Genomic DNA, 103,309 nt, shown 5'->3' with positions numbered 1-103,309 from the left:
TTCATAACATAATGCAATTCATAATTTACTGTCTACTTAAATTAAATGAAACTCAAATTCACTGTAAAACTGAACTAATAAAGACCATACTACAACCATTATAAAATGGCTTCTACAGGGCCTTTCTGTGTGGAGTTTGCATGTTCTCCCCGTCTTCACCTGGGGTATCCTCCATAAAAAACCCCACTAAAAACATGCAAGAAGATCAGATGGTGCCGCTGTTAGCTGGCAGCCCACCGCTCCTGGTCTGCGACGGAGGAAGGACTTTCCAGGATGGGTCAAATGTGGAGAAAAATAATTTCACTGGCGTGTGTGCAGTCTCCCCCCTGTAGCATGTGTGTGCGGATATTAATAAAGTATATCTTCTTCTTCTTCTTCGAATTTCCCCTTGCGGGGCTAATAAAGGAATATTGAATTGAATTTATTATCATTATTATTATTTTAATTTTCTATAACTATATTTATTTATTTTATTTACCTGTTCCTTATTTGTTGTTGGCTTGCGAGGTTTCAGGTGTAAGCTTGTGTTTCCTCCAAAGAGTTTTAAGAATCTAAGTGTGAATTTTATAATATGAACTTGAAACTGTAAACTGAATTGTGAAGCAAAGTTTATAAATAAAAAAAATTAAAAAACCCTTCTACTACAGGTCATGATTTAGCTGACGTGTGAAGTGCCTGCAAATTACACAGTTCGCCGCAAAAGCTCGTATTTATCAATAGTGTCTTTAAATCTCTTTTTCTTTTTTTAAATAAGTCTTTATTTAACCCTGGATTAACAAATGTCAAGTCTTGACTGGAGTCTTGTGGAGCTTGCATGTTCTACCCGTGTTCAAATGGGGTGTCCTTAAAATACCCCCACTAAAAACATGCAAGAAGATCGCCATCTGACCAATGGTGACGAAAAGGAACTGGATCCCCAGGCACCGCTGTCGGCTGGCAGCTGGCAGCTGGCAGCCCACCGCTCCTGGTCTGCTGTGGAGGATCGACAGACTGAGGATGAGTTAAACACAGAGAATTAATTTCACAAAGCATGGCGTGTGCATGTAATGTGTGGTGCATGTATATGTGATGTAGTGATAATAAAAAGTACGTTCTTCTTCTTGACTAATATTGTATAACCAAGGTTATATGAATCTTTGTTAAGAGTTAAAGAGTCAAGATTATCTTGTCAGTGAGGACATGCTTTAGTCAGGGGCTAAAGATCAGGATCAGGTTTGCCCACATGGGAGCCCGACATGGGTGACCAGTTCCAGCCCATGCCCACTTAGCCCATATAAAACTCTTACCAGATCCAGATGTGGCTGACCAGTTCTAACCCATGCCCACTGAGCCCACACATAACCCATACGGCACCCAGATATGGTTGACCAGTTCAAACCCATGCTTCACCCATACATAACCCTAATGGGACCCAACCATGGTTGCCCAGTTCTAACCCATGCCCACTTAGCCCATATGTAACCCATATAGAACCCACCAAATTTGCCTAGTTCTAACCCATGCCCACTTAGCCCATATGGAACCTATATGGAACGCAGAACAATTGCCCACTTCTAGCCCATGCCCACTTGGTACCCAGATAACACACAATGAGCCCATATGGTACCCAGGTGGACATGTTGTCTGGGATAGATAGAGAAAAGAATGTGTGATAGGACACAACCTTGTGGCACCCCTGTGTTTATGGTATAGGCAAACTAGAATAGGTCCAGTTTGTCTGCATCTGAGGAGGTCAGCAGGTCACATACCACTCGTTCCATGCACTTGCACAGAACAGATGTCAAAGCCACTGGTCTATAGTCTTTGGGGGCCATAGCTTTTGTGATCTTGGGAATTGGAATAATGGTGGATTCTTTCCATTGCAGAGAAATGGAACCTGAGTCCAAAAGCAGCTGGAAGAGCTGGGTCATGAGAAGAAGAATCGGAGGGACAATCCCCTTTATTGATCACACAACACATCCAAATGCACACACACACATGCCATGCACTGGTGAAATTTTTCCTCCGCCTTTAACCCATCCTGGGGCCCGTTTCACAAAGGAGGTTCAACAAACTCTGAGTCTAATCCTGAACCTCGAGTTGATCTAGCCTGAGATAGGAAACTCAGAGTTTCCAGTTTCAGAACAGGTGATTTGGGTTAGTTCAATCAACTCAGAGTAAGTTAACTCAGAGTTAAGCGCGTGCACCACGACTATAAAAAGGCAACATCAATGGAGCCCCGATTCGACGAGTCACCATGGCAACGGGGAAGAGGAGGGCTGCGTTTTTTACCGCTCTGGAGCTAGAAATCTTAATGTGCTCATACAGCGAGTTTCAACACGTTTTTAGAAAAAAGTGCAACACCGCTGCAACCGCAAAAGAGAGAGAGACGGCGTGGGAAAACTTTGCTGCTCGGGTCAGTGCCTGAGTTTAAATGCAGTCCTTTGCAATCACACTAATATTACAGGGGAAAACTGCTTGAATGGTAGCTCATTAATTTATTTCATGGAGGTGCAATCCCACAGGGGAGAAGCGCACTTGGCAGCAGCTTAAGATGAAATATAAAAACATTGTTCAAACAGGTAAGACCCCGGCATAATTAAATAGGGGTACCTCATTTTGATCATGTTTTACATTGTAAAGTAAATATTAAGTGGCTGTTGTTTTATCCCCAACATAATGCTGTTTTCACACACATAAATGTCTTCTCATCTATATCATATTCTGTTAAATAATTAAGCCTATTTAAACTAACACAGACTTCTGCTCAGCCAACAGAAAGAAGGCAGATGCCCGCAAAACGGGTGGCGGCCCAGCACCGCCACCTCTAACGGAGGCAGAGGAGCTGGCCCTAAGCCACAATTTAGGAAGGCCAGTGGCTGAGGGAATCCCTGGAGGGAGCTCATCTTCAGAGCTTACCCCCCAAGACACAAGTGCCTTTATAAAATGTAATATGCCTAGGCCTATATATCTCTTTTAAGCCTATTCAGAAAAATATTTATTTCCCCTTTTTTTTTTTTTTTTTTTGTCCCAACAGATTCTGATGGTGCTATCTGCCTGGTGGAGCCATCTAATGCCACAACAGACCTTGTGACTTTAAGTAGGCAATACTCCAAAGATTTTGCCAAGTGGTAGTTTAAGTATACTGAAACATATCACTCATCTAGGATGAAGAGCACGAGGGAACCGTGTCTGCTGCCTTTACAGAGGGGGATCCAGAAAGGCCTATAGAGGTAACATCTTGATATGTTACTGATAGTTCTCTTCCCATTTACATTTCTTAACATTCTGGTGGAATATAGAGTGTGACATTTAGCCTACACTGAAGCATTAACACATTCTCATCCTCTTTAACAGGGCATGGCTGGGCAGCAGCAGGAGAGTCCCTCAACTTCCACTGCACAGATTGACACAGTAAGATGGATGTTCAGTAAACACCAGAGGTTCATTCTGTGGAATTCATGAGCAACTGTATAATTTAATGTCCTCCTTATGTATTCCCAGTTACCAGTAAAAGAGATTTATAAAATTCACCTGCTGAAAAAAATCCAAAAAACCAACAAAGAAATGCAATACTTGGAGCGCCAGATTAGGAAGGCAGATTTAGAAATTGAAATACTGGAATACAAATTAGAGGTGGGTGCATGGTCACAGGTGAATTATGTTAATTATGTTAACTATTGGAACATTAACTAATCTAGCTCTTTTATTTGTAGGAAATAAAGAAGACCAAATGAAGTGTGTATTGTGTCTTTATTTGACTGCTGTGGTGGTGGTGGTGGTGACTCAATCTCTGAAATGACTATGGCATATGGTGTCTCTGACTGCTCTGCCGTCCTGCATAGCTGGCAGGTGGATGGGGTCATCATCAGGGTCTTCAATTTGTAGGACAGGGTGTCGCTCTCCTCTAATAGTGGCAATATTATGAAGAACAACACATGCCACAATGATATCACAGGCCCTCTCAGGGGTCACCCTGAGGTGACGTAGGCACTGGAAACGGGCTTTCAGCAGGCCTATGGTCATCTCCACTCGGGCTCTTGTCCTGCAGTGAGCCCGGTTGAAGTTCTGTTGGGGGCCTGGTTCAGGGTCAGGGTAAGGGGTCAGCAGCCTGGGTTGGCCTGGGTAACCTCTGTCACCCAGCAGAAGGCCATCAAACTCTCCTGTAATGTGTAGGGGACACATCAGAGTATATTAAAGGAGGGAGACAGGTGAATTATATTGTGCAAATCTTTAGGCTGCTTACCATGTTGCAGTCTGTTGCTCAGGTTAGACTCGCGATGAATCCTTGAGTCATGAACAGGCCCAGGCCACTTGGCCTCCACATTGGAAATTAAGTATGCAGCATCACATACGATCTTGACAGTGCAGAGAATGACAGATGTTGAATTATGATGCAGTCTTTAACATTTTGAAACAGTAGTCAATCTACATGTACCTGCACATTTATGCTGTGAATGGACTTCCTATTCACATAATCTGCTTTATTATACGAGGGAGCCGTGATGGGGATGTGTGTGCCATCTATGCAGCCAATCACAGGGAAATCCTAAAAGAAATTAAAATTACTAATCCCAGTCTGAGATTGCAGCACAATGTCATTAATGGAATATAATTTAAAATTCATTTGGATCTCTGCATCATTCACCTGCAATCCTGTGGAACTCCTCCTTGATGACTCTGACAGGTTTATGTGCAGGGAAAACCACAAAGATGGGTAATAGCCGTCTCACGGCGAGGCAAACTTTTCTGACCGCCCTGCATACAGTTGCCTTGCTTAAGTGCGCTGCATCTCCGATGTTATACAAAAAACTCCCATTTGCAAAGAAACGCAGCGCAACACACAATATCTGCTGGGATGTGAGAGCATGACTACGGCTGGTAATGTTGCAGATATAAGGACGGATTAGGTTGTGGATGTAGGTGATGGACTGCGACGTGAAACGGTACCGTTCAAAAAGATAATTGTCTGGAAATGCCAGAACATCTATGCGTGGTCTGATATCTCCCGACGAATATTTAATTCCCTGCGCAGTAATGCTGCACCTTCATCCACGGGATCGTTCTCAAAAGGACATGCCATGGTGGAAAAGTGGACTTCTCATATACGCCGACTGGCTGATTTTTTTTTTTAAATAACAGACGGCAGAACTATGTTATGCCAAAACTCGCCTGCTGACTGAATGAATGAGGAAATCAAAAAACGTGTGGCTGACAGGGGGCGGAGACAGAGAGAAACTCGAGGATCATTGAGAAAAACCTGGTCCCGACCAGGTTAGGTTCATAGAGTCTGTTACCATGGTAACTGACCGAGAGTTTAAGTTACCTCTCTCTGTGAAACAGGCTAGAGTTAACCCTCCTCCTCTGGTTTGAGTTACCTCCCTTTGTGAAACGGAAAACTCCGAGTTTCCTTCATTTCAGGCTTAACAAACTCAGAGTTTTCACTAAACCAGCTTTGTGAAACGGGCCCCTGGTCATCCTTCCTCCACAGCAGACCAGGAGCGGTGGGCTGCCATCTAGCTGTGAGGCGACGGTGTTACCACTTGTTCCACCGTACCACCATGACATTGAGTTGAGTGGCACATTCCTCCAGAATTCAACCATGTAGTTTGTCTGGGCCTGATGATTTCCGTGGGTTCACTCTGGACAGAAAGTGGACCACTTTATTTTTCTTTATTGTGACTGAAGTGTATGAGGGGCTGGGAGTGCTGGGTGTCTTATCTCTCAATGGGTGTTGTGAGTTATCAAACCTGCTGTAGAATGTGTTTAGCTGTTCTGCAAAAGAGGTGGGATCAGGGCATTTGATATGGGCAGGCCTCTGCTCTCTGCCCATCATGGTATTGATCCCTTGCCAGGCTTCCCTGGCAATTCCTGTTGTAAATTTCCTCTCTACTTTGTTTTTATAGTGGATTTTTGCCAGCCTTGATTTCTATCTGAATTCTTTCTCTAATTGATGTACTTTCTGTCTGTCACCACTCAAAAATGCCAGTTTCTTTTTATTTAGGCATGTTTTCACGTCTTTTGTAACCCAGGTTGTTGGGGTACAGTACACATTCTTATCTTGCTCATGACTAGTCAAAAACTTACACAGAACTACATAATGACGAAATTATGAGCGTGCGAGCACACGTGGTGAGTTGCTCAAGCAGTGTAATGCCCCCCCTCTTCCAAATACAACTAGACAATTTCCCCCTGGGAAATTTTGAAAGGGCCACAGGGGCTACCGCCGGACAATGCGAACAGCTGCTTAAGGCTAAGCTAACATTAGCATGTCAAATAACACTTTAAAAACATCCGAACCATCATTGGAATGCCTTTAACAATCGTTTTTACCAAAGTTAGCATGTTAGCATTAGCATGCTAAGCTAACATTAGCATGCCAAATAACACATTAAAAACATCTGAACCACCATTAGAACGCCTTTAACAATCGTTTTAACCAAAGTTAGCATGTTAGCATTAGCATGCTAATATTAGCATGTCGAATAACACATTAAAAACCTCAGAACCACCATTAGAACGCAATGAACATTCATTTTCGCCAAGGTTAGCATGTTAGCATTAGCATGTTAGCATTGTGGCTAATGCTAACAGGGCAACATCATTCATTACCTCGCTAACATTTACAACTCACCAGTAAGAGGCTAGGCTGTGGCACATTGTCAAGCCACTACATAGATGCAGCTGAAGCTACATATGTGTGTGTATGTGTGTGTGGGAGAGGAGTGCTGAGGCTCAGAGGTTGCCATAACAACTTGAGGTGGCCTGATCAATGACGTCACCCACTCAGAAACAGGTGCAGACACACATGCATTTGATTGGAGTCAATTAGGAGCAGAGACAGAAACGTCTGAATTTGGCCTCTGCGCACCCCTCGAACAAACGCTTCTCACGCCAACACCGAAACTCCTATTGCTGAAATTTTTCACCATCAGAGCTACAAGGCTTGGCTGAACACGCTGATCACTTTCTTTTTTCACTGGGGTCAAAAATGGCGATTTTAGAGCGAGTTAAAAAATGGCTTGCTTCTGTCTCTCCTGTTTTTGATTTGTATTGGACCTTGTGGGCGAGGTCAGAGGTACTCTCCTCGCTCAGAGGCTCATAAATCAAAAACCGCAAGTCCTATCGTTTAGCCAGGCACATCGTGAGAATCAGCGCAAGCGGAACTACAACTCTGGAAAGTTTCACACACGTAGAGCGAAATTTGTGGTTTGGAGAAGCGTGGAAAGAAAAAATTGCAGACACTTTTCAGAGCGTCTCTCCACTCTGGCAGTTAATCCCCTCCACTGTAGCACAACATTCCGTGCAATACACACCCATTATAAACTCACGATTTCTCCCAAAACGCTCACGGTCATTTAACTGCGACTGCTCAAAAACTATACGACCTATCAAAACAAGAATTAATCCACCAATACACGAGACTTGTGTCTGCGTTTGAAAGTTCAAATGGCATCTCTAGGTCAACATATGCCAGAGCAGTAGTCCGTTGAAAAAGGGGGAGATTTTTTTCGCATTTTTCGGCTCGTCCCATTCATTTCTTATGGGAAACGCATGAGACGAGCCTGAGAAACGTCTGAATTTGGCCTCTGCGCACCCCTCGAACAAACGCTTCTCACGCCAACACCGAAACCCCTATTGCCGAAATTTTTTCACCGTGAGAGCCACAAGGCTTTGCTCTACAAGCTGATCACTTTCTTTTTCCGCTGGGCTCAAAAATGCGGATTTTACAGCGAGTTAAAAACATGGTTTGTTTCTGTTTCTCCAGTTTTTGATTTGTATTGGACCTTATGGGCGAGGTCAGAGGCGCTCTCCTCACTCAGAGGCTGAGAACTCAAAAACCGTAATTCCTATCGCTTAGCCAGGTACATCGTGAGAATCAGCGCAAGCGGTACTACAACTCTGGAAAGTTTCACACACGTAGAGCGAAATTTGTGGTTTGGAGAAGCGTGGAAAGAAAAAATTGCAGACACTTTTCAGAGCGTCTCTCCACTCTGGCAGTTAATCCCCTCCACTGTAGCACAACATTCCGTGCAATACACACCCATTATAAACTCACAATTTCTCCCAAAACGCTCACGGTCATTTAACTGCGACTGCTCAAAAACTATACGACCTATCAAAACGAGAATTAATACACGAGACTTGTGTCTGCGTTTGAAAGTTCGAATGGCGTCTTTGCCCCCGTGGCCCTAAATACTTACTGAAAACCTGGTGCTTATATACTATGTAGGCTTGATTGCTTGATTGAGTGCAGCTGTGATCAGGAAGAGACGAGGCTGGGCCCAACCTGTCGGCCACACCCTGCAGTGACACGGACTAAGGCTGTGGTTCAATTCAGGGGCTGCATCCTTCGGAGGACCCAGCCTACGCGGCCCACGGAGGCCACAGCCTTGGAGGCTCCTCCGTCGGCCGCATCAACTATCGGTAAATGGGACGGTCTAGCCTTCGGAGCATTCCCTGATTGCGTCACGACGTCATAACTTCTTCCCTCCTAACCCAGGAAAAACACACGTACGGAGACAAAAATTTAACAGACCACACAACAGAAACATAACCGGCAGAAGACGGAAACATAACAGACAGATGATAGACGTCAATGAAGCCAGAGGTTTTGCGACACTGGCAGCTCGTTTATCTCCGGCCACTCACACCAGGCCACTCACAGTTCGGTGGCCTGGTGTTTTGGCTTTAGCCTCAGTCCGAACTGTAAGGAAGGACAGGGGTGCCGCTATTTGCGGTTTAAACCCCTGATATCAGCTGTTCGGCTCAAATAACCGCATCAAAGTTTACAAAAGGAGTTCAAATGACGATGGTGAGTTTCAGGGAGCCTTCAGTGTGCACACGCTGTTAAAATGATGGTCCAGTGGTTTTACACCTCGTGTTTCTCCTGTTTTCTTGGCTGTATGCGGCTTATTTGTGCTCATGTCCTGTGAATCTTTCCACTGCTGAAAATGGCAGTAATTAATAAAATAAAATAAAATAAATCCTTCAGAGGCTTTAAAAAGCTTGCCATAAAACAAAATAAAAGAGAAATTAAAAGTAGGATCAAAAATAAATAAAATCCTGCAGCACCCGGCTCCCAACATAATTCAGAACCACACAGACACCCACGCGCTTTTAGAAAACTGCAGGAATGGTCGCTGGAGGTGCAAAAGAGAACCCTCATCATCGGAGACTCCAACCTCTCCCGGATCCCATCCTTCACAGATCCAGACATACAAATAGACAGTTGTCCCGGAGCCACTTTTCACCACATCACAGAAAAAAACATCCTTAAAAAAACTCACCCCACAACAACAAGCACAACATGTCATCCTCTCAGTCAGCCTCAAAAACTGTCTTTCTGAACACCAGCTGACAACCACCTACAAACTCTTACAACAGTTATGGAAAACTAGCCAGACCACCCTCTCTAATGCCACCATCCACATCCCTGTCATTAACTTCTCTGAGAATCTTGAACCCCGTAAAAAATAATTAATCACTAAACTCAACCACATCTGTAGGAGCAGGGATGTATGTTCTCACCTTGTCACTGTGTGTGGGTGTGTCTATGTGGAGGTGTGGCTGGGTGTGAGTGTCACTGGGGCAAAGTGATTGCTTGATTAATATCACCTGCACCTACCTGGGGATCAGTTTTGTTTGTTACAGAGTGAGGGTGAGGCATGGTGCCTATATTTCTGTTGACCGCAAGGCTATTTTACACCTAGAGTCCAGTAGTGCAATTACATCAGCACACCAGGTAAGGTCGAAAGTGTGATTTCACTGAAAGGGTCAATAAACACCCTGAAACAGCAGCAATGGCTTCATGTTTTTTTGACTCAGTGTGTTGGACAGATCCCTGCCTTCTCCCTCTCAGTGACTAATTTTAAAGTTGATAGTCACAGTACACACATCATTACAGCTAAATACAACTTCCTACCAGAAATCAACCCATTACTGTTTAAGATTGACCCCAAGGACCGCATCCACTGGACCCCCCAGACGGCTGGGATGTTGTTCAGGTACTGGTGCCAACAATTAAACTGTTAACTGGGGAGAAATGTTCATTCACAATTCCCCATTCATCAAATATCACTAATCCCTGTTCTCCTCTCTCCATCACTCTGACACCCGCACAGCTGGAGATAGTGGAAAAAGGACTCACCTTCATTCCCACACCCAACCCACCCACCCGACTGGACCTCAAGAGGGACCTCCACACTTTTCACAGGAGGCTGAAACTGAAAGATCACTTCTGGGGAGGACGGAGACATGAGCCTGTGCCTTTCACTGGACCGTCCCACTGGGAACCACACTTAGATACCATTTCTACAGAAATAATAACATTAATCAACAACAACAACAACAACAACAACAAACACAACAACAACACAGTACTCACTAGATGGCGCCCCCTCCCACATAGACACCCAAACATAACCCACGAACAAAAACAAATAATAACAGCACTAGGTAACAACAAACACATAGTTATCAAACCTGCAGACAAAGGGGGCCAAATTGTACTACAGGATTTAAATAATTATTTTTTGGAAGCAAACAGACAACTCAGTAACACAACATATTACAAAGCACTAACACATTTACTACAGTTGGAAACACAAACACTAATTTGGAATATCACACAAAGCCTCTACAATAACAAATTCATCACTGCAAAACAAAAACAATATTTGGACGGTCCAGGGGGGTATTCAAGAAAGCGGGTTATGTGAAAAGTAAGTGAAAAGTAAGAGTAAGTTAACCCTGAGATGAGGGAAACTCTGAGTTTTCCGTTCCAGAAAGAGAGGTAACTGAAACTCTGAGTCAGTCACCATGGTACAGGCTCTGTGAACATAACCTGCTCGCTGGCAGGTTTACTGTAAGAAACCCTGAGTTTCTACCTGTCTCCTCCCACATGAAGAAAGCTGTTAGACATGGATTGCCTGTTCATTCCCAATCCGATTGATATCGAAGCCCAAATGATTCGAAACGCTTTACATCGTGAGATAATCTTCCGACCCACATTACATGTCCTGTCATTTCCAGAGGAATATCTGTTTGAACGCTGCTGCTTTTCATCAAACGGTATAATTTATCTCAATGACATTCTCCATTCTCTATACATCACCAACCTCACACACCCCGGACGTGCGCTCACATCACAGCAAATTTTACACATAGTGCTACGTTTTTCTTTTTGCAAACGGTAGTTTTTTGTACAATATTGAGGATGCAGAGCACTTCGGAAAGGCAACAGTGTGTAGAGCTGTGAGGAAAGTAACCTCACACTGAAACACCTGTTACCAATGATGGTAGTGACTGATGACTGATGTAGAAATCATATATTCTTTCATTTTAAATTCTGATATACATTCTGCTGCGACCTCAGAGTGGGTTCAGTAGCTTAATTAGCTGTCATTTTGCAGGGCTTCCAAATGTGATAGGGTGCATAGATGAGACACAAATTCCTGTTACTGCGCCTGCAGAAAACGAAGGGGACTATGTGAATAGAAAATCCTTTCAGAGCATCAATGTCCAGGTTTATGACCTACCATCTTAAAAATTATGTACATGAAAATGTATACATTACAATACACAGTAACTCATGTCATTCTCTGCACTGTGAAGATCATATGTGATGCAGCCTACATCATTACAAATGTAGAAGCCAAGTGCCCCGGCTCTGTACATGATTCCTGGATCTACTGGGAGTGTAATCTGAGCAACAAATTTGCACGTGCAAGGAAGCTAAAACTCTGTACAAATGTTCTTTGTCTCCCTTTTTAATACACTCAAATGTGTCCTTTATAATTACAGGAGTGTTTGATGGCTACCTACTGGGGGATCGAGGCTACACATGCCAGCCCACTCTGTTGACCCCTTACCGTGACCTTGAGCTGGGGCCCCAACAACGTTTTAATGTGACGACTGCAGGATTAGAGCCCGGGTTGAGATGGCCATAGGCATACTCAAATCCTGGTTCCAGTGCCTGCGTAAGCTGAGGGTCACCCCAGAGAGGGCATGTGACATCATTGTGGCATGTGTTGTTCTCCATTATGTTGCAACTATTAGAGGAGAGCAACACCCTGCTGTACAAATTAATTACCCTGAGGATGATCATCCCATCCACCCTGCAGACATCCAGGATGGAAGGGCTGTAAGGGACGTAAACAGCAGAAACTACTTTTGATTAAAACAGTCAAATAATGACAAATGTGGTTTGGTCTTCTTTATTCCCTAAAAGTACAAAAGCAGCAGTTAGGATTTGTAATATAGCTCCATCCATTAACATATTTCACCTGTGAAGTGCATCCACCTCAACTGGCGTTCCAGTAATAGAATTTCAAGGTCTGTTTTCCTAATCTAGCGATCCAGACAGACCATTTCTATACTCTTCATGAGGTGGACTCTCTAAAACTCCTTCACTTGGAACTGGGAAACTTATGAACGACATTAAAATCCTACAGTTCTACAAACAGATTTAACATGGTATTGACCGAAAATCTGACTGTCTCAAGCTGCGCTGTGGAAGTTGATGGACCCTCCTCCTGGTGATGCCCAGCCGTTCTGTTAAAGGACAAGAATGTGCTAGTTGTTTGTCCATTATCTATGCTCATCACTTCAGTGTACATGTCCAACTCCAAATTCCACTCCAGAATGTAAAGGAATGTGAATGGGCAGAGCACTGGCAGTAGCTATACATAATATTAAGACACACTTCAGTAGGCCTCTCTGGATCTCTCCCTGTGGCAGCTGACAGTGTTTCATCATCATCATCATCATCATCCTCCTGTGATGAAAAGATACTGTTTCAGAGTACTTTGAACTACCATCTGAGGCAAGATCTGAGTATGGAATACTTACAGCTGCAGGGTGTTCCATTGTTTCAGTAGTTGGAGGCTGAACGAGGCAGATGACACCATCCACAATTGTTGGGGGGTGGAAATTTTATATAGTTTTATATGTAAGAAGTTTTATCTATAATATGTTTTATTTTTTAAAAAGACACAAGTGTATACTTGCATCTGATGTAGGCACTTGTGTCCAAGGGGGTGACAGGCTCAGATGAGCTTCCCCCAGGGATGCCTTCAGCCAGCAGTCATGGTTTGTCAGAGGTGAGCTGGCTGAGCAGGACTCAAATGTTAATCTTTTTTTAGATTAGTATTTTATTGAGTGTTTGTGGACACGTCACATTTTAAATGACTTCAATATGTAAAAAATAAAAATGTGTAAACATTGTATCAAGTGTTAATCTACTAAGTGAGATATTAAGTGAGATGACGCCTTAAAACATGTTGTTAGGGGTATAAATTACTACTTGAAGTAGCCACTGAATTAATATTTAATTTTTTAATAGCCTTAGTAAATTAAAAATTAAAATTAAAATCAAAGTGAGGTACAATCATAGCCTAGCAAAATATGCCTTACCTTTTTGAATAAGTTTTTATATTTCATTTTTAGCTGCTTCTTTCTCCCCTGTTGTATTGCACCTAAATGAAAATCCGATTTTATTCCTACTTATATTCATAACTGTATGCTACGATCTTAAGTACGGTTAAGTGTTAAGTCAATGGAATAGTACATTCAAACTTACGCGTTGACTCGGGTAGCAGTTTTCTCCCATGCCGTGTCTCTCTCCTTCGCTGCTGCAGCGGTGATATATTTATGCTGAAATATGTGCTCATGCTCTGCCTAGGCCTGCAATAAGACCTCCAACTCCATCGAGGTAAAATAACTTGATCTTTTTTTTTTTTTTTTCCAGGTGTCATGGTGACTTGTGGAATCGGGGATCTATTGATGATGGCCTTTTATAGTGGTTGTGCACGTGCGCAACTCAAGGTTAACATACTCAGAGTTGATTGAACTAACTCAGATCAGCTGTTCTGGAAGCGGATACTCAGAGTTTCCCCATCTCAGAGTAAGTCAACTCAGAGTTCAGGGATAAACCCAGAGTTTGTTGAACCTCCTACCTGGAATACCCCCTAGATGAACCCAGGCCTCCCCCCTTCTACCTCCTCCCCAAGATTCACAAGCCTCCTGAGATGTGGACAGTCCCTTCTGTGGTCCCAGTCGGCCGTCCCATTGTCAGTGACTGCGGTTCAGAATCTTATAGGATTACAGAATATATAGATCATTTCATTAACCCACTCACCAAACTCCACCCCAGTTATATCAAAGACACTAATCAATTTGTAGATAAACTCAATTACATGCAGGTACCTGGTCACATCCTCCCCTTCACAATAGACATAGATTCACTATATACTAATATTGAAACTTCACTTGGCCTCACAGCCATAAAGCATATTTTCAATAAACATCCAGACCAGACAGGTAAATTTTGCAGTTGACAGAAATCACACTCACCCGTAATGACTTCCAATTTAATAACCAACATTATCTCCAGCTGTGCAGTTGTGCACTACGACATCTATGGTCTCTGGGGGGCACAGAACAGGATTTTCTTTCCTTTTTGGCCACACTTAATTCACACCACCCCAAAATTAAACTAAAACAAAACCTACAGCCAGACACAGTAGAGTTCTTAGACGCCAGGGTTTTCTTTGGCAGCTCCAGTGACCAGAAAAAAAAATTACTGGCAACATGTTACAAACCCCGGCTCGGAGGGAAGCAACACAATTTGTGGCAGGCCATGAAACCCACAACAAAAATGTGATTTACGCCATTAAATGCAAGGCCTGCCACAAACTGTATGTGGGTGAGACGGGCAACCAATTAATTTTAAGAATCAAGCAACAAATTTTTAAAATGAACAGTGGGAACGGCACTAGCATTCTATACAGCCATTTTAAACTCCACGGCCCCCACAACTCTCAAAGTATAGGTCTGGAGAGCAACCAGCAGTGGTTCATCTATTTATGTTTTCATTTTACGTTTTTTACTTTACATGCTGGATTGATTGAATTTTTAAAGCGCCTTATATTGTGTTTTAAAATTTAAACTAATAGCACTTATTTTATGATTTAAAGCACATTTTATCCTTTCTATTTATTTCTTATATTTACTTTACATTTTAATATTTTTTGTGTCCTTGCATGATCTTAATAACATGTACATCGATATATGTATATGTGTGAGTGTGTGTCTTATTCTTGCGCCTATTCCTTTAATCAATTCAGTATTTTAAGATATTATTTATTTATTTATATTTTCCTATTAAATTATTAAAAAAAATATCTTCCGGACAATAAACAGTCATTTTATCATATTCCTCTGAAAAAATCCTGTGGCTGAAACATCCTTTTAAATTTTATTCTAGAAAGGGTGAGATGGGTTTTAATTAGTGCTGTCAAAAATATCACGTTATTAACGCGTTAACGCAAATCAATTTTAATGGCGTCATTTTTTTTTTATCGCAAGATTAACGCTTTTTGTGACCTAGTGAACTTGTAGTTTTTTATAAGCTGTGGCCACTACTAGTAACGTAAAAAAAAAACCCCAACAGGATCCGGTTGTAAACTGGAAATTAAACTATAGGCACGCCCCACGCACATGTTTGGTTTTGCCTGCTCGCTAGCTTAAGAGTGGCTACCGGTGTGGATGGGCGCGAAACGCCGAAATGGATGCGAACGAGATTCTGAATGGAAAGTTTAGTTTCAAAAAGTTGCCAGATGGGTCGACTGACAAGACCAAAGTTATCTGTGTGTATTAGCGGTGTGAACTGAATTATCAGCGTAGCACATCCAGTCTGAAATACCACTTGATGGCCAAACACACGGCGTATGCGAATTCTCCGCCACCTCCGTGTCAAAACCAGGCGACAACGGACGGCTTTCGGCAGAGGCATATGGATGCTGTTATGTTCAAAGGAAACTTAAGAAAGGAAAGTTTAAGCCATGGTTTAACTGATAAAAAAGTGTGTGTGTGTGTGTGTGTGTGTGTGTGTGTGTGTGTGTGTGTGTACATATTTGTGTGTGCGCGCCTGTTTCTTTAATCAATCCAGTATTTTATGATTAGATTTATAACCTCCTATTAAATTATTTATATTTATATTCCCTTGATAACAAACAGTCATTTTAACATACTCTTTCTGTAACTCCTGGGGATGAAAAGTTTTTCTAAACAAAATGGTTATCCTAGAAGAGAATGGTTTTAATTCAGCCACATTACATTCTTGCTGCCCAACCGCCTTGGAAGGATCTTAAAACTAATACAGCAGTCCTACCCTATTTTATCAGTCTATTTTACTTTATTTTATTCAGCCTATTCTTTTACTGACACAAACACTGCATGAAAAACCACATTTTCGACCCGTAAATCCCCGCGAATTTCGTTGATTTTCGGCGATTTACGGCAAGTTTACGGGGAACTTCGCCGGCTCCGAAAATCGTCGGAAACGAACCATCTGTCGGCGGGGGACGGGGTTAATCGCGCCTTCGCGAAGGTGCCAATAGCTCTAATTAGCACATGAATGCTACCAGCGTTGATCTACTCAGGCTGGCCTGCTGACTTCACAAACAACCATTGGATGATTCCACAGGTATTTTAAAAGGAAACCATCATGTGATTGGATAGCAACTCCAATCACATGAGTGAGTGATCATGTGATTGGATGACAACACTGCTGCTATTGGTCATCTGTATGCCACAAATAATAATAATAATAATAAATACATATTAAATTAAATACTATATAATAAATTAATATATTAAAAATTGTTATTATATTGTTATATATATATATAAAATATAAATGATATATATATTTTATTTGATTGATGATTCATTGATTTATTTGGCGATCCACCTTCTACACTACCACACAGTAGAACACAAAGAACACAGCTGACAGAAACATTTTGAAAAGAAGTCTTTAATGAAATCGTGACAAACACATTAACAAGGATCAACCAAGTAAAATCAATGACTACTGGGGAAAAAAAGCAAGGAAATGTGCAGAGGGGTTCACTGATAAGAGTCTGGGTTGGGCCATGCTGCTGGTCGATGGTGCATGAAAAAGAGTCTAAGGCCTTTGGAAATGCTTCTTTGCTGCCTCTGGGTCATACTGAGTTGGCGCCTGTCGCTTTGAAGGGGACCCGATGCGAAGCCTCTTGTGGTGTGTCGCCACATACTTTGGGTTGCTCTCCAGCCGCTCTTGCAGTGTCTGGCAGAGTTTGGAGAGCTAGGACACTCCTTCTTGCTTCCAGCAGCTATAAATACAGGTATTAATATAATATTAGTATTACTAAGAAACAATAACACATGATAACATATGTGAGCATGTTTGTCAAAAACAATGCAGCTAATAAATAAAATTCAGCCCATTTTTACATTGTTGTGAAAATAAAGCGGCATTCATGGGACTCTTACCCGCTTCCTTCTTTGTCTGCTGTGAGCTGAAATCTTCACAGCTGCTGCCTGAACTGAAAGAGCTGGATGGGCATACCTGAAGCTCCTCCACACCGTCTCATAATATGTCTTACAGGCCGCTGGAAGAATATATATATTGGTTTGAAATAATTAAGGCAGGCTTCAGTAAAAACAACAACAAGAAACAACAGAAAGGGTTTAAAAGACTGCTGTCCACATCATCCATGTCTGGACTCCCAGTTCAAGTCGCCATCAAATATGACGTCACCGTTTCGTTGTGGGGCGAGTTTAGTCTGTAAAACGCAAAAAGTACAAACAGGTCATGCAACGTTTACATTTACTTATATTCTGCAGAATATTTCCTGTGTATTTTATTAACTTACCCCTGCTCAGGTTCATATCGCCTGTCGTGTCCGTCACTATTGTGCAGACGTCGCACCTTTTCCTTTAAAATACAAAATACATTGTAATTTTAAATGTAACGTGAACGATTACCAAACGTTCGGAACGTAGTGCAATAAGAATAATAAAGGTTTGGCGCCCTAAAAACTGCACAATGTGGTACTAAATGCTAACGTTACTTACGTAACTTACGCACCCGTCTCTTCGTCTCCGCAGCTGCAGTTCGGTCGGGGCTGCTCCTCCAGAGCGAGCAGTCTGGCTTTTTTCACGGCCATTCTCCTCGCCAACTGCGCCATCAGCTGCGTTAGCAGCCGAGACAATCCACTGAAGGCGCTGAGCAGTTGTTTGGACTTTCTGGATATGGTCGCTCCGTAGCCAGGCCGTCCACTCGTCGCAGAGGAGTGCCTTCTGGGATGAACTGAAGACGACGTCCGGCCATTGTATGAACAGAGTTAAAGTTTAGCAGGACCCGAAACGTAACTGTTGTAATCCAAGCTCGATTCGCCTTCACAGACGCGCCGAGGTCGTTTTCTGCGGACGTCATTGCGTCAGAGGAGGCGTCCAATCATATGCGAGGTCACGCTCTCGGAATTTCTCGCGAGGCCATTTTTGTTGCGTAGAATGAAAAACATGCTGTGATTTTGTAAGGTACTCTGATTTTCTATTTTTGTACCTGAATATTTTATAAAACATGTAAACTTCTTTAAAGTGACATAATCGAAAATAAAAAAAGAAAAGTTACTTTGGTGTATTCCCTTTTTATTCCTACTTAAAGAATCATCAGTGGACTTACTCTGCTGGAATTTTGCAAGCTAATCACACAAGCATTGTTCATCTGGTATTGTGGTGGCAAAATGCGAAAAATTGTGACCAGTGTCCAAGAACTGTAGATGCTTTAATTTTCACAATTTGATTTAGCAATTTAAGTGGAAAATTAAAGACCTTTGAGAGTCAGGACACTTATCCTGTATGTAACCTATAAAATTATTTAAACACACTTTTAAATCCTCATGAAAAAAAAATCTTTGTATTCTGTAGGCACAGAACACACACATACACACACACACACACACACACACACACACACACACACACACACACACACACACACAAAATCTCAATTTGCATTTGTATAGCTTTGCAGCATTTACATTTGCATTTTAACACCTCATGGTCACAGTGGCTGAGAGAGAACTTCCACGGCAATTTACAGTGACGGAAATTGACGGAAATGTGGCTTTTCATACATTCATTCTCTGGGAGGACACGCTTTCAACCATCCTTGGACTTCACTTTAAATGGCTTTTTAAGAAGAAGCTGTCTTCCCCTTTTCCCCTGAGCCAGTGCCCACCGTAACTTCCAATTGGATGTTACGTTTTTACTTTTACATAACCAACCCCACCAGAAACATCCATCCATCCATCCATCCATCCATCCATCCATCCATCCATCCATCCATCCATCCATCTTTCTCCCGCTTATCCGGGGCCGGGTCGCGGGGGGAGCAGTCTGAGCAGGGACGCCCAGACTTCCCTTTCCCCAGACACTTCCCCCAGCTCTTACGGGGGGATCCCGAGGTGTTCCCAGGCCAGCCGAGTGACATAGTCACCCCAGCGTGTCCTGGGTCTTCCCCGGGGTCTCCTACGGGTGGGACATGCCTGGAACACCTCCCTAGGGAGGCGTCCAGGGGGCATCCGATAAAGATGCCCGAGCCACCTCAGCTGACTCCTCTCGATGTGGAGAAGCAGCGACTCTACTCTGAGCTCCTCCCGGGTGACGGAGCTCCTCACCCTATCTCTAAGGGAGTGCCCCGCCACCCTGCGGAGGAAACTCATTTCAGCCGCTTGTATCCGGGACCTCGTTCTTTCGGTCATGACCCAAAGTTCATGACCATAGGTGAGGGTAGGAACGTAGATTGACCGGTAAATCGAGAGCTTTGCCTTTCGGCTCAGCTCTTTCTTCACCACGACAGACCGGTACAGCGACCGCATTACTGCAGCCGCTGCACCGATCCGCCTGTCAATCTCACGCTCCATCCTTCCCTCACTCGTGAACAGGATCCCAAGATACTTAAACTCCTCCACTTGAGGCAGGAACTCTCCCCCAACCTGAAGGGAGCAAGCCACCTTTTTCCGGTCGAGAACCATGGCCTCGGACTTGGAGGTGCTGACTCTCATCCCAGCTGCTTCACACTCGGCTGCGAACCGCCGCAGTGCATGCTGAAGACAACATCATCTGCAAAAAGCAGGGATGAAATCTGGCGGCTCCCGAACCGAACCCACTCCGGCCCCTGGCTGCGCCTAGAAATTCTGTCCATAAAAATGATGAACAGAACCGGTGACAAAAGGCAGCCCTGCCGGAGTCCAACATGCACCGGGAACAGGTCCGACTTACTGCAGCAATGCGGACCAAGCTCCTGCTCCAGTTGTACAGGGACTGTACAGCCCTCAATAGAGGGCCTCCAACCCCATACTCCCGGAGCACCTCCCACAGAATGACGCAAGGGACACGGTTGAATGCCTTCTCCAAGTCCACAAAACACATGTGGACTGTTTGGGCAAACTCCCATGAACCCTCGAGCACCCTGTGGAGGGTATAGAGCTGGTCCAGTGTTCCACGACCAAAACGAAAACCGCATTGTTCCTCCTGAATCCGAGGTTCGACTATCGGCCGGATTCTCCTCTACAGCGGTTTGGGTCTGCCAAGTCTGTCCCGCTTCCTCCCCTGCCAGCGAATCCAACTCACCACCAGGTGGTGATCAGTTGACAGCTCAGCCCCTCTCTTTACCTGAGTGTCCAAGACATACTGCCGAAGGTCAGATGATACGACTACAAAATCGATCATTGATCTCCGGCCTAGGGTGTCCTGGTGCCGTGTGCACTGATGGACACCCTTATGCTTGAACATGGTGTTCGTTATGGACAAACTGTGACTAGCACAGAAATCCAATAACAGAACACCACTCAGGTTCAGATCAGGGAGGCCGTTCCTCCCAATCACACCCCTCCAGGTATCACTGTCGCTACCCATGTGAGCATTGAAGTCCCCCAGCAGAACAATGGAGTCCCCAGTTGGAGCACTTTCCAATACCCCTCCCAAGAACTCCAAGAGGGCCGGGTACTCTGCACTGCTGTTCGGCCCATAGGCCGAAACAACAGTGAGAGACCTATCCCTGACCCGAAGGCGCAGGGAAGCGACCCTCTCGCTCAGCGGGGAGAACTCCAACACATGGTGGCTGAGCTGGGGGGCTATAAGCAAGCCCACACCAGCTTGCTGCCTCTCACCGCAGGCAACTCCAGAGTAGAAGAGAGTCCAGCCTCTCTCAAGGAGTTGGGTTCCAGAGCCCAGACTGTGCGTGGAGGTGAGCCCGACTATCTCTAGCCGGTACCACTCAACCTCCCGCACTAGCTCAGGCTCTTTCCCCCACAGTGAGGTGACATTCCATGTCCCCATAGCCAGAGTTGTTGTCCAGGGTTTGGGTCGTCGGGGCCCCCGCCCCCGCCCACGACTGCCACCCATATCACATAGCACCGGCCCCTTATGATCCTTCCTGCGGGTGGTGGGCCTACGGGAAGGCGGGCCCACGTCGCTCCTTTGGGCTGTGCCCAGCCAGGTCCCGTGGGCAAAGACCCGGCCACCAGGCGCTCGCCAGCAAGCCCCAACCCCAGGCCTGGCTCCAGGGTGGGGCCCCGGTGACGCCAATCCGGGCGACGTACCAGAAACATTTAAGGGTAAAACGACATTTTACCTATTAATTTGAAAAATAAATGATAATAAATAAACTCTGTAATCAAAAGAATTGACATGACAACAAATGTTATCCAAAAAAATTAACTGGCATATAAGGGGTAAAAATCAAAGTGAAAAGTTAAATTGGGTAGTCTTAACAAACATCAGCTATTAATGGACAACTTTGTCACATGGTGTGAGCAGAACCATCTGAAACTAAATATGGCAAAGACTAAAGAACTGGTAGTAGACCTGAGGAGAACTAAGGCACTGGTGACCCCTGTTTCCATCCAGGGGGTCAGTGTGGACATTGTGGAGCATTACAAGTACCTGGGGGTACATACTGACAATAAACTGGACTGAGCAAAGAACACCGACGCTCTCTACAGGAAGGGCCAGAGTCGTCTCTATTTTCTGAGGCGACTGAGGTCCTTCAACATCTGCTGGATTATGCTCAAGATTTTCCATATGTCTGTGGTGGCTAGTGCTATTCTCTATGCTGTTGTGTGCTGGGGCAGCAGGCTGAGGATGGCGGACACCATCAGACTCAACAAACTTATCTGCAAGGCCAATGACGTTGTGGGGATGGAGTGTGACTCTCTGACAGTGGTGTCAAAGAAGAGGATGCTGATTAAACCACAGACTATATTGGACAACGTCTCACACCCACTTCATGATGTGCTGGTCAGGCACAAGAGTACTTTCAGTGAGAGACATCCCACCAAAATGCAAGACTGAACGACACAGGAAATCATTCCTGCCTGTGGCCATCAAACTGCACAACTCCTCCGTCTGAATGACCCTTCGACTTTTCACTGCCTGTTACATCACACATAGTGCTGTCAGGCGATTAAAAAAATTAATCTAATTAATTACAGCATTTGTAATTAATTAATCTAATTAATCGCATTTTAATCTCATATCTGCTAAAGGTCCCCAAATAAAATAATTTGAATTCTAGGACATTACAATTCACTGACATTCACATTACAGCTGGTGAATTCTTTTCATCACTGTAGTTCTCGACGGTAGCTGGAAATTAGAGTCAGATGACGCTATCTGAAACGCCTCTTTTAGGCCCTCGTCTTCCACGATTGAAATCGGCCTGCAATCAGCAGCAACCCACTTTGCGATTGAGTTTGTCAGTTTTTCTGTCGTGGCTTTGCTCATTCATTTTCCTAACTCAGCAAGTGTGGGTTGGCGGAGTGAGCTCATGGTAGCACTAGCGGCACTAGCAGCAACTACATGTTTAGCGTTTAAATGATAATTCAGGCTGGAGCTGCTACGGTGATAGGAAAATTCTTTTTCTACAAGGTACAAATCACTGCATCCTTGTTAATAGTCCCATTATTGTTCTTTTTATAAATAAACTTGCCGTTCAAAGGTCTAAGTAGGCTTGCCTTGCTCTCCGGTGTTGCATCCATGTCTGTTGTCACCCTGCTTTTGACTAGTGGTGCAGGTAGGATGCGACCTGCCGCTGCAGCCTACGGGTCACTCAAAGGGCCAAATTTAAAATGCTTGCGCATTAACTTGCCACTCATGATTAATTGCGTTAATTTTTATAGCGCGTTAATTTGCAGCGTAATTAATTAATCTAATTAACACGTTAAACTGACAGCCCTAATTTATACTGATATTATACTGATACATAATTGGCCAAATTCAATTTACAAAGTACATCCTTCTGTATATACTGTGTTTATTTTTCATTTTTTCTCAGTATATATATTTTGTTTTATATTTTGTTGTATGTTTTGTTTTCTATATATTCTCAGTATAAATACTTTTTTTTAACTTCTTTTATATATTTTATATATATATATATGTTCCCATAAGGAAGGTGAGTCCCCACAATGTGACTGTTTAAACAGATTTATATCCCCACAACATGAGTAACATATGTCCACACACACACACACACACACACACACACACACACACACACACACACACACACACACACACACACACACACACACACACACTGCATTTTAATGTTAACATTGTTATTTAATTAAAAAAAAAAAAAGGTTTAACTCTCTTTTTTAAGATCTCATTTAGCCAGTGGGACAAAAGTCACAATTTCTTGAGATTTCAATCATTAGATAACCCAATCATCACAAACATATGCACACATTTTCCATAGTTTATTTATTACTGGTTCATACATGGGAACTCTCTATTTAACATATATTTCCTATAGGTAATGTATGATAACAGATGCCAGCCCCTTAACAACAGATAAAAAGGATACATTATTAAAAAATACATAATATGTAGGAAAAACAGATCATTTGTACTATCTTCTTAGAAAGGGCATACATTGCCAGACAACTCCATGAAACTATTATTAGATGACTATAGTGCTAAAAGAATTATACCTTAATCAGTCTAATATTGAGTCCAACATCTTGTCTTAAAAAAAGTGAAAAAATTCAGCCAATGTGTTGTGCTTTTTTGCTGGCAGTTTCCAGCACTGCTTTAAAATAGTTTAAACTTGATTTCGAGAATTAAGTAACTTCCCATCTTGTCATATTTCAAAATAATGACACTTTTAGAAATTTCCTGAAACAAGGGCAGAACAAATGCAACTGTGGCAGCAGTGCTGGACTTTCTATAATCCTTTTGCTGGAGTATAATCCCATTGTGGGATTTCAGATGATTACAAATAAACTTGACTTGACCCTGAATTAGCTCACACCACTGATAAGAGAAAATAATATTTAAGACTGAATATGAAACAACATAACTTATGATATGTTTGCAGTGCATAAGTTATGAAAGAAATTACTAACATACATCTCAACACTATGGGATCTATTTTCGTCCCCGCCACCGTGCAGTGGTATTTTCGTGCAGTGCAGGCAGGCACGCAGCACACTTGGTATTTCGGTAAACTGAGGCACACAGAGGTGCGCCAGGATGGGGGAGGTGTCGGCCTAATCAGCCAGCAGATTTGGATTTTTGGTCCATTTCGGTCCACATCGGCGGTGTGAAAGTGCTCGCCATCCCAGACCTGGTCAACTCTGTGCGCCAGTGGCACACTGCTGGGCAAGTGGATTTTCGTAAACCAGCGGAGTTGTGCGCCCACGTCACCAATACCTCACAGGCAGGTTTCCGCAGTGTCTGGCATTTCACTGCGATCAATAATTAGCAACAGCCACGATTCATTGCAACTATCTGAGTCAGCACATACAGCCAGGCCTAAATTTATATATTTTGATCGGTATCTCATCTGAGCACATCGCAAGCATGTTCGGCACGAGCAATGGTCACTCAACCTGACCGAATGTACACAGGTGAAACAGGCACATCTGGTGATCTGTGACTCAAATTGCCTGGTGACAAACGTGTATGCCACTTTCCCCGGGTTGGCACCTGGTGAACCTTATCCTGGCGAATTCTAGCATCCCTACAGTCTTTCAGGGGGACACCCCTCTGGATGGGTGGCTGCTAGGTGATAACGGCTATCCACTGAAAACGTGGTTGATGACGCCATATATCACACCTTCAGCAGGGTGGTTTTAATGGTGTTTTCAGCAGTGCTCGGTCAGTCATCGAACGCACATTTGGGGTTCTCACAATGCGTTTTAGATGTCTGGATCGGACAGGTGGTTCATTAACATTCGCGCTGCCACGCCCCATTGGCGAAGCGGACCTGACTTTGTGCCACGCCTCTGCCACGCTGGTAGCGGAACCGAAAATAGAGCCCTATATCTCATTACTCACCCATTGCTACAAATCTACATACATTCATCATATTATGACCATTTAGTAAATTAGTATCATATGAAACACTGAATTACAACTATATTTGCTGTTGATCTTTGGCACTATCAACATTCAAAACGTGTTCCACAATTAAGATGTGGAAACTGAGACTGAGTGAGGAAGTCTTTGCACTCTATGTGGAATGTGATGAACTTTAATCGCTTTAAGTGTCCAGAGAATTGATTGGAATCTGGCTCAGAAGTCTAACTTCCATAAGGAGAGAAAATATACAATAACATAGCCAGATGTTTTTAAAAGGAGTACAAAGGTTTATCTTTATTTCATGTCCCCATGACTCTTACTTTTTGATTTCTGATGAAAGCGGGTATTGTTCACTATAATAAAAGAGATGCTCTTGAAGTGAGAACAACTAAAAATTCTTTCAATAATGTGAGATTTGGTGAAACTAAAGAGAAAATACATTTGACCACAGATTGTGTGCCACTTTTTCCCCATATAATAAATGATAAATGATGCACTGTTGCTTTGTTCAGCTGGATAGAGATATGGAGGTGTCGAGGAAGGCAGTTGATGGTGGGTCCCTGTCATTGTCTGGTCACTAAGCAGATACTGTGTTGACAGTACACTGCCTCTTATGATGGTTTCCATGTTTCCTCTTCCTGCAGTAGACATATAGAGCTGTGAGGGGAATGCAGCTGACTGACGACACCAACAGCAGCCCGATGAAGAGTTGACCAGAGACAGGATAATCCATCACAACTGACTTACCCTAAGGAAACAATAGTTACAGTTAACCCCTGTCTTAACACATTGTCAATTTCTCAGACAATTTGGCAGAATATCAAACAATCATTTGTATAGTTGTTACAGTTGGCTTTGTCTAGTGATATTATATGTTTTTATTCTGTACTTTCCTACTGCACTTGTGTAACCTAATGTATGTCCTTCAGAACTGTGAGATAGCATGACTAGTGAAAGCCAGTTTGGATAACAAGATGCTGATGATGCTTCTTTTTTCTGTCAGTAAGGTCTGTTGTATTAGATACATGCCCAAACAGCACTCACACACAGGTTGCTTATCACATTCAAGGACAAGATGTGGACAATGGTTGGGTCTTGGTAACTGGCCAATTACATTCGGTCTCTTAAGTCAAACTTCTGTACGGGTCTGGCTCAGCCCAAGAGGATAAATGTGAATTTTTATGAGATCTGTGCTCATCCTGACGGAGTTCCTTCGAGAGCTCAGTCATTCCAAGCACAGCACTGCTATGCTTTACCTGTGACCTCAATAAATACTTCGGCTGTGATGTGAAGATTTCTCCTGACTGTTCTTGGACTTCCAACAAAAAAATCTGGGCTAATAAATATGGTGACATGACCCGAATTGCCTGACTCTGAGACTGTGTCTGATTGATGACCGCTGGAGTCGATCGGAGGAGAACTTTTTTCAGACAATTCCAGGCGCCTAAATCAAAGGTATGCATAAACCTCTTTTCTATCAGAAACTTTTGCACATTGAACTCACTAAATTAAAATTGTGTGTTTAATGCCATCCTCTGATCGCTAAAATCTTAGTAGTTTGATATTAAAAAGTAAGCTGATTATTAAACTGAATGGTCACATGTAAAGTATAAACACATAGTGTCCTCAAGTGATCCTAGTTAGAATTAAATAATCTCTGGTTGAGCGGTTGAGAGTAAAAAATAAAAAATAAACCTCCGGTTGAGCCGTTGAGAAGAAAAAAAAAAAAATCTCCGGCTAAGCTGTTGAGAGTAGAAATAATCAAAATAAACCAGCTGTTTGCTGAAAAAAAAAAATCTTCGGTTTGTTATTTTTCATGCAAATGTGGCGTGGTTTCCTACTTGATTGATATTTTACTGTGTTAGTGAAAGTGTATCGAACAGTAAAGACTGATCGAGAATTCCTGCACTGACACAGATCTCAAGTAGTTCTGTAAAAGGGGGCATTGGAATAGTTGAAAGGGGATTTGCAGTTAGGGTGTTACGGAGGTTGGTGAATTAAAATGAGTGAACAGACTGGGAGAACCCCCAGCAATCAATCACACAGAGTACTAGGCTCCGTGTAGAAGCTTCTTGATTGGGGCCTCACTCGGGCACTGTGCCATTCACCCTCTCTGAATAACACGTGTAAAAATATGTTTAATATTTAATATAGTGGCTAGATGGCAGAAGAAAGTTCCGAAAGAAGGAGAGGAGAAAGGAATGGATAGATTCGTAGATTGGACAAGGGAAATGCAAATGAGAATGAGAGAATGAGAATGTTTGAAGGATGTGAAAGCGCTCCACCAAAACCAAGCTATTTCAGTATGTTTTTGAAGCAAGCAACAGGAAGTAGGGACAAGGTGAAAGCAAAGCTATAGGAGGCAGGAAGGCTGCAGAGAGGCAAGGCAGAAAAAGTAGTAAAAAGGGCAGAATCATTTCTTGACAAATTGTCAGTGTTTTGTGGGAGAAGTTAAATTCTCCATTCAGACTCTGTCCTCTGCACAACCAAAACATCAAATGCCAGTTAAGACCTTGACTCCTCCAGAGACACAATGTACTAAGCAAAAAGATAACACACCCTTGCCAAAATATCAAATGACAAAGATTTTGTTGATATTAAAAATGCTCTGCTCACAGCCTGCTTCCCCCATGCCCCAAAGTACTCAGAGCTCTTTTCATTTGGATGTTGATGAAAAGAACTGTTTTGTGAATTCCATTCTTTTTCAAAAGGGACAGAGTAGGAGTACAACAGACAGGAGCATGTTGATGTACTATAGCTCTAAGTTACATAATGTGGAAATAGGACACCCTTTATGTATCAGATATGTAGCAGCTATAGGGAAAGCAGTGCAAAAAACATCTCACATCACCATGGGTAACCTGACTATTGTGCACACTGAACATGGAGTGAAAGCATTTCTTGACTCCAATTCATTCACACTATCAGCATGTAGAATCCAAGGCCTACAACAGCTATTTAACAACCTCATATTCATTTCACTAGTGCAGGGGCTAATATGGCCCTACAGATCTGATCTCCCTCTCTGAGCCCGGAGAGGAAGAGACTGAAGCGTAACCCGAAGCAGAAGACAAAGAAGACTGATGTTTGTATTCCTGAGCCCCTGTATACACATACTACCTGCTAATGTTTAGCACATTTCTACATCTAGTTTTTGCATACATGTAGGGGTGTGATACTTATAGTTTTTCTGTTTTTTGTACTCATTGCAGTTGTCATCAGTCAAGTGATGAAATTGAACTCTCCCAGGAAAAAGGTTCTTTTCCCAGTATCATGTTAATAGTCTTGATATAGAAGTAATGCATTAAATGTGCAATGAAGAATGCTTTGCACCAATTGGGGGAAGAACCTAAGCCAGTTCATTCATTTCTGACCTGCTTTCATGGATCAGACCTGGCACTTACTGCAACTGGGCCTTTTAAGAGCCAACATTCAATTCAATTCAATTTTATTTGTATAGCGCCAAATCACAACAGAAGTTGTCTCAGGACACTTTCCATATAGAGCTGGTCCAGACCAAGCTCTTTTATCTACAGAGAACCAACAATTCCCCCATGAGCAAGCACTTGGCAACAGTGGCGAGGAAAAACTTCCTTTTAACAGGCAGAAACCTCGGGCAGAACCAGGCTCTGGGTGGGTGGCCATCTGCCTCGACCGGTTGGGTGAGAGAGGGAGAGCAAGAGAGGGCGAGTGAGACAGACACAGACAGGCAGACAGAGAGAGACAGACAGACAGAAATGCAGTCAGAGAGAGAGAGTGAGAGAGACAGAGACAGAGACAGATAGACAGACATGCAGTCACAGTAACAGTGACAGTGGATGTAATAACAGTAGTAGCAGTTGCAGTGGATGTCAGGCAGGGCCAAGGCAGGAGACGCAGCTGAAATCCACAATCCAGATTCAGCCACTGTGGAACCTGCAAGACGACCAAGCACAGAGACTCCGGGGAAGGAGCTAGGTTAGTAACACGCCGTGGTAGGACATGAAAGCGTGCAGATGGATGCCCTAACTATAAGCTTTATCAAAAAGGAAAGTTTTAAGCCTACTCTTAAATGTAGAGACAGTGTCTGCCTCCTGGACAAAGACTGGAAGATGGTTCCACAGGAGAGGAGCTTGATAGCTAAATGCTCTGACTCTTGTTCTGCTTTTGGAGACTTTAGGAACCATAAGTAGACCTGCATTCTGGGAATGCAGTGTTCGAGTGGGGCAATAAGGTACTATGAGCTCTTTAAGATAAGAAGGTGCCTGGCCATTTATGGCTTTGTAAGTAAGGAGGAGAATTTTAAATTCTATTCTATTTATTCTATTCACCAAGTGCAAAGTGGCTAGTATTGGAGAAATATGATCTCTCTTCCTGGTTTTTGTCAGAACACGTGCTGCAGCGTACTGGAGCAACTGGAGAATATTCAGCAACGAATTTGGGAAGCCTGATAGTAAGGAATTGCAATAATCCAGTCTTGAAGTTATGAATGCATGGACTAGTTTTTCTGCATCATTTTGAGACAAAATGTGCCTGATTTTTTGCAATATTACGTAGGTGAAAAAAGGCAGTCCTTGAAAATTGTTTTACATGGGAGTGAAAGGACATGTCTTGTTCAAAGATGACTCCCAGATTCTTTACAGTGGTGATGGAGGCCAGCACAATGCCATCCATAACTGCTATGTCATCAGAAAGTGACTTTCTAAGATGTTTAGGGCCTACTACTATAACTTCAGTTTTGTCTGAGTTTAGCATCAGAAAATTGCAGATCATCCAGGTCTTTATGTCCTGAAGACATGCTTGTAGTCTAGTTAACTGACTGGTTTCTTCTGGTTTCATTGATAAATATAGCTGGGTATCATCTGCATAGCAATGAAAATTTATTGAGTGCTTCCTGATAATCTTACCTAAAGGAAGCATATATAAGGTGAATAGAATTGGTCCAAGCACAGAACCCTGCGGAACTCCATAGCTGACTTTAGTGAGCACAGACGAGTCATCATTAACGCATACAAACTGAAAGCGATCTGACAATTAGGATTTAAACCAGCTTAGCGCAGTTCCCTTAATGCCAATGAAGTGTTCCAGTGTCTGCAATAGGATGCCATGGTCAATGGTGTCAAATGCAGCACTAAGATCCAATAAGACTAGTACAGAGACAACTTTAACCAGTGCTGTCTCTGCTATGATGCACTCTAAATCCTGACTGGAAATCCTCAAATAAACTATTATTGTTTAGAAAGTCGCACAGCTGATTGGCAACTGCTTTCTCAAGAGTTTTTGAGAGAAAGGGAAGGTTAGATATCGGTCTATAGTTGGCTAAAACCCCTGGATCAAGAGTAGGCTTTTTAAGTAGCGGTTTTATCACAGCTACTTTAAAGGACTGTGGTACGTAGCCTGTTGATAAAGACAGATTGATCATGTCTAATACCGAAGTCAATACTGAGTCAATTAGAGGTAATACTTCTTTAAACAGCTTAGTCGGAATAGGATCTAAAATACAGGTTGATGATTTTGATGATGAAATTATTGAAATTAGTTGGTGAAGGTCGACAGGAGTAAAACAGTCTAAAACTGCAACAGACTGAGTAACAGTTTCTACGGTTTCTGTGTTTGAAGACAAAACAGTACCTGTTGACGGCAGGAGCTGATGAATTCTGTCTCTAATAGTTAGAATTTTCTCATTAAAGAAGCTCATGAATTCATTACTGTTCAGAGCTAAAGGAATACATGGTTCAACAGACTTATGGCCCTCTGTCAGCCTGGCTACAGTGCTGAAGAGAAACCTGGGATTGTTTTTATTTTCCTCTATTAGTGCAGAGTAATAGGCTGCCCTGGCACTGCGGAGGGCTTTCCTGTATATTTCAAGACTGTCTAGCCAGGTGAACCGAAATTTGTAGGACGCCATTTCCTTTATATTTTCCGTGAAGTTTGCTTTAATTTGTGGGTTTGAGGAGTATACCATGGAGCTAACCTCCTCTGTTTAATTTTCTTCTTTTTTATGGGAGCAACAGAGTCAAGTGTCATACGCAATACACCTGTAGAGCACGATCAACCAGGTAGTCAATCTGGGAGGGACTAACGTTAGCATAGGAATCCTCTGTTGTATTGAGACATAGCATTAAATTAAATACTGATGGGATCATATCCTTAAATTTAGCTACAGCACTATCAGACAGGAGTCTGGTATAAGAATTTTTGCCTACTGGCTGGTAGTCTGGTAATATGAATTCAAAAGTTATTAAATGATGGTCCGATAAAAGAGGATTCTGTGAGGAAACTATTAAGTCTTCGATTTCAATGCCATATGTCAGAACAAGGTCGAGGGTGTGGTTAAAACAGTGAGTCGGTTCATGTACATTCTGATGGAAGCCAACTGAGTCTAATACTGAGATAAACGCAGTGCTAAGGCTGTCATTATCAACGTCGACATGTACATTAAAGTCACCTACAATAATTACTTTATCTGCTTTAAAGACTAAACCTGATAGAAACTCCGAGAACTCAGCTATAAATTAGGAGTAAGGACCAGGAGAGCGGTATACTATAACAAATAAAACTGGCTGCACTGTTTTCCATTTTTCATGAGAAAGAGTGAGAACAAGGCTTTCAAATAAGTTATAGTCGAGTTTAGGTTTAGGGTTGATCAAAAGGCTTGAGTCAAAAATGGCTGCAACTCCACCTCCTCTGCCGCTGCCTCGAGGAATGTGAGTATTAATATGGCTCGGAGGAGTAGCTTCATTTAGGCTCACATACTCTTCAGGACACAGCCAGGACACATTCCATTATCTGGATTTCATCCAGGACTGACACAGGGGAGAAAGGACAAAGAAACTGAAAATAGGAGGACTTACGAGTTGCATCAGGCATATTGATGGTATGTACTTTAATTTATGGGTAAATGGTTAAAGTTATTTGCGACTTCAATGTTCACGGAGAAAAAGAAGAACCAGATGTACAAAGGGTAGCAAGAGGAAGAGGAGGAGACAAAGGACAAATACACAAGGGCGCATTAGCAGAACTGCCCAGACCATAATTATTCTAAACTTCTTAAATTAAAAATATCTTTCAAATCATGTGTCTCGAATCCACAGAGAACAATGCCTAAGTAGGCATTAGCATGTTTATTCTGCATCAGAATGGCAGTTACCAAATTTGTAAAGGCACCTTTCAAACAAGTATCAAAAATTCTGTTTTTGAGATACAATTCTGAAATTTACCACACTGCATCTACTAAAAGATTTTGTTATGATCCTACACACCTGTCTATTCCTAGTGTGTCCTTTTTTCATTTTCCCCAGTGTAGCGGGAAGGAGATCGCGTGAAGGCTCATGATGATCTCTCCTGACGCCGTTCCCTCAGGTGGTTGTTGATTTGGACCGCCAAATCGATGAAGGCATTCAGGTCTCGTCCTTTGTAGCAGTCTCATCCTGTGAGAGCTCAGTGAGACCGTGCAAAAACACTCTCTGCAGTGCGGTATCATTCCAGCCGGCATCGGCTGATATGGTAAGAAAGTTCACATGTAATCCGCTGGTTTACACGGTTTGATTACCCGATTTGGTTGCCCTGCATAAGCTGGAGCAGATGGCTCGAAACATTCCTGGTGTGGTTCGGCTGCCGAGAGCGCAGTCTCTCCCCTGGACCCACAGGATCTCTCCTCCGTTCTGCCTGTTTACCACTACTTAAGGGAGGTTTTAAGCAAGGAGTGTGCGCTGTCCCTTCCTCCGCACTGGCTCTATGACTGCTCCATCAACCTCCTTCCAGGCACATCTCTCCTCACTAGCCAGCTTTACAGTATGTCCCGCCCGCAGCAGGAGGTGATGGAGCAATACATTAAGGACTCCCTAGCGGCAGGTATCATTTGACTCTCATCCTCTCCCTTACGTGCTGGGTTTTTCTTCATTTCAAAGAAGGATAAGACTCTCAGGCCTTGTATTGACTTCAGAAATAACCGTCAAATATAAGGACCCTCTGCAACTCATTAATTCTGCCTTCAATTCCCTACAGGAAGCGACCATATTCTCCAAGCTAGACCTGCGCAATGCTTACCATCTATTCCACATCAGAGAGGGGGGCAAGTGAAAAACTGCTTTCAACACTCCACTTGGTCAGTTTGAGTATCTGGTCATGCCCTTCGGTCTCACTAACGCTCCCGCTGTTTTATTAATGATGTCCTGCGAAACTTCCTGAATAGGTTTGCCTTCGTCTACTTGGATTACATCCTCATTTTCTCCCATTCCCTAGAGGAACACCAAGCTCACATCCAACAGCTGCTCTCCCACCTGTTAGAGAATTGTCTCTTTGTGAAAGCTGAGAAATGTGAGTTTCACTGTGTCATTTCAGGGATTTGTCATCTAGGAGGGCAGCGTGAAGGCCAAATCCTGAAAAGATCAGGGCAGTGGAGGAGTGGTCTGTCCCAGAGACCCTTAAGGAGCTACAGCGATTTCTGGGGTTCACTAACTTCTATCATAGGTTTGTCTGGGACGACAGTAAAATAGCTGTTCCATTGACTAAGCTAACTTTGTCCAAGGTGAAGTTTAGCTGGTCAGCAGAGGCTGACAATGCTTTCCAGAGACTCAAGACGCTCCGCACCTATTCTGGTGAAACCTGACCCCGCTAAGCCAAGCCTGCTTAGGTGCACACCTGACACACATGTTACTAATTAGGCATAGAATAAAAGGGGAAAGCTCTCTCCTACCTGTTGCCAGATTGTCCTGAATCCCTGTTTTTGTGTTATTCACATGCCAAAAGTGTTCTGCCAGGAAGTTTTGGTCACCACTGTAGCCAAGTGCTTGCTCATGAGGGAACTGTTGGGTCTCTGTAAATAATGAGTATGGTTTGTATTGGCTCTATATGGAAAGTGTCCCGAGACAACTTTTTGTTGGGGGGACAGAGTTCAACAGGGTAACAGCTCTGGGGAAGAAGCTGTTCCTGTGCCTGCTCATGTGGGAACGGAGGCTCCTGAACCTCCTACCAGATGGTAGGGGGGCAAACTATCCATGGTTGCAGTGGGAGCTGTCTCTGCTGATGCTGCGTGCCCTTCTTACACACCGCTTGCGCTGGAGTTCCTTGATGGCAGTTAGCTGGGCACTGGTGATGTACTGGGCAGTTCTCATCACCTGTTGCAGGGCCATACCATACTCTCATACATTCTCATACATGACTCATACATGTTAGCGAGGGTCACATTCAGTGATCGAGGGGGTGACTCTGGCAGAGCAGCCAGAGGGCTGAAAAAGTTAGACCGCTTTATCTCTGTGGTATCATCCTGGCAATTGAAGAGGAGAAGGGACCGACCTCTATTACCCCTCACCACCGAAGCGGAAGTGGAACAATTGGGAGATGGGTCCTCTTCATCTTGGATCACATTCCTCTGTGGTTGGTGGGCTCTGGAGGCTCCAGCAGAACTACCCGAGAGTTGAGGTCAGTCTGTCACTCCTAGAGAGTTGCGATGAGTTGCTCAATAGAAGTTAGTTCACCTTTGATCTCAGATAAAGTCAGGGAGCTGACCATGTTGAAGGCGAGTTTCACCAGGAACAGCCTTTAGGATATGTCGGGTAGCCTAGGCCACGGGGGACAGGTTCAGGCCCATCTGGCTGTCAGCTGGCAGGAGTTTTCCCACGCTGTCAGAGACAGTCAGGTAGTGTCGGGTTCATAAAAAACCTCAGCGCTCACACATCCAGTGATTAAAAGACAGAATCCGGTCGGTGCCGATAAGTAAAAACAAGCAGATAGTTGAAAGTCACGTAAAACGTATAAAAGATCGGTTTAAAATCACGGTTCCGGTCAAGCGCAGGCGAGTAGATGCAGATGCCGACGCATGCGTCCCAAGTTGTGCACCTCAATCCCTGTTATGGGAGAGAGGTCTGGAGTGGAATGAGGACCATCACTAGCTTCAGAATGACCAACAACAGAGGAGGACTACACCCCTTCCCAAAGTGTTGCCTCCACAGTGTGCTTCACTGCTGATCAGGTAAGAAGACAGCTGATGAGATTCCACTCAAACAAGGCCCCAGGCCCTGATGGTGTCAGCCCCAGGGTGCTCAAAGTCTGTGCCCCCCAGCTGCGTGGAGTTCTTCACCATGTGTTCGACATGAGCCTAAGCCTTGAATGTATCAGTAAGGGTGATGAGGATGAGTACAGGGCTGCTGTGGACAACTTTGTCACATGGTGTGAGCAGAACCATCTGAAACTAAACGTGGCAAAGACTAAGGAACTGGTAGTGGACCTGAGAAAAACCAAGGCACCGGTGACCCCTGTTTCCATCCAGGAGGTCAGTGTGGACATTGTGGAGGATTACAAGTACCTGGGGGTACATATTGACAATAAACTGGACTGGGCAAAGAACACTGGCGCTCTCTACAGGAAGGGCCAGAGTCGTCTCTATTTTCTGAGGCAACTGAGGTCCCTCAACATCTGCCGGACTATGCTCAGGATTTTCTATGAGTCTGTGGTGGCTAGTGCTATTCTCTATGCTGTTGTGTGCTGGGGCAGCAGGCTGAGGATGGCGGACACCATCAGACTCAACAAACTGATCCGCAAGGCCAATGATGTTGTGGGGATGGAGTGTGACTCTCTGACAGTGGTGTCAGAGAGGAGGATGCTGACTAAGCTACGGACTATCTTGGACAACGTCTCACACTCACTTCATGATGTGCTGGTCAGACACAGAGTACTTTCAGTGAGAGACTCATCCCACCAAAATGCACGACTGACATTATATATACAGTTGTGGTCAAAAGTTTACATACACTTGTAAAGAACAGAATGTCATGGCTCTCTTGAGTTTCCAGTTATTTCTACAACTCTGATTTTTTGATTGAGTGATTGGAACAGATACTTCTTTGTCACAAAAAACATTCATGAAGTTTGGTTCTTTTATGACTTTATTATGGGTTAACAGAAAAAGTGACCAAATCTGCTGGGTCAAAAATATACATACAGCAATGCTAATATTTGGTTACATGTCCCTTGGCCATTTTCACTTCAATTAGGCGCTTTTGTAGCCATCCACAAGCTTCTGGCAAGCTTCTGGTTGAATCTTTGACCACTCCTCTTGACAGAAATGGTGCAGTTCAGTTAAATTTGTTGGCTTTCTGACATGGACTTGTTTCTTCAGCATTGTCCACATGTTGTCAATGGGGTTTAAGTCAGGACTTTGGGAAGGCCATTCTAAAACCTAAATTCTAGCCTGATTTAGCCATTCCATTACCACTTTTGATGTGTGTTTGGGGTCATTGTCCTGTTGGAACACCCAACTGCACCCAAGACCCCTGATGATTTTAGGTTATCTTGAAGAATTTGAAGGTAATCCTCCTTCTTCATTATCCCATTTACTCTCTGTAAAGCACCAGTTCCATTGGCAGCAAAACAGCCCCACAGCATAATACTACCACCACCGTGCTTGACGGTAGGCATGGTGTTCTTGGGGTTAAAGGCCTCACCTTTTCTCCTCCAAACATATTGCTGGGCACTGTGGCCAAACAGCTCGATTTTTGTTTCGTCTGACCACAGAACTTTCCTCCAGAAGGTCTTGCCTTTGTCCATGTGATTAGCAGCAAACTTCAGTCGAGCCTTAAGGTGCCGCTTTTGGAGCAAGGGCTTCCTTCTTGCACGGCAGCCTCTCAGTCCATGGCGATGCAAAACACGCTTGACTGTGGACACTGCCACCTGTGTTCCAGCAGCTTCTAATTCTTGGCAGATCTGCATTTTGGTGGTTCTTGGTTGACTCTTCACCCTCCTGACCAATTTTCTCTCAGCAGCAGGTGATAGCTTGCATTTTCTTCCTGATCGTGGCAGTGACAAAACAGTGCCATGCACTTTATACTTACAAACAACTGTTTGCACTGTTACTCTTGGGACCTGCAGCTGCTTTGACATGGCTCCAAGTGACTTTCCTGACTTGTTCAAGTCAATGATTCGCTTTTTCAGATCCATGCTGAGCTCCTTTGACTTTCCCATTGTAGCGTTTGTGGGCGTTTGTATCCAATGAGCCCTATTTAAATGGCCTCAAAGAAGTCACCAGCTGTAGTCACTCATAATTACTCACAAGAAGTTAAGAGGCCATGCTATGAAGCTCATTTCATTGACACAACTTTCTAAGTCACCAAAATTGCTAATTCATGTTGCTGTATGTATATTTTTGACCCAGCAGATTTGGTCACTTTTTCTGTTAACCCATAAAGTCATAAAAGAACCAAACTTCATGAATGTTTTTGTGACAAAGAAGTATCTATCCAATCACCCTATCAGAGAAAAATCAGAGTTGCAGAAATAACTGGAAACTCAAGAGAGCCATGACATTATGTTCTTTACAAGTGTATGTAAACTTTTGACCACAACTGTATAATGTCAGTCACCAAAGTCAGTCACCAAAATGCACGACTGACATTATATATATAATGCACGACTGACATTATATATATAAAGTCAGACGTGCATTTTGGTGGGATGAGTCTCTCACTGAAAGTACTCTGTGTCTGACCAGCACATCATGAAGTGGGTGTGAGACGTTGTCCAAGATAGTCCGTAGCTTAGTCAGCATCCTCCTCTCTGACACCACTGTCAGAGAGTCACACTCCATCCCCACAACATCATTGGCCTTGCGGATCAGGGCCAATAGATATATATATTATTTATTCTTGTAAGGAGCACCTGCCTGTAATGAAAAGTATTTCTGATTCTGATTCTGTAAAGGAGAAGGAAAAAGCCACAGCTCACCAGCTCTTTGTCCCATGCTTGATAGGTGGGTGTCCCTCCCTGAATGTATTTGACGATGTAGAATATGAAGAGGATGATAAGGAGAAGGGGACTAGTTCCTGCCCACATGATTTTCCAGTACCAGTTGGGACGATGACCGAGCATGTCTTCTATGTCTTTTTCAAACCTAAAATGAGTAGATAACATTAAAATCCCAAGTTATTTGATAGAGTTTGCCAGAGCATTGCTGGTTAATTTATACTCCATGCATGTGGCTCAAACAAAAGCAGAACTGGTTGCATATACACTTCCACACACAAATACACAAACCTTTTAATTCCATAGATGTAACTGACACTCAAGACTTCAATGAGGACAATGAACAGTAGGGAGAATGTTGCTCCATATTCGTTGAACATTGTAAACCAGTAATTCCCTGATGTAGTGGTGAAGCCAAGGCCAAGCAGCAGACAAAACAAACACACTAAACCTGCATGCAAAACAAACACAACAACAACAAAGCATTTGTTTGCTGATATCTATTACTTTACAATCAGTAAGTCTTTACATTCACAACATATCAACACATACTGTACTACATTGCAGGAGACAATATACAGTGTTGTAACAGGACTTTTTTTTATGTGAGAACAAGGACATAATTTCCACTGGAGATGGAGGGGACATCTCCCCCCTTCTATTTTATTTTTTAGCTTCACTTATTTTCACATCTTCCAAGTGTTTTTGAACACTGTCCTCCACCATAGTCATATTTAGCCACTCAAAGCAATGAACTTAAGAAGAGCCAGTGGAGCCCGGAGCGCTTCGTGAACTTTCTTTGCTCTAGGTTATGGAGGCATGAACTCTGTGGAAACAACTTTCCTCTTTAAGAACAACAAAGTCCATCTCATCCCTGCTCAGCTCTTCTCTGAGCGATGTTCCAAAGGAATCATCCTTCCATTAAACATTAGTAAAACTCATCAGTGAACGCAATTTAGTATCTGGTTACTATTGTTCAATTAGTAGCCTAATAATTATAAATCATTAAGTAATTATAAATTATAATTACCGGTTTCTTGTTTTGTTCACGCTCACTCACTTAAACAAAATCAAACATGTTCCTCTAAGGCAGAGTTTCCCAACCTTTTTAAGCCATGGCACATATTTTACATTAGAAAAATCACAAGGCAAACCACCAAACAAAAATGTCACAAAAAGTATATTTATTGAAATATAATAAAAATCTTGTCTCAATTTACTCAATTTACATACTCAGTGTGAAACCTGGGCCTGTTTAGTTGAACACAAAGCTGATATTCTTGCAGGAAATGAAGACAGACACACGGGAAGATTTCACCTGCTCTAAGCCTTAGAGCACCAATCAGGTAAAATTGGATAATCTTCCACGGCACACTTAAGTGCCACGGCACAGTGGTTGGGAAACACACTCGGTGCACTACCACGCACTACTACTAGCACAGAGAAAAACTAGTATTATGAAACTGGTGCTAATGCAGGGCTTAACAGAAAACTAACTTCAAATATTCCCTCATTGAAGAGGGATACATTTGAAGCTACTCTTTAATAAATGTGTGTAGACAGGATACCTGTCTGATTTTACTTAAAACCAGTATGAATAGCACCAATATGGTACAATATAATAGTTTACTGGGACTATAACCACCAGCACAGGCTGATGGCCACAAGGGTGATAGTGGCAACATTTTCCATCAATATCACAATATCTGAATCTTACCATTTAACAACTCGTTGCTCATGTTGGACACAACTTTGAAGTCTTTGAGTGGGGTGATGATGGCCGTGACATTGCCAAGCATGCTGCCCATTCCCAACAGCAAGAGCATGGCAAAGTACAGCACTGACCAAAGCTGGGACAATGGCATATTCTTAATGGCCTCACTGTACACTATGAAGGCCAGACCTGTCCCCTCTACTGCCTGAAACAGATGAGAGAGAGAGACTGAAATGGAAACTTAATTAGCCATTGACCCATTTTGACTTGGTCTCTTAAAAAAAATGAATGAATGAAGTTGATAGTAGCCGAAGTGATTAGGTGAGGGAAAGATTTGCCACTCATCACTTGAAACACATTAAAGTATTACATTTTGTCCAGTGGTACTGCTGTCAGTGAACAAATCAGTCTGTCTGATTCTGTCTGCTTTCCATGGTTTTATCTTGATCAAAATCTGTATTAATACAGATTTTGAAAGTACTGGTAAGGATTAAGGTAAGCCTTCCCCTTTTCCATCGTGTTATCTGGTTGTCTGTCTGTTCCCCTGTCTGTCTAAGCTGGGTGTTTCCCTACACCCAGTGGGCATCGCCTTGTCAGCAGCACACCTGGTGCGCATTCACCTGATTAGAGCACAGGATAAAAGGGAGGCTACCTGTTGTCAGATTGTCCTGATCTCTCTGGCATACTTCCATGTGTTCCCCGGTGTGAGTAACCCTTCATGATTGTGTTTATGATTAATGTTGTGCCACTATAATGTGTGCTTCTTTGTTTCAGTGTTCTTTGTTTCAGTGCTATTGTTGCCTGCCCTTTCCTCTGTGCCCTTTTTGTTTGTTCCACTCCTTTTGAGTACGCCTTTGGTTTGTGTCTGTCTGCTCTTTAAGAGTGTGTTTTTGCTTTTTCATTTCCTCCTCCTGAGTGCGCCTTTTGTTTCTCATGTTTGTAAAATGAATTATTGTTATTAATTTATCCATGTCTCTGGTCTGCATATTTGAGTCCTAAAAACTTACCACGCACAAAGCGGAACATTAGTATGATTTCATTTATTCACTAATAATTACACATCCTTGGTGATCGTCATATCTGCTGAGCTGCCATCCAGCGGATATGATGATTGCGAGATGAAACTTTAAACAGAACCAGCAGAAGCAGGACATAACACAAACATTAAAGATATCTAACAATTCTTGCTTTGTCTTTGTGCAGCTGAGGTACTATTCATATAGAATACAAGTTCTTTACAGAGGAATCCTTGACCTCAAGATTCTACCAGGCATGTCTCCATGACGTTGAATATGCAACGCGCTTGTGTTCTGTCCTCCTTGGGCAACAAACCCCACAAAGAAGGAGAAGCATTTTCCCTTATTCTATTAACTTGCTCAGATTTTGCTGATTTGGTAATTTTTTCCTGATATTCGTGCTTCTGCCATGAGTCGGTATGCTGTATTTATTGTATTGATCGGGAGTCTCCACTTGACTGCAATTGACCAGATTCACTACACCATTTGTGTGTCTGACTTCCAGTCTTCTCAGCTTCCCAGCCAGATCTCTCAGGAGCTTGTACAGAAAACAGCACAGAGCTAAAAGAGAGTGAATATTGGACTTACATTCATCAGGCAGAAAGATAATTCAAAATGAAGGCCAATGTTACTCCATAATTACTGGATGTGACACAGTAAGCAACTGTTTACTTACAGGTTTGCCATATCAATTTAAAAGGTGGTGAGGATATGCCAATATGTTCAAATCAGTTATTGCAGGGTTACCACCAATGCCTTGGTCTTTTGTGCACGCTGAAGCCAGTTATGTAGTTCTGCAGAGTTCTGTGCTTGGACCAATTCTATTCACCCTATATATACTTCCTTTAGGGAACATTATCAGGAAACAACATAAATTCTCATTGCTATGCAGATGATACCCAGCTATATTTATCAATGAAGCCATAAGAAACCAGTTAACTAGACTACAAGCATGTCTTCAGGACATAAAGACCTGGATGACCTGCATTTTTTGCTGCTAAACTCTTTCAGCTGAAGTTATAGTAATAGGTCCTGAACATCTTAGAAACTCACTTTCTGATGATAGTTATGGATGGAACTGGGCTGGCCTCCAGCACCACTGTAAAGAATCTGGGAGGTAAGGATAAGTCCAAAGATTTATTTCAAGGACTGCCTTTTTTCAACTACATAACCTTGCAAAAATCAGACACATCCTATCTTAAAATGATGCAGTAAAACTAGTCTATGCATTCATAACTTCCAGGTTAAATTATTGCAATTCCTTACTATCAGGCTGCCCAAATTCATGGCAAAATATTTTCCAGTGTTCTGAGAAAAATGAGGAAGAGAGATCATATTTCTCAGATATTAGCCACTCTGCACTGTCTCCCTGTAATATTTTGAATAGAATTTAAAATCCAGCTCCTTCCAGACACCATCTTGTCTTAAAGAGCTCATAGTACCTTACAGTATTACTCCGCTAGAACACTGCACTCCCAGAATGCAGGCTTACTTAAGGTTCTGAAAGTTTTCAAAAACAGAATGAGACGCAGCCTTTAGCTATCAAGCTCCTCTCCTGTGGAACCATCTTCCAGTCTTTGTCCGGGAGGCAACCACTGTCTCTACATTAAAGATAGGCTTAAAACATTCCTTTTTTATAAAACTTATAGTTATAATATGTACTATACATATATATATATTTAGTTATACTTAATTATATTTTTGTTTTTAACTAGTGCTGTCAATCGATTAAAATATTTAATCGCATAAATGTCATAGCTAACTCGCGATTAATTGCAAATTAATCGCACATTTTTATCTATTCTAAATGTCCCATTAATTATCATTTTAATACTGTAATCAACATGGAAAAGTGGATAGGCTTGCTTTGTGCAAATGTTTTTTATTGAAAACAATGTGTAGTGTTATATTTCACACTAACATTCTCACTTTGAGCAGTCATTCACATTTGAATGAATCAAATCTCACACAATGTAACACTGTCAATAAACAGATGACAAAAAAAAAAAAAACTTGGTTACAAAAAAGTCCCTTCAACAACCCTTTCTAAGGGATCAAAACAGGGTGATCCAAAATGAAGTCACAAAGTGCGCATCATTGTAAACTAGGATTCCGCCTATAGTGCAGTTAAACCATGGCTTAAACTTTCCTTTCTTAAGTTTCCTCTGAACATACAAGCAGTCAGAGTATGATGCTATTCTGTTTATTCACCTGAGGCTTATCAATGCAGCCTCTTATTTCTCTCCAGAAAGAATGAACATTACTTGGCTATGGCTGCAGTAAGCTTGTTTTTAGTTGCGGTATCCATATGCCTCTGTCCAAACTTTGGTCTTGTCAGTCGACCCATCTGGCAACTTTTTGAAACTAAACTTTCTATTCAGAATCTTGTTCACATCCATTTCAGTGTATCGCGCTTGACATCCGCCTACACTTTCACAGCTAGTGAGCAGGCGAGACCAAAACATGCGTGGGGCATGCCTATTGTTTTGTGTCCGGTTTACAATCGGATCCTGTAGTTTTTGTAATGTTACTAGCAGTGGCCACAGCTTATAAAAACTACAAGTTCACTAGGTCACAAAGAATGTTAATTGCGCAATAAAAAAAAATGACGCAGTTAAAATTGATTTGCGTTAACGCCTTAATAACGCGATATTTTTGACAGCACTATTTTTAACAAACAGTTATTCCTATTTATATTTTTGTTACTTTTTTTGTTACTTTTTTAAACAATTGTTGTATACACTCTGTGTTTGTCTGTATGTTTAATTGCTACTGCAACAAAATAATTTCCCAAATTGGGATAAATAAAGAGTCTAAAGTCTAAAGGATAGTGGCTGAAAATGGATTGTGGATTTAGCTCATCTCCTACAATGGCCCTGTCTGACATCCACTGCAAATGCTACTGCTATTAGTCATACTCTCATTATTATTACATCCACAGTGCTGTATTACATACACACACTATCTGTTCCCAATACTTGCATGTATCACATACATCAATATATCATTTTTATATATACTATGCTATACTGTACTACATATAGTTAAGAGTTGAGGTTGGGGAGAGGATGACAGCCAAGCTGTCCTCCATCCTCAATGACTCCCACCCCCTCCAAAACACACTCACTGCACTGAGGAGCTCCATCAGTGACAGAATGCTACATCCAAAGTGTGTGAAGGAGCAGTATCGCAGGTCATTCCTTCCTGCAGCTGTCCTACAACAACCTGTGCAATACAATCTGTTACTGTATATAACATTCTGTAAATAGTATTTACATTTTTTTAGGACGACGTTTCTTCTCATCTCACTCTTCTGTATATAATTTTTTAATAATAATTTTTAATTTGCACGCGCTTGTTTGACTATTCTATCTGCTCTATTGATGCTACTTTAAATTGGAATTTCCCCTTGCGGAACTAATAAAGGGCTATTGAATTGAATTGAGTCTATTATTAGAACTATCACTGTTACTATGATTGCATTTCTGTCTGTCTCTGTCTGTCGCTCTCTCTCTCTCTGTCTTTCTCTCTCTCTCTCTGTCCCAACCAATCAAGGCAGATGGGAACCCACCCAGAGCCTGGTTCTGCCTGAGGTTTCTGCCTGTTTCTGCCACTGTCACCAAGTGCTTGAAGGAATTGTTGGGTCACTGTAGACAACAAGTATGCCCTGTTTGGAGAGTGTCCTGAGACAACTTCTGTTGTGATTTGGTGCTATATAAATAAAATTTAACTGATTGAATTGGATTTTTGATTCTGTTACGGGAAAGATTGCGGTCATAGGCAAAGGAGTCAGGATGCAATCTGCAATGACCAGTATCAAAGAAGGAAACTGCAATCAGACATAGTGTGCTTTATCAGATTGATCTTGTGTGAAGACACTTCTTTATCAGAGACAATATGTTTTTAACTTAATCACAACTGATTCACTGCTAGTACTGGATTTTCTCCAATGATTAGGTGTCTTTTAAATTGTTTATTGCACTGCCCACATTTGTTTTATAAAATTCTTTCTCTCTCCCACAATTTTTGTGTGAAGCAAATGTATTTTCATTAATGTTAATAATTGAAAATATAAGTGCGTAAGTGTGTACCACTGTAAAATGAGTGTAACGATGCAGAACATACAGTGTCTAGTTCACTCTCCAGGTCACAGTTCTTCAGTTTGTTGGCGATTTCAGCAAACTGCTGGGGGAATGTTGTGTTCAGTTTCTCAGTCCACTCGAAGACATTGTCCATAGTGATAGTGTCTTCTGCTAGATTAAAGGCATTCAACAGCAGTAAGCGTGTCCTGGAAGATGAAAAAAAAAAAAAACAACTGTTACATGAAGAGCACACTACCACTGAACCATGTAGCCCACCAGCTGTTCGTACTGCATTATGCTGTTAACACAAACCTAACAATTCCTGTATCTGTTTCAAGTGAAAAACCTTTAGTGTTTTCAGTGGACAGAAGTCCTTCATTTAACAAGACTTTTACTGTGACATATGTGCAGGATCATGTTGAAACTTTCAAATGAAGCTACTGCCATCTTGTGGCACTTGGACATTACTACAAAATATAATTTGGGTGAGACACTTACACCTGCAGTGACTAGAATAGGACAATGCTCCGTTGGATGGGTATACCAGGGCAACAAAGTGTTGAAAATAACATGATCACGTTGTTGAATTTTTTTTAAATAAAGCAATGAAATGTACAGTCTTCTTAGTTTATATAACAGGCACAGGAGCCTGTCCACCCATTTTTTCTCCTGGCCAGTGCTGGGGCTGGCCTTTGCTTGTTTGTGTTGACAACACCTTGGCCATTATTTGAAACTTGACTTTTATTTGTCTAATGGCTTTTACGGTGGCTAGAGCTTCACTTTCCCTTTTCCCTAAATTCGCTCGGGGGCACATCCGTGGTTCCGGGGTGGTTGCCAGTTTATCTGGTCACTTCTCTCGGGCCAGCGGACTATAGCGCGTAAGTACCCGCTGCTACGCCTCATGAAGACTAGGGGGGGAGTTATGTAGGTAGATTCCTGGTTAGGCAGTCAGATAGCGGGGGACTTGCTTCGGCTGGAGGCCACGTTTGCCTGTGGTTCACACTGGTGAGTCTAACACAGCATTCTCATTGTCCTGTGCGGTTGTATTTGTAGATTACGGAGGACGTAGTAGAAGCATTTATTGAGGCTCCGTCTGAAGAGTTTCTGGAAGGGTGTACAGTTACTCAGCTGGTAAAAATTGCTGGGCATTATGATGTTGATGTTGGCGATAAAAGAGCCAAGGAGACTGTAAAAGCGAATTTAAAAGTTTGGTTGTTTAAAATGGGGGTGTTGGGCACCGCGGAGGCTGTGTCAGTGTCCGCGCGCACCAGGGGCTCGGCTCCGCCGTCAGGAGCGGGTCCTGGTTTGTCCTTCGAGCAGCAGAAGGAGTTGCTTTTGTTGCGGATGAAGTTAGAGACTGAGAGGGATGTTGCGGTAGAGAAAGTGAGGCAGGAGACAGAGCAGGCAAAGCTGGAGCTGCAGAGGCAGAAGTTATTGCTGGTAAGTGAAGGGAAAATTTCTGCAGATGTCCTAAATGATGTTCCGGCTGTTCCGGGCGTCGTCTCAGGTAAAGCAGATAATTTGAGTGATTTGAGGCTTGTTCCCAGATTTAATGAGCAGGATCCTGAAGTTTTTTTCTCCATGTTTGAACGTTTGGCTGAAGCGCGGGGGTGGCCTGATTCCACCCGCACATTACTGTTGCAGTGCGTTTTGATGGGCAGGGCTCAGGAGGCTTTTTCCGCTTTGAGTGACGGTGATAGCTTAAATTATGCTGTGGTAAAATCTGCTGTTCTCAAGGCGTATGAGCTGGTGCCTGAAGCGTATCGCCAGCGGTTTAGGAGTTGGAAAAGAGGCGACAAGTCGCATTTGGAGTTTGCACGTGATTTGTCCATTCAATTTGATCGCTGGTGTACTGCTGCGTAGGTTGAGTCGTATGATGCTCTGCGTGATTTGATGATTCTTGAGCAGTTTAAAAATTCTGTTCCAGAGCGTATTGCGACGTATATTAGTGAGCAAAAGGTTAAAACCGCAGCTGAAGCCGCAGCGTTGGTCGATGATTATGTGCTGACACATGGTGGGGATGGTGGTAATCCTGTTGCGCGAGGTGGCAGCGGTCGCTGGGAAAATCCTCCTCCTGTCGGTGCATGGTCTGGTCGTCCTATAAAGCATGAGCGCAGTGCGCGTGAGTCCGACAAGTTTTGTAATTATCATAAACGTGGGCACTGGAGGAGAGACTGTTATGTCAAGGAAGTTCAATAAACATCAGTTGAACTACTCAGTTATTGAGAAGGAGACTCTGGCGTTGGTTCTTGCTTTGCAGCATTTCAGTGTGTATGTTAGCTCTGTGCCTGTGGTGGTATTTACAGATCATAATCCTTTAACTTTCCTCAGTTCTTTGCAGAGTCAAAGGCTCGTCCGTTGGGCTCTGTTCCTCCAGTCATACAGCCTGGACATTCAAGGGACGGGACAATGTGGTGGCGGACGCCTTGTCCCAGGCTCCTTTTTAGTCGTGTTTTGTATTTTTGTTTATGTGCTCTCTGCTGTGTTCCATCCTCCTAGGTTTCCTTCCTTCTCCTTAAAAGCTTCACGGATCCAGTTGCAGGGGATGGAGTGGAAGCTGGGGGGGTTGTGGGGAACATAAGCGGTGAGGTGTTTTGATTGCTTTTGCATTATATTATGTTAAGAGTTTGGATTCTGTTATTTTGTTTATATTCAGGGTTTATTTAAAAGGCAGTTATGGTTATGGTTGTAATTATGAAGTATAGCAGTAATGATAGTAGTGGACAGGTCTGTGCCAGGGTTCCCTTTGGGACCCTGACTTTATGGGGGGGGGTTTGGGGGTGGGGGTGTGTGTGACAGCCCCAGGGCCTTAGTCCTTTGAGGATACTGTGTGTGCTCTGTCTTGCAGGTACTCATCTGGGTGGAGCTAGGAAGACATCAAGTAACTGGGAACACCTGGCCAGTGTTCCCAGGGTACTTAAGTCCGCCTGCCCAGTCCGCGGGGGGGGGGGGGGGGGTTCGTGCTCGTCAACCACAGCAGCAGCAGCGGGCTGCTGCCACGCTCTTGTTGGTCTTCACCACGCCAGGCTGCCTTCTGCGTTTTGAGTAATTGTCTTTTGGTTTCGCACTGACAACATGCACCACATACCATACAACACATCTATGCACCCTCACACACCACTGATACTGATTTCCACACCCCATCGTATTATTTATTGTTTGCAGTATTCAATAAACTTTTGTTAATTTTTGGAGCCGCCCGTCTGCATCTCCCTTATTTGTTGCGGCCTACGAACCCGCCGTAACACACTGTTCTGTCTCTGTGTCTTTTGGTCTTATGTCACTTTTTAATTTCAAAAATAAAAAAACCCCCAACAAAACAGAATTAAAGTTCTTGTAGCTCTAATGTACACATATACACACCATCTGTACACTATGTAAAGGCACAACCATAGAGATTCACAGACATACACACAGGTGAATGGGTGTGCTCACATACAAGGAAAATACACACACCTTTCCAGACAGTTCTCATAGTTGACGGTGGCCTTGAACCCATAGATTGCAAAGGTGACAATGCTGGCAAAGATAGAGGTTCCACTGTTGATCAGGGAAACAATGATGGCCTGGAGCTCAAAGTTGTTGTTGTACTGGTTGTAGCTGGCAAAAGCGATGAGTGACCCAAAACCCAAACCCAGAGAGAAAAATATCTGAGTGGCCGCATTGATCCATGTATCAGGGTTGGCAAGCTGTCCCATCTAAAATGCACATGTTGGTGCGGGTGCAGAAACACACACACACACACACACACACACACACACACACACACACACACACACACACACACACACACACACACACACACACAGTACATATAAGCACAAACACTGCATGTTAAGAAAACGTGATACATTTTTTTAATTATTATCTTGGCACAATATACTCTTTGAATAGAAACTCTGTATTGGTAAATGCCAACACACTCTCCCCCATGTGGTCACTCCAAGCAGCTTAAAAATAGTGTATGGTCAGAATTGAGTATTGTCCTTGGCACACATACAGTGCCTTCAAAAGTATTCACCCGCTTGGCATTTTACCTCTTTTGTTATATTACAAACTGTAAATTAAATGTTTTTTAATCTGAATTTTAAGTCATGGATCTGCACAAAATGGTCTATGTTGGTGAACGTCAGTGAACATCAGCTCCCTCATCAAGGAAGCACAGCAGAGGATGTAGTTCCTATGGCAGCTGAAGAAATTCAATATGCCAAAGACAATGATGGTGCACTTCTACACAGCCACCATTGAGTCCATCCTCACCTCCTCCATCACCATCTGGTACACTGCTGCCACCACCAAGGACAAAGGCAGACTGCAACGTGTCATTAGGTCTGCAGAGAAGGTGATCGACTGCATCTCCCATCTCTTCAGGACCTGTACACTTCCAGGGCGTGCAGGAAAGATTGTGGCTGATCCCTCTCACCCCGGACACAAACTCTTTGAGACACTCCCTTCTGGCAGGAGGCTGCGGTCCATCAGGACCAAAACCTCACTCCAAAAGAACAGTTTTTTTTCTGTCTGCTGTCAGCCTTATCAACAAGGCCTGGAACTCCTCCTGACACTCATCACAATTCACCTCTGCCTCATCTTGTCACATTGATATTGGCATAACTCTATGTGTTACATTAACGGTCAGCTTGGACTTCTTTCTAAAAAAACAGACTGTTTCTGGAAAAAAAACAAAAAACAAACAAACAAAAAAAACAGACTTGTGTATATATACAGTAAAAAAAGTTTTCGGACACCCCATGCATTTGTGAAATATTGCATTAAGAATCACTATTAGGTCTTCAAGTGCAATTTCTTTTAGTATAGTCACAGCCAAAATACTAAACAAATCCTAAAAAAGCAATTAAAAACTAAAAATTGATTGGTTCCATAAAAATACAAAGACATTTTGAGTATTGGGTCATTTTGGTGCCAGTGATCCACTAATGAAGGTCATGCTTTTTATTAAAAGACACATTTTTTGTTGCCATGCTTCATGTCTATATAAAGGCAGCACATTTGAAAGTTCTTCAGAGACAAAAATGGCTAAACCAAGGAACCTAACACAGGAAACACGCCTGAAGATACAGATTCTCAGCCAGGAAGGGTACAGCTGCTGCCAGATAGCCAGGAAGTGCAGATGCAGTCCTTCAGTAGTTGGATACACTCTGCAGAAATACAGACAAACCAACAGCTTTGAAGAAAAACCAAGATCTGGGTGTCCAAGGGTTGTTTCAGCAAGAAATGACCACATCCTGATCTGCATGTGCAGGGAAAACCATCGAATGACATCACAGGAGCTTCAGCAGCAGTGGTCAAACCAAACTGGTGTCCAGTGTTCCACCCGCACTGTACGTGGCCAACTTTTTAATCATGGCTTAAGGTCCTACAAGGCTGTCAAGACGCCCCTGATCAATGAGAGACAGAGGTTAGCCTGGCGTCGTTGGGCCCAAGCACACAAGAAGTGAACAGCCAGGAACTGGAAGAAGATTCTGTGGTCAGATGAGTCCAGTTTCAAGCTTTATCTTTCTCCTGCTAATGTGAGGATACGCAGAAGGCCAGGCAAAGCATTATCTCCAGCATGTACAGTACCTACTGTCAAGCATGGTGGAGGCAGTATCATGGTTTGGGGATGCATGAGTGCTGCTGGTGTTGGTCATCTCACTGTCTGTGATGGCACATTGAACTCTGCCAAGTATTGTGCCATTCTCAAAACCCACATACTCCCTTCTGCACGTGCACTGTTCCGTCAAGGTCAAAACTGAATGTTTCAACAAGATAATGCCCCTTGCCACACATCCAGGGCCAGCAGAACTTGGCTGCAGGTGTAACGGGCTAATGGAGGACCCAATTGCAGTGCCGGCCGATTTACTGGCAATACGGGACAACGGACAACCGGAGCAACACTGTGCTGTACTGAGCAGAGAGCCGGCTCAGAAGGAGTTAGTGTGAGGAGAGCGGCTCGAACGTGGAAATCACTGACAGATTTTGGCGAGGTCAAAATCACTCTCGGAGGAGGAATGTGCTCTTTGTAACCACCGAGTCGGTAAGATCTGCACACCCACAGACACAGGGCTAGGACGGAAGGAGTAGTCAGGAACAGGCGAGGTTGGATACCAGAGATCAATCTGGAGAAAATGGTGGAGAGTCTGGCATGGTGCAAAGACAATCTGGCAACTGGGAAGAATGACAGTGTGGCTTAAATACCCTCCAGATGAACCTAATAGGCTAGGTGTGCAGATGGGCAGGTATGGGGTGTGGCTGAAGAGCCGCAGGACAGTTAAGTGCTATGCAGGACTGTGACAGCAGGAACACAGTATCCAGGTCTTAGAGTGGCCAGCTCAATCCCCGGACATGAGCCCCATTGAAAATCTGTGGTGGATTATCAAAAGGTCTGTTTCAAAGTGTAAAGGCTCGTGGGGAACATGCCAGGGGCTGGAGCCTATCCCAGCTGTCAACGGGCGAGAGGTGGGTTACACCCTGGACTGGTCGCCAGTCGATCGCAGGGCAACACACAAGACAAACAACCATTCACACTCACACTCACACCTAGGGGCAATTTTTAGAGTCACCAATTAACCTGATGAGCATGTTTTTTGTCTGTGGGAGGAAGCCGGAGTACCCGGAGAGAACCCACGCATGCACGGGAAGAACATGCAAACTTTGTAGAGGGCCCCGCCCGGGGATCGAACTGGCAACCTTCTTGCTGTGAGGCACACGCACTACCTGCTGCGACACTGTGCTGGACCCACTGTATTTATATTGTTATATTTTTTACTTCTTTAATAGCTATTTTTTAGTAGATGTGTCATTCACCAACTTCACCGAAACAAATTCCTTGTATGTGTAAAATCTAGTGTTACTGTACTGTCTATCATGTTTGTTTGTTTGTATGTTACAGATGTCAAGTCTACCTCAGTTTCTGCTATGTTTACAAAACACTACACATATCTGAAAACATTTTATTCACCAGAGGGTGAATCAGCTTGTGAACTTTCTGCACCAAACCTGCAGAAAAAAAGTTCTCAGGTTTCTTTCTGTACTGATTTTAGGGGGGTAAATAGTTAGGCACGCTGAAGTTTTCTGTTATTTTGTCCTGTTATTTGCTTTACAATAAAAAAATCACATCTTTAAAGTTGCAGGTATGGTCTGCAAATTAAATGATGCAAACCCTAAAAATATCCATTTTAATTCCAGGTTGTGAGGCAACAAAACATGAAAAATGCCAAAAGGGGTGAAAACTTTTGCAAGCCACTGTATCTTGTACTTTTACTATTGCTAGACAGTACAGTGTGCCAGCAGCTTGTTAGGTGACCTCTAGGTTGTTATGCTAAGCACCCATATAAGTCTATATACCTATTACCAAATCTCCAACACAAACTTACCTTGGGTGTGAACATGTATGTGACACCATTCATCGCACCATGAAGAGTGATGCCCCGGATAAAGTAAATAAAGAGTACCACATATGGAAATGTGGCTGTGAAGTACACCACCTACAGAGGGAGCCAAACAGTAAGTTAGGGTCAACTTGGGTTAAGTGTTTCAACCAACTGGTCAAGGCAGATGGACCCCACCCAGAGCCTGGTTCTACCTGAGGTTTCTGCCTGTTAAAAGGAAGTTTTTCCTTGCCACTGTCGCCAATTGCTTGCTCATGAGGTAAATGTTGTCTCTCTGAATATGATCTGTACTAGCTATATATGGAAAGTGTCCTTAGACAACTTCAGTTGTGATTTGGCACTATATAAATGAAACTGAAATAAATTTAATTGATAGTATACGTGGTGAACAGGTGACACATGGGACAACTTCATCAGCTCTCTGGTCATTTGGTTTGCATACTGCACATTTTTCTGAATAAGCATTTTCAGTTAGCTGGTTGGGTTTAGAGGTCTACAAAATTTGTAATTTGTTAATAAATTGTTAATTCTTGTTCTTCCATATAGCTAAAAAATATTTAGAAATATGCATATGATCATATTTGAATTTTAGTATGAATTCTCATCTCCCACTTCCAAGTTACACGTATGCTGTTGCTGTTGTTACTGCAGTAAATGTATTAATTTTGAGAAATCTGACATTTCATCATTTTGCCTTTTATATCTGTTGATTATGGTTAGCTAAGGTTAATGTACAGTATTTTTTAGAAATTGTACCATGATGATACTGGTAACATGAACATGCCTTATCTTTCATTCTCGAAATTAAAAAGATCAATGTCAAGTAACCAATATCTGCAGTTTGAAGGATTTGGAGTTTTCTCACCTTTCCAGTTGACTTTACTCCTCGGACAATGAACAGGTAAGTAATCACCCAGGCAAGAAGGAGGCACAATGCCTGACCTCTATGAATGCCTCCATTCTCTTCAATAGAAGAAGAGATGTTGAGTGTTTCCCTGTAGAAGAAGTACTGGGTGGGTGTAGCTCTCTCACACTCTTCTATAGGTCCTGTCCAGTTGGAATTGATAGGGCAATCTGCCCAGGGCAGTACTGACTGGAATGCGAGTAAATACAGAAATGTAAGAGTGTATTACCTTACTGTCCAAATGAGATCCAACATTTTGTATATACAGTGCTGTGCAAAAATTTTAGGCAGGTGTGAAAAGACTGCTGTAAACTAAGAATGTTTTCAAAAAAATAAATAATTTTTATTTTGTATCAATTAACAAAATGCAAAGTGAGCAAACAAAAGAAAAGTCTAAATAAAATAAATATTTGGTGTTACTACCCTTTGCCTTCAAACCAGCATTAATTTTTATAGGTACACTTGCCCAAAGTCAGGGATTTAAAAGGATTATAGTCAGGTGTATGATCAACCAATTATACCAAACAGATGCTAATGATCATCAATTGCACATGTAGGTTGAAACATTAACAGCTGTGTGGGAGGCTTAAAACTGGGTGAGGAACAGCCAAACTCTGCTACTAAGGTGAGGTTGTGGAAGAAAAACATATCAACGTAATTTCCCTTCGTAACTGGAAAATGTCCAGCAGTGCCATCAGCTCAGAACTGGCAGAAACCAGTGAGACCCAGGTACACCAATCTACGGTCTGGAGAAGTCTGGCCAGAAGTGGTCTTCATTGAAGAGTTGCAGCCAAAAAGCCATACCTCCGACATAGAAACAAGGCCGAGGCTCAACTATGCACGAAAACATATGAACTGGGGTGCAGAAAAATGGCAGCAGGTGCTATGGAATGATGAATCAAAATTTAAAATATTTCACTGTAGCAGTAGGCAGTTTGTTCACTGAAGAGCTGGAGAGCGGTACAATAATGGATGTTTGCAGGCAACAGTGAAGCATGGTGGATGTTCCTTGCAAGTTTGGGGCTGCATTTCTGCAAATGGAGTTGGACATTTGGTCAGGATTAATGGTGTCCTCAATTCTGAGAAATAAAGGCATATCCATCGTGCAATACCATCAGGGTATGGTTGGCCGCAAATTTATTCTGCAGCAGGACAATGACCCCAAACATACAGCCAATGCCATTAAGAAGTATCTTCAGCGTAAAGAAGAACAAGAAGTCCTGGAAGTGATGGTATGGCCCCCACAGAGCCCTGATCTCAACATCATTGAGTCTGTCTAGGATTACATGAAGAGACAGAAGGATTTGAGGAAGCCTACATCCTAAGAAGATCTGTGGTTAATTCTCCAAGATGTTTGGAACAACCTACCAGTGAGTTCCTTCACAAACTGTGTGCAAGTGTACCTAGAAGAACTGATGCTGTTTTGAAGGTAAAGGGTAGTCACAGCAAATATTGATTTGATTTAGACTTCTCTTCTGTTCATTCACTGCATTTTGTTAATTGATGAAAATAAACTATTTTTAATAGTTTATTTAGCTTAGGTGTTAAAAAATGCTAAGTTTTTAACACCTAAGCTAAATAAACTATTAAAAATGCCTAAAACTTTTGCACACTACTATATACATATACACACACACACACACACACACACACACACACACACACACACACACATACATACATACATACATACATACATACACACACACACACACACACACATATATATGCTATTAAAAAAAAATAGTAGTTTGTTAATCAGCAGCTTACTTGAAATGAATGAAAGAGGTACCAGAAACTCCATGCATTGATGATGTTGTAATACAGACACAGATAGAGGGATGTCACAACACTAGCAAGACCTAAAACAAGAGAAATGAAAAATGAAAAATCACTACGAAGGAAAATTTGTTTCCTATTTCACATATTATACATCCACCAATACTCCCACAATTTTTCTGAGTCAGTTTATCCATGTGATTCAAAGCTCTGTGACGTAGAAACCAAATCCCACATTTTTGAGCTAGGCCCAAAACAATCAAGAATTGCGAATTTTGCTTTGTCCAACAGCACTGACAAGTAATTGTTCACAAACTGTAACAAATTACTCAGTAACTAGCTACAATACTTAAAATAAAATCAAACTAACTTAGTTATCTACTGAGACAAATATGCAGTCAAGGCAAGAAATGCAACCAGATAAAAAGTATTAGAAGCACAACATTTCACTTACAGTACAGTGTAAAGTGGTAGCCCGTGAAAGTGTCAAACTTTTTGACCATGTGTTGGCTCCAGTCCCATCGCAAGCACACATATTGCAAAATAAAAAAGTTCAACATTCTGTCTTCTTTTGTGGGGGCTTGTCCAGGGTTCAATGTCCATGATGTGAGGTTGACGTGTGTACATTTTTGTGTGTATCTAGTGGCCTTTGTTTGAATGTAGTGGTCATCTATTTTGTTAGATAATTTGTGGTTGCTGCTGCTGCTTGTTTATTTGTACATGTGCTTTTGACTTGGTATGTGCTTCAGTAGGCTGGAATTTTGGTTCTGAGCACCCTGTCCTATGCAGACACCACTGTTTTGCCTTTCTTATTTTTGGTGGTAATCCTTAGTGAGGGCACACATCAGTATATTGCAGTTGACCACATTTCTGGTCTTAGGTGATGCACTATGTTCACTATTTAATGTGGCTTAGAGTTTGGCAAACCACTGTAGACCAGCTAGTTAGCCTACCATCTCAGTAGGCAAGTAGGGATTTAGGTGCCTCTCAACAAAGTAACTTGGTAGTGATCTTTTTGTGTGAGATGACTTTGTTTGATCACTGTCTTGTGTAATTGGGGTAGTTGCTTGTGTGCAGTGACATATGGACCTCTCTCTCTGCTGTGGTGCCTGTTGTGTGTGATGGGCTGTAGGTGAACTTGGCTGACTAAGTGAATGAAAGTGGGAGTATGAAGGTGGTTCAAAGAAGCTTCTTGGGAGTTGGGGAGAGGGGAATCTCATTTTTCATGTTGCACCAGGGTTTCCCCTAAGCCAAGTCATACCATTAAAATGAAAGGCAGAAACCCAAAGATACATCAATGTCCAGTGTATACAGTCAGCACTTACCCACTCCTCCCAAATAAGGGCTGATGGCAGTCCATGCCCCAATGCTACCTAGACTCATCTTCTGACCAATGGCAAGCTCCAGGTAAAATAAGGGAACACCCTCCAGAAGCAGCATGACGAGGTAGGGAATCAGGAACCCGCCTAAAGGTGAGGATATAGTTATACTTAGACAACACAGAAAGGCATTCGGCATAGGAGCTAGGCTGCAAAGAATGTGCCCTGCAGGTTCTCTCAAGTGGTAAGCCTATATCCCTGCAATAAACCTTTATGATGTTTATCTTCACAAAAAAAATGTTACATCCAATTTTAATTGTCTAATATTATGCCCACACCCATTTATCAATGTGGGAGACAATCAAAAACACCTCTTAATATAAGGCAGTCAGTTCAACACCACTTACAAACTATCACCTAAGAAATGACCGTGAGCGCAGAGCTATTGCACTGGATTAAATTAAATTATATGCAGGTGCACCTAATCAGTTGATAACTTAACTTATGAAACATAATACAAATTGCATTTGGAGGTGTGTTTCTGCTGATCAGACAGCATAGTTGGTAAATGGGTTGACAAGTGTTATGACTGGCACTTGTAGCACCTTATATTAGTAGGGCTGGCTATTGTTTGAATTGTTTCCATACTACTGCCGATATTATTCCTGGGTATCAGTACCAACATCAAAATCATACGTAGCTACTGTGCTGGGCTGGGCATTTTGAAGAGGAAGAGGAAGGGAGAGGATGAGGAGGAAGATGAAAAAATGAAAAGAAATGTCTATTAGTGTAAGTAAAAAGCCCATGTGATTAGATTTTTGTTGGCAAAAATACACCCACTCTGAAACAAAGGATAAGAGAACATAAGAGTGGCAATAGACATAATGATGGTCTGCATACAGCAGGAACAGGAGGAGAGAAATTACATATACATGAGGGTATGTCAGCAGAACAGCCTGGACCCTAACTATTTAAACTTCTTAAATATCTTTGAAATCATGTGTCTCTAATCTACACCGCACAATGCCTGATCAGTCATTAAGGTATCCATTATGCATCACCCACTAGTCAAACTCACAACCCTAAATGTTTTTATGTGAAGCAAATGTCAAGTATCATGTCAAATGTGTGATGTTGTTTCTTTTTATGTCAAGCAACTGTGCCCAAGAAAAATTCCCCCTCAGAGACAATACAGTTTACTCTACTGTCGCTACTCAAATGTCCCCACTGATTTCCAGTTTTGCAGTTACACGTCCAGGACAGTTATTACAGTAGATGTGTGGTCATTGTTCAGTGACCTGTACAGAGGACCAATAAAGGCATAACAATTCTCTCATCTAGCCGCATTACATCTACTCTGGACACTCTAGAACCTGTTTCATGAGAAAATCTGGTAATGCCTCTGTTTATTCCTACCTGTACTCTAATATTGATGTTTTATCCACTGACACAAGGGGAATAGGGAGACACAGTATAAGAGCAACTCTTCAATCTTTTATTTACAGAGAAATCTTTACATATGGTAACAAAAGGTTCTGTGGCCAACAAGTGGATTACATCTGCCCTTTATCAACTACACCTAATAAACACCTACGCCATCTCTTATCGCTTGGTGCAATCGCAGCAGTTATAGTGTAGTGTAAAGTCTGTAGATAGGCTACATATTATTTAAATCTCTACTAATTCATTTGCAGTGTTACTTCCTCGTGCACCCCTTGTTTATGACCTGCCATTAGTTTATTGCTAGTTTCAACTTTGAGTCAACTCACTCAGACAGATAAGGAATCATTTGGAAATTTATCGCCAGAAACAACCCACCATGACTCAACAAGTCAATAAACAGATGGATAATATGTTCCCTTGTGTCACAATAACAATTCTTAGAAATTTTTTAGTTATTTATTTTCATCTTTTTTGATTTCAAGGAAAATGTAAAGGCATTGCTACTTCTGATAGCCCCACACGTGAAAAGTTTATTAATTACACATGATAAGACAACACTAAATGCGTGTTGTATTTATACAAAGTTATCAAACAAACAAACAAACAAACAAACAAACAAACAAACAAACAAACTCGTTACTCAATACCCTGCTGTAAGAATCAGGTTGTTGAAAGGGAATGTGATCTGGCTATATTTAAAATGTCCACTGCTTGAAAATTAGACGTTGTGTGCGCAAATAGTTATCAGTTCAGGCTTTATAACCACGCTACTTGAAGGCAAAGTTTTGGTTAGAAATGAACATTAATAGTCATCCGCGACTTACCTCCTCCGTGCATTTGACAGAGGTAGGGAAACCGCCAAACGTTTCCCAGTCCGACTGCGTAAGACACACATGCCAGCACAAACTGCATGGGGTTGTCCCAGTTGGGTCTTGCATCTTTTCCCATGTCTGCGTCCTGTGAAAGTTTCCAGGTCTATGCGCAGCAGCCGATCCTCACTCAGCAAATCAGAGGAACAATAACGGTGTTGATCAATGCGTGGGGCGTAGAGCGATGTCTGTCATCGTCAACGTTTCATAAACTCACTGTGATTGTAATGTGTTCAATCTCAGAAGGAGGGTCTTCTTACACGAAAATACTCTTGGGAAATGTAGTCCTTAAATGGTTAAAGCAATTGTGTGTATATACAGTTTCGATATATCTGTGAAAATTAAGAGGATTTAAAGTATCACAGACAAACATGGTAGAAGAAACGTTTTTAGTTTGAATATGGGGATTTCCTCATATTTCACATTCATTTCTATGGAAAAAGACATTATGAGATGGAAGTTGCTATCAGTCAGACTGACCATGAGGTGGGAGGGACATAGAGGATAACCCAGGTGAATGTTTAATTGTACAGCCTCTTTAACCCAACAGCACTCTGTCTTCTGTGGAAAGTCCGATCTAAACCTGAACCTGACCTGACCGTTTTCATAAACAAGCTACTTCTCTACAGATTTTATGCTGACGTTTGGATTTTAGATGCTGACTAACGCTATTTAATGGTTTGTTTTTATTGTGCTTTAGGATATTTAAGGGGTTATGTAACTACCATATTGTGAGGCCAGGGCTATGCCACTGGAAGAATTATATTAGAATGCTAAATTATACATTCATCAACAATTATACATACAGTATACTGACCAAGGGCTGCACAGCAGCAGGTAGTGTGCGTGCCTCACAGCAAGAAGGTCGCAGGTTCGATTCCCGGGTCGGGAAGTTTTCTGTGTGAAGTTTGCATGTTCTTCCTGTGCATGCGTGGGTTCTCTCCAGGCACTCCGGCTCCCTCCCACAGACCAAAAACATGCTCATTAGGTTGATTGGTGACTCTAAATTGCCCCTAGGTGTGAGTGTGAATGGTTGTATGTCTGTATATGTTGCCCTGTGATCGACTGGTGACTGGTCCAGGGTGTACCCCGCCTCCCGCCCGTTGACAGCCGAGATAGGCTCTGGCCCCCTTACGCGACCCCGAAAGGGATAAGCGGCATAGAAAATGGATGGATGGATATACTGACCAAAAATGCATGTAAATGATGTCTTATAAAACTTAATGTCAAATAATAATGATATAAAGATAATTACATTTGCAGTTTAATAATTCTTTATTTAAAAGAGAAATTAGTAGTTGCAACATGCTTTTTTAAAATTGCTTATTCTGTCTCTGTGTGTATCGTTTTCCATTCCATTTATCATTTCTGTCTTGCTTTAACAGTTGCCGTTTTCAGTTTGAAATCACTTTAAAGACCGCTCTTTGATTTAAAGTTTTCAATATGTCGCTTGATACCAACTTGGGGTCCAACACATAGGACCAGAAGCAGGTCCTCTGACTGGCCGGCTGTTGCATGCTGGCAGACATAAACACATCAGAGGTGATGTGCTGGATCTGGCCAATTGGAGATGATAACCAGATGGACAATTTAGATCCTGCAAGACTCTCACCATAGCAACAACAATTACGAGCACACTTCAGCAAAGGCGAAAGAAAGAAATGCCAGGGAAGACAAGCTGGTGTTAGAAACTGAGAGCCCAAGTCCACCATCCTCCACAGTACTGTATCCAACTTGCAAACATTGAACAAGATGGTTTATGTTAGGGATTGTATCAAAATCCAACACAACGCAAATGATCTCTTCCCTCCTTTCTGTATTGGTTGAACAGAGGAGTCTGGAAAAATTAAAGGGTAGTGGAGTCTTGTAACGAACAACAATTTGTGTAATTCTAGAAACACTAACATTCTACACTGCCAACTTGAGTTGGCACGTGGACAGTGGCAACACCTCACAGCACTGTTGCCTCACAGCTAGAAGGTCCCAGGTTTGATTCCCACCTGGGGCGTGTCCTCCACCATGCCTTTGGTGCCTACTGCCCTTATCTCGAGGAAAGGGGCCTTTCTGTGTGGAGTTGGCATGTTTCTTCCCATGCTCACCTGGGGGATCCTCCATAAAATGAAACCCCCCTCTAAAAAACATGCATGAAGATCACCACCTGACCAATGGTGACGACAAAGAAACTGGGTCCCCGGGCACTGGTCGGCTGGCAGCCCACCGCTCCTGGTCTGCCCAAGGATGGATCAAAAGTGGAGAAGAATTTCACCAAGCATGGCATGTGTGTTACATGTACTGTGTGGCGTGACAAATAAAGGACGTCTTTCTTTCTTTCTTTCTTTCTTTCTTTCTTTCTTTCTTTCTTTCTTTCTTTCTTTCTTTCTTTCTTTCTTTCCAATCTGATCTCATGCTCACTTACCACAAGCAAATACTGACACATACATTATTGAAGCTGTATACTGTTCTATAGCAGACCAAGTATCCAGACACTGCCCTCATCATGAGTTAGGACAAGGCAAGCCTTAAAATAGTTCTGCTGATCTTCTATCAATAAATTTTGTGTCCATCCAGAAAAGGTAGGACTCCATGTCACTTCTGCAGAAATTACAGTGTACATGGCACAATGTACATGACCGCATCAGTAGAATCAGGCATACAGTGTTACAGTTACTATCAGACCACAGTAAAAAAAAAAACACATGTTCAGGAGCTGAGAGGTATAATGCAATTAATAAACTAATATTTGCTGCTGTATGCTTCACGCTGGACTCTGTTAACTGTGTATCTGATGATACTTCTGCTTCTGTTATCATTCTGTTGTTTATTTATTCATTATGGCTTTTTCCAGCATGCCTTACAGTAATTTGTCCTAGCCTTTTTATGGTCACTGTAATATTAATAAAGTCCAATAATGTCCACTGTAAACTTATCTGTCTGCCAAGCTTTGAAAGACAGTGTGTGTCTACAGGACATGGACTTTGACTTTTTATTGGTTACCAGGATTTGGGGTATTGTGTTCCACTTACTACCTATTGCACATGTCACCTGTTTACATACCATGTTGCACATGTCACTTGTTTACGTACTATGTTGCACATGTTTTATGGTTTCATAGAAATTACTTGCACTACCTGCACATACCTAATACTGTTTATACCTCATGCCAATTGCACTATTTGCATGTATTTATATTTTTGGATATTATGACTATTTGCACTTCAGGTTAGATGCTAAACTGCATTTTGTTGTCTCTGTGTTGCACTCTGACCATGACAATAAAGTTGAATCGAATCGAATCGAATCGAATCGAATCTAATCTAATCTAATCTAATCTAATCTAATCTAATCAATACACCAGCTTCGCAGGTGGCTTTGGTTATCATCATGAACAGCTTTTTAAGACAACATTCTTACGTAAGGTGCGTTGGTTCACGTGTACACTTGAGATTTTCGCTCTGCACTTTGTTATGACCTCATCTTGTTCCCACTTATGGTTTCTGGCAATATTCATGTTTCCTTTATCAGTCCCGTCCTCCCAAATACTGCCCTGGCTTGAAATAGCATGTTCACTGATTGTTGTACCTGCAGTATTTCCATGCTACACCAAAAAGATGGAGGATAGCTTTTAAGCTAACAATCCCTCATCAGTGCAGAAAAAAACTGTAGGACATTACAAACTACAGAAAACCATCCCCCGATACAGTTGCAAACCATCAACAACCATCCGCCAACAACCTTAATACATTCCACTGCTTGTTTGATCCATACCAACACTGATCATCCACCACAGCTCGGGTGTCAAACAACCATTCACACAACCTGCAGCATTCTCATTCCTAACCACTGAACCTCCACCAGCATTCAGGTTTTGTGAACAGGATGTGTGTCACCTCTTCAAGAAACAGAAAAATCAGGAAGGCTTCAGGCCCAGACAACATGTCCCCTCCTGTTTGAAAGTTGGTGGTGACACCCATCTTCACACAGATTCACTGGAGCAGATTCACTCTAAACTGACTTGGAGAAGATGGCGCCGGTGTGTGTGGCTGCTCGTCTCTCACTCTCTCTTTGGTGTGTGTTTTTGGTGTTTCTAGTCCTTGGCACTCTACAGACAAAGTCTCTGCTGGTGTACGATCGCCAGTCTCTCCTGGGTCTTCGGCATAATGTCGTGGATCTAAGTGTGTTTGACTATGTTGGGCAAAAAACCTTGCCCCTGCTCCTGTCGGGGATCCCGACTCATCTGCTCCGGGCCTCGGCCTTACCTGCCCGGCGGAAGCGTCTCCGTCACCGCGGTAAACGCAGCGGCCGTCTGGTGAAGCTAAAGGTCTGCCTGGCACTGCCTTCTTCCATCTCCCGGACAGGACATGGATTATTCCTCCCTTTCGTTGTGTCCCGGCGCTTCCTGGACCCCGTCGACGCCTACCTGGTACCTGTTGCCGGTCTGGATGAGGGACTCCGGCCCCGCCGCCCCTGCTCTCCTCGGCTCTGCCAGCGCGGGGTGAACCTCCGGAACTTGAGGACGCTGCTCTGGGCTCCCCGGTCCGCCGTACCACAGGCCCCGTCTCCTGCCAGGATTGGCCTGGTGAACGCCAGATCACTGGCAAACAAGACGTTCATCCTGAGGGATTTCTTCAGCTCCCGTGGCTTGGACTTCCTCTGTGTGACGGAGACCTGGATCGGTGCTGGTGAGTGCAGCGCTCTTGTTGAGCTTTTACCAGCTGGCTGCTCTTACTTTAACTCCCCGCGGACATTGGGCCGTGGAGGAGGAACAGCGACTGTTTATAAAAACAGTTTTAAATGTAAGCAGCGCACTGTTTCATCTTCATTCTCCAGCTTTGAAGTGACTTTATTTGAGGTGGGTCGCTTCAACTCGGTGCTGTGCGCCGTCATCTACCGACCCCCCAAATACAACAAGGACTTCCTGAATGAATTTTCTGACTTTCTGGCTGGGGTCATGCCCAACTATGACCGTGTACTGTTTGTTGGGGATTTCAACATACATGTGTGCTGTCCGGATAAGCCGCTGGTGAAGGACTTTTTCAGCCTTATTGACTCTTTAATCTGGTACAGTGTGTGTCTGGTCCCACACACGAACACGGACATACATTAGACCTGGTTCTGTCTCACGGGGTGTCTGTGTTTAACCTGGAGGTCTGTGACAGTGTGTTCTCTGACCATATGCCTGTGTTATTTGATGCAGGTTTCTCCTGTGCTGCTGTCAAATCTGGCGCTCCTGCTCGGCGGTGTCGGGTTCTTAACCCTCTCACTGCCAGTCAGTTCTCTGCTGCTTTTGACCAGCTCTGTGTTCCTTCTGACTCGACTCCCCCTGATACAGAGGAGCTCAGTTCTTGGTTTCACTCCTCCTGTAAAGCCATTCTGGACTCTGTGGCTCCATTAAAAACTAGGCAGCCTAAAGCTAAACCTGAGCCTTGGTTAAATGACAGAACTCGTGCAGCTAGACAGGAGTGCCGTAAAGCTGAACGCAGGTGGAAGAAGGACAAGCTGCGGGTCTCACTTCAAATCTTAAAGGACTGCTGGCGCCAGTACCAGAACATTGTCAAAGAGACCAAAAGAGAACACCTGTCAGACATCATTGTGTGCAATCGCCATAACCCACATGTGTTATTCAAAACCATCGACTCTGTTTTAAATGCCCCACAGTCTGTTGGTATTGATGCATCCCCTGAATTGTGCAATAACTTCCTGCACTTTTTCATTGATAAAGTTGTTAGCACAAGGGCTCTCATCTCAGCTCCTGCATCTGACCCCTCTGTGTCTGTTCCCTGCCCGGCTGTGTTTGATAAGTTTGAACCTGTGACTCTGTCATATTTAGAGGATCTGGTCAGCCATATTAAGCCATCAGGCTCCCCTCACGATGCTGTCCCTCCTCATTTCTTTAAAGAGGTTTTCCCCAGTATAGGGCAGTTGGTCCTTACCATTATTAACAGCAGCTTGTCTTCTGGTGTTGTCCCCAGAAGTTTTAAACACGCAGTAGTGCAACCCCTGCTGAAGAAACCTGGTCTTGACCCTGCGATAGTGGCTAATTTCAGGCCCATCTCCAAGCTGCCTTTTATTTCAAAAATCTTAGAGAAAGTTGTCTATGCTCAGCTGAAGTGTTTTCTGGATGAACATGGTATTCTTGAGGTCTTCCAGTCTGGTTTTAAAACTCTACATAGCACAGAATCAGCGTTACTCAGGGTCTTCAATGACATCCTCCTGGCTAATGATTCAGGTGACTATGTGATTCTTGTCTTGCTGGACTTAACTGCTGCCTTCGACACAGTGGACCACAATATTTTAGTATCTCGGCTGCAGCATCTAGTGGGCATTTGTGGTAGTGCACTGGAATGGTTTTTAGTCATATCTGGCAGAACTATGTGTGTGAACATTGCTGGTTCTGAATCTTCCTCTGCTCCTCTACTGTATGGGGTTCCACAGGGCTCAGTTTTAGGCCCCCTGCTCTTTTCATTGTATTTATTTCCTCTGGGTTCCATTCTGAGAAAACATGGCATCTCCTTCCACTGTTATGCTGATGACAGTCAGATATATGTGCCACTGAAGAAAAAACATGCTTTCTCTATTAAACAACTTCTGTTATGTCTTGACGACATCAAAGCCTGGATGGCCCTGAACTTTTTAAATTTTAATGAAAATAAAATGGAGGTGTTGATGTTTGGACCCAGTGGCCCCTGTGAAACCCCCCCTGTTGATTTGGGCCCCTTGGCTCTTTATGTGAAGCCAACGGTCTCAAACCTGGGTTTTAAGATGGACGGTGATTTTAAATTGGACCGTCAGATAAGTGCAGTGGTCAAATCGAGCTTCTTCCATCTCAGGCGATTGGAAAGGTGAAGCCTATTCTCCAAAGTCAGCACTTTGAAACAGTGATCCATGCCTTTGTTACTTCTCGGCTGGATTACTATAACGCGCTTTATTTTGGAGTCAGCCAGTCTTCCCTCTCACGTCTCCAGTTGGTCCAGAACGCTGCTGCTCGTCTCCTGACTGGAACACGTAAGAGGGAACACATAACGCCCATCCTGGCCTCCCTCCACTGGCTGCCTGTGCATTTTAGAGTTCACTTTAAGATTCTTTTATTTGTTTTTAAATCTTTAAATGGTCTCGCCCCACCTTACCTCTCTGAGCTGCTTCATCTTTACGCTCCTGCTTGGTGCCTCAGGTCAGCTGATCAGCTGCTCCTGGAGGTACCAAGGTCAAAGTTGAAGCTCAGAGGGGATCGTGCCTTTTCTGTTGCTGCCCCAAGATTATGGAACGACCTACCTTTGTGCATTAGACAGGCCCCCTCATTGTCAATTTTTAAAACTCGTCTTAAAACACATTTTTATTCCTTGGCTTTCGACCAAGCTTGAGACCTTGCTCCTGTTTTATTGTGTCTATTGTTTTTATTGTTTGTCTTATATTTTAGGTTTATTCATTTTATTTATTTATTTATGTTCCTATGTGCAGCACTTTGTCACAGCTGTGCTTGTTTTTTAAAGTGCTTTATAAATAAAGTTGAGTTGAGTTGAGTTGAGGAGCTGTGTAAGATCTCCCCATCCTTCAAATGCTCCATAACAAATCTGGTGCTAAAAAAAATCCTCCATCTCAGCATTAATATGGTGATTTGTTATACTTCTTAGTTCTGTTTTCTGTGGAGTTGTGTGGGGCTTGATTTTTTTTTTTGCCTTCTTTCGGCAGAGGTTGGGCGTGGTTTGAGAGCTGGCTCCGACACAGCTGGAAGGAGCCGGCGTAGACTACAACCCGGCTGTGTGGACCATCGACTACCTCACCAACAGACCACAGTATGTTAGGCTTTATGACTGTGTGCCTGATTACAGCATGGGGGCTCCACAGGGGACAGTGCTCTCCCCTTTCCTCTTCCCCCTCTACACATTGGTATAAGCACCTTAAAGGTGCTTAAAGATTACTCTAGCCTAAGGAAATTAACAGACCCTTGGGGCTTATCCCTAGCCACTAAATTTCATCCTGGCACCATAACAAAAACCCAGATCATTAAGTGGTGTGGCTGGTATCTCGTTCCTGACTAAAAGGCTATTTAGTCAGGTGCAGTATCAGGATGCAGGGTAGGTGCCCAGTTGTAGGTTGTTAAAGGCTTGCTGTGTCTGCAAGCTATAACCTGTTAGGGTAAAATTCTGCAGGACTGAGAATCGGACCCTTTACACTGAGAGCTGGTCCAGTATGTCCTGTATAGGGGTGACTCGGAATCTTATCAATATGCCACTCGCTGCTGGTCGTATGGCAAAAGGTTCTGCCACAGGGATATGATGGTGGTGGCTTGCTGGTTGCTCAGTAATTGTCCAGTTTCAGTCCTCAGCCCCACCAAATACTTGTTCCATCCCTGGGACACTGCATTCATCCACAACCTGGTAAATATAAGAGTACATCAAAATGAAAAACACACAGTATCACAGACAGGGGGCTGCACGGTGGCGCAGCAGGTAGTGCGTGTGCCTCAGAGCAAGAAGGTTGCCGGTTCGACCCCCGGGTCAGGCGGGGCGTTTCTGTGTGAAGTTTGCATGTTCTTCCCGTGCATGCGTGGGTTCTCTCCGGGTACTCCGGCTTCCTCCCACAGACCAAAAACATGCTCATTAGGTTAATTGATGACTCTAAATTGTCCGTAGGTGTGAGCGTGAGTATGAATGTTTGTTTGGCCCTGCAATCGGCTGACCTCTCGCCCATTGTAGCTGGGATAGGCTCCAGCCCCCCGCAACCCTGAAAGGGATAGGCGGTATAGATAATGGATGGATGGATCACAGACAGGAAAATAACATATCTGTCAGAGTGTAACTTGTCAAATATTTACAGGCTGTTGCTCAGGTGTTGCTGGGGTTATGACAGGGGTAATTTGACTGAGAGGTCAGTGGAGTAAGAAAGGCCAGAAGGCCAGAAGTAGTGGTTAAGTGGTGGCACGGTGAAACAAGTGGTAACACTGTTGCCTCACAGCTAGAAGGTCCCAGTTCGAATCCCGCTGTGGGCGCTGGTGGCGTGTCCTCCACCATGCCTTCGGTGTCTGCTGCTCGAGGAAAAAAGGGCCTTTCTGTGTGGAATTTGCATGTTCTCCCTGTGCTCACTTGGGGTATCCTCCATAAAAATACCCCCACTAAAAACATGGAAGAAGATCACCACCTGACCAATGGTGATGACAAATGAACTGGTCCCCAGTCCCTGGCGCCGGTCGGCTGGCAGCCCACCACTCCTGGTCTGCCATGAAGGAAGGACTAACCAAGGATGGGTCAAATGTGGAGAAAGAATTTCACCTATGCATGGTGTGTGCAGTTTCCCCCCCTAACTCTGCATGTTGTGTTCATTGTGACAATAAAGGATGTTTCTTCTTCTTCTTCAAAGTAAAAAACAACGCTAATGAAACATGTCCAAAAAGACTCAGCCGTTGTTGCTCAGGTGCTGTTGGGGTTATGACAGGTGGCCAAGAGGAAGCCAGCTTCTTCAAAGCCCTCATTTTCCAAATCCTCTTAAAATAGGACTTTATTGATTCCACACAGGGGCAAGTTAGTTGTTATAGCCAGCAAGTACTACAAAGACCAAGCACAGTGGCAGAAAGAGGTCAAAATAAATATAAAAATATAAAAGTATACAAGATATAGAATAGAAATAAACAACTATTTATATGTACATTTGTACGATTATAAAAAATAGAAAATGCCAAAGAATCCTACTGCAATAAAAAATAATACTGTTGCAAGTACTGACATGACATGTATTGCACTTGAGAAATACGATGACCACCCTCATTGTGAACATTGCGGCTGAGCGATTTGGAACCGAGGCACCCAAGCCCATGCCCTTTGCTCAAAGCCACAGAGCAAGGAAAATCCAGCGCCTCAGAGACCAGCTGAAAAGGCTGAAGAAACGGTACAGGACAGCAGGGGAGGTTGAGAGAGCTGGTCTAGCGGACCTGGAAACAACTCTTGACCCTGCGCAGGGCAGAGTTCCACAGGCGGAGGCGGAGAGAGAGAGCCAGGAAGAGGGCAGCATTTCTGGCTAATCCCTTCAAGTTGACCAAGCAGCTTCTTGGTCAAAAGAGGACTGGCCACCTTACCTGCTCAAAGGATGCCATTAACGACCACCTCAGGGCCACGTACAGTGACCCCATCAGAGAACAACAGCTGGGTCCATGCGAGGCACTGACAATACCACCAGAGCCAACATCGGACTTAAACCTGAAGGAGCCCTGCCTAAGTGAAGTGAAGGAAGTGGTGCAGAGAGCAAGCTCAAGCTCAGCACCAGGCCCAAGTGGAGTGCCCTACAAGGTGTATAAAAACTGCCCGAAGCTACTACATCGGCTTTGGAGGGCCCTGAAGGTAATCTGGAGGAGAGGGAAGATTGCCCAGTCATGGAGGTAGGCTGAGAGAGTGTGCATACCGAAAGATGAGGTATGCACACCAATTTCACATCATCTCCTTGAGCTGGTGGAGGTCGCACTGGAGAAACACCATGTCCCCCAGAAGGTGAAAGACCTCATCCTGGACTACTACAGCAAGTTCAGCTTGAGAGTCTCCTCTGGCCAGTTGACATCTGCCTGGCACCAGCTAGAAGTGGGCATAATCACTGGTTGCATCTCAGTGACCCTCTTCGTGCTGGCAATGAACATGCTGGTCAAGGCAGCTGAAACAGAATGCCCCCTCAGCAAGTCTGGAATAAGGTAACCTTCCATCAGAGCCTTCATGGATGACCTTACAGTGACAACAACAGCTGCACCAGGAGCTAGGTGGATCCTCCAGGGGTTGGAGAGGCTCATGACATGGGTACGCTTGAGTTTCAAACCTGCAAAGTCCAGGTCCTTGGTTCTAAAGAAAGGGAAAGTCACAGAAAAATTCAGGCTGGGAAAACACCAGATCCCGTTTGTCACTGAGAAGCCAGTGAAGAGCCTTGGGGAAGGTCTTCAACTGCAGTCTGAATGACAGAGATTCCATCAAGGCAACTAGTGCAGAACTGGAGGACTGGCTGAGAGCAGTGGACAAGTCTGGGCTCCCTGGAAGATTCAAGGCCTGGGTCTATCGGCATGGAATCCTCCCAAGAATCCTCTGGCCTCTGCTCATCTACAAGGTCCCCATGACTGTGGTGGATGGCTTCGAGCAAAGGGTGAGCAGCTATCTACGCAGATGGCTGGGATTGGCACGCAGCCTTAGTGACATTGTGCTGTATGGGAACACCAACAAACTCAGGCTCCCTTTCAGATCAGTCAGGGAGGAGTGCATCGTGACACGGGCGCGGGAACATCTGCAGTACTTGGGATCTAGAGATGCCAAAGTGTCCAGGGCAGGCATTGTTGTAAGGACAGGGAGAAAGTGGAGGGCAGCCGAGGCAGTCCAGCAAGCTGAAACTCGACTGAAGCACAAGGCCATCCTTGGAACAGTGGCGAAAGGCAGAGCCGGACTTGGGAGCCTAACAGCGACCAGATACGACACTGCCAGTGGGAGGGAAAGGCAGAGGTTGGTGCAGGAGGAGGTGCGAGCTTCAGCTGAGGAAGAGTGAACCAGCAGAGCAGTGGCCATGGGGCAGCAGGGCGCATGGATGAAGTGGGAACAGGCGATGGAGCAAAGTGTCACCTGGAAGAATATCTGGAAATGGAACCCCAGAGGATCAGGTTCTTGATTCAGGGGGTCTATGATGTCCTCCCAAGCCCATCCAACCTGTGCAGATGGGGCTAAATTGAAAGACCTGCATGCCGCCTGTGTTCCAAAACAGGGACACTGGAGCACATACTGAGAAGCTGCTCCAAGGCGCTGGCCAGTATCGTTGGAGGCATGACCAGGTCCTCAAATCCATCACTGAAGCAATCAGCAAGGGGATCAAGGAAAGCCAAGCTAGTGGTTCCCTGGGAGGAGAGGTTGGAGGAGGCACACGAAAGGAAGAGGGAGAAGTACCAGGAGCTGGTGGATGACTGTCGGAGGAGCGGGTGGAGGACCAGGTGTGTGCCAGTGGAGGTGGGCAGTCGGGGATTCGCTAGTCACTCCCTGAGCAAGGCCTAAGGTACACCGGGCATAACAGGTGCCCACTGAAGAAGAACCATAAACGACAATGTGGAGGGAGCAGGAAAAGCCTCCAGATGGCTCTGGTTGAAGAGGGGTGACCAGTGAGGGCAGTAGTGCAGCATGCCACTTAGACACAGGCCAGGGTCTGATCAGCCTCGGTCAGGTCGCCTGCGAAGATGGTGTCTGTTGTAAGACCTCAAACACCCAGTGACTCCAGGAAACAACACTGATGATGTGTCTAAGGTTGTGCATCAGCAGATGTATTATTAACTGCACCTATTAATTGCACCTGAGAAAATACTATTGCACTTGAGAAATACTAGGTCTTTGTATAGAAAAATACTGTTGTTATGGATAATAAATAGTGTTATTGAATAGTTAAGAGAAATATATAAATTGGTCCAGGTGAAATGTGTTCTATGTTCGTCAGTCTCCTCTTTACATCCTGCAGGGCTCTTCCTGGCCGTATAAGTAATTCAATTCAATTCAATTCAATTCAATTCAATTCAATTCAATTCAATTCAATTCAATTCAATTCAATATTCCTTTATTTGTCCCTCGAGGGGAAATTCCAAATTTCACAGCAACATCAATAAGTGAATAGAATATTCAAAAAGACAAGTGCATGTAATTATTTTATTTTTTGGAGAAGAAAAAAAAAACTCATTATGATAGAAAGCTAAAACTCACCAGTGTAAACAGCAGGTGGCTGAAAGGAGGGGACAAGCTTCCTTCCAAGCACCTTGACACTGTAGTTGCTGACACAAAAAACAAGGTACTCTGAGTTGCTAAGTCATTTAAGATATGTTATAATGGCAAGAAGGAATATGATGCACTTTGAAAGGAAAAAGGTGAATGTTTGGGTACTGCTCGAGTCAATGATGAGGAGGGATGTGTACTCAATGTGTATACATTTGAGAAAACAGATGTTTTATGAAAGGGTGTAAACTGATTTCTGTTGATGACAAGGGAGGGTTTAAATTGAGTTTTGAATTTTGGATTTGTTTGGTATTTCTGCATTTAGATTCAGTGTCTTAAGGTGCTGGGAAAATTAATGTCTGGGTTTTTTTCTGTTTTTGTCGATTGTGAAAATTATCTTATGTGTATTTTATGCAACATGTCCTCATGTGAGACTGATAGTAAATATTTACTGATCTTAGATTTTTGATGGATAAAAGACTAGCTTAGCAGTGAGGGAGGCTTGAGAGTAGATTAGTGGTGAGGGAGGCTTGACCACCAAGGATGCAGATTCATGGCCCTGGTTCCATATGTTGAGGCCTTTCAGGAGGTACAGCTGGAAATTCAGGTTGGTGGCCCTCATTCAAGATAAGAAGAAGATAAGATAAGAGGTACCATTGTGAGTAATGACTGTTGGTTAATTTGTTGTGTTCAGTCATTTGACAGACATTCATTGTGTCACTATTTCCAGGATAATACTAAGAAGAATAATAATAGGAAGAAGAACTGCAAGAGAAAATGCTCGAACATTATAACTTTTATATTATTTACTATTATATACTATTATATTATAACTATTATATTATGCATTGTTCTTTGAAGAAGTCTAAATTCATCTTGACTGCAAAATGGCATGCTAAAAAAGAGGATTATAGTTAAGTACAATCAAGTGTCTAGCCTACTTGACTACTTGTGACTAAATAAACAACTGGGATTTTATCTGACGACAGCAACTGCACCAACATGCACCGTGACAGTAACATTATGGAATGATGGTAATAACAGTGTAAAACTTCAAGTCTACGTAGGGTATTTTAAGAAGAACTTAAGAATAGTAATAGTCATCTCTCTCATTTGTGAAGAAGCTAGCTAGCCAGCTCATTGACAAAATAAAATAACTGTAAGATAAGATAATTTTGCCAGCAGCACGCCAGAAATTTGTGAAGAAAAAATTGAGTTTTCAGCTCATTATCTTGGCATTATCTTACCTATGCAGTTTCACTGGCTGCACTTTCAGTGGCTGCTCCAACAAAGACTTGCAAATGAAAGAAGTAAATGGCGAGATGTCATTGTTTTAGGAAATAATGGAAAGGAGGAGATGAGATTGGACTGTGTGCCCTCCCACCTGCTCTTTTCCCTCTACATTAATGACTGCACCTAAACAGACCCATCTGTTAAAATCCAGAAGTTTTAGGACAGCACAATGGTCATCAGCCTCGTTGAAGATAGTGAGGAGTCTGCACAAAGCTGAGGTCCAACAGCTGGTCCTGGTGCAGTCAGAAAAAACCTATAGAGCTGACCATGCTGTCACTGTGGAGATGACAGTGGGATTTAGAAGAAGCCCCTCGACACTGACCCCTATAACCATCCACAAAAACATTGCTTCCATTATTTCCAATGGTTCCAATGTTAAGGTTCTGAGGTCCGTTATCTCCCATGGCCTAACTCAACTCAACTCAACTCAACTCAACTCAACTCAACTCAACTCAACTCAACGTTATTTATAAAGCACATTAAAAAAAACAAAACAACCACAGCTGTGACGAAGTGCTGCACATAGGAACATAAATAAATAAATAAATAAATAAATAAAATTAATAAACCTAAAATATAAGACAAACAATAAAAACAATAGACACAATAAAACAGGAGCAAGGTCTCAAGCTTGGTCGAAAGCCAAGGAATAAAAATGTGTTTTAAGATGAGTTTTGAAAATGGACAATGAGAGGGCCTGTCTAATGCACAAAGGTAGGTCATTCCATAATCTTGGGGCAGCGACAGAAAAGGCACGATCCCCTCTGAGCTTCAACTTCGACCTTGGTACCTCCAGGAGCAGCTGACCTGAGGCACTGAGCAGGAGCGTAAAGATGAAGTAGCTCAGAGAGGTTAGGCGGGGCAAGACCATTTAAAGATTTAAAAACAAATAAAAGAATCTTATGTGTTCCAGTCAGGAGACGAGCAGCAGTGTTCTGGACCTACTGGAGATGTGAGAGGGAAGACTGGCTGACTCCAAAAGTGCTGACTTTGGAGAATAGGCTTCACCTTCGCCAATTGCCTGAGATGGAAGAAGCTCGATTTGACCACTGCACTTATCTGACGGTCCAATTTAAAATCACCGTCCAAGACGAGGATGAAGATGGACTTCAAACATAGCCAACAGAGGATGTGCTTCCTGCATCAGGTCCAGAAGTTCAACCTGATCCAGTTCTGCACTGGAATAATTCAGTCTGTTTTATGCATCGTCTCGGTTTGCCTTTGCCACCAAACAGGGCAAGAACAGACTATAATGGACTATAAGGACTGCTGAGAATATCACTGGTGCCAACCTGCCCTCTATTTAGGACTTACACACCTTCTGACTGAGGAAATGGGCAGGAAGCATCACTGCAGACCCCTCAGAGATCACTGAACACCAAAACAACCAGACACAAAAACAGACTCTTCCCACAAGCTGTCACCCCAATGAACAGTTGGCTAGTCATTATGTCACTATCCCTCTGACACCAAAACAGTCACTGAATGGTCATTTATAATCCAATAATGCACATTGTAAACATGTACATTCATCCCTCACTGTCACTGTCAATATAAATCCCTGCACATTGTAAATTTCATTGTATATACAATCATGGAAAAAAATATTGGACCACCCTTGTTTTCTTCAATTTCTTGTTCATTTTATTGCATGGTACAACTAAAGGTACATTTGTTTGGACAAATATAATGATAACAAACAAACAAAAATAGCTCATAAGAGTTTAATTTAAGAGCTGATATCTAGCCATCTTCCATGGTTTTCTTGATAATAACTAAAATCACTTAAGTTCTTACATCAATAGCTATGGCATTGTACTGCCAAAAACAGTGCTTTTAGGCATTTCATGTTTTCTTTTCTGTCTGTTAGTCACATGATACACACAGGAGTTAGTACTTGATTGCATAACCATTGTTTTTGATGAATGCAGCCATGCATCTTGGCATGCTCTCCACTAGTTTCTGGCATTGTTCTGCTGTCACAGCCGCCCATTCCTGTTGCAAAAGTTCAAACAAATTGATTATGTTTTTGGTTCTTGTGGTTCTCCATTTTGAGTTTGATGATGTTCCACAGGTTTTCAATTGGATTTAGATCTGGTGACTGAGCAGGCCAAGGCATGGTCTGAATGCTCTGGTTCTCCATCCAGGCTTTAACTGACCTTGCCCTGTGGCAAGGGGCATTGTCTTGTTGGAAAATCCAGTCATTCGAGGCAGGAAAGAGTTTATCAGCTGATGGAAGAAGACTGTTTTCAAGAGTAACCATGTACGTGACCTCGTTCATTCGCCCTTCACACAATTGCATTTGCCCTGTTCCACCCATACTGAAACAACCCCAAATCATTACCGATCCACCCCCATGTTTTAATGTAGGGGCAAGACAGTCTAGTTTGTAAACTTCTCCAGGCTTCCTCCTAACCAGTAAGTTGGCTGGGGTGGGCATCAACTTGGATTCATCACTGAAGAGAACCTTCAATCATCAACAGTCCAATCATTGTGATCCCTAGTAAAGAGTAACCAGGCCTTCCTCTGCCTTTCGTTGATGAAGTTCTTCTGTGCCCTGTGTGACTTCAGACCAGCTTCAAGAAGTCGTTTTGAACTGTCTTTGCTGAACATGTCACATTTTTCAAAAGTGCCCACTCATTGTTAAGGTCCCTGGAGGTCTGGTAACGATTCCTGACACAGGAACAGATGAGTGCACGGTCCTCTAGTGGGGTAGAAAAACGTTTCCTAACTCGACCAGCTATCACTGCATGAAAAGTAGCATTTCCGTCAATTATCGTTGCTGTAAATTGCCGTGGAAGTTCTCTCTCAGCCCCTGTGACCAGGTGTTAAAATGCAAAATGCAAATGTAATGCTGCAAACTATACAAATGCAAATTGGGATTGTGTGTGTGTGTGTGTGTGTGTGTGTGTGTTCTGTGCCTACAGAATACAAAGATCTTCTTTTTCATGAGAATTTAAAAGTGTGTTTAAATAATTTTATAGGTTACATACAGGATAAGAGTCCTGACTCTCAAAAGCCTTTCATTTTCCACTTAAATTGCTAAATCAATTTGTAAAAATTAAAGCATCAACAGTTCTTGGACACGTCACAATTTTATGCATTTTACCACCACAACACCAGATGAACAATGCTTGCGTGATTAGCTTGCAAAATTCCAGCAGGGCAAGTCCACTGATGATTCTTTAAGTAGGAATAAAAAGGGATAACACCAAAGTAACTTTTCTTCTTTTTATTTTCGATGATGTCAGTTTAAAGAAGTTTACATGTTTTATAAAATATGCAGGTACAAAAATAGAACATCAAAGTACCTAACAAAATCACAGCATGTTTTTCTTTCTACGCAACAAAAATTGTCTTGTGAGAAATTCCGAGAGCGCAACCTTGCATATGATTGGATGCCTCCTCTGACGCAATGACATCGGCAGAAAATGACCTCGGCACATCTGTGAACGCGAATCGAGTTTGGATCAGAACAGTTACATTTCAGGTCCTGCTAAACTTTAACTCTGTTCATACAATGGCTGGACGTCCTCGTCAGTTCACCCCAGAAGGCACTCCTCTGCGACGAGTGGAGGGCCTGGCTGCGGAGCGACCATATCCAGAAAGTCCAAACAATTTAGAGAAGAAACTGCTGAGCGCCTTCAGTGGATTGCCTGGGCTACTAACGCAGCTGATTGCGCAATTGGCAGATGACTTAAAAGGAGAAATGGCCGAGATAAAAGCCAGACTGCTCGCTCTGGAGGAGCAGCCCCGACCAAACTGCAGCTGTGGAGACGAAGAGACGGGTGCATAAGTTGAAGTAAGTAACGTTAGCATTTAATACTACATTGTACAGTTTTTAGGGCGCCAAACCTTTATTATTCTTATTGCACTACGTTCCGAACATTTGGTAAGCGTTCACGTTACATTTAACATTACAATTTATTTTGTATTTTGAAGGAAAAGGTGCGACGTCTGCACAATAGTGACGGAAATGACAGGCGATATGAACCTGAGCAGGGGTAAGTTAATAAAATACACAAAAATACACAGGAAATATTCTGCAGTAAATATAAACGTTGCATGACGTGTTTGTACTTTTTGTGTTTTACAGACTTAACTCGTCCCACAACGAAGCGGTGATGTCATATTTGATGGCTACTTTAACTGGGAATCCAGACATGGATGGTGTGGACAGCAGTCTTTTTATGTAAGGTTTTTTTTTTTTTTTAAACCCCTTTCTGTTGTTTCTTGTTGTTGTTGTTTTTACTGAAGCCTGTCTTAATTATTTCAAACGAATATATATATATTTTCTTTCAGCAGCCTGGAAGACATATTACGAGATGGTGTGGAGGAGCTTCAGGTATGCCCAGCCAGCTCTTTCAGTTCAGGCAGCAGCTGTGAAGATTTCAGCTGGCAGCAGACAGAGAAGGAAGCGGGTAAGAGTTACATGAATGCTGCTTTATTTTCAAAACAATGTAAAAATGGGCTGAATTTTATTTATTAGCTGCATTGTTTTTGACAAACATGGTCACATATATTATCATGTGTTATTGTTTCTTAGCAGTACTAATATTATATTAATACCTGTATTTACAGCTGCTGGAAGCAAGGAGTGTTCTAGCTCTCCCAACTCTGCCAGACATTGCAAGAGCGGCTGGAGAGTGACCCAAAGTATGTGACGACACACCGTAAGAGGCTTTGCATCGAGTCCCCTTCAAAGTGACAGGCGCCAACTCAGTATGACCCAGAGGAAGCAAAGAAGCATTTCCAGAGGCCTTAGACTTTTTTTCATGCACCATGGACCAGCGGCATGGCCCAACCCAGAGACTTTTATCAGTGAACCCCTCTGCAAATTTCCTTGCTTTTTTTTCCCCAGTAGTCACTGATTTTATTTGGTTGATCCTTGTTGATGTGTGTTTGCCACGATTTCATTATAGACTTTTTCAAAATGTTTCTGTCAACTGTGTTCTTTGTGTTCTACTGTGTGGTAGTGTAATTTTCAGGAGGTGGATAGTCAAATGAACAAATCATTAAAAATATAAAATACATATCCATCCATCCATTGTCTTCCGCTTATCCGGGGCTGGGTTGCGGGGGGAGCAGTCTGAGCAGGGACGCCCAGACTTCCCTCTCCCAAGACACTTCCTCCTCCGTGTCCTGGGACTTCCCCGGGGCCTCCTCCCAGTGAGACATGCCTGGAACACCTCCCTAGGGAGGCGTCCAGGGGGCATCCGATAGAGATGCCCGAGCCACCTCAGCTGACTCCTCTCGATGTGGAGGAGCAGCGACTCTACTCTGAGCTCCTCCCGGGTGACAGAGCTCCTCACCCTATCTCTAAGGGAGTGCCCCGCCACCCTGCGGAGGAAACTCATTTCAGCTGCTTGTATCCGGGACCTCATTCTTTTGGTCATGACCCAAAGTTCATGACCATAGGTGAGGGTAGGAACGTAGATTGACCGGTAAATTGAGAGCTTCGCCTTTCGGCTCAGCTCCTTCTTCACCATGACAGACCGGTACAGCGACCGCATTACTGCAGCCGCTGCACCGATCCGCCTGTCAATCTCACGTTCCATCCTTCCCTCACTCGTGAACAGGATCCCAAGATACTTCAACTCCTCCACTTGAGGCAGGAACTCTCCCCCAACCTGAAGGGAGCAAGCCAACTTTTTCCGGTCGAGAACCATGGCCTCGGACTTGGAGGTGCTGACTCTCATCCCAGCTGCTTCACACTCGGCTGCGAACCGCCCCAGCGCATGCTGAAGGTCCTGGCTTGAGGTAGCCAACAAGACAACATCATCCGCGAAAAGCAGAGACAAAATCTGCCGGCCCCCGAACCGAACCCCCTCCGGCCCCTGGCTGCACCTAGAAATTCTGTCCATAAAAATAATGAACAGAACCGGTGACAAAGGGCAGCCCTGCCGGAGTCCAACATGCACCGGGAACAGGTCCGACTTACTGCCGGCAATGCGGACCAAGCTCCTGCTCTGGTTGTACAGGGACTGTACAGCCCTCAACAGAGGGCCTCCAACCCCATACTCCCGGAGCACCTCCCACAGAATGACACGAGGGACACAGTCGAATGCCTTCTCCAAGTCCACAAAGCACATGTGGACTGGTTGGGCAAACTCCCATGAACCCTCAAGCACCCCGTGGAGGGTATAGAGCTGGTCCAGTGTTCCACGGCCAGGACAAAAACCGCATTGTTCCTCTTGAATCTGGGGTTCGACTATCGGCCGGATTCTCCTCTCCAGTACCCTGGAATAGACTTTCCCAGGGAGGCTGAGGAGTGTGATCCCCGATAGTTGGAACACACCCTCCGGTCCCCCTTTTTAAAAAGAGGGACCACCACGCCAGTCTGCCAGTCCAGGGGCACTGTCCCCGTCTGCCATGCGATGCTGCAGAGGCGTGTCAACCAAGACAGTCCTACAACATCCAGAGACTTGAGGTACTCAGGGCGGATCTCGTCCACCCCCGGCGCTTTGCCACCGAGGAGCTTGCGAACTGCCTCAGTGACTTCAGCCCCGGTGATGAATGAATCGACCTCCAAGTCCCCAGTCTCTGCTTCCTCTTCGGAAGACATGACAAAGGGATTGAGGAGATCCTCGAAGTATTCCTTCCACCGCCCGACAATATCCCCAGTCGAGGTCAACAGCTCCCCACCTCCACTGTAAACAGTGTTGACAGAAAGCTGCTTCCCCCTCCTGAGACGCCGAACGGTTTGCCAGAATTTCCTCGAGGCCAACCGGTAGTCCTCCTCGATGGCCTCCCCGAACTCCTCCCAGACCCGAGTTTTTGTTTCTACAACCGCCCGAGCTGCCGCACGTTTGGCCTGCCGGTACCCATCAGCTGCCTCAGGAGTCCTATGAGCCAACCAGGCCCGATAGGACTCCTTCCTCAGCTTGACGACATCCCTTACTTCCGGTGTCCACCACCGGGTTCGGGGGTTGCCGCCACGACAGGCACCGCCAACTTTACGGCCACAGCTACAGACAGCTGCATCAACAATGGAAGTGGAGAACATGGTCCATTCGGACTCAATGTCTCCAACCTCCCTCGGGATCTGGTTGAAGCTCTCCCGGAGGTGGGAAACTTCCCTGACAGTGGGTTCCGCCAGACGTTCCCAACAGACCCTCACGGTACGTTTGGGTCTGCAAAGTCTATAAAATACATATATACACACATATATACATATACATATGTAATAGATAGATAGATAGATAGATAGATAGATAGATAGATAGATAGATAGATAGATAGATAGATAGATAGATAGAGCCAGAGCAGGCGACGTTGAATCAAATTTGAAACTGCTGGCTTAAACTGCTGGATAAGCGTAAATAAAGTAAGATTGTTATTCACGTTGGTGGTAATGACACCCGGTTACGCCAATCGGAGGTCACTAAAATTAATGTGGAATCGTTGTGTACATATGCTAAAACGATGTCGGACTCCGTAGTTTTCTCTGGACCTCTGCCAAATCTGACCAGTGATGACACGTTTAGCTGCATGTCATCATTCAATCGCTGGCTATCGAGGTGGTGTCCAGCAAACGGTGTGGGCTTCATTGATAATTGGCAGACTTTCTGGGGAAGACCTGGTCTGATTAGGAGAGACAGCATCCATCCCACTTTGGAGGGAGCAGCTCTCATCTCTAGAAATCTGACCGATTTTATTTATGAACCTAACCCCTGACAACTCAGAGTTGAGACCAGGAGGCAGAGCTGCAGTCCTACATGCTTCTCTGCGCTTCCATTAGAGCAGTTACCCACCCAACACTCCATAGAGACTGTGTCTGCATAAACTAAGTAAACCAAAAGTACAGAGAAGAGGAGTTAAACATAAAAATCTAATTAAAATTAAAACAACCACTGCAATAGTAAAACAAGATAGGAGAATTAAATGTGGACTCCTTAACATCAGATCTCTGTCCTCTAAAGCTGTTCTAGTAAATGAGTTAATATCAGACCATAATATTGATTTATTTTGTCTGACTGTAATGTGGCTGTGTCCTGAAGAGTATGTGAGCCTAAATGAAGCTACTCCTCCGAGCCATATTAATACTCACATTCCTCGAGGCAGCGGCAGAGGAGGTGGAGTTGCAGCCATTTTTGACTCAAGCCTTTTGATCAACCCTAAACCTAAACTCGACTATAACTTATTTGAAAGCCTTGTACTCACTCTTTCTCATGAAAAATGGAAAACAGTGCAGACAGTTTTATTTGTTATAGTATACCGCTCTCCTGGTCCTTACTCCAAATTTATAGCTGAGTTCTCGGAGTTTCTATCAGGTTTAGTCCTTAAAGCAGATAAAGTAATTATTGTAGGTGACTTTAATGTTCATGTCGACATTGATAATGACAGCCTTAGCACTGCGTTTATCTCAGTATTAGACTCAGTTGGCTTCCATCAGAATGTACATGAACCGACTCACTGTTTTAACCACACCCTCAACCTTGTTCTGACATATGGCATTGAAATCGAAGACTTAATAGTTTCCTCACAGAATCCTCTTTTATCAGACCATCATTTAATAACTTTTGAATTCATATTACCAGACTACCAGCCAATAGGCAAAAATTCTTATACCAGACTCCTGTCTGGTATAAGAATCCTCTAAATTTAAGGATATGATCCCATCAGTATTTAATTCAATGCTATGTCTCAATACAACAGAGGATTCCTATGCTAACGTTAGTCCCTCCCAGATTGACTACCTGGTTGATCATGCTACAGGTGTATATGGCACTCTACAAATTTGGAAGAATTTCGGTTCGCCTGGCAAGACAGTCTTAAAATATACAGGAAAGCCCTCTGCAGTGCCAGGGCAGCCTATTACTCTGCACTAATAGAGGAAAATAAGAACAATCCCAGGTTTCTCTTCAGCACTGTAGCCAGGCTGACAGAGAGCCATAATTCTGTTGAACCATGTATTCCTTTATCTCTGAACAGTAATGACTTCATGAGCTTCTTTAATGATAAAATTCTAACTATTAGAGACAGAATTCATCGGCCCCTGCCGTCAACAGGTACTGTTTTGTCTTCAAACACAGAAACCGTAGAAACTGTTACTCAGTCTGTCGCAGTTTTAGACTGTTTTACTCCTGTCGACCTTCACCAACTAATTTCAATAATTTCATCATCAAAATCATCAACCTGTATTTTAGATCCTATCCCGACTAAGCCGTTTAAAGAAGTATTACCTCTATTTGACTCTTCAGTATTAGACATGATCAATCTGTCTTTATCAACAGGCTATGTACCATAGTCCTTTAAATTAGCTGCAATAAAACCGCTACTTGAAAAGCCTACTCTTGATCCAGGGGTTTTAGCCAACTATAGACCGATATCCAACCTTCCCTTTCTCTCAAAAACTCTTGAGAAAGCAGTTGCCAATCAGCTGTGCCACTTTCTAAACAATAATAGTTTATTTGAGGATTTCCAGTCAGGATTTAGAGTACATCATAGCACAGAGACAGCACTGGTTAAAGTTACAAATGACCTTCTAATTGCATCTGATAAAGGATTTGTCTCTGTACTAGTCTTATTGGATCTTAGTGCTGCATTTGACACCATTGACCATGGCATCCTATTGCAGACACTGGAACACTTCATTGGCATAAAGGGAACTGTGATAAGCTGGTTTAAATCCTACTTGTCAGATCACTCTCAGTTTGTACGTGTTAATGACGACTCCTCTGTGCTCACTAAAGTCAGCTATAGAGTTCCGCAGGGTTCTGTGCTTGGACTAATTCTATTCACCTTATATATGCTTCCTTTAGGTAAGATTATCAGGAAGCACTCAATAAATTTTCATTGCTATGCAGATGATACCCAGCTATATTTATCAATGAAGCCAGAAGAGACCAGTCAGTTAACTAGACTACAAGCATGTCTTCATGACATAAAGACCTGGATGACCTACAATTTTCTGATGCTAAACTCGGACAAAACTGAAGTTATAGTAGTAGGCCCTAAACATCTTAGAAAGTCACTTTCTGATGACATAGCAGTTATGGATGGCATTGCGCTGGCCTCCAGCACCACTGTAAAAAATCTGGGAGTTATCTTTGACCAGGACATGTCCTTTCACTCCCATGTAAAACAAATTTCAAGGACTGCCTTTTTCACCTACGTAATATCGCAAAAATCAGGCATATTTTGTCTCAAAATGATGCAGAAAAACTAGTCCATGCATACGTAACTTCCAGGCTGGATTATTGCAATTCCTTACTATCAGGCTTCCCAAATTCGTTGCTGAATATTCTCCAGTTGCTCCAGAATGCTGCAGCACGTGTTCTGACAAAAACCAGGAAGAGAGATCATATTTCTCCAATACTAGCCATTGTGCACTGGCTCCCTGTAAAGTTTAGAATAGAATTTAAAATTCTCCTCCTTACTTACAAAGCCATAAATGGCCAGGCACCTTCTTATCTTAAAGAGCTCATAGTACCTTATTGCCCCACTCGAACACTGCATTCCCAGAATGCAGGTCTACTTATGGTTCCTAAAGTCTCAAAAAGCAGAACAGGAGTCAGAGCATTTAGCTATCAAGCTCCTCTTCTGTGGAACCATCTTCCAGTCTTTGTCCAGGAGGCAGACACTGTCTCTACATTTAAGAGTAGGCTTAAAACTTTCCTTTTTGATAAAGCTTATAGTTAGGGCTGGCTCAGGCTTGTCCTCTACCAGCCCCTAGTTATGCTGCTATAGGATTAGACTGTCGGGGGACCTCCAAAGATACACCGAGCTCCTCTGTCCTTCTGTCCCTCTCCATCTGCACGCTTTCATGTCCTACCACGGTGTGTTACTAACCTAGCTCCTTCCCCAGAGTATCTGTGCTTGGTCGTCTTGCAGGTTCCACAGTGGCTGAATCTGGATTGTGGATTGCAGCTGCGTCTCCTGCCTTGGCCCTGCCTGACATCCACTGCAACTGCTACTGCTATTATTACATCCACTGTCACTGTTACTGTTGTCACTGTTAATGTGATTGCATGTCTGTCTCTTTGTCTCTCTGTCTCTGTCTCTCTCTCTCTCTCTGACTGCATTTATGTCTGTCTCTCTCTGTCTGTCTGTCTGTGTCTGTCTCACTCTCCCTCTCCTGCTCTCCCTCTCTCACCCAACCGGTCGAGGCAAATGGCTGCCCACCCAGAGCCTGGTTCTGCCCGAGGTTTCTGCCTGTTAAAAGGAAGTTTTTCTTCGCCAATGTCGAATTGAATATATATTCAATTCAATTCAATTCAATTCAGTTTTATTTGTATAGTGCCAAATCACAACAGAAGTTGTCTCAGGACACTTTCCATATAGAGCTGGCACAGACCAAGCTCTTTTATCTACAGAGAACCAACAATTCCCCCATGAGCAAGCACTTGGTGACAGTGGCGAAGAAAAACTTCCTTTTAACAGGCAGAAACCTCGGGCAGAACCAGGCTCTGGGTGGGCAGCCATCTGCCTCAACCGGTTGGGTGAGAGAGGGAGAGCATTGTGTTGCACAGATGACCAATAACAGCAGAGTTGCCATCCAATCACATGAGGGTTTCCTTTTAAAATGCCTGTGGAATCATCCAATGGTTGTTTGTGAAGCCAGCAGGCCAGCCTGAGTAGATCAACGTCGGTAGCATTCATGTGCTAATTAGAGCTATTCTCACCTTCGCAGAGGCACGAATAACCACACCCCCCGCCGATGGAGGGTCCGTTTCCGCCGATTTTTGGAGCGGCAGTGTATCAATTTGGTAGTACCATGTTGGACTTACTTTTTCTTGGTGTAATGAACAGCTGTCTTGAAGATCTTCAGTTTTTTGGCTACCTGTCTCTCACTCATGCCAATTTCCAGCAGTGCCAAGATGGCTGCCTTTGTGTCTTCACATAATTCTTTTATTTTAGGCATTACGTGAGAGCTGAGTTGTGCTACGGCTTGAATGTAAGCAGGAAACCACTCCTGCACTGCACCTTTATGTGTGCAGTGCTGCTTATGATGTAAACAAACTCTGACTAAGATGGCACCGGTGTGTGTGGCTTGCTGTCTCTTGCTGTCAAGGCTGTTTGTGTTTGTGCTATTTGTGTCGATTGATATCTCTAATGTCAGCTCACTGCTTGTGTATGACTGCCAAACACTGCAGGATTTTCGTCCCTCTGCCAAGGATTTGGCGAAAATCGACCATGATCATGACGGTCATACAACATTTCAGTCGTTTCACTTCTCTGGGGTACCTACTCACCTTTGGTGCACCTTCCCTCCACTTCTTTGGCGTAAACGCTGACGCCGCCAGGGTAAACGTGGCGGTGAGCTGGTAAAGCTTAAGGGTCTTTTGGCACAATTCCCGAAGGCTTCCTGGGGGGGACACAGAGCGTTACTTGGTCTCTTTCTCCACTCGTGTTCGCTGGACCCTGCCGACACCTGGCTGGTACCTCTCGTCGGCTTGGATGTCGAAATCCGCCCCCGTGGCCCCTCTTCTCCCAGTCTCCGCTGGCGTGGGGTGAATCCTCGCCATCTGCGGACCCTGTGTCAAGCTCCACGAACAACTGATGCCTCGGACGTGCCGGTTCCTGCCAGATTCAGCCTCGTCAACGCAAGATCACTGGCAAATAAAACATTTATTCTAAGGGACTTCTTTATGTCACATAGACTGGATTTTCTCTGTGTAACAGAGTGCTCTCGCACGGTCTGCGTGTTTCTAATTTGGACATTTGTGACGCTGTTTTTTCTGACCACATGCCAGTCTTATTTGACATCCCCACTCAGTGTCCGGTTAAATTGTCCACTCCTCCTCAATACTGTCGCATGCTTAACTCCTCCTCTCCAGCTCTGTTCTCTTCTTTTATTGGTTTCTCCGAGGGTAATTCTAAAGCCTCTACGTGTATGAATACTGAGGAGCTGGCATTGAGCTTTCACTCTGTTTGCTTACAAACACCGGACATGATCGCTCCTTTGAAGAGCCGGTGCACCAAACCTGCACCCGAGCCCTGGTTGAATGACATCACTCGCACTGCCAAGCGAGAGTGCAGGAGAGCGGAGCGCAGGTGGAAAAAGGACAGGTTACATGTTTCTTATGGTATTCTTAAAGAGAGCCTGCTGTGCTTTCAGTAGACTATAAAAACCGAGAAGAATAAATACTTCTCAGAAATAATTGCTTCAAACTGTAACAACCCTAGTGCTCTGTTTAAAACCATAAATACTGTCCTTGAGGTTCCCACATCTATTGGTTTTGATGCCTCCACTGAAATCTGTGAGCGATTCCTCCACTGTTTCACCAATAAAATTGTGTCAACCAGAGCCTGTATCTCTCAGCCTTCTTATGACCCCTCAATTCCTTTGCTTTGCACATCTGTATTTGCTCAGTTTGAGCCGGTATCCCTCTCCATTTTAAAGGACACAGTTAGTCATATAAAGCCCTCTGGTTCCCCTGCAGATGCCATTCCCCCTCACCTGTTTAAAGAGGTACTGGACACTATTGGACCAAGTGTCCTTGAGATTGTAAATAGAAGTCTCTCCTCTGGTACAGTACCAGGGGATTTTAAACATGCAGTAGTATGACTACTTAAAAAAATTGGCCTCGATCCCACCGTCTGTTCAAATTTCAGGCCTATCTCAAATCCATCCATCCATCCATTTTCTATGCCGCTTATCCCTTTCGGGGTCACGGGGGGGGGCGGAGCCTATCTCGGCTGTCAACGGGCAGAAGGCGGGGTACACCCTGGACCGGTTGCCAGCCGATCGCAGGGCACAAGCACACAACCATTCACACTCACACCTAGGGGCAATTTAGAGTCACCAATCAACCTAATGAGCATGTGGGAGGAAGCCGGAGTACCCGGGGAGAACCCACGCCACGCATGCACGGGAAGAACAAGCAAACTTCACACAGGAAGGCCTGACCCGAACCGGCGACCTTCTTGCTGTGAGGCACGCGCACTACCTGCTGCGCCACCATGCAGCCCCTATCTCAAATCTTCCATTTATTTCCAAAATCTTAGAGAAGGTTGTCCACAACCAGTTGTCACTATTCTTACAAGACAATGGTATTACTGAGATGTTCCAGTCCAGGTTCAAAGCTCTCCACAGCACAGAATGAGCAGTCTGTCAAATGATGTACTTTTGTCAACAGACTCTGGGAAATTTGTCGTCCTGGTGCTTTTAGATTTGTCTGCTGCATTTGACACTGTTGACCACAGGATTTTAATTTCTCGCCTCGAGCACCGTGTGGGAATTAAGGGTACCACCCTTGACTGGTTTCGGTCTTACCTCATTGACAGAAGTTTCTATGTAAAATTGACAACTTTGCATCTTCAAAAGCTCATCTTCCACATGGGGTCCCCCAGGGCTCAATCCTCAGCCCTCTTTTATTTGCTCTTTATTTACTCCCCCTTGGTTCTGTTTTTAGGAAACACAGCATTTCATTTCATTTTTATGCTGATGATTGCCAGATCTATGTTCCACTGGCACAAAACAATGCCCACTCAGTCCAGCCAGAGACTGTCTTAACAACATTAAAGCCTGGCTTTCATTTAATTTCCTCAGTCTAAATGAGAACAAGACTGAAGTAATGGTGTTTGGACCAAGTTGTTTTTCTTCCCCCAACATTGACCTTGGCTCTCTGTCACTGTATTTTTAGGACACTAATTTGGGGTTTGATTCTAATTTAAAATTTTAGAAACTGATCAGTACTGTTGTACAAAAAAGTTTTTATCAACTACGTCAAAATAGCGAAGGTGAAACCTATTTTATCAAGACCTGACTTGGAGAAATAAATCCATGCTTTTATCACGACTCGTCTTGACTACTGCAATTCCCTGTATGTAGGGATTAGCCAGGCTTCCCTTGCCTGTCTGCAGCTTGTGCAGAACTCTGCTGCACGCCTGCTAAAGCAGACCCATAGGCATGCACACATCACACCCATCCTGGTGTCCCTACACTGGCTCCCTGTGTGCTACAGAATTAATTTCAAGCTTCTGTTATTTGCTTTTAAATGTCTAAACAACCTTGCTCCACCATATCTGTCTGCTTCAGCCTTAATGTCCACCCCTATCCCAAAGATCAGCCGATCAGCTGCTGCTGGCAGTCCCCAAAACAAGGCTGAAGCTCAGAGGAAACAGAGCGATTGCCGCTGTTGCTCCCAAACTCTGGAACGAGTTGCCTTTTAACATTAGACAGTCCTCGCTTCTTGTTTTTAAATCTCTTTTAAAAACACACTTTTATTCCTTGGCTTTTAATACACTTTAACTTATTTCCACTCTGTTTGGCATCCTCTAAGTAAGCACTTGCCGTGAGCTTGTTTGTTTGTTTGTTTGCTTGCTTTTATGCTTGTAACTTTTAACTCAGTTATTGTTTTTTTTCCCAATGTACAGCACTTTGGCTACCCCTGTGGTTTTTTAAAATGTGCTATATAAATAAAGTTGATTGATTGATTGATTGATTGATTGATTGATTGATTGATTGATTGATTGATTGATTGATGAAATGGCCTCATATACCCTGGGAATACAATTAAGCTTAAGCATGTCAAATAGGACATAAAGTATTATGGAATCAGCTGCATTTTTTTTGTTGTGTTCATTGTATTCTTCAGGTAATATACCTTTAGTGGTATCAGGCATTAAAATGAACAAGAAATTGAAAAAAACAAGGGTGGTCTAATATTTTTTTTCCATGATGTATTGTTTATTGCCTTATCATCCTTTGTATATTGTTTGTTGTTTATTTTATATTTTTGTGCTACATATTTATTGGTCAGTCTTTTTTGTCTTTTTTATCCTCATTGAGCCGTATGTCTTTTTTTGTGCAAATAAACTGAGAAAAATGTTTTAACTGTAGTCAAATTCCTTGTATGTACACATATACTATCGGCCAATAAATCCAATTCTGATTCTGATTCGGGCCGAAGTTAGTGATAAGGCTACACTGAGTAATGTGATTTTTACTAACTTACCACACTTGTACCATTCTGGTTTGTTTTGTAATGACATTGATCACTGTTCTGTTGTATTCCTTCATTAACATCACTTTATCAAATTACCTGGACAGTTTATCCAAAAGAAAATTTGTAAGAATTTTTGGAATTAATAGCCTTTTTACATTACCTGGCTGAGGTGAATTGGGACAGGCGTAGCCTGATTCTTACTGTGAATGATTCACAGAATTTGTCTAAAAATTGTTTTACTGTGGTTATTGACCAGCATTCCCCCATAGAGAAATTGCATAGAAAAAAAGTCATTTCAATTCAATTCAATTCAATTTTATTTGTATAGCGCCAAATCACAACAGAAGTTGTCTCAGGACACTTTCCATATAGAGCTGGTACAGACCAAGCTCTTTTATCTACAAAGAAACCAACAATTCCCCCATGAGCAAGCACTTGGCGACAGTGGCGAGGAAAAACTTCCTTTTAACAGGCAGAAACCTCGAGCAGAACCAGACTCTGGGTGGGCGGCCATCTGCCTCGACCGGTTGGGTGAGAGAGGAAGAGCAAGAGAGGGAGAGTGAGACAGACAGACAGACAGACAGACAGACAGACAGACAGACAGACAGACAGACAGACAGACAGACAGACAGACAGAAAAGCAGTCAGAGAGAGAGAGAGAGAGACAGAGAGACAGACATGCAGTCACAGTAACAGTGACAGTGGATGTAATAACAGCAGTAGCAGTTGCAGTGGATGTCAGGCAGGGCCAAGGCAGGAGATGCAGCTGAAATCCACAATCCAGATTCAGCCACTGTCCATGGGAACCTGCAAGACGACAAAGCACAGAGACTCCAGGGAAGGAGCTAAGTTAGTAACACGCCGTGGTAGGACATGAGAGCGTGCGGATGGAGAGGGACAGAAGGACGGAGGAGCTCGGTGTATCTTTGGATGTCCCCCGACAGTCTAATCCTATAGCAGCATAACTAGGGGCTGGTCCAGGACAAGCCTGAGCCAGCCCTAACTATAAGCTTTATCAAAAAGGAAAGTTTTAAGCCTACTCTTAAATGTAGAGACAGTGTCTGCCTCCCGGACAAAGACTGGAAGATGGTTCCACAGGAGAGGAGCTTGATAGCTAAATGCTCTGACTCCTGTTCTGCTTTTTGAGACTTTAGGAACCATAAGTAGACCTGCATTCTGGGAACGCAGTGTTCGAGTAGGGCAATAAGGTACTATAAGCTCTTTAAGATAAGAAGGTGCCTGGCCATTTATGGCTTTATAAGTAAGGAGGAGAATTTTAAACTCTATTCTAAACTTTACAGGGAGCCAGTGCAAAGTGGCGAGTATTGGAGAAATATGATCTCGCTTCCTGGTTTTTGTCAGAACACGTGCTGCAGCGTTCTGGAGCAACTGGAGAATATTCAGCAACGAATTTGGGCAGCCTGATAGTAAAGAATTGCAATAATCCAGCCTGGAAGTTACGAATGCATGGACTAGTTTTTCTGCATCATTTTGAGACAAAATATGCCTGATTTTTGCGATATTACGTAGGTGAAAAAAGGCAGTCCTTGAAATTTGTTTTACATGGGAGTGAATTTGGCAGCAAAAGAACACTGTTTGGTGCAAAGCATGCCTGACTAGATCCCAGGTTGACAGACTTGCATTTTGCATTTCTGAGAAACATTTAGGCATGCATTTTCTGAATTTATTCATATTCTGCAGGCCAGATGGGAAGATAGTTGACAACACTAACAACATTGTTAGTGTTGTCAACATTGTCAACGTTGTCAACATAGTGGGCAGTCAGTGCTCAGATTATGGGACTCTCACATTACACTGCACATATTAAAATGAGTATGTGAGAAATAAATCTTTGAATCTTGAATCTTGTAAGCAAGATATTGCTCTACCTTGAGCCCCGAGAACAGATTCAGTGCTGCTTGTCATAGCTTTTCCAAGTGTGTTAACTGGATGTTACTGGATATATAAACAGTAGAGATGTCTCAAGCCTATCCAAGCATATTTTAAAGGATCTGCATCGACTAAAGTTGCTCAAATTCTGATCCTTTCTTTATTGAGTTTTGTCCAGCTCGACTGCTAGGGCTCTATTTTCGATTCCGCTGCTGGCAGGCGCAAGGTGCGCACCCTGTGCAGTGGTATTTTCATGCAGCGCAGGCCGGCGCACTTGGTATTTTGTGAAACCGAGGCACACAGAGGTGCGCCAGGATGGGCGTTGTGGCGCAGTAGGGGGAGGTGTCAGCATAATCAGCTGGCGGATTTGGATTTTCATTCCATTTCTCTCCACGCTGGCAGCGTAAAAGTGCACTGAAAGCTCGCCACCCCAGACCTGGTCAACTCTGTGCGCCAGTGGTGCACCGCTGGTCAAGTGTATTTTCGTAAACCGCTGGAGTTGTGCACTCATGTCACCAATACCTCACAGGCAGGTTTCCACAGTGGCATTTCACTGCGATCAATAACAGCCATGATTCAATGCAACTATCTGAGTCAAGACATACAGTCAGACCTAAATTCATATATTTTGATCAGTATCCCATCTGACCACATCGCAAGCGCGTTCGACATGCGTAATGGTCACTCAGCCTGACCGAATGTACACAGGTGAAACAGGGATGTCTGGTGATTTGTGACTCAAATTGCCTGGTGACAAACGTGTATGCTGCTTTCCCCGGGTCGGCACATGACTCGTTTATCTTGGCAAATTCTAGCATCCCTACAGTCTTTCAGGTGGACACCCCTCTGGATGGGTGGCTGCTAGGTGATAACGGCTATCCACTGAAAACGTGGTTGATGACGCCATATATCACACCTTCAACAAGACGGCAGCGTGGTTTTAACAGTGTTTTCAGCAGTGCTCGGTTAGTCATCGAACACACACCGCGATCAATAATTAGCAACAGCCACGATTCAATGCAACTATCTGAGTCAGCACATAGAGTCAGACCTAAATTTGTGTATTTTGATCAGTATCTCATCTGACCACATTGCAAGCACATTGGGCACGCGTAATGATCACTCACCCTGACCGAATGTACACAGGTGAAACAGGGATGCAAACTAATCAATTAACGTCGCTGTGCCAACCAGAAACAGCCGTGGCATCCTACAGAGCATATATACTGCATCTATCTCAGAGCACTCGAGAGACAGAGAGAGACAGACACATGGAAAAAATGTAAGTGATGATCGTTGTCCGCTATTACCCATGTCATTTCATTCCAAATACAAATGGTATCATAGTAATGCTTAACGTTATCTGGGTGATTCTTAAGTTCGGGGCACTTTTGATCTTTGGAATTTTCAAAAAATAATTTTCTTTAATCTCTGTTTTTTCTATTTCAAAAGGTTTATCAATTGGTCTGGAACAAAGATCTTAGCATAGCTTTGATTGTACTTCATGATAATTTTGATATTATGATGCTTTTTTCAATTTTGTCACAGCAAAATGTCATTACCATCACAAAAACAAAACACTGATGTTAATACAAAATGATTTGACAAGCAAAGTTTGCACAATCTTTCCAGTAAGTACAAAACATGCTCTTTAAGAATCATGTTCTAAATATTTGTAAGTACATTTAAAATACATTTTAACAACATGTTCTCTCAACATGCTCTAACTTTTAATATATTGCTTTATCTCAACAATAAAATTTTGTGTACTAATCAGAATATTTGAATTGCAATGTATATCTTTTCAGAAAATTCTAATTTAGACTTTTAAACATTGCCACAATGATTGAGGTAAAACCCAAGTTAACAAAAAAGCAACATTTTCTATCAAAAAATGTTTTGTGACAGTAATGACAACATGTGTTGGTAATGACATAAAAATTTACACTGGTGTTTATTTGTTGTTTTTTCACAACAAACAACAGAGAAAGAAAATACTGCTTTTGAAAACAACAACTTTTGAACATTTAATCTTCCATTAAAATTAATCACTTGGTAAACTACCATAGCATTGCTTATGTGGTAATATCTTCTTCAGGCTGGCTGGCTCATTTCTGACATAAAAAAGGATCAATCAAGAGTTGGCATGCTCAGCTAAAATGCCCCATATGATGGGTGCCAATCCAAAAATGATGAAATAGAAAATAAAGTTTTCTGGACTCTCAAATAAGTGCGTAGCATCTTAATTCATGCACAGCAACAGTGGTGTGACTCATATGACTTTTATGTGGTTTTATGATGAGAACTGTAAGAAATATCAGGTGAAGCTTCAAGAATGGGCACAATGGGAGGTGTGTTTCCAGTTATATAACTTTGTATCTTCTCTCTGTTCTTATTACTGGCCCTATTGTTTCTTTGGTTAAAGCTGCAGTAGGTAAGATGGAGAAGAGAGCAGACCTAACCTGAAAATTTGAACCAACACAAGTTCCACGTCACTCCCCCTCCCTCTCCGCACTCTGCACTCATGCCCCGCCTCCATTCCCCTCCTCCTTGCGGCATCTGCGCGTCTGCTGTGACAACCAGTAACGTTACCCTTAGCATCGGAAACAAGCTAACTCTGCCCAGCAGCTTCATCATAGTCGCTAACATACCGTACATGCTGCGGAGTGTTACTATAACAATGACCATATTAGCTTTCTGGTTATTTGTTGTCTTAGCCGTATATGCTGTTGTTGGCAGTGGCGGTATGGGCAGTTTCTCCTTTACGGGTGGCTGTTGCTCCGCCATAGCTTTCACTAGCCTCCTCATGCCGCTCACAGAGCTGTTTGACTGAGCGGCAGCCAGCAACATGAGTGGAGGGAGGGGGCGGTTCACAGCATGTGTGAGTAGTGATTGACAGATGTCAGACACTCCCTCAGACCCTCCTCTGGCTCTGATTACGTGTTTCATGTACTGCCGGGACAGTTTTAGACAAAAAAATTACTTTACAAAAGTTACTTGCTGCAGCTTTAACTTTCCACTGTTGTCTCCTGCATCTTTGGTCCCGCTTTGATAATTGTGAGATGGCTTTCAATTTTCCTGTCTCTTTTCTTTTTCTGCATCTCCCTTTTTCTCTTTCAAGATATTGCTGACATTTCTCAGGATCTTCCTTGATTTTGTCGCTGTATTTTTTTTGACCGTTGAGCTGGTTTAGCTGAGGCCATGTTGACACCTTCAAACTCATTACCATCTCTGATTGTCATTACCATCGCAGTTGTGTGATGGTAATGACACGAGATGGTAATGACAGTTTTCACTTTTTGCAGAAAATGTTGGCAAAATTTTAGACTTTCTAAACTAAATGGTTAGCTAGCATAAAATGTACACTGAATATATGTAAATACAGTGACATTTCCTGTTAATTAATTAAAATACTCAAATAGTAACTTGTTGGTAATGACGCCTAATAGACATACTCTCATATCAGAATGTATAAAACATCAAATTACTTACATATATGGGCATCAAAAAATCAGGCTTCTGCCTCATGTCTGGGAATGTTTCTCTAGAGCATCTAATTTGCATGCAACAATGTGAGTAACTGTTTGCAAAAACTTAATTGCTCTCTAAAATGTTGAGTGTGATGGTAATGAAAGATGTATGAGGGACAGCAATATTTAACAATAAATAAATTTCAAATTGAACAAATATAAACTATATGAATTTGAAAAATGTCTTTTGAAGTTGACAGTATGAGTGAGAGTGTGAGGAAATGCAAAGTAAAGTTTTAATGAGTTTAGCACTCTTTATTGCTTTATTATAGAGGGGATGTCAAAAAGTCCGGGTTGGGGACAAGCCCAAAACAGTGAAATTCTTGCACATTTCAATTTTCAAAACACTGAAAGAGTATTAAAATGTCATCAATGAGACACAGTTATTTTTTTCATAGCTACTACAACCTAACCTTAACAAATACAGTAATTGTTTTTTTCTAAAAAACATTTTTTTCTTGAAAATCTACCCTGGGGATAGAAAAACTCCCTCAATTGAAGAATCACAGATCTACAAAGATGGAGTACATCATTGCTTTGAGGAGGAGAGGGAGGAGGAGGCCGAGGATTTACCATCTAAGGACCTCATATTTAGACATGAGTGACGTCAGCCTGCTCCTGGGAGAAGTTTGGGCGTCGGACACTTTCCTGCGCGGGCTCAGTCATTCTCAAAACTTGCCATGCGCCTCGCCAGCTGCGTTTTTAAAGGTGAGGCGAGGAGCTGGTGTGATTGGTGAAGATGACTCGGCTGTGTCAAACCCACTCCACGCCCTCTCCCCTCCCTCCTTCCGAGTTGTGCCGCTGGGTGGGACTGAGATGAGAAGGGGGAGTAGATGTGCCGGCGCAGTGCACGAAAAGTGCACGTTGAAATGACAAATGTCACCACCCCAGATCTCATTAGTTGTCACTATTTGATGTTAATTATGTGTGTAACTTCATGAGAATCCAAAATTGAGATGCATGCAAGTTCTCATTCATTTGAGCATTAAAGATAAGAGATAATATAAGATATACCTTTATTAGTCCAACAGTGGAGAAATTTCAGGTATTACAGCAGCAAAGTGGATAGCAGGGCATCAGTAAAAAAAGGACATTAAATATCAATATTATAACAAATAATATAAACAATATAAACAAGGAATATAAAAATATGGACAACAGGTACTGATTGGGTTATAGTATTCCTGACTGGAGTATTGATATTGCACATAGGAGTAATAATACACCTGATTGAAAGATTACCATTTTGCACCTTAAGTTGAGATTCACCTGAGCAAATAAAATAATTTCACAGTGTAAGTGAACACAGTTGATGTGTATTATAGTGCAGTCGTATTGAAAGTCTTGGTGAGTGTGTGGTCTACTGGGAGCACTGCTGTTGTCTGAGGAAGGACCTGCGATAGTGTTCACACACTTTGGGTGAAGTAGTCTCTCACTGAAGGAGCTCTCCAGTGCTGTTAAAGTGTGCTGCAGGGGGTGGGAGTCATTCTCGATCACGGATGACAGCTTAGCCATCATCCTCCTCTCTCCTACCACCTCCACTGAGTCAAGGGGGCATCCCAGGACAGAGCTGGCCTTCTTGATCAGTTTGTCTCTTCCTGTCAGCTGTCGAGATGCTGCTCCCCCAGCAGACCACTCCATAGAAGATGGCTGATGCCACCACAGTGTCATAAAAAGTCTTCAGGAGTGCCCCCTGCACTCCAAACGACCTCAGTCTCCTGAGCAGATGAAGTCTGCTCTGGCCTTTCTTGTAAAGTGCAGTTGTGTTGTGAGTCTAGTCCAGTTTATTGTTCAGGTGAACACCCAGGTACTTATAAGGTGCCAGTGGAACTGTCTTTAGATCAACGCAGGGAAAACCAAAGAACTGGTGGTGGATTTCCGCAGAGGACCACTCTGCCCCCTGACACCGGTGAACATCCAGGAAATGGACATTGAGATCATCTCAATGACCATCTCAATGTCCATTTCCTGGATGTTCACCGGTGTCAGGGGGCAGAGTGGTCGTCTGCGGAAATCCACCACCAGTTCTTTGGTTTTCCCTGTGTTGATCTAAAGACAGTTCCACTGGCACCAGTCCACGAAGTCCTGCGTCAGTTCTCTATAGTCTCTGTCGTCGCCATCTGTGATGAGGCCGAAAACTTCTGTAGGTGACAGGTTGGTGTGTTGTATGAGAAGTCTGCAGTGTAGAGGGTGAAGAGGAACGGAGCCAGGACCATTCCCTGCGGGGCCCCCATGCTGCTGACGACCGTGATGGTCCCGGGTCTTCACATACTGTGGACAGTTGGTGAGATAGTCCAGAATCAAGTGTGTGAGGTGATGTTTCACCCCGGTGTGCTCCAGTTTGTCCCTTGGAAGTGCAAGGGCTGAATGGTATTGAAAGCACTGGAGAAATCAAAAAACATGATTCTCACAGTACTCCCAGGTTTCTCCAGGTGAGAGAGAGCTTGGTTTTGGAGGAAGATGACAGCGTTGTCCACCCCGATGCCAGGCTGGTAGGCAAACTGAAGTGGATCCAGCGATGAGCTCACCAGGGGGCGGAGATGAACAAGGATCAGCCGCTCTAGGGTCTTCATTAGGTGGGATGTTTGTGCCACCGGCCTGTAGCTGCTGAGGTCCTTGGGCAACGGTACCACACAGGATGTTTTCCACAGCTGTGGCACTCTCCCCAGCTTCAGGCTCAGATTGAACATGTGTTCAACAATCGCGCACAACTGATCTGCGCAGGACTTGAGGAGCCTGGAGCTGATGCCGTCTGGGCCTGCAGCCTTCCTTGCCTTGATCCTCCAGAGGTGGTTTCTCACCTGGGTTGTTGTAAGGGGCAGGTTGGAGCAGGGGGGCTGTGTGCTGGAAGGTGTGGGTGGGGGGGTTGGGTTGATGAGGTGAGCAGTGGGGGGTGGCTGTGAGCTGAGTGTTGTAGAGGGGGAAAGGGGGGGCTGTAGCATGGAGGACTGGGCCGGGGGAGGGGCAGATGACTGATCAAATCTATTGAAGAATAAGTTCAGGTCATAGACATCAGTGACAGTTGGAATATAGATAAACTGATGAGGTGCCTCCCACTGCTGCTACACCATACACACTACTGGTAATGCAGCACCAATCAGCCTGTTGATGATCCATCTTCTACGTTTGTGACACTGACTCATTCAGACTCATTATGTTATATTCAAGACCCAGAACTCTCCACAAGACATGTGACATGTGACACAAGATTTTCTGTGATTTTTGTTTACCTTTTAAAACTTCTTCCAAATTGAAACAAAACAATTCTCACTTCCCTTTAGTGGCATCTATCCATCTATTTCTACAACCACCACAATATAATTGATGTGATCAGTACTATAAGTCTATCTGAAAATCTCTCAAGCTATCTGTTTTTCTGGAAACAATATTTACTTTGCTCTGGAAATTCCACAGACCACATTCGGAACTGTAGTCATTGAAACTTCTCGCTACTTGAAGTCCTAAAGACAGAAAGTCCCAAGAAAAATGTGATTCACTGCCCTGCAGGTCACCAAGAGTCTGAGATGAATGGCCCACATGTAGTTTCTTGCTTAATTTGTTGAGTCCACGTGTGTGTAGGACCAACAACCTCATTATTGACATAGATGTACAACAGGATAGGATATCTATTTCTTGTTTCATGATGTGATAGATCAAACTCAATGGACGAGCAGAGTATGAGTTATTGCTATAAACTGTGAAAAATACTGCTATTATTTTACTTACTTTCTCCTTCATTGAATGGGCACATAAGGAGCTGGCCCTCAAATAATTCAATTAGTCTGGGTTTCAGTAATCTCTTTTGGCAGACTCTTCATGCAGAATGAAGACTGTGCTGCTACTGTTTGATTCCAGTTAGGACAAACATATCTTGACACTCAAGGGCTGTCAAATTATTACTGGGTGGAGGAAGCAACAAGACTCCAACAGAGCTGCAAAGCTGTGTAGGGCTGAAGAACTGGATGATGCTCTTAGTTAGTTCAGTCAATACTGGTGACATTTACATTATGCAGCATCATTTCAAAGAGAAGGCTATGGGATAATTTTCAAAGACAATGAATATATTAGGGTGTCCCAGCAGAGACCTAGATGTCTCAACAGCCAACAATAGACAGACAAAAAGTTGGTGAATGCTTGTAAATGGTCTCATGCAGGAGCAACTATTATTATATCGCAGTCTAAGGGTAATGATATACTGGCATTTAACTGATACATACCTTGGGAATTAAGTATACAGTTTTAACAAGGTCACAGATCAGGGCTAACATCAGAGTGTTATGCTGAAAGACTTCTTACTTTGTATAGTGGTATAAAGATGATTACTCATGGCGACACAGGTGTTGACTATATTTTTGATGTCAAGATCAAGTCAAAAATAGCAACAGTGACAAGCTCTGTTACTTTCTGTTTATAACATTCTGCCAAATCTGTTGCTAATCTTATTTTTCCATCATTGATTCCCATGCTTAACTGCATCTTGTAGACATATAGCATTCATCCTTAGACTGTACATACCGAACACTCTTAAGGAATTTAGGATACATGGGGCAGCACATGAATGTGCAGTTAAATGTAAAGTATATCAGTGCTCTAGAGGAGATTGGATAGGAAGTATTGATCTCTCTTCACTGGATTTTGACTGGCTGTTGTGGCTGCTTTTGACATAATTAGACTCCAATGGCAGACAGGACTCTTCTTACCTTAAATGATACTTTGAAAGCACTGTAGGTTGTGGTGTGTGTGGCCAGAACCTGATGGGAGTCTCCAGTGTTTAGCCTTCTGCTCTACACTGCAGGAGGCCATGTGATGCTAGGAATGTGAGCTGCAGCTGCACAACAGAGAAGAATTTGCTTTGCCTTGTCCCCCACAGACAAGATGACTTTGTGTCCTGGATATATCCCTCTGTCTCAGATGTTATGTTTATTTAGGATTTCATAGCTCACAGCTCTGTTTGGGTGGTTAAATGGCCTAGAGTGAAGAGAACATTTCTGGAGAGGGATGCTGACTGGCAGTGGGGGGCTGACAGGACATGTTTTGTCAACAGACATGGAATTTTAAGAGGCACTGTTCTCAAGGAGGCCAATACTGTGTCCTCTTTCCATAAACAAGAGCAGCTTATCTGCAGTATAGTAGCCTTTCAGATACTCAACCCCAAGAGAGAGGTAGCTGGAGCCAGTCAGATGCCAAAATAATGTGGAATATCCTTAATTTTCCAGTGACTACAGTACCAGACTCTGCTTTCCACCTGCTCTGACTGTTATGATTAGTTAATCAATATAAATTTAAGTAGGACCCAAGAGGCAGGCACAAAGCATGGAAACAAAGGGAGCTGTTTAAACCCCACAACGGTTTATTAAAAAAGAACAAAAACTACCCTACTCAATAGTACAAATGAGAACCAACAAAACACAATATCCAAAACACAAAAACACCCCGTAAAACAAACCATCACGCACACATGTGACTAGGAACAAGACTAGAATACTATGAATGAGAGACAAGGAATGGCTGGAAAGTCATCAATCAAAAGCATCAATCTCGAACAATCTGGCAGCGAGACATCTCTGCCACGCCACTTAAATAGGGAGAGAATCACTGGATGAGCATCAGGTGCACCGTCTGCCCTCTGAACAGCCAAGTCACACCTCCACTGCAGAACTGGAAGAAAACTCACACACAATACCACAGAAAAACATAACAAAATAATAACAATGCACAGTATGACACTGACATCCTGTCACCTTACGCAATGTTGGGTCAAATAGTTTCATCAGATATCCTCTCAGTGTGATTCCCTTTATCTATACCGAATAATAGGCTGTGGCCACTTCCTCTCTACTTTCACATGAACGAACAACTATAGTTTACAGTATGTGTCAAGTTCACACAATTATTAGCTCAGTGCAAATGTTTTATCTGACAATCAACAAAATTAAATGTTAAGTTCCTTTGGGCTCCTCTGATTATTTTGTAAGTGATAATAAACAGTGGAAGTCCTGATATGCAAAAGCAACCAAGTAGATGAGAAGAATGTCACCACATAATGCTGAGCTACTTCATCAACCATTCATGAAACAACAGGAAATTGCACGTGCATAGACATGGCTCTCTTTCAAAGATCATTGTGAAATTACATTGATTTCGATACAAATAGACATTGACCAAATATGTGCAATTTTACCAAATGTGAAATTGAGACACTTTTTGGAGAAGTATTTTATTTAAAGGCCTCAGTTCTGTGCTACAGATGGAGGACTGGGAACTCCAGCTATTTCTGTAGCAGATGAACGTGTGTGTGTGTGTGTGTGTGTGTGGAGGTGTCAATTCCAGGCCAAAAAGTGGGAGATATATATGTTCATTGTAATAATAATCTTATGTGCCTTCTTACATATGGTTAGTGATGACAGTGATGCACTCTTGATGCTCCTCTCCCCAACGCTGTCTTGTGGCCTCGTCCTCTAATGGCAGTCCACATTCATGTGTCTTCAGGGAGTGGCTTTGGAGGGAAGCTTGAAGGAGGTGATTGAATTTTTTGGTTGGATGTTTTCAAATTCTAGTTTACTCTTGCTGGTTTAAAGAGAAATGTTTGTTTTAAATAAGGTCTGTTTCAGGTGACCACTGTTCCCATTGCATGTGCTCTCTGTCTCTACCATCACAGAGCACGTCTTTGTCATGACAACTTGACATATAAAATATGTCACTTTTGATGCTAAATTGACATTGTTTAAGATGTCTTTGTCATGACAACTTGACATAAACCAAGAATATAATATAACCTGTCATAAACATGACATAGCAGACCTAATTGTCAAACGTTAAAAAACTATTTATCTTTATATCTAAACATGACATTAAACTGTCATACATGGTTGGTTTTGATGTTGGCTGTCATGGGACCATTATTATTGTGTCATAAATGTAGTCCTTTTCATTAAGTGTAACTGCACGGCCAAATGAGTTTAAAACCGCCATATTTTCCCTCCGATGGTGATATAATTTGAACTTTTCATTAAGATGTCAATACATGTAATTACACCATCAAATCAGTTTATAACAGTGTCATGACTGTTTTTCTTGAATTCAAATAAAGTGGAACGATTTGAACCTTTCATTAAGATGTCATTAAATGTAATTACACCATCAACTCAGTTTATAACAGTGTCATGACTGTTTTCCTTGAATTCAAATAAAGTGGAACGATTTGAACCTTTCATTAAGATGTCATTAAATGTAATTACACCGTCAAATCTGTTTATAGCAGTGTCCTGACTGTTTTCCTTGAATTCAAATAAACTGGAAAGAGTTGAATCTTTCATTAAGATGTCATTAAATGTAATTACACTGTCAAATGATTTAAATACCTTAACAAAGCAACAGACAAGACAAGAGATAGTTTTTCCTTCATGTATTTGAACATGTATTTGGCCAATTAAAAAGAAAAAAAAATAACAGAACCTAATATCCAGTCAACTCCTTAATTATCTTAATAAAACCAAAAGACATCACTAGCAATATCTGCCATCACCAGCCAAGAAAATGATGCAAAGCAAGTAATGTCCTTTCTTACCTGTCTCAGAAGCTACACCTAACATAACTAGCTTGGGTAGAGGATGCACAGTGAACCAGCATGGTAGATTAAGTATATTTTTTTCTTATTTGCTTCAGAGGCTAAATATTTAACAAAGCCAGAGAAGACAGCATAACATGACGAGAGCGAGGAAGCTATGGCTGTAGAGATCTGAATTCTGTCCTGTCCACAGAAATGGCTAGAGGGTTTTTAATCTGCAACAGACAGACTGCTGAGTTGAAAATAGATTGTTTACATTTTTTCACGTCTGTGACATATTCTATGGATATATAGACACTGAAACTGTAGCAAAATGTTGCTGATATGATGTGATTGATTATAAAGACTATCAATGCCTGTGCTTACTTCTTGAACGGCTGTATGAATCACAGCATTTATTGGACTTCTTTTTTTTCTTCTTCTTCTCCTCTTCTTCTGAGGATGGTGAGAAGCTCGAGTCTGAGGTGGGACAGGGAGATGTTGAAGGTGAAGAAGGATCCTGAGCAGTCTTTCTAGAGCCTGGGAGAAGGGGAGGGTGGGGGTACGTGGACAAGCATAGATAAGTAAACAAAACTCAAAAACCTAAGAATATACTTTTTTCAAAGCAGGCTCACTCTTGGTGCTGCCTTGAGTTTTTGAAAACAGAAAACTGTACATGTCTGACAACAGGCTTTGTTTTTTACAGATAATCTTACTATAAAAATGAGACATTTCTGTGAGTCTAATAGTCTAGTAGAAGTAGTATAATAGTCTATTATAATAGTCTATACTAGAGTATTTTCAATCAAATGGACATCCAAGGTGTGTTACAACAATCAAGGCCGGCCCCTATTAGTTAACCAGCCGTTGGTCGACCAGAAAGATATTAGTCAACCAAGATTTCGTTGGTCAGCTGGTCGAGAAAATTAAAAAAAAAAATCCATTTGGAACTTTGACTTTTCAAAATAAAGTTAAAGTCCATATGGCTGAACTGTGTATGAAAGGCAAGAGGGCTCATAAGACTGTCCTATGATACAAGAGTCGGCAGTTTGAGTCCCACTTGCTGTTGTTGTGAATGGGTATGAATGTGTGAATGTGTGAATTAATGTTGGTGGTGGTCAGAGGGGGTGTTGTGCACGAATTGGCTGCCACTCCTCCGTCAGTCTTCCCCAGGGCAGCTGTGGCTACAACAACCATAGCTACAACAACCATAGCTTACCACCACTGGTACGAATGGTACAAATGAATAATGACTTCTGTAAAGCGCTTTGGGTGTCTAGAAAAGTGCTGTATAAATCCAAATCATTATTATAATTTAAGGGAGACTACAGACAATGGCCACGATATGACACCTTACCACAGCTTTTACACGGCCATGTGTGGTGCAGGCTGATGAGAACAAGGCTGCTGAGTGAGGGAGCGAGGGGAAGGGGGGCAGAGCATGTGTGACGGAGTAAAAAGATTAGTTGTCTTTGTTAGCTTAGCAAGACACTTTAGGTTAACACTATCAGAAATAACCTCTCATAATAGCGGTGCTACTGTTGTGGTCTTCTTGTCCACTATATATATAACTGTGGGTTAACTGTGTTTAATCATTCAGAGACGAGGATGCGGTGTGACTCTGCAGCTCACACAACATACAACAAGGAATAGCAATCAATCACCGAACTAGTGATCTAAACAGTCTAACACAATGAAGCACAGAGTGCTCGCTCTCAACAGTCTAACATATTTGAGCACTGTTCGCTTGCTTGAATACACCACAGCTATAGTTAAGAAATGCTCCAACTGCCGTTTCTGGTGAAACAGCAAGTCCACCTGACAGCTGACAAACCAGTTTGTCATCGCCGCCTGCTGATGAGAATCGTAATTTAATTCACAACGTTTATTTTTTATAAAGCTCATAATTGATTGCCACCGATGAAAATCATAATTTATTCCACGTATATTTTTATAAAGCGCATAACAGATTACCAATGATTACCGAACGTGGGTTTCCTGCACGCACTTGTTTCACCGTCAGGAAATCCTGCAGCATGC

General features: G+C 43.0%; 1 protein-coding gene and 1 pseudogene across 1 annotated transcript; one reads left to right on the top strand and one right to left on the bottom strand.

Moving 5' to 3' along the window:
* Nucleotides 1-23,463: 23,463 nt before the first annotated feature.
* LOC139333606 (sodium- and chloride-dependent transporter XTRP3-like) lies at nt 23,464-58,631 on the bottom strand. Its single transcript, XM_070966144.1, has 11 exons — nt 58,369-58,631; nt 56,108-56,248; nt 54,774-54,865; nt 52,965-53,192; nt 52,085-52,195; nt 48,168-48,409; nt 44,755-44,917; nt 39,617-39,818; nt 38,191-38,350; nt 37,882-38,047; nt 23,464-25,930 (listed from the first exon to the last, which is right to left on the bottom strand). The coding sequence occupies exons 1-11, from the start codon at nt 58,490-58,492 to the stop codon at nt 25,760-25,762; spliced, it is 1,800 nt and encodes a 599-aa protein (XP_070822245.1). The 5' UTR covers nt 58,493-58,631; the 3' UTR covers nt 23,464-25,759.
* A 9,527-nt stretch (nt 58,632-68,158) lies between these two features.
* Nucleotides 68,159-70,324, top strand: LOC139333521 (uncharacterized; annotated as a pseudogene).
* The last annotated feature ends 32,985 nt before the right edge of the window (nt 70,325-103,309 follow it).

Source organism: Chaetodon trifascialis, chromosome 7 (assembly GCF_039877785.1).
Source record: "Chaetodon trifascialis isolate fChaTrf1 chromosome 7, fChaTrf1.hap1, whole genome shotgun sequence".
NCBI classification, from domain to species: domain Eukaryota; kingdom Metazoa; phylum Chordata; class Actinopteri; order Chaetodontiformes; family Chaetodontidae; genus Chaetodon; species Chaetodon trifascialis.
This window is presented reverse-complemented; position numbering and strand designations above follow the sequence as displayed.

What these genes read in the sequence shown, in the direction of transcription:
- LOC139333606 (XM_070966144.1), bottom strand. Translation starts at nt 58,492, where the DNA reads ATGGGAAAAGATGCAAGACCCAACTGGGACAACCCCATGCAGTTTGTG. An exon ending in ACCTCTTTCATTCATTTCAA is followed by an intron (nt 53,193 to 54,773) that starts GTAAGCTGCTGA and finishes CTCGCATTCCAG; the next exon opens with TCAGTACTGCCCTGGGCAGA. An exon ending in TATGAGAACTGTCTGGAAAG is followed by an intron (nt 44,918 to 48,167) that starts GTGTGTGTATTT and finishes TTCATCTTCCAG; the next exon opens with GACACGCTTACTGCTGTTGA.